This window comes from Dromiciops gliroides, chromosome 1 (assembly GCF_019393635.1).
Source record: "Dromiciops gliroides isolate mDroGli1 chromosome 1, mDroGli1.pri, whole genome shotgun sequence".
In the NCBI taxonomy this organism is placed as follows: domain Eukaryota; kingdom Metazoa; phylum Chordata; class Mammalia; order Microbiotheria; family Microbiotheriidae; genus Dromiciops; species Dromiciops gliroides.
The window spans coordinates 597,389,828-597,502,545 of record NC_057861.1 but is presented as its reverse complement, the minus strand read 5'-3'; the positions used below and the strand labels follow the sequence as shown (position 1 = coordinate 597,502,545).

Sequence of the window (112,718 nt, the reverse complement as noted above, 5' to 3'; positions counted from 1 at the left end):
GATGTGAACTCAGGTCCTCCTGAATCCAAGGCTGGTGCTTTATCTACTGCGTCACCTAGCTGCCCCATTGGAATTTCTCTAGCCAGGGGAGATATACTTGTGGAAAGATAACAAAATATATGAAAAATAGCTACATGATAATTTGGGGGTAAGATAATAGTCACTAGGGGATCCTAAAAGGCTATATTTAAAAAGTGTTTTATAGGTCAAATCTTGAAGGAAACCAAGAATTAAAACTGAAGGATTCTAAAGAGGCAGAGGTGAGGAAGGCATCTAGTCCAGGCTTGGGGGTCAGCCAGTGCAAAAGTCACAAAGGTAGGAGTTGGAAATCATAGTGCAAGTGAGGAAGAGCAATGTATCATAAGATGAGACTGTACCAGACATAATAAAAATGGTAATAATGGCAAATTTATAGTTTTTATATCTATCAAAGGGATACTTGAGGGGGTAGCTAGGTGGCGTAGTGGATAAAGCACTGGCCTTGGATTCAGAAGTACCCGAGTTCAAATCTGGCCTCAGACACTTGACACTTACTAGCTGTATGACCCTGGGCAAGTCACTTAACTCCCATTGCCCTACCAAAAAAAAAAAAAAGATACTTTACAGAAGTCAAATAGTAATTCATTTGCAGAAACAAAAGATTGTGAGATTTAAAATTGGATATTAGATCATAAATCTCCCCTCTTTAACCTTTCCCTTAATTTATCTCCCAGACTAGTAAATGGAAGAAGCTTCTGGTTTTCTAGTTAGAGCTTTATTGTGTGGTAGTTACCAGGTGATGTTGATTAGAGGGATAGGAAAGTAGAAATACAAAACAAATCGTCTTAAGTCTAAGCTTAGTCTATATTCCGTATAAAACACACCAAAAGCCCAAGGCCACCTTTGGGGAGAGAGAGACTGTGTCAAGCGCGTGCTGCTGCTGACCGCGTCTGTGCAGCGCAGTCAGGAGACCAGCAGAGCAGGAAAAAGATCCCACTTCCGTTCTCTCCTTGCCTTTTAAGCTCGCATCCCGCAAGTCAAGTGCTTAGCAGGCAGTCTGGCATGCGTAGCTCATGCCGTTGGTCTCCTCCCTGAAAGGGTGGTCCTTCAAAAACTGGAGTCTTTCAGTTATCCTAACGGACTGTTAAAAAAACTTTCATTTTTTTTTTTTTACCACAAGATCTAGGATACCAAAAGAAGTAATGAAAAAGGAAATAATAAAGAGGAAATAGCACACTTCTGGACCTCAGTATATTATAAAGCAGTAGTCATCAAAGCCACTTGGTATTATGTTTTTAGAAATTAATTGCTATTGCTATATACTCCAGTTCTGGATAAGCATATATTATTTATTAATATTGTACCAGTAGAGAATTGACCACATGTCTCCCTAACTCCTCATGGTATCTGGCTGGCCACCTGGTAAAGAAAGCTTCCAGAGAGCTTCAGCATGCCAGTTAGCACAAGCAGGAGAGAAGACCCAGAAGACCCTGGAAGACCTACCAGACCCTGCTGTCCTAAAAGCCTCCTATGGTGTCTTCCAAGGGTTTTTAATCCTCTTTTTGTAGAGGTCATTATGGGTTGATCCAAGCTAATTGGTTAGCATCATTCAAGTCTATTACTTGACAAGACTTGAAGGTGGTCTGCATTAAAATGAACTCTACTTGACATCAGGGAAAAGAATTCAAAAGACCTTCACTGAAGTTGCTCAAGGAAAAGTCTATTATTATCTAGGTGTGGTTTAATGTGTGGTTTTTTTTTGTCTAGATCAGTCCTTCACTGAACTAGACTAAAGAATCTGTGTCCATTTCTTTTGTTCCCTTGGGTTGGTCCCCACCCAGATTTGATGAAGTTTCTCAAGAACTGGCTTTCTGGAGTGGGGGTGGGGAGGAAGGGCTGAGAAAGTAATCTCTGGTTCCCCCCAAAAATACATTATTTATAAGATTTTGGTGTTTGTTTTTGCAAGGCAATGAGGGTTAAGTAACTTGCCCAGGGTCACACAGCAAGTGAGTGTCAAGTATCAGAGGTGGAATTTGAACTCAGGTCCTCCTGAATCCAGGGCCAGTGCTCTATCCATGGAGCCACCTAGCTGCGCCGAAACTGGTTAACTTTTTTTGTTTTTTCGGGGCAGTGAGGGTTAAGTGACTTGCCCAGGGTCACACAGCTAGTAAGTGTCAAGTGTCTGAGGCCGGATGTGGCGCACTGGATTAAGCACCAGCCCTGGATTCAGGAGGACCTGAGTTCAAATCCAGCCTCAGACACTTGACACTTACTAGCTGTGTGACCTTGGGCAAGTCACCCTAAATAAATAAATAAATAAATATTTTCTCACAGTATTGGTTAAGCAATGAAGAGATAGGTCAGTGGTGAATAGACTAGACAAGGAAGAATCCAAGTACTATGGAACTTAATAATAATTCAGTGTTCAATAAACCTTAATACAAGTTATTTAAGATAGAGCTCCCTATTTTATCAAACTGCTAAGAAAACTAATAAGTCTAGAAGAAATTAGGCTTAGATTAATACCTTGTGTTATCTTCCACAATAAATTCAAAATGGATAAATGACTTTACTATTAAAGATCATACCCCCTGGATTGGGGCAGCTAGGCGGCGCAGTGGATAGAGCACCGGCCCTGGAGTCAGGAGTACCTGAGTTCAAATCCGGCCTCAGACACTTAACACTAGCTGTGTGACCCTGGGCAAGTCACTTAACCCCCATTGCCCCGCAAAAAAAAAAAAAGTGAAAAAAAAAAAGATCATACCACTAAAAAATTAGAAGTGAAGCTTGATCTTATACTTTTGACATCTCTGGTTTTTCCCCCTTTTTGAATCAGGTTTATTTCAACCATAAAACTTTAAAATAGTCATATTAATATATAACAATGCATAAGTAATATTAATACACATCAATGTGTGTTAATACATTAATTCATAATAATATAAATGCATAATTAAGTAATATTAATATATGTTAATGCATAAATGATTCCACAGAAGGATAGAAAATATCTAATAAATGAATTATTTTAGGAAAACCTGCATTTGGCTTTGTAACTGAGAAACTTCATTGCAAAAAGTCTTATTGTTCCTTCTCTGTAGAATAAGCAACCCTGGGAGTCTAGGTATGACCCCAGTCCCTGTGACATCATTTTAAAAATTGGTATGAAAAAGAGCAGATTGTCTATCTACATAAATTGTATCCTTCTAAAGAACCCTAAGTTTAGAAATGAAGCTGATTTTAAGCTCATTAGGTGAATCCCTCCATGTCCCTGCAGGATAAGAAGCATCAAGGGAACAAAGGAAGACCTGAAGCAGGAGGTGGGGAAGGATTTAACACTATAGTCCTACAATCCCAAACACTTGGCAGAGGGGTTCTAGTCCCAGAATAGCTGAGGCTCAGCAGTGGCTGATCTAGATCCTAGAAGTTTAAGTTTCTTCAGATGGTACCAGGAAGGGGGCAGCTAGGTGGCGCAGTGGATAAAGCACCAGCCCTGGATTCAGCAAGACCTGAGCTCAAATCCGGTCTCAGACACTTGACACTAGCTGTGACCCTGGGCTAGTCACTTAACCCTCATTGCCCCTCAAAAAATAAAAAAATAGAAGCTACCAGGAGTTTAGTTGGTCAGTCTGTCGGTCACTCACTCCCTGCCCCCTTTTCTGTTTTTCTAAGCTCCCACTTGTCCTTAAATAAACAAGGGATGGGGGCAATTACAAAAGTTAAAAGAAATAACTGATTTCTTGAAACTGAAGAGCTTTTACACAAAATGAATCTATCACACACAAAAAGTCAATGGGGAAAAAAACTTTGTATCAAATTTATTAAGGGTTTGGTATCTAGCATTTATAAACAATTAAAACCAAAAGCCATTCCCCGATAGATAAGTAGTCAAAGTATATGAACAACGAATTCTCAAAAGAATTGTAAACTATTAGCAATCATATGAAAAAATGTTCCAAATCACTAACAATAAGATAAATGCACATCAAAACAACCCTTAGATTTCACCTCCTCCCCAGCAAATTTGCAAAGTTGACAAAAGATGGAAACATTCAATGCTGGAGGAATTGTGAGAAGACTGGCACACCAGTACATTGTTGGTAGAGCTATGAGTCAGTATAACCATTTTAGAAAGCAGTTTGGAATTATGCAAATAAGATGACTAAATTGTCCATAGCCCTTGACTCAGAGTTTCCATGACCATGCCTATCCCCTTAGGAGGCCATTGATAACTAGAAAGTCTCCATATATACCCAAATATTTATAGCAACTCTTTGTGGTAGCCAAGAATTTGAAACGAGTAAATTTCCATATTCTGAGGAACATCTAAATAAAAAGTGGCACATGAATATGATGGAATGTTACTGTGTTGTAAGAAATGATGAATATTATGAATACATAGAAGCATGGGAAATTTTACGTTATCTGATGCAGAGTGAAGTAAACAGAGCCAAGAAAATATATACAAGACTACAACAATATAAGTGGATGAGCAGCCACAAAACAATCAAATTGAATGTTGCAAAATTTCAAAGAACAAACATGGCTCCAAATAAGTGATAAGAGAAGATACTTTAACCCCACTCCTTTGCAGGGAGTTCCATTAGGAATTGTACATAGCATACATTTTCAGTCTTTTTGATATACTGGTTAGTTTTGCTGGTGGGGGAGGGGGTTCTCTTCCTCTTTTTTTTTCCTTTAAAAATTATTTTATGGGATGGCACTCAGGGAGTGGCAAGGATATTGGGAGAAATTATGATAAAAAGATCAATAAAAATGTTTTTTTGTTTCTGCGGGGCAGTGGGGGTTAAGTGACTTGCCCAGGGTCACACAGCTAGTAAGTGTCAAGTGTCTGAGGCCGCATTTGAACTCAGGTACTCCTGAATCCAGGGCTGGTGCTTTATAACTGTGCCACCTAGCTGCCCTAAAAATGTATTTTTATTTTATTTTTTTTAATTAATAAAGTATTTTATTTTTTCCCATTACATGTAAAGATAGTTCTCAACTTTTGTTTATGCAAACTTTCCAATTTCAGATTTTTCTCCCTCCCCTAGATAGCAGGTAGTCTGATATAGGTTTTATATATACATATACATATACATATATACATATATATACACATAATAACATTAAACATATTTCTGCATTAGTCATGTTATAAGAGAAATCAGAGCAATGACGAAAAACCTCAAAATAGAAAAACATCAGCACCAAAAACAAAAGAAAAAGTATGGTTCATTCAGCATCTATACTCCACAATTCTTTTTTTTTTTTTCCTGGATTTGGAGCTCCTCTTCTATCATGAGTTCCCTGGAACTCTTCTGTACCATTGCATTGGTGAGAAGAATATAATCCATCACAGTAGATCAACACTCAATGTTGATGATACTGTGTACAATGTTCTTCTGGTTCTGCTCATCTCACTCATCATCAGCTAAAAATGTATTTTTAAAAAGATTTAAAAGGTAAGTTGAGGCCATGTTGTTAAGGGTCTTAAATGCCAAGAAGAGGTTATAGTTGATAATAAAGGTAAAAGGAGTTTATTGAGTAGAGAAATGACAGGGTCAAACTTATCTAGAAAAATGACTTTGGCATTGGTGTGGAGGATGGATAGAAGAGGAGAGAGATTTAAATGCAATTAATTCATGCTGGCCTACAGAGTCAAATTTATTTTTTTTATTTTTTGTTTTTTGGTGGGGTTTTTTGGGGGGTTTTTTGGTGAGGCAATTGGGGTTAAGTGACTTGCCCAGGGTCACACAGCTAGTATGTGTTAAGTGTCTGAGGTCGAATTTGAACTCAGGTCCTCCTGACTCCAGGGCCAGTGCTCTATCCACTGTGCCACCTAGCTGCCCCAAGAGTCAAATTTATTAACAGCTAAGTGCTCTATTTTCTTTCTGGTCTTAGGTTTCAATTCCCCTTAACTGTGTTTGTCTTATCCTTCCTATTGTGAGGATCTTTCTTTTTGGTAGTTCTTTTATTCAGGAGTTGATAATCTTTTGGGACCTTTTAATATAAAATAAATAAACACACGTATATACAGACATACACACATATATGTGTGTATATGGTATATGTATGTATATATGTTTATATACCATCACTCTGCAGGAGACTGTGGAACTCATTAGTGATGCTATTTACTGGTAGCTTTTATAAATATTTCCTTAAGGTCTCTCATGTTGGAGAGGGTGATTTTCCATAACCATTTATAAAAGCTTTTAGAGTCACATCCCACTGAAATTTTAAAAAGTCTAGTCCTCTTGCCGAGTTTCTTCCTGAGGCACTGAGGTTATTTTGAAAGCCTCACTTTTCTCTGTCTATACTGAGACAGCTAGCTAGGTGGTTCAGCAGATAGTGTCAGGCCTGGAGTCAGCAAGACACATAGTTAACTGTATGACCCTGAGCAAATCACCTCGGCCTGTGTCTGCTTCCTCAACTGTAAAAAGCATTTGCCTCCCAGGGTTGTTTTGAGGTCAAATGAGTTAATATTTGTAGAGTGTCCTAGCACAGTGCCTGTCACAGAGCAGGCACTTATTAAATGCTTGTTTCCTTACTGAGGTTTTGGGTTTGAGTAAGCAACCTAGGAGTTACAATGAATGTCTGTATTCCCTCTGTTGTCTAATATTCTTCTATAAGTAACTGACCCTTTGCAGATGTCTATCCATGACATCCCCAGGAAATTTTTGGTGTACTGTGATATGGCTAATCCTTCTTGCTAAGGCCACAGAAATCTCAGTGTCTTAAAGGCTTATAAAGGCTGTATACATAATTTCCCCCCATAAAATGACCAGAATATAATCATTAACTGTTTGTTGTCCAGTGCAACAGGATTTTTCTCAACATCAATATCAGAGGCCTGAAACTGAGAGGAAAATTAAGTCTCAGCTTCAGAAAGTCATTGAGGGGGCAACTAGGTGGCGTAGTAGATAGAGCACCAGCCCTGGAGTCAGGAGGACCTGAGTTCAAATATGGCCTCAGACACAACACTTACTAGCTCTGTGACCCTAGGCAAGTCACTTAACCCCAATTGCCTCAAAAAAAAAAAAAAAGAAAGTCAGTGAGAAACTTGGGAGAGTGGCTTGAAGGTCAGAAAAGACAACAAAGATCAAAAGAGGGTTGTAAACATGGATTCTTACCCTATTCTAACACATTCTACCATTTAGTGCCGACAAAGGGGAAATATAGATGTTCGTAAACTCTTTGTACTTTACCAGAAGTTTCTGCCCCTAGAAACAAGAGAAGACAAATGGTTAGTGCAAATAGTACTTGGTCTGGAATTAGAAGGCCTGGGTTGTAATTCTGATTCTTCTCTTTATTATCTGTGTCCCTTGAGCAAGTCCTTTAGCCTCTTGGAGCCTCAGTTTCCTCATTTGTAAAGTGAGAAGATTTGACTCACTTTTGAAATATTTTCATCTTAGAGGATGGAGGTAGCTGTCCAATTATTAGAAGGATTATTGCTTAGAACAATCTTTGAATGAATAGAAAATAGTGATGCCCTCAATAGTAAATGACAACTGGGAAGAGGGGAGGATTTGGAAGGAAAGATAATGAGTTGTGTTTTGGACATATTTAATTTTAGATGCCTATGGACATCTAATTTCAGATACCCAAAAGGTAATTGGTGATGCAGGACTGGAACTCAGGAGATAGAATGTCTGTCTGTATCTATCTATCTATCATAATTGAATCTATGTGAGTTGATCAGATAACAAGTGAGAGAGAGTATAGACAGAAAAAAGTAGAGGGCCCAGGACAGGGCACTGGGAGAGAGTCATCCGTAGTGAGCATGATATGGGTAAAGAACCAGTTGTTGTTGTCTATTCTTCATTCTTGAAGAGGATCATGACATCAGGGTGATGTCATGACTTGCACTGAATTGGATTTAAGTGAGGGAGGGCTGTGCAGAGTCACCAGTGTCACTCTCTCCTCCACAGCCATCTGGGTCCAGTGGCAAGATATACATCAAGATGACTGGAGGTGGTTCCAGATGTTTTAAAATCAATTGGGGTTGTGACTTGCCCAGGGTCACACAGTGTTAAGGGCTAAAATTCTAGCTAAACTGTCTAAAATATCTAATGAGTGGTCGCCAATAAATTATAAGCTTTAGCAAGAGTTAGACTTTTAAGCATTTATTAAGGAGAATAAGAATTTTGGTAAAGAGAGAGAAAGGCCTAGATTCCTATCTATTAAAGGGAGAGCACATTTCTAGCTCCGCTCTCCACCAGAGTCCAAAGGAAAGAGCGTGAGACCGAGCGCCAGTCTCTTCCTTCCTCCTCCCACTAGCCCGCGTCACTTCCTGAAGCCCGGTCTTGCCCTCAAAGACCTTCGCTTCATGGGCAGAACTCTTCTACAGTAAGTCTCCAGCAGGTGGTGTCATTCCAATCATTACAACAGGTAGTGTCTATGGGGAGATTTGAACTCAGGTCCTCCCAACTTCAGGGCCAGTGTTCTATCCACTGATCCACCTAGCTGCCCCTTAAGGAGCCAGTGTAGTAGAATGAAGAGTGGTCCAACATGTACAAAAAGAAGCAGGAGAGACCAGTGTCATGAAAACTCAGAGAGCAAAGATTTTCCAGGGGAATTGATCAACAGTATCAAATGTTGCAGTGAGGTCAAGGAAGATGAAGACTGAGAAAAAGTCATATCTGGCATTTGAGGTAATCAGTTTGGCAACTGATAATTTTGGAGAGATCAGTTTCAGCTGAATGTTGAAGTCAGAAACCAGATTGCAGAGGGTTTAGAAGACTAAGAGAGAAGAGGAAGTGGAAGCAAGTAGTACAGATCAAAGCTTGTTAGACTGTGGGGTTGTGTAACTGAATGTGGGAGTCAAGAACAATTTGGCAACAGTAAAAGGTTATATATGCCTATCTTATATACCTATATACTCAGGGTCACATAAAAATTTCTCGAGCGGAAAGGGGTCACGAGTGGAAAAAGTTTAAGAAGCCCTGGTGTAGGTGGCTTTCTCAAATTTTACCATGAGGGAAGGAGAGATAGAAGTCAAGAGCTTCCTAAATAGTATGATCAAGTGAGAGTTTTTAAGGGTACGGGAGACATGAGCATGTCTATAGGCAGCATCAGGGAAAGAACCAATAGACGGGAAGAAATTAGAAAGAAAAGGGTAATGATAGAAGGGTCGATCTGCTGGAGAAGATGTGAGGGGATTAAATCAAGGGTGCATGTAGAGAAGTTGGACTTAGTAAGGAAAAAGTGCTGCCTCTTCATCAATCAGTCAGTCAGTCAACATTTCTTAAGCATTTACTATGTGCTGACACTGTGCTAAAGCACTGGGGATATAAAAAGAGTCAAAAGAAAGTTTCAGGGCAGCTAGGTGTCGCAGTGGATAGAGCACTGGCCCTGGAGTCAGGAGGACCTGAGTTCAAATCCGGCCTCAGACACAACACTTACTAGCTGTGTGACTCTGGGCAAGTCACTTAACCCTAATTGCTTCACCAAAAAAAAAAAGAAAGAAAGAAAGTTTCTGCCCTCAAGGAGCTTAGGACCTAATAGGGGAGGCAACATGAAAATAAATATATAAAAAGCAAGCTATATACAGGATAAATAGGAAATAATTAACAGGGAAAACATTAGAATTAAGAGGGTTTGGGAAGGTTTCCAGTAAAACAAAGGAGTCAAGTCAGCAAGTATCTATTAAGCTATGTGCTGGGTGGCTAGGCCCAAAAAACCACACCCAACCAACCCAGAAAAACAATCCCTGCCCTCAGTGAGCTCACAGTCTAATTGAGGAGGGAGGACAAGGGAACAACATACATGGAAATTTGTAAAACAACATATTTGTTTTATGAACAAAACAGATTCAGGATAACTTGGAGGTAATCTCAGAGGGAAGGCACTAAAAATAAGGACTGGAAAAAGATTCTTGAAGAATATGTCCACATATGAGAAAGAAAGCCAACAAATAGAGATGAGGAGGGAGCACATTTCAGGCATGGGTGGAGGAGACTGCCAGTGAAATTGCATGGAATAGGGAGATGGAATGTTGTATTAAAGGAACAGCAAGGAAACCAGTGTCACTGGACTGTTGATTCTTTTGGAAGATGATGTGGTGAAGAAGACTGGGAAGGTTGTAAGAGTCCAGTTTATAAAGGGCTTTGAAAACCAAACAGGAGGTTTTATATTTGATCTTGGAAGTAAGAAGGAACCATTGGAATTTATTGAATGCAGGGGTTGGTGATATGGTCAGACTTGCACTTTAGGAAGATCATTTTGATAACTGAGTGGAGGGTAGACTAGAGTTAGAGCTTGGGAGTTGGAGTTGGAAGAGACTTGAGGCAGAGACCAACCAAGGGGCAGTGGTCCAGGAGTGAGATAATCAGGACTACTCTGAGGTGGTGGCTGTGTCAAAGGAAAGAAGGGACAAATTTAAGACTTGTTGCAAATGTGGAAACAATAGCGAAGTGGGGATGGATTTAATTGATTAAACTGTGAGTAGTCCCAATGAATTACAAGACTCACTGACTCAGTTTCCAAGTTTTATTAAAAGACTGTGATGACCACAGGGAGAGCACCCAAAGGAGAAAGAAAAGTAAGGTGTCTCGAACAGGGACAGGGAAAATGGTTATATTTATATTGAGAAAAGTAGGTCATCTCCTCATTATCTTAATCTCCTCTTTATGGGAGGTTCATATCTTAATTTGGAATTCTTGGGGTCCTAAGACATCCCCTGAGACGGGTACCTTTTTCCCTAGGGGTGTGCTTTTGGGGTTTGAACATCATAAGGTGAACCTAAGAACACATTTGGTCCTTCTGTGCATGTTCCTAAAGACATGTTTAAACTTGTCAGGGCCAGAAGGTCTCTCTGTTTATGATATCTCTTTACTTTAAGATCTGATTTTGGGGGCAACTAGGTGGCACAGTGGATAAAGCACCTGCCCTGGATTCAGGAGTACCTGAGTTAAAATCTGGCTTGAGACACTTGACATTTACTAGCTGTATGACCCTGGGCAAGTCACTTAACCCCCATTGCCCTGCTGCCCCCTCCCCCCCAAAACTGGAGCAAAATAAAATATCTTTACGTTTAAAAAAAAAGATCTGATTTCTAGGTACAGTTTCTGTTTCCTTTTATCCAGGATTATTAATGGCTATTAATGGTTAATGGTCCCTAGTTACTGTCTCCTTAGGCTTCAGTTGATAGTGTTGGTTGATAGAGACTGGAACTCTCTGGTTACTGTACTGTTAAGATCTCAAACCTTAGTTTCTCTGTTAACCCTTTTAGCCTCCTCCATCAATAGGATTTGGCAACAGATTCAATATGGGGAGGGAGGGTGAGAAAGAGTGAAGAGTTGAAGGAGACACTTATGTTCTGAGCCTCCATGACTGGAAAGATGGTGATATCCTCAAGGGTAATATGGAAATTGGAAAGGGGAAAGTTGGGGAAAGAAATAAGTTCAGTTTTGGACATGTTAAGTTTATAAGGTCTACCAGACATTCAGTTTGAGATGTCCAATAGTAAGATTCCAGACTAGAAGTCAGTCAGAAGACAGGTTAGGGCTGTATGAATAGATCTGAGAATTATTTTCATAGAGATGATCATTGAATCCATGGGAACTGATGAGATAAGCAATCAAAATAGTACAAAAAGAGAAGAGGAGGAGGGCTCAGGACAGAACCTTGGGGGTAACCCACCATTATTGGATGGGACCTGGGTGGATGTGATAGGGGAGATATTAGAGGAAGATGTGAGTAATATGAAATGAAGAGGTATGAAGCAGAACTCACTTCAGTTTTTTTGCGGTGAAGTATGAGTTAAAATCTAAAGCTGAGAAAGTGTGGAGAGGTGTTATAGGAGGTTTGAAGAAAGAGCAAAGAAAATTTGCAACAACTGTGGCCAGTGATATTGAATGATTTAGAGAGGAGTGCAATGATTACCTTTATGTAGTAAGGGCCCAGTTGAGATTAGATAACAAATTTATAATGTACCCAGTCAACAGGGCTTCATGATTTTCTTCAGCTCTATTCAGTACCATAAGGATAGAAATGAAGTGGATGGTGGGAGCAACTTGAAAAGCTTAGAGTTACTTGGGGTCATAGGCATCAAAGCTAGAAGAGATCTTGTAGTTAACCTGGTCTGACTCTCTTGTTTTTTTAGATGAGGAAATGTAGATGAGGTGAAATAAATTGCTCCAAATTACACAGTTTTTAGGATGAAATGGCCCAAGGTGATTTTACTAGGAAGTGGCAGAGCCAGTATTTGAATAAAGGTCTTCTGAGTCCAAATTGTGTGTTCTTTTTATCTGGCTATTCAGACGAGGCTAAATTAATTAAATATAACCACATCCTCTTGGTACCTCAGTACTTTCATCTCCTCCCTCTCTTCAGTCCCTAGTTCTGCTGGTTCTTTTCAGGCTTTGGGCAATAACTAATAGCTAGATAATAATAACTGTTTAAAATAAAAGGTGGTGGTGGGGAGAGGAAAGAATTTGCAAGACTGAAAAGTCTTAGATCTAAAACAATGACTCTAATAGTGAAATTTCTGTTTGGAAGTAGGTTGATGGAAATCAGGTTTTAGAGTCATCATTTATCTCCTTGTGAAGCTTCTACTTTTTAATTTGTAGGGGGGAGTTGTGGGGCAAGAATGTAACTCTGGGAACACTGTCCCCACATTTTCTCAGAAGTTCAGGCTCAAAGTATAATACTAAAAGTGGCACTTGTTGAAGGCTATGATGGTTTTTGGTGCAGTGCACATTAATTAGGCTGAATTTTGTTGACTGACTGGAAGTTTCCTTACTTTTATTTAGATTGAGAGGTTCTAGGAGTGAGAGGTGGGTTTTTTTTTGTTTTGTTTTAAGTTGGGCACAGAGTGATTAAATAGCCATGGGCCCACAAAACCAGTTAGGACTTGAACAACCAGGTCTTCCTGACTGCAAGGTCATGTATCTATCCGGTTTTGTTTTTTGTTTGTCTGTTTTAGTGAGGCAATTGGGGTTAAGTGACTTGCCCAGGGTCACACAGCTAGTAAGTGTTAAGTGTCTGAGGCCGGACTTGAACTCAGGTACTTCTGACTCCAGGGCCGGTGCTCTATCCACTGTGCCACCTAGCTGCCCCTATATATCCGTTTTACCACATAGCCTCTCCATCTGTTTTGGTTTTTTGGTGAGGCAATTGGAGTTAAGTGACTTGCCCACGGTCACACAGCTAGTAAGTGTTAAGTGTCTGAGGTCAGATTTGAACTCAGGTCCTCCTGAATCCAGGGCCGGTGCTCTATCCACTGCTCCATCTAGCTGCCCCACCACATACCCTCTCAAGGGAGATAAGGAGTCAAAATGGTTAATTCAGGAAACTGGCATAGGACCGAGAAGACAAGATTCTTATGTCAGACCACTGTGAAGAAATCGTTCAAAAATATTTAAGCACCTACTATGTGGAAGTTAGGGGAAATGCAAAGAGGTAGCAATCATTTCAAAAGGCATCTATTATGTGTATTTTGGAGAGACAAGATACACAAAAGTCACTACAAGTTCGTATATGAAATGCAAAAAGAATGATGCAGACACTATTTGCTAAAAGATTTCAGGATAGGGAGAAATTTCTAGGTCTCCTAAAGGCAGCATTAGGGCTGCAAGTAGGCAAAGGCAGGGCCTTTTGGAGCAGGAGCCCCAGGAGGAACAAATCCTGTGGGAAATCTGGTTGGATCTAAACAATTCTTAATTGCCTTATGTTGCTTTAGGTGTGTCTGTTTCGTCAAACTAGGTTACCTGCCCTGCCCTCGTCCTGGGATTGTGGTGTGGATAGTGTGTAAGGAATTTCTTAAGGGGTCAGATACTAAAACAACAGAAAGGTTAAGTACTGCCTCTCTTAGCCCGGGCCTTGACCCGCCTTGCCCTCCAGCCACCGTCCGTATTTTAAAGGAGCGGCGCGGAAGGAACAGGCGGCTCACTCCGCTGCGCGAAGGAGAAGACATCGCTAGCACCTCCCCCTACATGAATAATTAAGCAGGGGGCCCGGGAGCTCCGCCCCCATCTGTGTTGCGTGGCCACTTCCGGCAGCTAGTCTGAGCTGGTCGAGGCAGCGACGCCGGCGGACGGACTAGAACGGTGAGCAACTCGCTCCGGCGCCACCTCCTTTGGGAGCTGGGCTCGGGTCGTCGTCTTTCCACCCGGCTCCCTTGCGGGAGTCGCGACCCCGTCCTTGTCAGTGGCTCGAACCCCTCGCCATGTGTCCCCGGGGGACTCCCCGGGGCCCCGGAGCGAGTGGGGTGGGGGGGTGGGGGGTGAAAGGGGACAGAAAAGGGAGGGAAGGAGGAGGGAGCCGGGTCACGTCCCGTCCCGGCCGTTCGACTGCGGGGCCTGGTGACGGGGCAGGACTTTGTTGGGTGGGGGGAATCACCCTTTCGGGGAGCGGGCCCGCGTGGGGGAGGGGGCAGCCGCAGAGTCGCGGGGGCGGGATGCGGCGGGGACCAGGCCGCCCCGGGGAGGGAGGAAACGCCGTCCAGAAGGTGCCCGATTCGGAGCCGGGCTGGTTGTGGGGGGGCGGGGCGGGGTAGGTGCGGAAATCAGCTCCCCCAGGACGTGGGGCTCTATCTGGGCCGGGCTGGGCCAGCGAGGGCCTCGGCAGGGGGAGCTCTGAGCCTCCGGGGGTGCAGCTTTGCCCTCAACCGCAGGGAATGGGGGGTCTCGGCCGAGGAAGAAACAAAAGGACATTTCGTGGAAGGAATGTGCCACAGGAGGCGAGGGTAACCTCAGTTTAAGGGGAAAGTGCAGGTTAGATTTTTGTTGCTGTTTTTGAAAGGCTCTCTTGGATTGACGCCATGAGTTGGACTGCGATGAAGCCCATGCAGGGGGTTTGGGATTTCCTGCATAATCGGGATTAAATGCAGTGTTGGAACTAAGCATTTCTGGGACCAGACTAGAAACATTGGGACTGGGAGAATCTGGCACTTCGTGCCAAATCTAGAACAGGAAGGAGGTCTCTGAGGTCATCTGTACTACCTCCATTTAGAGATGAGGAAACTGAGGCAGAGGGAGGTGAAGTGATGTTCAGAGTCACTTAAGCAGGATTTGAACCTAGTTCCTCCGACTTCTGAGGCTTTTTTTCCCCTTTTATCATCAAATATTTGCCTCCCTGGCCAAAAATCGTGACCAATTTGATCTATAAGAGGCCTGTTTTAGCAAAGTCAGGCTCATTACAGGGTTAGGTACAAAGTGACAGAATTTTAGCTAGAACTCTCAACAGACCATTTTGCTGAGTTATGTAGGGATGATTATTTGCATTGGTGGACAAAAAGCACATCCTTGAAATAAGAAGTGTGGTTATGTCATTATGCCGGGTATTTATATAGTAAATTATGTGGACCTAGTCACTACCTCCCTAAGGGTTTTAATGAACTTCCTTTACTTTTTCATGTTCAGTAAGACTTGCACTTTTAGTTATTTGAATTGTTTCCCCACACCTTCCTAGGGGTGTTAGATTATAAATATAAATCACAATCTTTAGTATGAGGCATATGGGAGATAACTGGTCTGTTCAAGGAATACACCAGTGAGCTTGACCTCATTAGCACAAAGCTTTAAGTAATTGCCCAATAAAGGCTGTTTAAGAACAGTGTGCCCTTTCTTCACACATTGCCAATTTCTACAGTGCCATTTAAATTGTTTCTAATGAATAGTAAGTTTGTTTAACAACATAGATGCTTAACTGTACTATATTAGTGTGGTGGTTATACAAGATTTGTTGAGGATAGATTAGAGGAATTGTTAAATTGATGATGTCACTTTAACCTTTCCTCCCTTTTAATCTTTGTGGAAGGAGAATGGCATTTCCATGTAGATTGTAACATGAATCGAAACATGTGTTCTGGTATATTTTAATGGAATCAAAAGTGTCTTTTTAGACTCTTGGGATTTAATTTAAAAGGGAAGGAGAAATATAGTAAGTTATTAAGTGTATGATACAGAACTTTCTTGGGAAATAGATCTTGTTTTGATCTCTCCATAGTAGTACTTTACATATTTTAGTGGTTATTCCTTGCCTTAGATTTTCCACTGTGGAATTCTGATACATACTCCACACAGTTCCCAAAATGGTAATTCTAAAGCTCAGGCCACTTTTCTTGCTCATAATATCCTAATGGTACCTACAATTGCCTTTAGGATAAAATACAAACTTATCTGATCGAAGCCCTTCACAGACTGACTCCCATTCTACCTTTTCCAGGCTTATTACGCATGTATTACTCTTCTTTGAGAACCATACTGGTTTACTTGCTATTCTTTGTATGTCACATATCTCTGTGTCTTTCCACCAGCTAACTCCCTCACTCCCACCTCCCAGTGTCTGTAATGTACCTACTCTTTTTTCACATCTACCTATTACATCTCTAACTTCAATGCTTAGTTCAGGTGCTACCTCCTACTTGAAAGTCTTTATATGGATACCCTCCCCTGGAAGGAGGACTCTTATCAGTCTTATTTTGGCTGTTCATATCTTTGCACATATTTTGTTTTGACATATATATATATGTCAATGTATGTATGATTTCCTCCATAAAATGTATACTTCTCGAAAGGTAAGAATTATAAGAACTATTTGGTTTTTTGTCCACTGAATCCAGCACAGTGCTTACTAGCACAAAGTTGTTTGTCCTTTGTTTTTGTTTTTGCTTTTGGTGAGGCAGTTGGGGTTAAGTGACTTGCCCAGGGTCACACAGCTAGTGTTAAGTGTCTGAGGTCGGATTTGAACTCAGATCCTCCTGACTCCTGGGCCGGTGCTCTATCCACTGTGCCACCTAGCTGCCCCTGTTCTTTGTTTTTAAAGAGGACCAGCAACTTCACTGGTGATTGTCTTGACTCTTGCATGAAATTAGATTTAAGTGAGGCACTTGTACTAAGTCATCAGCCTCACTCTCTTCCTGAGTCATCCAAAACCAATAGCAAGTCACAGTGAGTGTCGATGTCACAGGGTTGTGGTGGATTACTTTGGGGTCTTCTGTCTGACCAACAGTCTAAGGACTTCACAGTGCCTGCTTCACCCTCCTTCATGGGTGATGGGACAAATTGTTCTCATCTGTCCATTCTACTGGGAAAGTCTTCACATGTTGAGGGGCAGGGGTGGGGGGCTGTAGACAGGCTTCAAACCTATCAGTGAGTTGTGGCCTATTGGTTACCTAGTTTAAGCCTGTCTGCTGAGATGGTCTACCAGAGTATGGCTACTGTATATGCTACAAATTCTTAGAGAAGCAGGTCAGAGTTGGGTGAATTAGTGGACACCAAAGGTAGACCACCACCTCTGAAAAGGGCTTGGCAAGCCCTCACACCAGAGGTGCTAGTCTCTTAGCACAAAATAGGCACTTAATAAATGCTAGTTGATTGATTATAATCTTTTTATTCTTTAGATCCAATTGAGGGGCAGCTAGGTAGTACAGTGAAAAGAGCACTGGCCCTGGAATCAGGAGGACCTGAGTTCAAGTCCGGCCTTAGACACCTGACACTTACTAGCTGGGTGACCCTAGGCAAGTCACTTGACCCCAATTGCCTCACCAAAATAAACGAACAAATAGATCCAATTCAGCTCACTTGACAGGTCAAGGTGCTGGTTATATATCAGTCTAAAACCAAGAAATTCCCTCCCAAGTACTTAAGAGTTTAAGAATGAGGTTGGGAGTAAGTTTCCAAGTTCTTGGGCTAAAAACTACCCAGTGAATTTGGAAGTGGGGCTTTTCCTTAGTTTGGACGAAGATTTCCACCAAGGTTAACTTGCTTTTCTATTTCAAATTTTTATTTATTTTTAAAAAATTTTTTGCAGGGCAATGAGGGTTAAGTGCCCAAGGTCATACAGCTAGTGTCAAGTGTCTGAGGTCACATTTGAACTCAGGTCCTCCTGAATGCAGGGCTGGTGCTTTATCCACTGCAACACCTAGCTGCCCCCTCTATTTCAATTTTTTTTTTTTTAGTGAGGCAATTGGGATTAAGTGACTTGCCCAGGGTCACACAGCTAGTAAGTGTTAAGTGTCTGAGGCCAGATTTGAACTCGGGTACTCCTGACTCCAGGGATGGTGCTCTATCCACTTCGTCACCTAGCTGCCCTGATTAGTTCACTTTTACTCAAAACTTTTAAAAAATTTGAAATAAGGGGTGGCTAGGTGGCACAATGGATAGAGCACCGGCCCTGGAGTCAGGAGTACCCGAGTTCAAATCTGGCCTCAGACACTTAACACTTGCTAGCTGTGTGACCCTGGGCAAGTCACTTAACCCCAATTGCCTCACTAAAAAAAAAAAAGTGAACTAATCATTTTAAACTGCTGTTTGATGACTCTGAAAATCTTGGCTTTTCATATATTCAGAATAAAGATCAGATTTCTTTTCTGTCCCTCTGGGAATGAGTTTGGACTCTCTGCTAAAGACCGTGATTGTGAACTGATGTAGGAATACCTGCAGATAGGAAACTGAATTTTAAAGGAAGGCTTTACCTATATAGCAACCACAACAACAATGGTAAAATGACATTTATATACCCCTTTAAGGTTGACCAAGCTCTTTACTTTCGTTATCTCATTTGATAAGCTTTGTTAATTAGGAGCTCCAGGATTTGTGTTTGTGAGATTTAATTATAATAGTATTTTATTTTGATCTAAAGTGCCCTCCTCAGTTTACCTTAAAGTGGAGCTAGTAATACTTTATCACACCTACTGTCCTGGGACTTAAATCTTAAGGTCCCACTGGTTAAGTAGTCTGCAGAGCTAGGATTCCAGTCCAAATCCATAGCTAGTATTCTTTCTCTGTGCTGTCTCTCTCTGAATCTGTACTGTCAAATGAAAGAACTTCTATGTTGGGGAAGAGAAAGAAGAGGGGTGAAAACAGTAGAATTGGCAAAAAGGACTTTAGGTCATACACCTTATTTGATCTGGTTAAATTTTAACTGCCCCCCTTTTTCAACAGGAAACCAAGAGAAGAATCTTCCTGAGAAGGAACCACCTAACAACTTTAGGTACTCAATTAAATTTTATTTTATCTTTTTTTTTAGGTACTCAATGTAAACAAGTTGTTATCTTTCTACTACTCATTTGTTTTTCACCTCTAAAATTTTTAAGCAGTTGGTGAGCAATAATTTACATGAATTGCTATTAAGAACACGTAGAATACGAAAGCTATAGATTATACTTCTTAGATTTTTGAAGAACTGAACAAGAGATATGAGGAATTAATGAAATGAGCAGTGGTGAGGATTAATTAGATATGATTAACGACTCCTTTATTGTGTTATTCCTCTTGTCCTTTGCTTCATCACAAAAATGAAAGTGCTAAAAAGGACCTTTTATAGATTAAAATACTGGGGCCCAGTGAAGGAAAGTAACTTGCCCGTGGCCACACAAGTAGTTAGAGGTGAAAACTGGGACTCGAATTTAGGGCTTCCTAAAATTACTTCTGTCCATGATTCCTCATTGCCTCTCAAGAAAAGATGTGTATTTATTGAGCTTTATGAGGTGTGTGACAGTAGGTTTGCTTACCAAGGAGATGTAAAAGAAATGAAAGACAAGGGCCTGACCTACAAGGGATTTATACTTTTCCTGGAGAGTCACGATGTGTACACATTAAACAAATAACTATGTAAGGTAATAAGTGCCAATCTAAATGATTTAGACCAGTTTCCCAAACTAATTTGGCCCTGGAAGTTTTGTGGTTTGAACCCGTAAAATTCTGAAAAATTTTGAAGATATAGAATACCCTTGGATTAAAAGGGAATGGCGTTGGAAAATTTTGCATCAAATTACAAGTCAACAAGGATTTATTAAGTGGTTTTGTGATAGGCATTGTCCTAAGCACTAGGGATATAAGGAAAGGCAACAATTAGTAATGCATATATATATGTATATACACATACACTAATTTGGTTCAGAGATACTTTCATATATAATATTTTAGAAGAGAGACATTACTGGCATTGACATTTTCTGGCAACCTTGTTCATGTTTTGTGGAACATTGCTTCTGTGGAACATAGTTTGGAAAATACTGCTATAAATAGTCAAGTGTTATTGGAGTTCACAGATGGGAAAGAGAACTGTGATCTAGAGCAGTCGAAGGACTGATAAAGTAGAACTTGAGCTGGACCATGTAACATAGGCTAGACTTTATTTATTTATTTTTTTACATATAAGGTATTTTATTTTTTCCGTTACATGTAAAGATAGTTCTCAACTTTTGTTTATACAAGCTTTACAATTTCAGATTTTTCTCCCTCCCTTAGACAGCAGGTAATCTGATATAGGTTATATCTATAGGCTAGACTTTAAAGCTAGAGAGGAGAGGGAAGAAAGAAAGAAGCAAGAGCAAACAGAGGAGGAATATGAAATTGGAGGAGCAGAGGAAGTCTTTGAAATCCCTTGCATGGTACCTGCCTTTCACAGGATCACAGAGTTAGAGCTGGTCTAGTTAAAACTCATTTTACAAATGAGGAAACTGACATAGTGAATTATTGCTCAGAGTTAACATAGGTGATAAGGAACAGAGGTAGGATTTGAACCCAAGTTCTTTTATTGCAAACTCAGCATTTTATCCTCTGATATTCTGTTCCTCTAAGATCATATATGTAGACAGACCCATTTCTTTTTCAGGTGAATTGAGGCCTTGCTTCTAACCTCATTATTCACCTGAATTGTAGATGGCCTTCTCAACAAGTTTAGCCCCAAAAGGGAGATAGGAGACAATAGCTAGCAGGTATCAAGATAGGAGGGACCAAGCAAGAATTTTTTGAGAATAGAAGTGTTTGTAGGCTGAAGGAAAGAAACCAATTGAAGATTAATGAGAATAGGGATGATATGATATATATGATATGAAGGGGGCAATCTGCCAGAGAAGATGCAACAGAATGGGATCACTTAACAGTTTTCCCAGCAGTTTTTATCAAATACGGAGTTTTTTCCTACATAATTTGTATTTTTCTCTTTTTCAAACACTGGGCCATTGAGTTCTTTTTTTTTTTTTTTTTTTAGTGAGGCAATTGGGGTTAAGTGACTTGCCCAGGGTCACACAGCTATTAAGTGTCTGAGGCCGGATTTGAACTCAGGTACTCCTGACTCCAGGGCTGGTGCTGTATCCACGGCCATTGAGTTCTAATGTTAATGATTCTCTTTGTCTAGTCTGTTCTATTCTGATCTATATCTGTATTTTTTAACCAATACCAGATTTTAAAAAAACCTTGTTTTATAATTTAGTTTGAGGTCTGAAAGTACTATTCCCTATTCCCTTAATTCTTTTTTTTTAATCAGTTCTCCCCTATCCATTTTAATTCCTACATTTGGCAGCAAAGCTCTCTTCACGTGAGTTATTACAGTAAATATCCACATTAGGAAAGAAAAACCATTGCAAAGACTTATGTGTCCAAGTGGGATTTTTAAAAGGATATTGTGTAACCTATATCAGATTGCTTTCTGTCTTGGGGGAGAGAAGAGAAGGAGGGAAAGAAGAGAAGGAGGGAGGGAGAAAAATTTGCAATGTAAAATCTTATACAAACAAATGTTGAAAACTTTTTATATGTAACTGGAAAAAAATATATTATTAAGATTGGGGGGTGGAGGATATTGTGTGTACCTGACTGGGGTCTGAGGAAGGGTCATGAATAGTCAGGATATGACTAATAAAAAGAGATAGGATGGTCCTCCGTATCCTCAAGGCTCTGTCAGAGGTGGTACATGTGACAGTGCTTCCAAAGATAGTTTCTCTGGATTCCCCTTTTATATAGGAAAAGTCCCATCTCTCTTGTATATTTGGGATGCTTCTCACTTTGGGTGGACTGAAGGAAGGTCAGGTAATTGATTGGTAGATAAACAGAGTGTTATATTTGTTACTTATGCTTCCAGATCTATACTTTGGGATTTTTTTTTTTTTAGCATTGCAGTTGATTGAGGGGACAAACAGAAAAAGGAAAATGGAGAGAAACTGACTTTGGGGACTGTTTTCATGGAGATAGGAACTGGCACTTGAGATTACTGGGCTTTGGCTCGACTCCTGAGAAACTGTCCATTGCACAGATGGTCATGAGCTCATACAAAGAACAAAAGTGCATTCATGGCCTGAATTTTTGATTTAACTCTCATGTGCCAGTCTCTAGCTTCTGAAGTATTTTATAGACAACAGCAACCAGATTAACATTCTCAGGGTCTTTTGTTCAGTACTTCATACATTGGGGTATCCCATCAGTGAGATGGATCAGCAGTCAGATTAAACCCTAACACATCTAAGCAAAAATGGGAGACTATGGATGTGGAATACAGTACATACTGTCAAATACAGTTGATTTGTTGGGCTTACTGAACTGCCTTTTTTCCTCTTTATTTATTATAAGGAAAGGTGCACTCAGGGGGGGGAACAAGGAGAGAAATGAATGTGATCCAAAAACCAAACTGTATCAGCAAAAAAAGCCCACTTCCTAACTCTGGGACGTCTACTTTTTAACAAATCACATCTCCCCTTTACTGTCAATTTGACCATTGTTCATTCCCTTTTGTCTGTCTTTTAGTCTTCCACTGGTTTGGTTTTTTTAAAAGAGTTATGGCTAAGAAAGTGCTCATTAAATTAGGTCCGAATTGGTCAATATTCAATATTTTATTTTGAATTTTTAAATAGTTGTTTAATATTTGTTTAGTAGTTAGAACATAGATTGTGTTTCATTAGCACAGCATAATGCCTTAGAAACTTAGTAAGTATTTAACCATATTCTGTACTCTTGGAAAGAGAACACTTTTCCTAAAGTTACTGATTAAAGTTGCCTACTGGTCAAAAAATATTAGCCCTTCTGAACTGTGAAATAAATACAAATTATGGTGATGGAATCAGTGACTTCACCTTCTTTTCTGAATTCCTAAGGTTCTTTTTGTATATACTTATCTTAACTGGTTTGTGGTTTTTGTTATAGTTGGTTTTTTTAAATTGGGGTGGGGCAGGGCAATGAGGGTTAAGTGACTTGCTCAGGGTCACACGGCTAGTAAGTAAGTGTCAAATGTCTGAGGTCTGATTTGAACTCAGGTCCTCCTGAATCCAGGACTGGTGCTTTATGCACTGCCCACCTAGCTGCCCTCCTATATAGTTTGTCTTCTCTATTAGAATATAAGTTCAAGGAACAAGACCTAGTTTGCTCAATATAGGATTTATTATGTGAATGGTGGTTTGGAGGAAAGAACAGGAGGCTGGGAGCTAAGAAATCCATGTTCTAAAAAGACCATTTATGTGAAACTTTTAACATCTGTCATGTACTTTCCTCACGATCCTGAGAGTTTTTGGTCTTGGCTTCACCACTAATAAGGTGTTTAACTTTGATCAAGTTTCTAAAATAAAAAAAAATCTCTGGGCCTCAGTTTACTCATTTGTAATCTGAAGTTGGTTGAATTAAGTGATCTGAGTTCTTTTCCTTTTTTCCCCCATCTTAATAGCATTTTTCCAGTTACATGTAAAGATTTCAACATTTGTTTTTATAAGATATTGAGTTCTAAATTTTCTTCCCTCCATCTCTTCCTTCCCCTCTCCCCAATACAGAAAGCAATCTGATATAGGTTATATAGGTACAGTCACATTAAACATTTCCACATCAGTTGTGTTGTGAAAGAAGAATAAGAACAAGAGGGAAAAAACCTCAAAAAAGAAAACAGAAAACAACAAAAAAAGTAGAAATAGCATAGTTCAATCTGAATTCATATTCCATGGTTCTTTTTTCTGGATGTGGAGAGCATTTTCCATCATGAGTCCTTTGGAATTGTCTTGGATCATTGTATTGCTGAGAAGAACTAAGTCTATCACAGGGGATAATCACACAATGTTGCTGTTACTTTGTACAGTGTTCTGCTGGTTCTGCTCACTTCACTCAGCATCAGTTCATGTAAGTCTTTTCAGGTTTTCCTGAAATCTGTTTGCTCATCATTTCTTATAACACAATACATCCATATGCCACAACTTCTTCAGCCATTCCCCAGTTGATGGGCATCCACTCGATTTCCAATCCTTTGACACCATAAAGAGAGCTGCTAGAAATATTTTTGTACATGGGGTTCCTTTTCCCTTTTTTATGATCTCTTTGAGATATAGACCTAGTAAAGATATTACTGGGTGAAAGGGTATGCACAGCCCCATATCCCTTTGGGCATAGTTCCATATTGATCTCCAGAACGGCTGGATCAGTTCACAACTTCATCAAGCATGCATTAGTGTTCCATTTTTTTCACAGCATCTCCAACATATATCATTTTCCTTTTTTCTCATAGTTATTACCCAATCTGATAGGTGTGAGGTAGTACCTCAGAGTTGTTTTAATTTGCATTTCTCTAATCAAAAGTGATTTAGAACATTTTTTCATATGGCAATAGATAGCTTTGATTTCTTCATCTGAAAACTGCCTATTCATAGTCTGACCATTTTTCAATTGGGGAATGACTTCTATTCTTATAAATTTGATCCGAGTTCTTTTCTAACCCCTCACTTTTCATACTCAGTAGGATGAGTATAGAAAATGCAGTTTTAGAAGTTAGCTATCAGTTTTCTTTCAAGAACTAGAACTGGGGGCAGATAGGTGGTGCAGCCCTGGATTCATGAGGATCTGAGTTCAAATCCAGCCTCAGACACTTGACACTTACTAGCTATGTGACCCTGGGCAAGTCACTTAACCCTCATTGCCCCACCCTCTCCCTAAAAGAACTAGAACAGTACATCCTATTTACCTATGAATTAACTTTTTAAAAAAAAAATCTGGATACAGTAGAGAAGGAAGAAGAATAAATAGATGTGTAGTTTTATGTCTCTGCTCTGCTTTTTATGTTCCTCTTGTACTCCTTGTAATACTAACATCTTCAATGCATCGATATTTCCTTTCTAAAAATTAATAATGTGTATGAAATGTAGGTTTGTTTTACTAAGTTGTGTTGCTATAAGCTTGTTACAGTTGACTCCTGTCTAAAGTAGTCAACTGAAAGGGAACTATGTTTTTGAGAAATTCTTATTTTGAGGGGGGAAAAAATCACTTTTTTAAGGCTGTAGATGCTATTTTTGATTCCAGTGATCTTATGCAACAGGCGGGTGATGGATGCCATTTACTTGGCTATAAAAAAGCTTCCTATTGTATTCTCTAGAATACTACAGAATAATAATATGGCAGTGTTTTGCTACTGAATTGTCTTTTCCAAGGCTTTTTTTTAATCCTGAGAATATTTTCCCTGTTTCATGCAAGCTTATCAATTCTATGTAATAAAGGATTTTCCTCTAGGATTATATGCAACAAATTCAATTATTTAGGCACCATTTTATGTTGCAGTGATAGTTTTGAATCTGAGATGCATCCCGGATGACCTTGGAATCAGAAAGATTTAGGTTCAGATTCTGACTGTGCTTACTATGTAACCATGGGAAGGTCATTTAAACTCTCAGAATCTTGGACTCTGGTAACAGAAAGGCAAAAATCACAACAGCCAACCAATCAACATTTATTAAACACTTAACTATGTGCACGGATGTGGTGCTAAGTGCTAGAGATACCAAAACAGTCCCTTTTCTCAGAGAGATCGTGATGTAATGGGGGACATAACATGCAAACAACTATGTTTAAACAGGATACAGTGGAGGTAATTTCAGTTAAGGAGAACTTGGAAAGGCTTCTTGCAGTAGTTAGGACTTCATCTGAGACATGAAGGAAGCCAGGAGGTAGAGAGAGATGCGGGATTATTCCAGGTATAAGGGACAACCAGTGAAAAGTCATTTGGAATCTAGAGATATGGAGTGTCTTGTTCAAGGAACAGCCTGGAGGTCAGTGTCACTGGATTGCAGAGTATATGGAGGCAAGTAAAGGTGTAAGAAGACTGGAAAGGTAGGAGGCAGCCAGGTTGTAGAGGGCTTTAAAGACCAAACAGGATATTATATTTGATATGGAGGTGATAGGGAGCAGTTGAAATGGATTGAATAGGGAGAGTGATAGGGTAAGATCTGTGTTTTAGGAAGCTCAATTTGAAACCGAGTAGACATTGAAGTGGAGCAGGGAGAGACTTGAGGCTGCCTTGAAGGAGCTTACATTCTATTGGGGAAAGCAACCTGTATAGAAATAAGTAGATACAAAGTAATTTTTTTGGAGGGGTTGAGGAATTTTAGGATTGGTCTCATATAGGAGGTTGCACTTGAGCTGATCCTTGCAAGAAAACTAGGAATTCCAAAACTGTAAATTTACAGTTTCTGATCTTCATAAGGAGAGGGAGTTTCCATGAGTGCCCTGTCATTGAAATCACTAGTCCAGATTAAAATAAGTCTCCAGTGTTCAGCATATAAATGCTTATTGAATTGATGAAGTGTCTGTTATATAAGGGATGCAAATTTGAAAACAAAGTTCTTTTCTTCAAGGATTTTATTCTATAGGAGATAGCATACAGCATTGCACACAGGTTAAATTCAGAGTAATGCAAAGTAATTTTAAGAGGTAGCAAGATGTGCAGTGGATAGAATTCTGTACCTGGAGTCAAGAAGACCAGAATTTAAATTCAGCTTCAGATATGTAGTAGATGGGCCATGCTGGGTCAGTCAGGGGATACAATCCCCTGCCTGCCTTGGTTTTCTTATCCCAGAGTTGTGAGGTTAAATGAGATAATATTATAGATTGCAAACCTTGAAGTGCTATAGAAATACAAGCTGTTAATTTCTCGAAGGGGGGGGGGGCAATGAGAGTTAAGTGACTTGCCCAGGGTCACACAGCTAGTTGTGTCAAGTGTCTGAGGTCAGATTTGAATTCAGGTCCTCCTGAATCCAGGGCTAGTGTTTTATTCACTGTGCCATCTAGCTGCCCCTACAAGCTTCTAATTTCAAGAGAAAATGAGTGCTGGTAACGGGGTGGGAAGGAAGGGAGGGATCAGGAAAGGCCTCCCGTAGGAGATGGCACCTGAGCAGTGCTTTCAAGGGAGTTAGGCATCTGCTCGGCCTAGATGAGAGAGTGCATTCCAGACAGAGACTAGGACCAGAGAGGGAATGCTGTGTTTGCAGAGCAGCTAGCAGGCCAGTTTTACAGGAACAGAAAGCTTTGTGAAGGGGAATAATATAAAACAACACACTGGAAAGGTAGGAGCCAGATAATGGAAAGCTAGAAATCTAGAAGGGCAACTTGTCCAAGTAAGAAGTGATAAGTATAGACTCTTGAGTGCAGAGAAGGTAATAAATGAAAGAATATTTTTTTAAAGGGGTACTGTTTTCTGTTGGCATTTTAAAAGGTAGGAATTTCCCTATAACTATGCCTGTTAACCAAATTTCAGTTAGATTAATTAACCAGATTGCATGTTTTCAAGTAGTTACTATGGTGATTGATGCTATGTACAGAGTGCTATTGTGACATAAACTAACTCATGCAGGAGATGCCCTAGAATTTCCCTTTTACATTGCCCACCAAGACCTATTGAGTCTGGCAGCTTTGCCCTTCCCGGTCATGAGTAGTGGTGTCCGATTCCTCCTTTTTCAGACTAGTGCTAATCTCTAGCCCTTCAATACCATTTTAGCCAATAAAGTCAGGATTTACAGAAGAACAGATCTTGTCTTTGTTTCTGAATAACTTGGAAGTGAAGAAAGGTGAGTGCAAATGTGGCGTAGCAGAAGTTTCCTAATCTAATAAGAGCACCGGCCATTCATTTCTGGGAGTCGTACAGTGATGAAGCTTATCATTTTCTTGCAGAGACGCTCTTATTCAAAAACCCTGAAAATCCTTCAACTGCATGCTTATTTATCTTGTGTTATCTATGTCTGTGTTAAAATCTCACATATCCTAAATCTCAGTGGTGCAAGCAGGTTAAAAAAAAATCAACCCATTTATTCCACCACCTAGAACTTCTTACACTCTGATTGGAAAATGAGGTGAGAGCTTTGCAGTCTTTATACTACTTCCCCATGGGTAGGATTAGCTTCTGCAGTTTCAGGCATTACTTACATAGCAGGAAAAGCACATATTACTTATTAAACATTTATTAGCACCTGCTGCATTCCTCAACAGCAATTTTTCTAATCCCTTTTAACCAAAACCACATAACATTATTTCTCAAAGAGGGCTTTTGGGGGCAGCTCGGTGGAGCAGTGGATAGAGCACTGGTCCTGGATTCAGGAGGACCTGAGTTCAAATCTGGCCCTCAGACATTTGACACTTACTAGCTGTGTGACCTTGGGCAAGTCACTTAACCCTCATTGCCCCTGCCAAAAAAAAAGAAAAAAAGAAAAAAGAATGCTCAGATTAGACACAGCTCTCTCACACTTGACAGATCTCACTTGTACTCACTCACTGCCTTTGCCCTCTATGCCACAAAGTTTCTTCATTAATTGCTTCTGTGCTGTTGCTCCTGGGGTGCTACCTTCACTCTTCACCATGCTTAGCACTGCTTTTTAGATTTGATCAAAAAGTCACTGCAGCAGGAAGTGGTTTTCCTCTATCAGAAACGCCATTACTCTTCTTCTTTGGTTCCAAATCCCACAGCCTTGAAAACCCAGCTCAAAGCTTTCATTCAGCAAAGCCTTTCCTCACCATCCAATCTGAAAGTTATCTGGCCTGTCTATAGCTCTTATTTGACATCATGTACTGTTTTTAAAAATGGCTTAAAAGCTTATCGTTGAGCATCCACACCCAACTCAGCTTTTAAAAAACTTCATTATTGGGGGCAGCTGGGTGGCGCAGTGGATGGAGCACCGGCCCTGGATTCAGAAGGACCTGAGTTCAAATCCGGCCTCAGACACTTGACATTTACTAGCTGTGTGACCCTGGGCAAGTCACTTAACCCTCATTACCCCGCCCCCAAAAAACCAAAACATAAAAACTTCATTATTGCACTAGTTGCAACATAAAAAGTATCATGATTTTTCAGTTCCCATGAGGATTGTTTTCCATTCAAATTCCCTTTATCTCCTGTCAGTGTGTACTCTTATCTTTCTTGCTTCTTTCCTCTTGGTCTGTTAGTTAATTTTGTATTACTTAAACTTTTTTCATACTGTTTTATGTCTTCAACTAGATTAGAAACTTATTGAAAGTACATATTGTGTTTCATTAGCCCAGCAAAAGCCTTAGAAACTTAGTAAATATTTCTTGATTTGAACCCTTTTCTGAGTTTTCTCATCCTGTTATTGTGCTCTGTCTCTTTAGCGCTTATATTTATCTGGAATGTAGTATGTCACTTTCCATCTGTTTGGTAGACTGCTCTGAAAATTTCTTATGTAATTTTTCTTGTATTTTGTCTTTTGAGTAAGAGATGTATAGTTTTTTTTTTTATTCTCTATATTCCTCCCTCTGGCAGCTAATAGTCATTGCTGCATACTGGCTTGGTAAATGCACAGCTGCAGTATGTTTTTTGAGTCTGGGTTTCACTGCAGCTGGAAAGTGTTTGGTTTTGCTCCCCTTGCATACTGATGCTACATTTCAGTTCCACAATACAGAAGTTTTGGAGTATACTATTATTGCCTTGCCCACCCCAGATTGCATTGTGACCCCACACTATCCCTTCTCTGCTTGTCATCTCATCTATTTCTTTGGTTATCACTTTGTTTCCAGCCTTCATTTTTTCTTACCAAATAGCTGATTTCTGGAAAAAGCAAAACAGAAGAAATACCCGTGTGATGTTTTATCAGACTTCATTTTGTGGCAGCAGATTTTGGCATGTGGATTGTGTGGGTTGATAGAATCACTTGCCTTTTAAAAATATATTTTGTCTCTTACTGTATAAATGTCTATGAAGACAAGGATTATTTCGTGTCTTACATATCTTCAGTGCAGTATTGACATTTAATAAATGTTGAGCAACAAGCAGTAATGGTAAAAGGAACAGAATGTACCTTGCACATAACTTCTTACTGGGAGACTGACACCTGTTCATAAGAAGTAGCTTTACATACCTTATTAAATAGAATGCAATAGTTGGCCTCTGAGGTTCTTTGCAATACTTAGGTTTTGGTTTTAAAAAAATACATTATGCCAGTTTGTTTCTTAATGTTTTAAAATAGTCTCTTGAATACATTTTTGATATATTTTGGGTCTTTGAAAGGTAATGTAAAGAACCACTTTTCAGTGGAGTTGTAATTTCTTTGACACGGGTGTTTTCTCCCATGAGTGCAGATTACAGCCTATGTTCTTTCATCCTGTGCTACTTTTCTCCATGTCCTCCTGTGAATCCTTACAAGGGATGTTGATGGCCTGCCTTCTAGATCCCCTGAAATTGCATGATCAATTGTAGTTCAAGGGTTGTCTCTCAGTATGAGATTGGACCACCTCTTTTTGTGTCATACGGCACCCTTGTGTCATATGAGCTATTTAAATGACCATTGTTGTAGATAGTCCAGTGTATCTGCCACCATTGACTGGAAGTCATTTTGGCATCATGGTTCCTAGCCCATAGGCCAGTTATTACAAAGGGTCTTTGAATCTATACACAACATTTCTTCTGTAGTCTGCATAAATTTTATAGTAAATGAGCATTTTCAAATGTACTTTGATGCCATTGTGATTAATAAAACAAATTTATTTTAAAATTACTGAATTCATAATATCTTTTTGTCTTTTCTAGTAAACTATTATGTTGGAAAGACTCTAGGGATTTTTTCATAGCCTTAAGGGGTCTTATTCAAATGGGAACCATGAAATTAAACAATTTTTGGTTTCTGTAAAGCAGAAACTCATATATTTGAGATAATCACTGTAACAGTCGTTTCTCAGAATTGATCCTCATGACGTTTATCCAGATGAATTAATACCCAAGAATCATCCTGCATTTTTTCTTCCTTCTTAAGAACCCATTGGCATGAAAAATGGGTACTTTATTGGTATACACACTATAGTTTGGCTTGGGAAAGAAGGAAATAAATGAAAGTCTGTGTTCCCTCATCCTACTCAACCTTTGTTGCCACATCATAAGAGAAATGTATGACACAAAAATAGGTGGTCCAGACCCATACTGAGAGGCAACCCTTAGACTACAATTAGTCATGAGATATTAGGGGATCCAGAGGAAGATCACCAGCATCCCTTGTGAGAATTCATGGGAGGACATGAACAAAAGTTGCATTGGATGAGGGAACACAGGAACATAAGATTCCTAGGTTTGCCTCAGTTGGGTCCTGCTGCTTGGTGCTCTAGTTGTTTAGTTAATCTTGCAGTACCCCTTGATTCCTTTCCTTGAAAATTATTTTCTCTCATCTCAATAACAAAAATCAAAAGCAGAGTTCATGAAATTAAATTGAGAATGAAAAATCTTCTGAATGAGATTGCTTTCTGTCCCGGTTACAGAGAAGTAAAGATGCTTGTGCTTAGTGAGCTAACACAGTAGAATGAGGACTCTCTTAGAAGGTGGATGGCCCAGATTCTAGTAGTCCAGGTCCTCTATGGGACCTTAGGGCAGTGGTGGTGCCTTCAGCTCACTAACTTAGACCTTACAAGGATTTCAAACCCTACACTCGAGGAAAATGAGACTCAAAAAGAGCTTAAGTGAATTGCTTCTGGTCACCCAGGCCTGGACCCAGGTGTTCTGACTCCCGAATCCACACTTGCCTCAGTGAGCAAGGGCATTTATATCACTTCAATCACAGATCTTTGGGAGAATTAATCCAAATGAAAGCTATGTTTTTCCTTCCAAATAGGACTTAAATAAAACCTACAGTTGTTGGTGTTGCTTTTCAGAGCATACATATACTTTCCCCCTTCCAAAAAAAGTTATTTTAAAGACCACTATAGGTACTATTTAAAATGAGTCACAGAATACAAAGATCCTGTTGTTGGGATTATTGAAATGTTTTGGAACAGTAGTTTAAAGGTCTCAAGGTAAACCAAGATAAAAATCTGCTCCCATGCTGGAGCTGTTGTAAATGAATGGGGGGAGGTGTTAAGTTTTTGTTTTTGTCAAGCACTTGTTTTGTCTTTCGTTCTCAAAGTGGACTGTGACATTGGGGTGATGTCATATGACTTGAACTGAATTGGATTTAAGTGAGGAAGGGCTGTGCAAGGTCACCAACCTAACTCTCTCCAGAGCCATCTGGAGATACACATTAGGACTACCGGAGATGGCCCCGGATGTTTTAGGCAATCTGGGTTAAATAACTTGCCCAGGGGCACACAGCTAGTAAGTGTCTGAGATGACCCTCAATTCCAGGGCCAGCGCCACCTCATTGCCCCTGTGCCAAGCACTATAAAGCTTGAGAAACCCTATCTCGTTCATTGCTGATAAGCCTGTGAGGGAGACTAGTATTCTCTGTACCTCAATTTCCTTATCATAAAATGGTGGTGGAGGGAGGGAGGGTATGATCTCTTCCAGCTCTAAAGTTCTGTTGTGATTCCCTGTTAGAGGTGTCCACTATCAGGTCTGCTTCAGCTCTGTGAAGGACAAGACTTGGTCTTAGGCCTTGTTCAGTTATATTCTGTGGCTCTGTACTGTAGTTGAGAAGGGCCTACCTGGCAAGAGCGTCTTAGGTATCATCTACAAAAGAATACTGAGTCAAGTAGAAGGCTTATTAATACACTTGGAGAATGAGATAATTTTCTGCTGAGTTTTGCAAATTGTCCTCTGAAGTTGGTATTCTTAACCCTTAAGTGACTGACATTTCCTAGACACTTTACAGCATAGTGACTGCACCTGTAGTTTCATTGCGGAAAGGGAACTCCCAGGTGAGGAAACTACTACTACTACAAATGAAGGTCACCACTTTGCAATTTTGAGCCTTAGATTTCCCAGAACAGTAAAGTAGGTTAACAAGTGACTTGTTCAAGGTCACAGCCATTATGTGTCAGGTATAGAATTTAAACCCAAGCCAAAGTTCAGAACTTCAAGGCCTGTTCTCAATCAACTATATGCTATATGCCAGACACTATGCTAAGTGTTGGGAAAACAAAAAGAGGCAAATGAAAGTCCCTGCCCTTGAGGAACTTGTAATCAAATGGAAGAGACAACATCTAAATAAATAAAAAGCAAGTTATATGCAGGATAAATAGGAAATAAAGGAGAGGAAAGCACAGAGAGGACCTCTGATATTTCCCAGGCACTTAACATTTAGGAAGAGAGTCATGTGGGATGTGTTGTGAGAAAGCAAGCAAGAGGTGAATAAGAGTGGTGAAAAAGACCATCATAGGTACCTGTTTTATCCTGTGTGAACTAACACTTATGTCCTATGTTCCTTTATTAAATAGCATATACTTCTTGGTAATTTGGAAACAGAGGAATCAGCATTTGAACAAGGCAACAAAATATCTCTGCTCGGATCATTCCCAAATCTATATTTCCATCCTGAATTTCTCAGCACTTCGATCAACACACACACACACACACACACACACACACACACACACACACACACACACACACACACACAGAGATATTTTTCCTTCATTTTCTTTTTTTTTTTTTCCCAGCTGTCTCCTGGCACATCAAATTCAGTGTTGCAAAACTCAATTTATAAGCATACTTCCACAAATCTATTCTTTCTTTCATATTCCTGTCACCATACCATCCTTCACTTGGGCTGTTCAGGAATAGTCTGTTTTGCTCCCAATAGTCAGTTGCCAAATCCTGATTTGGCAATACCTCTTAAACCTTTTCACTCCTGTTGCCACCATCCAAAACCAGACCCCTCATCACCTCCTACTGTACTAGTTCAGGCCATATCATCTTGTCTCTAGTCTTTCCCTGCTCCAAGTAGTTTTCCTTACCCAAGCAATCTTATGGGTCTATTGTTCCAACCTTGCCACTTCCCTGTCTTCCAAATGTAAACTTCTTAGCCTAGTATCCAAGGCCCTCTGCAGCTTTTCTCCATGGTAACTTTCCAGGTGTATTTCACCTTACTCTTTATTCCACACATTAGACTTACTTCCTCTTTATATATTTATACACTTCTATTCTCAGTCATTGCTCATGTCCGTTCCCTATGTCTGGAATGGAATCTTCTCCCTCATGTTCTATGTTGAAAATCTTGCAAGGCCCATGAAGCTTTACCCTGATCATAAGATAGTAAGATCGAAGTCTAGAGTTGGAAGGAACCTCAGAGGCCTTCACTTTATGGATGATGAGAAAATTAAAGCCCTAATCAAGTTTAAGAGACTGAGACTTTCTGTATATCCTCCTGTTGCATATTTATCAGTTTTAATATTCAGTTGTGTTACTATACCATGATTTTATTCAGCCAGTGGACATGTAGGCTATTTCCAGTCTCTTTCTTTCTTTCTTTCTTTCTTTCTTTCTTTCTTTCTTTCTTTCTTTCTTTCTTTCTTTCTTTCTTTCTTTCTTTCTTTCTTTCTTTCTTTCTTTCTTTCTTTCTTTCTTTCTTTCTTTTCTTTCTTTCTTGGCAATTGGGGTTAAGTGACTTGCCCAGGGTCACACAGCTAGTAAGTGTTAAGTGTCTGAGGCCGGATTTGAACTCAGGTCCTCCTGACTCCAGGGCCGGTGCTTTATCCACTGTGCCACCTAGCTGCCCCTCCAGTCTTTTTCCAATAAAAATAATGCCATGAATATTTTTATACCTGTATCCTTTTTTCCTTTTTATGATAGCTTTATGATAAAGTCTGAGCAGTGGAATCTTTAGTTGAAAGGATATAATTTTGTGGACCTGTTGCTTTCCAAAATATTTTTACCAGGCTACTCATTTCTCTGAAACCCTACCAACATTGAAATTGGTCCTCCTTTTTTTGTTTTTTTTCCTATTTTTGCAGATATATAAAGGTGTTTTTTTTTGTTTTTTGTTTTTTTTTTTGTGGGGCAATGGGGGCCAAGTGACTTGCCCAGGGTCACACAGCTAGCAAGTGTCAAGTGTCTGAGGCTGGATTTGAACCCAGGTACTCCTGAATCCAGGGCCGGTGCTTTATCCACTGCGCCACCTAGCCGCTCTGTTAAGTTGTTTCTTAATATTGTTTAGATTTTAATTTCTCTGATTAGGGAATTGGAGCATCTTTTCATATTGCTATTGATATTTCCTGCAAAGATTTGTCCCTTCATGCCTTTTGATTATTGTTGCACTGGAGACATACGTCTTTTGTCCTTTAATATTATTACACATATATATAGTTTCTTTTCTTTTTATTTTTTCTTCAGTGCAACAAACATTTATTTTATTTTTTCCAGTTACATGTAAGGGTAGTTTTCGACATTCATTTTCATAAGATTTAGAGTTCCAAATTTTTCTTCCTCCCTTCCTTTCCTCCCCCCTCCACAAGACATCAGCCAATCTGATATAGGTTATATATGTACAGTTCACAAGTGCTCTTTTTTCCACTTCTTTCTATGGGGGTGGGTAGTATGCTTCATCATTAGTCCCTTGGGATTCTCTTGGATCATAGTATTGCTGAGAGTAGTTAAGTCATTCACAATTGCTCATTGATCAGTACTGCTGTCACTATGCACAGTGTCCTCCCAGTTCTGCTCACTTCACTATACGTCAGTTCATATGAGTCTTTCCAGGTTTTTCTGGTATCATCCTGTTTGTCATTTCCTGTAGCACAAGTATAGTTTCTTAAGAATTCTGAATCTGGCAAAGAATTGGAAATTGAGGGGATGCCCATCAATTGGGAAATGACTAAACAAGTTGTGGTATATGAATATAATGGAATACTATTGTGCTGTAAGAAATGATGAGCAGGCAGACTTGAGAAAAACCTGGAAGGACTTACATGAATTGGTGCTGAGTGAAATAAGAAGAACCAAGAGAACATCGTACACACAACATTGTGTGATGATTAACTGTGATAGGCTCAGCTCTTTGAAGCAATACAGTGATCCAAGACAATGCCAAATGACTCATGATGGAAAATGCTCTCCACATCCAGGAAAAGAACTATGGAGTCTTAATGCAGATTGAGGCATACTATTTTCACTTATTTTGTTGTTGTTTCTTTCTTGTGCTTTTTTCCTTTTGTTCTGATTCTTCTCTCACAACATGACTAATGTGGAAATATGTTTAACATGAATGTAATGTATAACCTATATCAGATTGCTTGCTGGCTTTGGGGAGAAGGGGGTATGGGAGAAAAATTTGGATTTCAGTCTTAAAAAAACGAATGTTGGGGCAGCTAGGTGGCGCAGTGGATAGAGCACCGGCCCTAGAGTCAGGAGTACCTGAGTTCAAATCCGGCCTCAGAAACTTCACACTTACTAGCTGTGTGACCCTGGGCAAGTCACTTAACCCCAATTGCCTCACTTAAAAAAAAAATGAATGTTGAAAACTATCTTCATATAGAATTGGAAAAAAAATAAACTTAATAAAAGAATAAAGAAAATTCTAGATCAATCATCAGGCATTTATTGAGTCCTTACTAGGTGCCAGACACTGTGCTAATACTTGGGAAATAAATGCAAAAGTGAGATGGTCAGGGCAGCTAGGTGGCGCAGTGGATAGAGCACCGGCCCTGGATTCAGGAAGACCTGAGTTCAAATCCGGCCTCAGACACTTAACAATTACTAGCTGTGTGACCCTAGGCAAGTCACTTAATCCCAATTGCCTCACCAAAAAAAAAAAACCAAAGGTGAGATGGTCCCTGCCATAAAAGAGTTTATATTCCACTGGGGAGATATTCACAGATAAGAAAATATAGGACATATCCAATATATCCAAAATAACTACAAAGTGATTTCTGCAGCAGTGGCTTAACAACTAGGGAAAAGAGCAAAGGCCTATTTAAGAAGGCACCACTTAATACTGTAGTCTTAAAGGGAGCAAGAAGTTGGAAGAGGCAGAGTCAAAGAGGGAAAACATTAGAGGAATGCAAAACAGACTGTGTGGAAGGGACAGAGTTGGGAGACATAGAACCTTTGTTGTATTACTGGTGTTTGGGACTAGACTAGTCATTTCACTAATCTAGGGACCTCTCTGAATGGTACCTGTTTTGCAGGTGAGAGTATGTGTTGCCTTTCTATCTACCACATGCTCCATGTTACCACTTCTTATGTTCTATTGTACTTAGTGCAAATAATTCCCCCTAATCTACTACATTAGACACAGTGGATCTCATGCATAATTATCTTCCTCTGATCAGAAACATTGATTTTGTTGCCAATAATTTCATTTACATTTAGCAGTTACAATGTAATTTGTACTGTGGTAGGTCCTAAAGATACAGTATGATCAACCATCCTTGAGAAGCTTATAATTTAATAGTATTGGGATAGGACATTCACAAATAACTACAATATGGGAGAGGTCACTCATAACTTGATGAGAGAACATGGAGGAGGTAATAACTATGCTAGGTCATAAAGCATTTTACTAGGTGAAAATGTATGGGAGGAGACATTTTAAGGAGATAAGTCAAGATTTTTATTAAATGCCTACTATGGACCCCGTACTATACAAAGAAAAGACCCAAAAAACAGCCTTTGCTCTTAAGGAGCTCAACCGGTCTATTCTAAAGGAACTCAGCAGTCTAATGGGCAAATAGTATGCAAACAACTATATACAAACCATATATCCAGGTGAAATTGAGTAATCTCAGAGGAGAGGCTGGGATAGACTTCTTTTTTTTTTTTCCCCAGGCAGGGCAATGAGGGTTAAGTGACTTACCCAAGGTCACACAGCTAGAAAGTCTCAAGTGTCAGAGGCTGGATTTGACCTTGGGTCCTCCTGAATCCAGGCCAGTGCTTTATCCACTGCTCCACTTAACTGCCCCTGGGGTAGACTTACAGAAGGTAGGACTTTAGATGAAATTTGAAGGAAGCCAGGGACTCTGGGAAGTGGAGATGAATGGGCACAAAGTAAAGGAAATCAGAGAAGGCAAGATGAAATGAAGGAATTTAAGGTGATCCAATGTGTCTGGAAGTGTAGAGTGCATAAAAGAAGTAACATATATTTAAGGTAGAGCTTTGAATTTCAAACAGGAATGTGCATTTTGTTTCCTAAACAAATAGGTTGGTTTTTATATGTGTGTCAATTATAAGAGATTGCTTGAAAGACAGGAGAGCAAATAACACTTTAATAATTAATATCAAACTCCAGTAGCCTTTGATTCTAATTCAAGCTGCTCTGTATAGGTTTATTTAGGAAGCCAGTATATCAGATTCTGCCTACTTAGAATTTTGTTATGTTTTAGGAGGAGGATGAAATTGCAAACTGCTGAAACCCAGACTTTTATAAGTGCAGGGAAAAAAGGAAGGAAAATGAGGAAGTTTTGTTAGGGCAGTGCCACAAGCTTTGTATCTAAGGAGGTGGGTGGATAGAGCTGAACTGATGATCAAAACAGGGCTGCTGGGCCTACAACCTTAAGTTTCAGGGAGGTAAGGATCATTTCCTTTGGTATCTATGTATCCCTCAGGAGTTGACACAGAATCTCTATATTCCTTGCCCTGCACTCCAGGGGGCTTGTGATCTAATGGGCAGAATGAGATAATACATAATTAAATGCTGAATAGAGTAGGGAGGTAGACATCTTTGGGGTCTGTAGCAGTAAAGGAAGACTTCATGTGGGCTTTGAAGGATGGGTAAATCTGAGTGGGTAGAATGAATAGGAGAGATATCACAGTTTTGTGAAGTGATGAGGAAGAGCAAAGACATCAAGGTAGGAATGAACAGATTAATAAATAAGAGTTATTAATAGTGCAGAGGTGGAGCCAAGATGACAGAGTAGCAGAAAGTAGTGCAGCCAAGTTCTTGTCCACAAAACTCCAAATAGAACTAGAAAATGCACTAGATCAAATCCTGAAGGAGAACCCCCCTCAAAAGTCGAGTGACTCCTTTGTCCAGCTCAGAATGGTATAAGGGGAGAGGTCTGTAAACACTGGGGAAGGATCAGGCCAGGATTGTGCTGTGCACCTAGCACTTGTGTCCAGGAAAGGGCTAGTATGCACCAGGATAAGAGGAGGTCCCAGACCCATATCAGCATTGCAACAGGGACAGAGACTAACTGGCAGCTTTGTTACCCACTACCCAGTTCCAGGTCATAGATCCAGGGCTAACTGGAAGAGGTCCTGTGCTGGGGGGCAGTATTCCAGGTAGGGGGGCCATGAATGGTGTACTGAAAAAGAAGTTCAGGAGCAAGGAGCAGTTTTGTGGCTCAGACGCCAGGAGCACATTGCAGTCTCAGTTCGAGCATCTAGCCCAGCCTTCAGAGAAGTCACAAGGGTAAGAATCCCAGACCAAAGGGGAGCCTGAAGTTCTGTCACTGAACCACCAGAACTTCCTGGCTGGTTGAGAGGGTCTAAGTTCAGCAAAATTCTGCTGTTGCTCGGATTGAAACCCAGGTCAGGAATTTGCAGAAGTCAGACCTGGGGGAGAACAATCAGAATTCATCCTGGATTAAAGTACTTTGGCTGCAGTGAAAACTTACAGGCGTCCAGCCTATCCTGAGACCCAAGGAATAACAATACTCAGTATTCTAAGAAAGCAACAGGACCAGCCAAGACCTCTTCTCACCTTTCCTTCAGAAGTGTGGCAGGGCCTAGACATCAAGTCCAAAGTCAGGAAGTAGACTGGAAGAATGAGCAAACAACAACAAAAAGAATCCCACCATAAAGAGGTATTACAGTGGCAAAGATGTTCAAGATAAACAAAAGAAAAAAGTTATTCTAAAAGATCTTAAAGCAAGGTCTCAGAGGAAGTCACAGATTGGGCACAAGCTCAACTAGAATTCTTAGAAGAGATGAAGCAAGCGTTACAAGATTTTTTTTTTTTTAGTGAGGCAATTGGGGTTAAGTGACTTGCCCAGGGTCACACAGCTAGTAGGTGTTAAGTGTCTGAGGCCGGATTTGAACTCAGGTACTCCTGACTCCAGGGCCGGTGCTCTATCCACTACACCACCTAGCTGCCCCCTGTATTTTCTTTTGTATCACGGCTAATATGGAAATATGTTTTGCATGAATTCATTTGTGTAATCTATATCAAATTGCTTTCCTTACCAAGGAGGGGAAAGGGAAGAAGGGACAAAGAATTTGGAACTTAGAAAAAAATGTTTTAAAATATTTTAAATGTAATTGAGGAAAAAATAGATTAAAAACAAAAAAATTTTTTTAAAGTGAGGCAGTTGGGGCTAAGTGACTTGCCCAGGGTCACACAGCTAGTAAGTGTTAAGTGTCTGAGGCCGGATTAGAACTCAGGTACTCCTGACTCCAGGGCTGGTGCTCTATCCACTGTGCCACCTAACTGCCCCAAAAAACCAAAATTTAAAAAATTTAATTATCAAATGAAAAACACTGACCAAGTCCAGTATAACTCTTATATTGCAATTCTTATCTTATAGAAATTAGTATCAGTCTTATAAAATTAGGAGTCAAAAGACCATTCTAATACAAGCTAGTCAACAGAAACTGTCAGGCAACTGGGATTCTTTTGTACCTTAATGAAAATATACTTCATATGATATTACAAATTTCTGAAAAGTCAGACTAACCTTTTTTCTCATTCCCCAACAGTACTTCCCAAATACTACTTACTTCCCAGTTTACTTTCTGATAAAGAAACTCCAGCACAGGGATATAGTTTATAAGTCCAACTTTCTACTACCTATTGTGAGTCACCAATTTCCCAGCAAACAGAACCTAGCTGAAGCCAAAAAGGCAAATTAACAGTTTCTATCAGATTCCTTCCAAGCAAATTAGATTTATTTTTATAGGTTATATATGTACAGTCCCATTAAGCATTTCTGCATTAGTCATGCTGTGAAAGAAGAATCAGAACAAAAGGGGAAAACTTCATAAAAGGAAAACAAAAAAGTAGAAACAGTATGGTTCAATCTGCATCTAGATTCCACATTTCTTTTTTTTCTGGATTTGGAGAGCATTTTCCATCATGAGCCCTTTTGGAACTATTTTGTACCATTGTGTTGCTGAGAAGAGTCAAGTCTATCACAGTTGATCAACACACAGTGTTGTTGATACTGTGTACAATGTTCTCCTCGTTCTGCTCATCTCAGCAAAAATTAGATTTATTTTAAAACTACTTGTTGGGACTAGTAAAGTCATTTCTATCTCCTAGAATCTCTGTCCAAACTCAAAGTAGGAGTTTTGCAGTAATTTGGACACACTCCTGTTTCCCAGGGAAGGCATGAATCCAACTGAGTTTAAAAGGATGCACATCTGGGGGGCAGGTAGGTGGCGCAGTAGACAGAGCACCGGCCCTGGAGTCAGGAAGACCTGAGTTCAAATGCAGCCTCAAGACACTTGACACTTACTAGCTGTGTGAACCTGGGCAAGTTACTTAACCCTCATTGCCCCACACCAAAAAAAAAAAAAAAAAGATGATGGAGGAAATCGTGCTTTCAGTAGACAAGGGAACACATCACTCGTGATGACCATGATATAGGCAGATTGCGCTAATGTTGGCATTCCTAAATAAAACTTTTCAAAGTAGCTTGACATAGAATCAAAGGTTATTGGAATTAGATGCTGTCTTTGCTTTTTTGGTTTTGTTTTTACAAATATCCAGGTCACCTCTGCTGGGGATTGAATTGTCTTAAAAGTGAAATTAGGATGTTAGCTTGCCAGAGTCAGAATTACATCTCTCAGAAAATTGATTCTTAGCTCTTTGGTCTATTTCTTCCCCTTAGAGCCATGGGTAATCCAGAAAAGTGTGATACTGTGTGGACATTAAGGAAAATTTCAGTAACTTTCCCTGAATGTGTTTCCCTGCAGGACCAGAGGGGTGAAAGAAATCTCTAATAGCTGCACTAACCCAAAATGCCATCTGAATTGGAGACACCATCAGATGGAGTGGATGAATCTGAAAAAAACAACTATGGAGATCGCGAATGGGAAAACCACACAAAGTGAGTGATCTAAACACACCAGGATAACATCCTACTTTCCCTTGCCAGAATCAGGTTTTTTCCTTTATTTTTGATACGGACAAACCTCAGGTTCCACTGTTACTTCCCTTTCCAGTAAGAATAAAAAGAATTGCAATACAATCAAAACTGATGTTTTCGTACTGCTTATTTGAGTCTCCCCTTAGGACAGTGAGAAGTAGGTAATAACAGTAGTTGAGACTTTTCATAACTTTTTTTTTCATTTTTAATCTAGTGATTTTATATAAGAGAGTAATAGGAGAAAATGCATTTAACTTTGTCCCCTTCTTGATGCTTCTGTCCCACTTGATATCTATAGGCAACGCAGGTCCTCTTGCCCTCTTCCAACAATGATGTAGATTTTGTCCAATGTGAAGTGCTTTGTCTAAAGGACTTTAAATTTGAAGAAGGTGTTGAGTCCCTGGGAGGGTTAGAAACCAAGGCAGTGCCCTGGCCTCTCTGCAGACTTGTCATTTTATGGCTCCATGTGATTCCTGGTAAAAACTTAACACTCCCCATTTGGGGTGGTGAACAGCTATTCCTGTGCACTAGCTAGGGGACAAGTAGAAGAGGTAGACAAGGGTGACTCCTGGAATTACTTGGGCTCCATTTGTCTCCTTGTTAGTAGGGGCATACCTATTTGTTCTTCCTCTTTAGCTTTTGTGTACTGACTGGGACTGGATTGTCAGCTGATTACCTAACCTCCTTCCACAGAGACCTAATCCCAGAGACACTGTCACAACCACCTCCTTTACGAGTATCTTTCCTGAGGCTCGAGCTGGAGACTTGTGTTTAGTCTATTTGCATAAAAGGCAAGAAGTGCTGGTGTTTTCACCATGAGGCCTACATCACAGGATTCAGGGGGGACTTACTATCTTGGAGCTTTGTTCCCTGGAGGACATAGTGACTGTGAGACAGATTCATGCCAGACAATACATTTCTTCTGGTGCTTGGGTAAACGTAGCAGCAGAATTAACCTGTGTGGTTTATATACCCAGAAGGGGAATGGCTGGCATGAGTGGGAAGGAGCACTTGTCATCACCTCTGTACCACCGTGGCCAGATCTTTGTCTCTTCTGTTCTGTAGTATAGCCTGAAAGTCCCCCTGTCTCACGATAGGTTCTCTAAGGAACTAGGTGTCAGAAAGCTGTTTGTGTAGTCTAGGGATTTGCTGAGAATTCTCGTTTTCACTGAGCTGTCCTTGGTTTTTCACCAGACCTAGAAGGGCAGGGTTTTCATCCAAAAACATAAGCTTGGGCTTTGAAATGTGTAAGTCTAATTTGGAGTCTCTTCATCTTGCCCTTTACTCAAGCTACTAATTCTCTGCCTGCTTAACCTTACTAGGCAGCTGCTCTATGGTGAGAACTAGCTTTTTGTGCCCAGCCAGATGCTCACCCTAGGTCTGGTGACCTAGTCCCAACTTTTCGTCTCTATCTCTGTCTCTCTGTGTTTCTTTGTCTCTCTCTCTCTGTCTTTCTCTGTGAACTAACTTGCTGGAAATTGGACTTTGTTACATGTATTAGGGTTAGGGCATGTCAGTCTGACCAGCATGCAGGCAGTGCAGAGTCTTTACTGAATGGCTGAGTTTGGTAATAAGTCCCCTTAAAGCACCTTGCAAAAGCTCTGAGCAGAAGACCTTGAGCTAAGATAAGGATTGCTTCCCATTAGGCTCAACATATCCTCCTCCTGGCTCTCTCCACAGACAAACAGACCTTTCTGAGCTTCTGAAGGAAGGGACTAAAGAGTCTCATGACCGTGCTGAGAATACCCAGTTTGTTAAAGATTTCTTGAAAGGTCATATCAAGAAGGATCTCTTCAAGGTTTGTACCCTCCATGAAACTATGGTGGTGCCTAACGCTCTGAGCACTTGAAGAATGTTAGAGGATGGGTCTGGCTAGGTCGTGTGGGAAAGCTTTACACCTGCCCACTTCTGTGTTTCATACCCACGTATGATGATTTCATTTGCAAAAATTTGATTTGCACAGTATGGTGGTCCAGGAACACTTACATAAAGTGATCTAACATATGCTTGCTTTCCCCTTCTTTTTTCTGATTTTAAAGCACAGTGTCTCATTGGAGACCTGGTCACCAGAGGATCTGAGAAAAGCATAAGGGGACAGGGTCAATTTTAGGGTCCTCCAGACTAGGCCTTAACTCTTGACTTCCTCAGAGGTTGGCTTTGCCCCAGCAGGCAGGTCCTTTTAAAGACCAAGGAGCCTACAGAGGTTCTGTAGAAACAGCAAGAATTTTTGTCAGTTCCCCTGGACAGGGGGTCTGTCATCTAACAGAGACATGGAAATGCGGGTGGCCCAGATCTGACAGCTTGTTTCATGTAGGAAGACCACTTCAGGGGCTGTGTTTCTAAAGTTTTCCATTTGGTATTAAATAGCTGGACTGCCCTGGGTATAAGTTGCTGATGAGCTAATGATAGTCTGGAGCTCCTGACTCTGCAGTGCCCACATTCATACCTCTCTTTGACTCCTCTCTTACCTTGTCCACAACAGCTAGCTACCACTGCACTTTATTTCACATACTCAGCCCTGGAAGAGGAGATGGACCGCAACAAGGACCACGTAGCCTTTGCTCCCTTGTATTTCCCCATGGAGCTACACCGCAAGGAGGCGCTGACCAAGGATATGGAGTATTTCTTTGGTGAGGACTGGAGGGAGAAAGTGAAGTGCACTGAAGCCACCCAGCGTTATGTAGACCGGATCCATTATGTGGGGCAGCATGAGCCGCAGCTCCTTGTGGCCCATGCCTATACACGGTACATGGGGGACCTCTCTGGGGGCCAGGTACTGAAGAAGGTGGCCCAGCGGGTCCTGAAGCTGCCCAGCACTGGAGAAGGGACCCAGTTCTACGTGTTTGAGAATGTAGACAATGCCCAGCAGTTCAAGCAGTTTTATCGGGCCAGGATGAATGCCCTGGACCTGGATCTGAAGACCAAGGAGAAAATTGTCGAGGAGGCTAACAGGGCCTTCGAGTACAATATGCAGGTATCAGTGGAGGGTAATGGGTATAGGTGGGATTGGCTAGATTTCCAAGTAGGAAAGGGAACTGTTTGGCCAGTGAGGGGTTGAACCTTTACTTTCTTTAGGACAAATGTGTGAGTGTGGGTGGAGGAGGGGGATAGAGGAGGTATGTTAGAATAGGATGAACATGTGGATAGAGCACTGGCCCTGGATTCAGGAGTACCTGAGTTCAAATCTGGCCTCAGACACTTAACACTTACTAGCTGTGTGCCTTGGGCAAGTCACTTAACCCCAATTGCCTCACTAAAAAAAAAAAAGAAAAAAAGAATAGGGTGAACATGGTATCATTGGTCTGACCACAGGAAATAAGTGGAGTTGGCCACCAAAGACTTTGCTGGTCATAGCCTTTTGTTTCCAATTTAATAGTATTTTAGAATAATGCTAGGGTTTTCACTATCTGGGTATATGTTACTTTGTAGGCTTCAGATGTGAGATAGGCTAATTTCAAGCAATCTGTGTCTTGTTGCTATCTTTACCTTTCAAAGAGGGATATTATAAACATTTAAGATTTAGGGAGAGAATGAGTTAGGAGAATAATGTTGCCCCTTAAAGCAGCCTCAAAAGTATCACAGGACCAGTGGTATTCAACTCTGGAATTATATGCTTCAAATGGAAATATTCCAGTAAAGGCCATTGAGGGGTGGTTTGGGAAGGTCCATTTTATAGAGAAACTAGGTTTCTTTGTCCTGGGAGCTTTGTATTCATTCTTGGATGGGCCTGAGAAAATCAATTCCATCTAGGCACGGTGTCTTAGACATAGTAGGTAACAAATCTTTGGGCCTATCACAGGGGACCCTCAGATCTTCAGCCTGGTCTCTATATAGACTGCAGCTCACCTAGTACAGGCCTGTGGACAAGATTCACCTCCCCATAACAAGACACCTGGAAAAAGCAGTGCGAAGGTGCTCAGGAAATGTCCAGTGTTTATCTAAATGGGTTTTTTTTTTCTAGGCTAACTTTTCAAACTTTTTTTTTTGGTTTGGTCCTAAGCTGTGATTTAATTGATATAGGGAATTCTCCTGGTGAGAAAACTATCAATGCATATCTACAGCTGTTCTGCAAGTTATAGTCCGAGCAAAGTGCCTGGGGGACTGAGTTGTCCAGGGTCACACAGCCAGTATGTGTCAGAGGTGGGATTTGAATCCAGGTCTCCTTGATTCCAAAGCTGGCTCTCTAAACCTTATGCCATGCTTTTAAACTACTAAGTTCTCAATCTGTCCTTAAGAATATTGGAACTAGACTTCCCTGGATTGGGTTATGGAAGGGAATCAACCAGGCTATGTATGGTAGAACTCCCCCTGGGGTATATCTATCAAAGAATCAAAGGACTATGAGGAACCAAGAAAAGCTGCCACAGCAGATCTGAGGTCAGTCTTCACCCCACAGGGAGGGCATTAAAGACTATAAACTGATTCAGCTAGTAAGTAGCAGCAGGTCAGAGGAAGTTATCTTGAAACATTCAACAGGAAGTTGCTTTTTTAATGGGTTCCTCAGAGTAGGGGCTTCTCATTTTGGTTCTACTTGTGACACCTATCACCCCAGTCCCTCAGTATAGACTGAAGGAAATCTCTCAGGTGAAGGCTCAGTTGGTACTCTGCTCCTCCAGATTTTCAATGAACTGGACAAGGTTGGCTCTTTGATGGCCAAAGAATCCCAGGATGGAGAGCTCCTAGTACATGACCGGAGAGGAGATGTGCGCAAGTGCCCCTACTATGCTGCTCAAGAAGGTAAAGGTGGGTCTTAACTTCTCTGACACCTCCAAATAGAGTTGGTCGTCTTGGCTCTCTAACCCCAGGGTGTCTCCTATTGGCAGGTGCCCATGAGGGTAGTGCTTGTCCCTTCAAAAGTGTCACAGGCATATTGAGGCAGCCCAATCTTCAAGTCATCCTCGCTGCTGTTGTGGCCCTGGCTTCTGGACTGATGGCCTGGTACTTCATGTGAAGGAGACGCCTGTAACCCTGGTACCCTCCAGGAATGATCCCAGTCAACCCCCCTATCCCTACCCTAACCCCACTGACTAAACCACCTCCTCAGGTGACTTTTTTTTTTTAAAGCTAGGTTTGAGAAAACAAGCAACCAATAAAATCAGACGCTAAAGTCAATGTCCAACAGACTGCTCTCTGCAGTATGATTTTGTAATCCAGAGACTAAGGGGAGGGGCATGGATCTCCCCAGCAATAGAAGCCTAGAGGAGGGCTCAAGCCCAGAATTTGGTGATACAGGAAGCACAGCTTAGATCCAAAAACCTCTATGCAGTGGAGCAATTCACCTCAGCCTTGTGGAGTCAGCCCGCCCCAAGGGCTCCACCATGTACTTAGGGCTCTCTTCCTCCTTCCTTGTCTCTCATCACTCAGGTTTGTGTTGATCACTCAGTCGATGAGATGCTTCACTCAGAACAATGGTAACTTGTTGGGGTGGAAGGAGGAGAGAGAGAAAAAGAATAAAGCTGCTTCACTCTTTCCACCACACACACCAAAGGCAGGGGGGCAGATAGCCCTGGGAGGAAAGTAGCCTGTGTTTCTGGGCCTGGGAACCCGGCTTCTACCATATACTGAGGAAGAGTTTTATTTGGTTACTTCCTTCAGCAGACCAACCCTTGCTGTCCTTCCTGGATAGAGCAACAGAAGCAGACTTTGTCTTCTCATGTAACCAATGTAAAAGCTAAAGCATCCAATAAAGTTTATACTTCAAGTTTTCTGCCTCTTCTTTCACAATGCACAAAACCACTTTTAAGTATTGAGGCCTCGAAGGCCACTTGGGCAGGAGAATTTGGGGGTGGTGAGGAGGTATCTAGCACCACTCCTAGGTAGGGATATTGGACAAATGGGGTTCTTAACCTGAGCCTTGAAGTTAAGTAGTGGCCCCCTCTTCTGTTTTAGATTTCATGTTTCTACAGCAGTCTGCCTCACAGAGTATTTGAACTAAAAGATATTTTGAGATTATCTCATCCAGCTTCCTAATTATGTATCTCGGGGCAGCTAGGTGGTACAGTGGATAGAGCACCGGCCCTGGAGTCAGGAGGACCTGAGTTCAAATCCGGCCTCAGACACTTAACACTTACTAGCTGTGTGACCCTGGGCAAGTCACTTAACCCCAATTGCCTCGCCAAAAAAAAAAAAAAACCAACAAAAAACCTAATTATGTATCTCAGAGTTGAGGTGTAGCTAGAGTGACAAGATCTAAACTCAGGTGGTCTATTTCAGGTCTAGATCTTTCTCCTGTATCAGGTGTCACACACCCACACACCCACACACCCCACAGGCCACACGCCTGAGTATGGCTGAACCAGATTAAAATGTAATTGAAAAATATTTACAATAAAATATAGAATTAATCTTGTGGTCTTCTAAGTAAATATGTGGCCTGCAGGAATCCTTACTGGTTTATGCTAACTCAGGTTTACCCAAAAGGTACTGATTAGCACAGGACAAGGAGAAAAAAAGAATACAACAGTGTAGTTGCCTTTCTGTTAGCACCTCCCTTACTCAGTTTCTTTATCCCCTGAGAAGAGGATTATAGTTGTAATTTAATTCCATTCATTACCTATTCCTTTAACTAGAATAGGCATATGAAATTGGAATACCAGCCAGAATGACACTACTTACCACTTGGGGACAGGCTCGACCTGTGATTTCATCAGGAATATCTCGTGCAGAACTTCCTCTACCAACCCAAACAGACACCTTTTTAGAGCTTCCTCTGAGAGCTAAGGATAGGTTATGACTCTGCTAGTTTGCCAGCTTTGGTGTTGTTACCATCAGAACTTCTAAATGCTCTATCAACACAAAGGTCTCACCCAAATTCCTTCCTTTTCTAATATTGCCACCATTTTCTGAAGTTACTCATTATTAGAGGAGAAAAAAAGCCCATTAAAAAAGGGTTTTGGGGGAAGCTAGGTGGCGCAGTGGATAGAGCACTGGCCTTGGAGTCAGGAGGACCTGAGTTCAAATCCAACCTCAGACACTTAACACTTACTAGCTGTGTGACCCTGAGCAAGTCACTTAACCCCTATTGCCCTGCAAAAACAAACAAACAAAAACCCATACACAAGGCAAAGGAAGCCCAGAGGACAGGGAAAGGTGGGCAGATAGGCCAATTTAATGTAAGTGATAAACTAAGACTTGAGAACAAACAGGTTCACATTAAATAGGATGACATGCATTTAAACTGCAGAAACCAGGTAAGGGGTACAGTAGCAGCAGTGATGCTTATGACACAGGTCCCAAGTCTTACATTCAGTAATGGGGCTTAATTGGATGTCAGATCTGCCTCACCCATTATCACCTCTTCATTCTCTACCGAAACCAAATTAAATAGCATGATTTTTTCAACTGAAGCTCCAAACACAATGGACATTAAAAGGTTTAGTGCAAAAATAGTGTTTCCCCGACATGGTTTAAAGGAAGTAAAATCTCTGCAAATAAGAATTCACACAAAGTGTTGTGCATTGCCATCTAGTGGCCAGTCAGTAAACTTCCATGTCTGGGAAGTGAGGGTGGTGTAGGGTTTAGAATAATAGTCTTTCTGGCCTCTTCCCAGTCCCCCTTCCACCACAGGTGCGCAAACAAGACTCAGAAAAAGGTCAAAATGCCAAATTTCAGGTACAAAAGGAACAAGCTGAGTCCTCCATTACCACTCCACCCTCATCTTCCCAGAGGTGGGACTTAGCAGGGCTCCAAAGGTAGTGTTAGACTTCTGGAAAGGGAGGTGATGACCCAGTGACCTCTGTCAAAAGTTACAGATACAATCAATGTTGCTTGTTGCCTTTTCTAAACTGGCACCCAGTCTTGTTCCAAAACGGTGTTGTACTTGAGCAGGGCTCTCTGTCTGATACTCATTGCTCACCAACTCTTTCTTCATCAGCACTTAATTATACAGAGCTTCTACGTGTCATAAGTTTTGATACCTGAGAGTTTCTAGTGCCAGTGGTTTTCCTATTACATAGAAGTCCTGTCCTTCATGATGCATCTAGTTCCTACTGGAATTTGCATGATCCCAGCTGCTTTAGTCTATCTTTTAGGAACTTAGAGCCCTCTGGTATAATTAGAAATACAGGATGGCCTTTTGAACCTACTCTTTTCCCCTGTTGTGTGTTTTTAGTGGTTACTAATGACCACTTTGCCCCCTGGTTTCTCTACTCCTTAAGCAAGGGCTCCCACCCTTCAATACCACCTGGGTCAACATCCCACATCTGGCTAGTTGCAGTCATGAACCCCACCTTGGGCTATTCTGTAATATGGAAAGTATCAGAACAGACATGCAATAGCATCAGGGCAAACTGGTAATAGAAGGTAATTGTCACTGTAGAAGGCATATGGATTAGGGTAGTAGGAAGAGGAACTTCTATCCCAGAGGCCCCAGTAAACAAACTATTGTTACAGGATGCAGGTTTTCAATGATTCTCAAGGAAGCAAACATGAAAGAACTAATACTTAACACAACAGTGGTATCTGGAAACTTTCAATGGGAAGAGTACCTCTGCTAGTGGACAGTTAGTTTACTCTGGAAATCCTGATTAAATATACTAAGCAAAATATCAATATCCAAAATAACATGCTTGTCACTTCCCCCCACCCTATTGACACTAAATTTCCAATCTGCCAAACCCTAAACCAGAAGAGATACAAATATCCCTGGGCTGGACAGACCAGAGAGGACAGGAGTTCCCTGCTTCCAACCTAAGGAGGAAAAAGGGAGAAGCTACCGCCGAGCAGGAAAACAAAGCACAGGGTATAGGATTGACAAGCAAAAAGGAGAGATGGTAATCCCGGGTCCCAGCTCCCGGGTGGTCTCCGTTAGCACAGGCGCTTGTACGTGTAGATGTAGGCTTTGCAGTTGGGACAGCTGTGTGTCACATCTTTGAAGTCATCAATCAGGCAGGGGATCAGACAACAGCCCAGGTCACATCTGAAGCAGAAAGAAAGGAAAAGTTAATCATGAGAACAAAGAAGCTGTGACCAGGGACAGATGTTGAGGATGGAGATGAGCAGCAGCCTAAAGCCCTCTACAGTTGGTCTTCAGTACCAACAGGGTCAGAAGAGGTTGTGGATAATCTGAAAGGTAGATGGTGAAGCAGTTATGCAGCACATCAACCGGTAGGAAAGCTAGGAGAAGCTACAAGTAAGCAGAAATCTTGCCTTACCCAAGCCAGGCTTTTCCACATACCCCATGAAACAGCAGAAGAAGCCAAGTACAAAGTTCATCAGGCCAATCTCATAGGAGATCTTGGTGGTGATAGACTGCTGGCAGTGAGGACACACGGTCTGCACAGGTGCACCCTCAAAGATTTCTCCCTGCAGCACAGTCACTGTGGTAGCAGCCCCCGATGGGACAAGAACAGTGGCTGTGTGACCCCCAGGGCCTGGATAAGGCCCTGTGGGGTAGTAGCCCATGGGAGGATGAGGGCCAGGAGGTGGGTAGAAGCCTAGGGAAAAGAAAAAACTTAATTCAGACGCTGCTAACTTTCCCGAAACATTAGGGAATTTTGTCCCCTCCTCTCTGCCAAATGCAAATCATAAGTCTGTACTGTGCCCTAAATGTCTGAGCAGGTAAACCCTGTAATGAAGTAGTTGGAAGGTCCAATTCCCTGACCCAAGCTGACCATTTGCATCCTTGAAAACCCTTCACAAAATGGGATAAAAGCTCATTCCAGAGAACTCTAGCTCCTCCTCCTGAGGGAGGTAGGACAATGAAGAAGGCCAAGTAGCTCAGCTGAAGTTGGCAAATCTGAGAACAGAGCCCAGGTGTCTTGACTTCTAGTCCCAGTCAGTGCATTCAGTCTCATCATTCTTTTTGACCAGTACCCTGCAGTGGTCCAGGGCTTAATGTGCATGGTCTGGGTAAAACAGCCTAGCTCAGCTCCAAGGCCTTTCATGCTTGGAGAAACTGAATAGGTCTTTTTTTTTTCTTTCCTAAATAGGTCTTTAATTTCAACCTGAATCAGATACACCTACAGGAAGACAAGAGGAAGGAGTTGTTGAGCAAGAATTGAAGCTGTTTGTTTTGGGAATTGAAATAGTTAAAAAAAAACTAAAACACCTGAAACAAATGCACAGCAGAGGGTCTTCAGAATAACTGTCTATACAATCCATACATGTTTCAACCAGAAACACCCATCTAATTTTGATGGTGTATCTTTTGTCAGGGGACTGTCAGGTGGAATTTTTTTGGGGGGAGGGGGGTGAGGCAATTGGGGTTAAGTGACTTGCCCAGGGTCACACAGCTAGTAAGTGTGAAGTGTCTGAGGCTACATTTGACCTCAGGTCCTCCTGACTCCAGGGCCAGTGCTCTATCCACTGTGCCACCTAGCTGCCCCATCAAGTGGAATTCTTAAGGCTGCAGGATGATGTGAGGGCTCTCCCACAGCTGCCAGAGAGCATGTCTGACCCACTTGGCTTCAGAGGGAAAGTATGCTTCTTGCACAGTTTTTGGTGCTATAAACTCAGGTAGAAACACCCAGTGGAAGGTTGGCTTCTTCTGGACCATTCTTCTCTGGGTCCTAGGCATTAGTTTTAAGTAAGAAACCTTTTGAAATCATTAAGAGGTTTTCAGAGGAAAATTGCCCATCAGACTTTTTATTTAGGTTCAAGCAATCTAACCATTTAAACTGAGGCAGTCAGGCACACTAAAGGAGAGTAAGATCAGTGGTGAACCTAGGTTTTATAGATTAAAAAACTACTTAGTATGACATGGATGATAAATCAGCAAAGGTTACTGAATTGGGGTTAGACAAGTAGAATTGTGAGAATATGTCACAAAACCCACAAGAGTACTGGTAGCCCCCACTTTCTCACCCCTCTGCAATATGATTTCCAACCACAGCACTAAAACTGCTCTTTTCAGTCTAATTGTCAAATTTGATGGTACTTTGCCAGTTGTCATCCTACATGTAGCATTTGAGTTAACCACCCCCTCTCCTCCTTAATGCTTTCTTCATGACACTGCTTGTTTTGGGTTGTCTTGTTTGATTGATCCTCAGTTTTCTTTACCTATGCATTACTCATAAGAAAGTTCCTAAATGTCACTTTTCTCTACACTCCTTTGATGGCCTCATCATCTTACACACATTTATCATCTCTGTGCAGAGTTTTCTAGACTTTTTGTGAAAAGCTTTAAATGCCAAAGTTTTTGTTTGGTCTTAGAGAGCACAAGGAACCACAGGACTTTGAACAGAGGAGGAACATATTCAAACTGGATGCCCTTCAGGTAGCTCAAACTCAACGTGTCAGAAAGCAGAATTCATTTTCCTCCAGCCCTGCCAGACTCATCCTCTTCCAAAAGGGACCATATTTCTATCCAGGGCACCACCATCCTTCAAGTCTTTACCTCCAGATTCACACACATTGATATCAGCTCTGATCTCACTCAACTTACATATCTAGTCATTTGCCAAATCTTTTAAAATTTATAATTCCAAAATCTTGCATCCATGCCTTTCTCTACTTACATGCCTACCACCTTAGTTCAAGCTTTCATTACTTTTTGCCTGAATTTATTATATCGAATTAACTTCCTAGTTGGTCTTACTTTCTTCTCTCCAATCCACCTTCCAGTCAGTTACCAAAATGATTCTCCTAAAATGCAGCAGTCTGAAAATGCCATTCCCCTACTCAAACTCCCATGACTTCCTATTGTCTCTGGGATTAAGTATAAACAACTCTGGCATTTAAAATCCTTCACAACTTGGACACAACCTATCTTTTCAGCTTTATTATACATTTCTTCCCCAGTATGCTCTATGGTCCAGCCAAACTGGTTAAACAGAAGTGCCTTCTTGCTGTTCCTCCTACACTACTCTCCATTTCCTATTTGGCACCTTTGACTTTGCTATTTACCTCAGGTCTGGAATGTACTTCCACCTCTCCTCCACTGCAGAGAATCCCTCTCTAAGATAAAACTAAAGCACTACTTTATGTGCTTTTCCTATGATACCCCATCCCAAAAAGCTTAGCATAGGGTTTGGCACATAGGCATTTAACATATTGTGTTGTCTGTTTTGAATTCTATGAGTGAATCCCAGTAAATTGTTCATTTTCCATCAATTTATTTTTCTTTTTACCTAAAAACAAACCTTGTTCAGCAAGGAGGGGAAAATAGCCCTAGTAAAATTGGAGTCAGTTTAAAGGAAATGCAAGTTTTTTTCGTAAAGAAACTTCCCCTGAAACTATCTGATTGGAATCGGAGCCCAATTTTGGCAAGTTTTTTTCCTCCCATCTTGATCTGGTCTAACCAGGAAGGGAAAAAAAGAAACCAAAAAGAGACAGAAAAATACAAAGAGAGACTGTCTTTAAGCTTCTGAAATTTACTGCATTGACAAAAGACTAATTGACAACTCCATAAAAATATCAAGCATCCCTCTTTGACTATAAATTTTCAAATTACATGGCCAATTAAATTAAACTTTGCCATCAATGTCATATATACTAAATCAGTGCCATTTTTCTGGATGCACTTCAGAAATTGTTAAAATGGGGAATTAGTGAACTTAAAACATTATACAGAGAAACTAAACATATTTGCTTCCCTCTCCACAAGATGGGACAATTCCATAGCAATTTATTAAGAGCTGGATTTGGTCCTAAATTTATACCACTCTTCTTTTCCTTTGCAGTAAAAAATAGGTAATGCCATACCATTATGAACCGCTTAACAAGACCTTGAAAACAGTTCCATTTACAAGAACTGGAAATATTGTAATGTAATAAAAATGTGAAATAGGTTATTTATGTAATACTTAAATGATTAATTTGGTGATGTTAACCTAGAAATCTGAATCCTGCCACCATCCCCTATTAAAATGACTCCCAATACTCATTACTTTTCTTTGCAAAATCTCACAAGTTTTATCATTATAATGGTTTTACCAGTGATTTAGCTTGGGATAGGTTATGAAAGGGATATATGAGTGAGAGAGAAGAGCTGGGAGCTTTTAGATAGACTTCACATGAGTTTACTCAGTATAAAAGATGGATGCTTTTCAAAGATTTCCATACTGGTAGCTATAAGCCAATCCTAATACCTGATAGTACTGATAACTTTAATACAACTGTTGTTTGTTTTAATTTTATGTACTGAAACTCAGGTGTGTAAATCTGGATTATTTATTGCCTAGAAGCTTACTATGATCCTAGTAAAAATTATGCTGATGAATCATGAAACCTGGATACTCTCTCCTCAAGATGTTTTCAGGACATTTGTTTTCTCTGGGTATTCCTACCTGAGTACTCCTCAGCCTCCTTTATCAGAAATTTTTTGGGGGGTGGGGCAATGAGGGTTAAGTGACTTGCCCAGGGTCACACAGCTAGTGTCAAGTGTCTGAGGCCAGATTTGAACTCAGGTCCTCCTGAATCCAGGGTTGGTGCTTTATCCACTGCATCACCTAGCTCCCCCTCCTTTATTAGATCTTAAACTGAGTCACTGGCTTTGAGTATATTCCTCAAGGCTCTGTCCTGGGCCCTTTCTCTTCTCCCTCTATACTATGTCACGTGATGAGTTTGTTAGCTCTCATGTATTCTCATTTCCATACAGATGATTCCCAGATCTAAATACCCAGCCCTAGTCTCTCTCCTGAGTTTGAGTCCCATATCACTAACTGCCTTTTAGACATCTAGAACTGAATGTCTTGTAGGCATCTCAAAATTCAACATGTCCAAAACAGAACTCATTATCTTTCTCCCTGAACTGACACCTTCTTCCAGACTTTCCTATTACTGTCAAGAGTACCACCACCTCCTAGTCATCTAGGCTCACAACCTGGGCTTTATCCTTATCCCTCATATTCAGCTCACCAACAGATCCAATTTGTTGTCCAATTTAATTGTTTCAACCTTCACAACATGTCTTGTAAAGGTCCTTTCTATCCACTCACACAGCCACTTCTCTAGTATAGTGCTTATATGTAGCAGGCACTGTGCTAACTGCTTTGTAAATATTAACCACAATTTCTGATCCCCTACCCTGCTGTTAGTCTTAACAAGTGCTTATTGATTAAGAATCAAAAATATAGAGCTGCAAGAGACCTTGACAATCACCTCATTTCACAGATGAGAAAACTGAGGCCCAGAGGAAGTGAAATGACTTGCCCAAATGTTTCACAGGTAGAGCCAAAAACAGAATTTGGAGTCAAATCCTTTGACTCCAAAGCCACTGCTCTTTCTACTGTTTCCACGATGGCTTTTTGTCAACCTAGTCATCCCTCCCCAACTACAAGTACAAAGAGATCTGATTATCTACATACATACATACATATACATACACATACACACATATGTATATATGTATATATATATGCACACACACATACATAAGTATGTACATGTACATGTGTGTTGAGGTGGGGTAGTGCAAAAAAGGCAGGGCCAGGGGATGAGGGAGAATATCTGGAACAGGCATCAACTTCAAGTTGTTGAGCAAGAACTAAAGCTGTTTGTTCTGGGAGTTGAAATAGTTAAAATTGTACATGAGAGGGTCTTTGAAATTACATGCTATATTATTTAACAGTCTGGGAAATCAGGCAGTGTCCTTAGGACTATAGTATCACAATTCTGGTCTGAGCTCATTCCCTGAAGCTATTTAGAATAATGTTATACTTATAATACAGTATATGTTCAGTATAAGTGAAACTTAGACTGTAGCCAAAGCAGTAAAGAAAATTGGTTCTATAACACTTTCAGTCAAGGCAATGGTTAGGGGAGAGAGGCCTACTGAGGCCACAATTTAATGAATGACACCTATGCCTTTCTTCCAGGGCTTCCTCCTGCTCTAGGTTCTTCAGGGACTGGCTCTCAGCTGCCTGTAAGGTGATCTATGCCCCATTTGTACTAAATACTCCAACTCTGAGGTTTTCTCTACTCATTCATCTCCTGTCATGGACTTTGTGCTGTATCCTGGTTTCCCAAGGGATCCCAAAAGAAAGGAGGATCTGCAGGCATTTATTCACCAGTGGAAGCCTTAAGTAACCTTGCTCAGATGAATAATTAGCATCATGTGAAAGTTTGCTGTAGACAGCTGAAGAACACCTATGGATCTGTTTCCAAAGCTCTTGGGATCAGGGGTTAAACTTTTGTGTGTGTCATGGGACCCTCTTGTAGTCCGATAAAACCTATGGAGTCCTCAGAATAATATTTTTAAATGCTTATAGTACAAAGGATTATAAATGAAATTATATTGAAATACAGTTATCAAAATATTTTAAAAGCAAGTTTATTACACCTCAGATTAAGAATCCCTGTTCTAGAGACATGGAAAATGAATGCCTTTTGTTGGGACAACTAGAAAATAGTCTGATAGAAACCAGGTATAGATCATACCATGTATCAAGATAAGCTCAAAATGGGTACCTGATTTAGACATAAAGGGCCATGTTGCGAGCAAATTAGTGGAGCAAGGAATAAGTAACCTATGGATAAATGAAACTACTGTATTCAAACAAGAAGTATAAAAGTTCACAGGAGGTAAAAATGAATAATTTTAGTTATTAAAATTAAAAGGTTTTTTTGCATAAATAAAACCAGTGCAGCTAAAATTAGAAGAAAAGCAGGAAAGGGGGGGGGAGGGGGGGGAGGGATCTTTGCAGCAAATTTTTCTGATAAATATCTCATTTCAAAGATATTTTAGGTAACTAAGTCAAATTTACAAGATTAAAAGCTATTCCCAATAGGCAGTTTTCAGAGGAAGAAATCAAAGATATCAATAGCCATATGAAAAAATGCTCTACATCAGGGCCTCATAAACTTCTGCTACTCATGACCCCTTTTCACCCAGGAAATTTTTATGTGACCCCAGGTAAATGTGTATGTAAAATAGGCATACAAATCAAACATTTACTGACAATTTTTTCACAACCCTGGGAAAAGGCAAATTAAAACAACTCTTGAGATACCACTTAACACCCATTACATTAGCTAAGATGACAAAAATGGAAAATAATAAATACTGGAGAACATGTGAAAAAATAGGCACACTAATACACTTTTAGTGGAGCTATCAACTGGTCCAACCGTTCTGGAAAACAATTTAGAACTATGCCCCCAAAGCTATGAACTGTGAATATCCTTTGACCCAGTGATACTATGACCCAAAGAGACCAAACAAAGAGGAAAAGAACCCCTATGTAAAAAAATATTTATAGCAGTTCTTTTTGTGGTGGTAAAGAACTAGCTGTAACTAAGGGGATGCTCATCATTTGGGGAATGACTAAACAAGCATGGTATACAAACTTGATAGAATATTGTGCTGTAAGAATTTATGATGGGCAATTGGGGAATGGCTGAACAAGTTGTGGTATATGAATGTAATGGAATTCTATTGCGCTGTAAGAAACAATGAGCAGGAAGAGATCAGAGAAACCTGGAGGGTCTTGTGTGGGCTGATGATGAGTGAGATGAGCAGAACCAGAAGAACATTGTACACAGTATCATCAACATTATGTGTTGATCAGCTGTGATAGACTAGACTCTTCTCACCAATACAATGGTACAAGAAAGTTCCAAAGGACTCATGATGGAAAGGGCTCTCCAAATCCAGAAAAAAAAAAAGAACTGTGAAATATGGATGCTGATTGAACCATACTATTTCTTTTGTTTTTGGTGCTGTTGTTTTTCTTTTTTGAGGTTTTTCCTTTTTGCTCTGATTCGTCTCTTATAATATGACTAATGCAGAAATATGTTTAATGTTATTAATATATATATATATATATATATATATATATATATAAAAAATAAAAAACCTATATCAGATTACCTGCTGTCTTAGAGAGGTGGGGAGGGAGTAGAGGGAGGGAGAAAAATTTGAAATTGGAAATCTTATAAAAATAAATGTTGAAAACTATCTCTGCATGTAACTGGAAAATAATAAAATATTTTTATTAAAAAAAAAGAAAGAAAGAAAAGAAATTATGATGGGAATGGTTTCAGACAAACCTGAGAAGGCTTGTATAATTTGATGCAAAGTGAAGTGAACAGAACCAGAAGAATAATTTATACATTACACATATACTGTAAAGATAGTCAGCTTTGAAAGACTACCAACACAAAGACCATAATTCCAAAGGACTCATAATGAAACATGCTATCCAGCTTCAGATAGAGAACTAATTGACTACCCCATCCCTTCTTTTTGGATATGGCTAATGCATTAATTTGGTTGTGACTGCACATGTATAAACTATATCAAATTGTTTGCCATCTTAGTGAGGGAAGAGAGAATTTGGAACTCAAAATCTTTTTTAAAATGAATGTAAAAAGTTTAATGTATATTTTCTTAAAAAAGGAAATTTTGGGCAGCTAGGTGGCACAGTGGATAGAGCACTGGCCCTAGAGTCAGGAGTACCTGAGTTCAAATCTGGCCTCAGACACTTAACACTAGCTGTGTGACCCTGGGCAAGTCACTTAACCCCAATTGCCTGACTAAAAAAACCAAAAACCAAAAACAAACAAAAAAAATAAAAAAGGAAATTTTGTTTACATGACTACACATATTTGTAATGGGTTTTGTATTTCTTGTCTTCTCACTGGATAGGGGAGGGGGAAAGGAGAGAGAGAGAGAGAGAGAGAGAGAATTTGGAACTAAAAACAAAATTGAATTTAAAAAAATAAAATGAATGCATCTGTCTCCTAAGAGGACAGCATGCCTTTAGCACTTACCAACTAAATTTACCATTGACTTGCCACTTATCTTACGATACACTGTACTGTTATTTTCTCCTTCTATTCTCCCCTCAAAAAACACCCCACACAGGGACAGCTAGGTGGCACAGTGGATAGAGCACTGGCCCTGGAGTCAGGAGTACCTGAGTTCAAATCAGGCCTCAGACACTTAACACTTACTAGCTGTGTGACCCCAGGCAAGTCCCTCTACTCCCTCCCCACCTCTCCAAGACAGCAGGTAATCTGATATAGGTTTTTTATTTATATATATATAATAACATTAAACATATTTCTGCATTAGTCATATTATAAGAGATGAATCAGAGCAAAAAGGAAAAACCTCAAAAGTCACAAAAAAACCCCAAAACACCCCCCACACACATAAAAAAAAACCACGAACCCATACTATTCTTGTGGAAAACAAGTGTTGATTTTTTTGTCTCTCACAGTAGTTGAAGAGTAGGCACTCTCAAACACAGAATGAGTGTAGAACGAATCAAAGCTAGAACAGCCCTATTACTGACAATTAGGCAGGATGCTATACTGAGGATGTTAGGGAGAAAATGAATTAAGCCAATAAGGGCTTCAGGAGATGCTTTCCAAAAACTAGTCTTTCAGTATGGGTCCTCTCCACTTACCTGGGGGCACATAAGTACCATCTGCATTCAGATGGGGAGGGATGAAGCCAGGCTGAGGGATCGGGTGAAGTGGTGGCTCATAAGGAGGAGGTCCAATGTCTGATGGGGGTAGGGGTATGCCAGGGGGTTGTACCATAGCTGGTGAGGCTCTGCCTGGAGAAAGAGAGAAAAGGAGGTCCTGTTAGCTTCTGTCTTAGGTATGCATTCACTCAGAATTAAAACTTCCCTCTGAGGAAAAGGGAAAGCTGACAATTCCCTAGATGAGGGGATTTCTGGGATTTTAGTCTTAGATTAGTAATTGGGCAGGTTCATGCTACTGGGCATATTTCTTCAGGCTCTTTACTTCAATGCCTCAGAAAGAGGCTTTCTCAAAGATCTGGACTTTGAACCCCAAGGAGCCCTCTTGTAAGCCACTGGCTTTTCCATCATGAAAAGACCTACCTGCACCAGGTGGGCCTCCAGTTTTCTCTTCCAAGAGTGGAGCTGAGGGGTCCCCAGGATAGGGAGGGGGAGGGTCATTGGACATTTTTGCTGACCTGTGGAGAAAACACAGAGCTCAACCAAATGACTATGTAGAAGTTTTCAGGATGGTCAAAAGTTCAATAGGCCAAGGCCTTGGGGTTTTCAGGGCAATTAAATGTTTTCCTAATAAGGCAGTAGGACACAAACTTGAGCATTCTTCAAACCTAATCCACACCTTGCTAAGCTACCTTTCACTAACTGGCCCAAGCGGCATTTTTACTTTGAACAAAATTGACAGATCCAAGCTGGTCCAGTCAGTGCACTGGAAAACAAAATCCTTCATGAAACTGGAATCTTAAGTGTTGTCAGAAGTCTGTCCCTTAAGAAGTTGCCTATGTTCCATGCCTTTTAATAGAAAAAAGGGATGTGCTTACAGATACTTCACCCACATCTCCATCAATTTATTTAGAGCTGGTCTCATTGTAAACCTGAACCCCCAAACAATCTAGAACTTCTACTCAATACCCACACAGAAAATCAAGGGATATGGAACCTCAGAGATCATCCAGCTGTTAAGGGCTAAAATTCTAGCTAGTCTGTCTAAAATATCTAATGAGTGGTCACCAATAAATTATAAGCTTTAGCAAGAGTTAGACTTTTAAGCATTTATTAAGGAGAATAAGAATTTGGTAAAGAGAGAGAAAGGCCTAGATTCCTATCTATTAAAGGGAGAGCACATTTCTAGCTCCCTTCTCCACCAGAGTCCAGAGGAAAGAGCCCGAGACCACGCACCAGTCTCTTCCTTCCTCCTCCCACTAGCCTGCGTCACTTCCTTTTCCAAAGAAAAGACTCCTGGTCTTGCCCTCAAAGACCTTCACTTCATGGGCGGAACTCTTCTACAGTAAGTCTCTAGCAGGTGGCATCATTCCAATCGTTACACAGCCAAACTTCCATATTTCACAAGTGAGGAAGACATACTATTTGAAGATGGATTTTGCTTTGGCTATGGATTTCTGAGACTGAAAGGGCAGTGTTTGGATTAATATTTAAGGAGGAAAAGAAGTAAAATTAGTAAGGGACAAGATAGTCCCAAGTTCAGTAAACTTTGCAAAGAGTTCATAGAAAAGAGGTGGAACATAGGTGAGGAGACTGAGGAAGACCAGCCAGATAGGTTAAGAGAGTCAGGAGAAAGCAATATCATGAAAATCTAGGATGTGTGTCTAGGAGGTAGTCAGCCGTGTCAAATTCTGCCCAGATGTCAAGAAGGATCAAGACTTAGAAAAGGTTATTGTATCTGGCAATTAAGAGATCACTGATAAGCTGTTTCAGGTGAGAATTGAGTTTGGGAGTGAGACTGCAAAGTGATGAGGTCAGTGGGAAGTAAGGAAGTGGAGACAAACAAGCACGGACAGCTTTTTCTAGGAGTTTGGCTATGAAAAGGAGCTATGATAGAGAATGTTGCCTTTAGGCAGGGCCAAACAAAGGTTAAGGTTAACAGAGATCCACTATACCCCAAGAAAGAGGAATAATATTTTCTATTTGAAATCATCAAGCAGCTTTTTTAGCTTATGTCTTTTTCTGGTACAGTGGAAAAAGCTCTTATTTTGGAGTCACAAGACCTGGATTCAGATCTCTTTTTTGATGTTTACTATTTGTGAGAACTTGGGGTGGGGGGAGGAATATCATTAACTTGTCTCCTTGGGTCTCAGTTTCCTTTTATTTATAAAATAAGGAGATTGAACTCAATGATCTCTGAGGTCCCTTCCAGTTCTACATCATAGGTCTAGATCATCTTTCCTTTTCAGAAAGAGAGCGCTATGGGAGCACATGAATTAGGAGATATAATTACAGATAACAGAGCAAGACGGGGAACTGATAAACCTGGATCCTGTTGCTGCTCAATACTGCTGGCTCCTTTTACTGTGTTATTCATTCATTAGTTTGTAAAATGGAAACAAAAAACTTTAGCAATTGAGAGTCTGCCATATGTTAGGATCTGTGAAAAATACCTGTATACAGAACATTTTATATTTGACTGAAGACATTCTAAGGGGAGCTACATTTTCTATCAATAGAATACAATAAAGGTTTGTACAATGGAAGGAGTGCTGCATTTGAAACTTGGGTTCAAATCCTGCCTCTACCGTACTTACTACCTGCATGACCATGAGCAAGTCATTTAACCTTTGAGCCTTGGGTTGTCATCTGTAAAATGAGATCGTTGGACTTTTCTGGGTCCTTTCTAGATAATTTCTGGAGCTCTAAATATATGCTCCTATGGAAAAACCTACTTTTAATAGTAGTAGTTTGGCAAAACCAATGCAACCAAGATTATAAGAAAAGCAGAAAACTGGAAAAGAATTTGAAACAAATATCTCTGTAAAGGCTTCATTTCTCAAATATATAGAGAAGTGAGTCAAATTTATAAAAATACAAGTCATTCCCCAACTGATAAATGGTCAAAGGATATGAACAGGCAGTTTTCAGACAAAGAAATCAAAGTTATCTATAGTCATATGAAAAGATGTTCTAAACCACTATTTTTTTTGGGGGGGGGGCGGGCAATGGGGGTTAAGTGACTTGCCCAGGGTCACACAGCTAGTAAGTGTCAAGTGTCTGAAAAGATCCAACCATTCTGGAGAGCAATTTGGAACTATGCCCAAAGGGCTATAGAACTGTTCACACCCTTTGATCCAGCAATACCACTGCTAGGTTTATATCCCAAAGACATCCCAAAAAAGAGAAAAAGACCTATTTACACAAAAATATGTAGAGCAGCACTTTTTGTGGTGGCTAAGAACTGGAAATCAAAGGAAGGCCATCAACTGGGGAAGGGCTAAACAATCTGTGGTATATGATCGTGATGGAATTATTATTGAGCTTTAAGAAATGACAAGCAGGACGACTGCAGAAAGGCCTGGAAAAACTTATATGAATTGATATATAGTGAAGTGAGCAGAACTAGAACACTGTACACAGTGACAGCAGTATTGTTTGATGAAGAACTGTGAATTATTTAACTATCCTCAGCAATACAATGATCCAAGACAATCCCAAAGGACTAATGAACGAAGCATACTATCCACCTCGAAAGGAAGAACTGATATTGATTGAACACAGACTGAAGCAGGCTATTTTTCATTCTTTCATTTTTTTCTTTTACTCATTTTCATACACAAAATGACTAATATGGTGATGTTTTATATAATTGCACATGTATAACCTATATCTGATTGCTTATCACCTCAGGGAGGGGTAGGGGAGGGAAAGAGGGATAGAATTTGGAATTCAAAATTTTAAATAAAAATGTTTATTATCCAAAAAAGTGAACAAAAGTAAAAGATTTTTTTTTAAAAAAGGGTAGTAGCTTGGGATAGAGTTGTCCCTTTCTCCTTTGTGAATTTCTTAAAAGAGATTTTACTGGGGGAAGCTAGGTGGTACAGTGGTTAAAGCACTGACCCTGATTTCAGGAGGACCTGAGTTCAAATCCAGCCTCAGACACTGGACACTAGCTGTGTGACCCTGGGCAAGTCACTTAACCCTTATTGCCCTGCAAAAAAATATACTAAAAATTTTTTTAAATTAAAAAGAATTTTTTTTAAAAAGAGAGATTTTTACCTTATTCAAAGGAAGATAATCCCTTTTGTTTCTGGGGAAACCTCAGAACCAAAGGTTTTTGGAGCTGTGGAAGAGAAAGGAAGAACAAAACTGTTAGTACAGGGGTAAAATTCATCCACCCCCAAATACTGGTGTTCCTGGAGGAGCCAAACTCCCCGTTTAGAGACACATTTCTTTACTTTGTCTTCATTCAAGTCCTACCTTTAACACATAATAGCTGTGAGAACATGGACAAATCACTTAAATCACTTAGCACCTCTCAGCCTCAATTTGCTCATCTGTAAAATGGGGATAATGCCTATGGTACATCAGAGTTGTGAACCTCAAACAAGAATGTATATAAAGCACATTGCAAACGAAACATAATCCCACTCCCTGAACTGACATGTTATTCAGGAATATCTAAGTAGCATAGCCCTCTGTAGTTACCCCCTACCTAAGTACACTTACCCCCAATACATACACTCAGATGCCTCGTGCTCCTCCCTCTAGCAGAAACTTCTAAAGCTCCTGCCTCCCCCACCCTTCAGGCTTTTGGGTCAGGAGAGCAATGGAACACCCAGGAAGGAGAAGCTGACAGCAACAGTAAGTAGGTGGATCAGAGAAATAACTAGAACTTTTTGTAATACTGACAATGTATATCTGAACCAGAACTAGCACACAATTCCCTTGATTCCAAATGCTCTTACTACCAAAATATACCTTTCCTTCATCTAAAAGAATGGATATAATGCTACCTATCTCAAATGACTGTGCTGTGGAAACTGCTCTGCTAACCTTAAAGAACACTGCTTCTCAACCTTTTGGCTAAGATCAGTCCTATATAAATGTCAGTTATAACTATTGTTTAAAAAGGAACTAGATAAGAAATGAAAAAAGAAAAACAAGAATCAGGAACTACCTATATGTTTTTACTTCCTTTGACCCTTTTCCCTCCAATCTCCTCTTCACTTTGATTTCCACTCTTTTATATCACTGGCTACTCATTCTACTTTCCTCACATTGCCACCTTCTCAGAAGAGTAGCAGATGTGATCAGACCTGTGCTTTAGGAATATCACTTTAGTAGCTCCAATGAGAATTGGCTAAAGAGATGAGGCAGGGATACTGATTATGAAACTACTGCAATGGCTTAGGCAAGAGCAGATGAGGGCCAGGACTAGAGGGGTGGACAAAGCAGAGAGAAGGAGACAGTTTTGAAAAATGTTAGGTGATAGAATTAACCAGACTTGGAAACTGATTAGAATGTGATGTGACCCAGAAGGAAGGGTTAAAGGATGACACCACAGTTGCAAACTGGGATGATTGGAAGCCCAGATAAGAGCCAGTAAAATGTAGATGTATACTGACTGAGAAATAGACACACATAAGTTGGGAGGAAAGGTATTTTAGAGGGCGATCAAGAAGGTTAAATTGGAGGAAGGACAAAAAACTCAGCCAGATGCCAAATTAAGAGTGGTAAGTATGACACAGGAAGACTAGTATTAGTAGAAAGTAGTAATTCATGGGAGGTAGAATCCAATAAAAGGTACTTTAATACTTTGATACTTCAATAACTTTATGTTATTTCGTTACTCCACCAAAATTGCAGAGCTGAGAGATCACCTAGTCCAGACTGTAACTGACAGAGAATCTAATCTACAATAAATTCAATAGGTGGTAACCTATTTCCCTTAAAAACATGCTACCTCTGGAGGCAGTCCATTTCACTTTGGGGCAGCATTAACTGTTAAGAATGTTTTTTCTTATAATAAGCTAAAATCTACCTTTCTGAAATAATCATCCACATCTTGTAGTTTTGCCTTCTGAATGATGCTAAACTCTCTTTCGTATTACAACCCTTCAAATATTTCTCCAAGCTAAACACATCACTAGCTCCTTCAAATGATCCTTTAGCAGTATAATCTTCAGGCCCTTAGCCATCCTCCTGGTCATCTTCATCTGGAAGCTATCCTACTCAATATCCTTCCCAAAATGTGGTTCTCAGACACAGTGCTACATATGTGGCCTGAAGAGGGCTGGGGACGGTGAGGCTATGACCTCATTTGTTCTGGGTACTACTATTATCTTAGTGTCTAACATCAGATTACCTTTTTTGGTTGCTACAATACACTACTGACTCATACTGATCTTGCAATTTGCTATAAAAAAAACACACCACACAACTAAAAAAAAAAACACCACCCAGATCTTTTTTCAAATGAATTGCTTATCTAGCTGTATCTCCTCTCCTATTTTTTTAAAATTTATTTTAGACTTAAATATAAAATGAGGAAAGAAAAAAAAAGGCCATGTACACAGCAGAACACAAGAGAGGATTCAATATAAAACAATAAAATTTCCATTTCAAGAAAACCTATGGGGAGCTAGGTGGCGTAGTGAATAAGGCACCAGCCTTGAATTCAGAAGGACCGGAGTTCAAACCCAGCCTCAGACACTTACTAGCTGTGTGACCCTCGGCAAGTCACTTAACCCCCACTGCCCTGCAAAAAAAAGAAAAAAGAAAGAAAACCTATATACTAAATACACATTATTTTCAAATATGCACCGGCCCTGGAGTCAGGAGTACCTGAGTTCAAATCCGGCCTCAGACACTTAACACTTACTAGCTGTGTGACCCTGGGCAAGTCACTTAACCCCAATTGCCTCACTACTAAAAAAAATTAAAAATTAAAAACAGTGTGGAGATATATATATATACATACAGACATATACATTCATATATATACACACACACACACACACACATACATATACATTCATATATATACACACACACATATATATGTAAGATTGTACATGTTTCCCTGAAGGTGGATAGCTAGCACTTTCCTCCACAAGTCTTTCCATGTTTTTCCAAGTCAACCAGTTCATCATTTCCTACACCACAGCAATATTTTAACCCAGTCACTTCCTATCTGAGAGACTGTCTATGAAAGTTCCCCCCAATTTTCTGCATTTCTTTTATTCTTGGCTACATAGGTTTTGTTCATGAGAAAATTTTAATTTAAAATAATTAAAATGATCTATTTTACACTTTAATAATGCTCTCACTTTCATAGTTTAAGTTTTGATACTGCTGAATCTACTTCCTTTACATTTTTTCCTGGTTTAAGTTCCTGACCTTTTGTTCTTCCAAATAAATTTGTTATTATATTTTCTAACTCAAGAAAATATTTTTTAGTAATTTAATAGGATGACATTGAATCAGTAGATTAGTTTGGTAAAATTGTCATTTAAAAATTATATTAACTTTACCTACCCATGAACAATAAATATTACTTCAATTATTTGGGCTTTTTTTGTATAAAAAGTGTTTTATGTTTACATTCAAATAGTTCCCATGTCTGTTTTGGCAGGTATACGCTCAAGTATTTTATACTGATTAGTTATTTTAAATGGTCTAAAACAATATTGAATACTATTATCGCTAACACATAATGTAGTTTCTCTATTTTTCTTTTAAGTAAATCTCTTTTAAAACTAACTTTATCTGATATCATGATTACTATCCTTGCTTTTTTCCCTATATAATAATTTCTACTCCTGCCCTTTATTTTTGTGTGTATCTCTCATTTTTATAATGTTTCCTGAAAGCAACATATTGTTCAATTCAGATTTTTACTCTGCTCTCCATGTCCATTTTATGGGTAAATTCATCACATTCACATTCTATGCTACAATTACTTGTATATTTTCCCTCCTTCCTATTTTTCTTCACTGTCCTCACTCTATTTGCCCTATCCCTTCTTACTCCTCTGCTTTACTTTTACTTGGTATCTTGGCATCCTATTCCTTTATTCTACCCACCCCTCTAAGAGTCCCTCCCTTATCCTCTCCCCGCCTCGCTATCCCCTTTTAACCCATCCCAGATGACAATAAGTTTCCATCATTACCTGCTCTCCCCCTACTAGTTTCTTCTGTATCAATTTTTCCTTTTATGCCTCATTTGTATGATGAAATTGCTACTTTTCATCTCTTCCCATAGAGTTTTATTTTTTTGGAGTCACCCCATCATACTCAGCTCAGCCCAAGCCTTTCTTTCAACATATAATAATATATTGAATAAATATAATACTGGCAGTCATAAGAATACTTAAGCTAACATTTTCACATACAAGAAATAAACTCTGTCCTTATTGTATCCCTTATGATTGGTCTTTAATGTTACCTTATATTTCTTCTGGATGTTATATGTTGAATTTTCCTTTAAGTTCTGAGTTTTGTGTCACAAAAACCTGAGAGTCTTTTAATTTGTTAAATGTCCATTTTTTTCCAATCAGGATTATACTTAACTTTGCTACATAAGTTACCCTTGGTTGTAACCCCAGCTCTTTTGCTCTACAGGTCTTGTGTAATCTTTATTGTAGCTCCATGGTATTTAAATTGTCTTTTTCTTGTTGCTTCCAATATTTTCTCCTTTACCTGAGAGCTTTGAAAGTTGGCTAAGATACTCCTGTAGGTTTTTCTCCTGAGATCTTTCAGGTGGTGATAGGTGGATTTTTTCTATTTCTGCTTTGCCTTCCTGTTCTAAAATTTCAGGGCAACCTTCCTTGATAATTTCTTGTAATAATGTAGCAAGATTCTTTATTTTAATCATAATTTTTAGGTAGCCTGATTATTCTTATTTAGAATTTTATTTTCCAAAATATATATAAAAACAAATTTTGACATCAATTTTTTAAAACTTTGTTCCAAACTTCTCTTCCTCCCTCCCTCCCCACCCACCCCGAGAACTCAAGCAATTCAATTTAAGTTATACATGAATAGTCATAGAAAACATCCCCACAATAGCTAGGTTGTGAGAGAAAATGGTTAAAAAACAAAACTTCAGATTAAGGAATTGTCAAAGAAAAAAATTTTTTAAAGAAAAAAATTTTTTTAAATGTGTTTCAGTCTGTTTTCCGATACCATCAGTCGATTATTCTTAAATTATTTCTGCTAAATCTATTCTCCAGATAAGTTGTTTTTCTGAAGGGGCAGCTAGGTGGGACAGTAGATAAAGCACGGGCCCTGAAATCAGGAGGATCTGAGTTCAAATCTCACTCGAGACACTTACTAGCTATGTGACCCATGGCAAGTCACTTAATTCCAATTGCCTAAAACATCTGGGGCCATCTCCGGTTGTCCTGATGTATATCTTGCCACTGAATCCAGATGGCTCTAAAGAGAGTGAGGCTGTTAGACTTTCATAGCCCTTCCTTCACTTAAATCCCATTCAGTGCAATTCATGACATTTCCCCGATGTCATGGTCCTCTTTGAGAATGAAGGACAAAAGAATTGCACAGAGAAAACACTTTTTAAAAAGAGGGGACAGCTAGCGTCATAATCTTAAAAGTTTCAACAGGCTAGAATAATGGGCCAAAAAAAAAAAAAAAAAGAAGAATGGGCCAAAACTAATAAGATGAGACTTAACAGAAACCAAGTGCATACACAGAAAAAACAACAGCACAAATGTAAGATAGGAGATGGCCTACCTAGCCAGCAGTTCACATGGAGGAAAAAAAAAAGATCTAGGAGTTTAACAAGTTTTCTTATACAAAATGACTAATACGGTAATGCTTTACATAATTGTACATGTATAAGCTATATCTTGATTGCTTTCTGCCTCTGGGAGGGGAGAGGGAAAGGAGGGAAAGAGGGATAGAATCTGGAACTCAAAAATTCAAATAAAAATGCTTGTTTAGGAGAGAAAAAAACAACAACCAAGGAGATAGGACTGAAAACCCTAATTTTGCTCTATCAGAGGGCTGAGCTGTTTGGACTGTATATGGAATATACAAGTGGATGATGTTGAGAAAATAAACACCTACCAAATATCTGCTTCTTTGTCCTTCCTGGTCTTCCTCTTTGGAGAAAAAAAGTTTATTACATTAAGTGGTCAATTTAAATGTAATAAAGACAGGTACTTATCACTGCTCCTCGACACTTCATTTCCTCTAAAGTCATTCCAGGATATAAGTATTGCTGTTGATACTAGATGCTGAAAGTATTTGCTCCAAATTTCTCAGGGAATGAGCTCGACTCCCAGGCTTTCTTAGTTGGTGTTTACACTGGTAGAGAGAGCTCCCTTTCTACTTAGTAGCTATGGCATCACAATCCCATTTGTCGGCCTCAGGGTTCATTTATTCCCCAGGAAGCAGGTTCTCAGGCATTTGCCAGGGAATAGCTCTCTTTCTTTTTTGTTGAGTGAACTGAAATGAGGCTTTCTTCCTTTCCCATCACTTACCGCTTTCTAAACAAAAAGCCTCCGTAGACCCACTACACCAAAAGGCCTTCTGCCAGACTCAGCTCCCTGGTTCATGTTTCTGAAGGGTGGGAACCCAGCATCAAAGAAAAAACTGCTGGAGCACCCTGGAGCCTAACTGTGCAAAGACATAAAGGGGCAAAACAAAAGCTGACAAGGCAAGTAGATCCTTAAAGGGACCCAAAAATTCGAAGTTGGAGATGCGTGATAACCCAAGAAATCTATCAAAGAAGGACAGGGTACAAAAGCCTAATGTAGAAACAGCACTGAAGAACAATGAATGAGGGGAGCAGGCTGGCTTTTTAGGGGACAGAACTGATATAAGGAAGAGCACGTGCATATAAAGACTGTCACACCATCCAACTGTCCTGCTACTCAAAATGTCCAATTTGTGAATCCAAAAATACGAACAATTTTTGGTTGTTTTACATTATTCATGGATGCAGGGGAGGCAGCATGGAGAGCTAGTTTCAAAGTCAACAGACTGGATTTAGATTCTGTCTCTGACATATGCTGGCTGCTTTAACACTGGCCAAGTTGCCCTTTCAGTTCCCCAAGACTACAAATGTTGAGGAAGGTTCAGACTTACATTGGTAGAGGAAGTTTACTCACCTGGGAGTTCCTTATGCCAAGAGTATTACAGGTCCAGTCCCTATCCCCTCATTCACACTGGGCATTCCCAACACCAATGAAATGAAAGGTCTGGAACCTCTCTTCCACCCCTACTCCGCACAAACAAATGACCTGGAAAAGAAAAAATGTCACCCAAACTTTTAAGTCCCAAACTGCAGTCTATATCTTTCACTCATTCTGATAGGTCCTCTTTATTCTAACAAACATGCTATTAAAATGGTATATTTTGGGGCGGCTAGGTGGCGCAGTGGATAAAGCACCGGCCCTGGATTCAGGAGTACCTGAGTTCAAATCCGGCCTCAGACACTTGACACTTACTAGCTGTGTGACCCTGGGCAAGTCACTTAACCCCCATTGCCCTGGAAAAAAAAAAGGTATATTTTATTTAATTAGGTGGCTTGGATCACACTTATCCTCTCTCTCATTAGTAAAATGAAAGGCTCTGACTAAATGATTTCAAAGGTGCCTTTCAGTTCTAACATTATATGAGTCTTTGATTCTACCTTAACATAATAGCATTATACAACCAGCCAAAGATCATTTATTTATCAAACTATCTGATGGATCTGGAACATAACTAAGGGAAGGGAGAAAAGGGAATGAGTATTTTATTAAGCACCCACTGCAGGCCAGGCACTGCTATTTGCTTTATAATTATTATCTCATTTGATCCTCACAAAAACCCTGGAAGATAGGTGTTTTTGCTATCCCCATTTTCTCTTGATGAAACTGAGGCAAACAGAGGTTAAGTGACTTGCCCAGGGTCATACAGTATCTGAGGACACATTTGAACTTTCCTTCCTTCCTTATTAGGCCCAGAGCTCTACCTACTGTGACACCAGACTGAGAACAAGGAATTAAGCAAAAAAAGGTCTCCAAACAAACAAAAAAGAGATAAAATAGGCTATGGATAGGGACCACATCTGTGATTTCACTGTTATAGGAACTCCTGGATCAGGAAACCTTATACCAATAAAAGTTGGCACCTTTTCTGAAACTTATATTCTTAAAAGTTGCCTAGAGGGGGCAGCTAGATGGCGCAGTGGTTAAAGCACCGGCCCTGGATTCAGGAGTACCTGAGTTCAAATCCAGCCTCAGACACTTGACACTTACTAGCTGTGTGACCATGGGCAAGTCACTTAACCCCCATTGCCTAAAAAAAAAAAAAAAAAAAAGTTGCCTAGAACCCTGAAGAGGTGAAGTGAGTTGTCCAGTCATGCAGTATGTGTCAACGAAAGAACTTGAACCCAGTTCTTCTTGGTTTCAAGGCCAGTTCTCAATCTAGTTTGCCATGCTTGCTGCCTCATGTCAAAAAACATCTATCTACTGTACTAGATTCACTTTTTTAGTTCATAGTCCGGAATCCCTTTGCTCTAGTATGTAAAATAAATCTAACACGCTTAGTTATCTGGTTTCAAAATCAATGAGCATTTATTGAGCACCTGTGCCAAGTACAGTTTTCAGTGCTGAGAATACAAAGGCAAAGAAACAATCCCTACTCTTAAAAAGTTCATGTTCTTATCAGTCCATATCTACTAGTAGCAACAAATTAGAAGGAACTACTACTACAGGCTGGGATAAAATCTTGAAATGTAGCAACTAACAGCAAAAGAAAGAGCAAAACATTTTTTAAAGTAAAAAAAAAAGCATACACCTGAGGTAATTTAACAAATGCTCTACTGTATAACTATAACCTACTATTATTAATATATACAACATTTATAACAAGAGCACTGAACCACCAAGAAAAGGTTAAATTAATCTTCAGTTGCTTCACTAAAATTCTTATCTGATGCTTCATTGTGTTTGGGAATTAACCCTTGAACTCTTGAAATAAGCTAACCTAGTGTGCTGCAAGTTCTGAAAGATTCTACCAAACTGGAGGGGTGGGGGTAGGGCGAGCAAAACTTTGGACATGAACTCAGTAAAAAACTGTTATTTGAGGACCACCAGCTTAGCTAAATTTGGAAATGCTCATCAACAGAAGAACAGCCATCAAGAATAGTTTTTTGGAGGGATTTCAATCTGTATTAAGTACCCAAGCTGATCAAATCGGATTTTGTTTTTAAAGTCTGTTCTTTGTATTCTATTTAAAAGTGATAGAAGTGTTCTTCACTATTATAAAAAGTGCTGCTACCAGAGAATATTATACACAGTAACAGCAATATTATATGATGATCAACTGTGAATGACTTAGCTATTTTTAGTAATACAATGAGCCCAAGACAATTCCAAAGGACTCATGATGAAAAAAAAATGTTCTACATCTCTAGAGAAAGAACTGATGAAATATGAATGCAGATTGAAGTATACTATTTTTCTTTTTGTGTGTGTTGTGGGTTTTTTGGGGTCTGTTTTCTTTTACAATATGACTAATAGACAAATATGTATTGCATGATTGCACACATCTAATCTATATTAAATTGCTTTCCATCTCAGGGAGGGGGAAGTGCAAGGAAGGAGGGAGAAAATTTAGAACTCAAAATTAAAAAAAAAAGAAGTTTAAAATTTACACATAATTTGGAAAAAATAATAAAATATCTTCCCAAAAAGTGCTGCCATAAATATTTTGGTATGTATACAATCTTTCTGTCTTTGACCAGGGTCACATAGCTAGTAAGTGTTAAGTGTCTGAGGCCGGATTTGAACTCAGGTACTCCTGAATCCAGGGCCGGTGCTCTATCCACTGCGTCATCTAGCTGCCCCTGTTTATACCCTTTGACCCAAAGATCTTTGACCTAGCAGTGTAAGGTGGTCAAAGACAGAAAGATTGTATACATACCAAAATATATGGTGACTCCCACCTATGAGCTGGATCACTTTGAACAAACCACTTCACTTGCCAGAGCTTCAGTTTCTTCATTTGTACAAGTAAAAGAAGAGAAAATCTGCAGGCCGGCTTTCAATACTAGCTAGTTGTGTGATCCTAGGAAAGTTACTCTAATCCCTGCTTGGCTCAATTTCCTCAACTGGGGGGAAATAATAGCACTTACTTTTCAGGCTTATTATGAGGACCAGATGAGATAATATTTGTAAAAAGTGCTTAGCATAGTCCTTGGCACATGGTAGGTGCTACATAAATGCTTGTTTCCTTTCCACAGCCTCCTTCAAGTTAGATTTGTTGTGGATGCTTGGCTGATCATTTGCGTTTATTAAAAGCACTATATAAATCATAAAGTACTAAATAAATGTAACCTACTATCATCACTTACATAATTATACCAGTTTGCATTATCCTTGAAATAAACTCCATCACTATTATCTATGTTCTATGGAAATTTTCTTGAGCTGGGAAAAAAGTCACCCCCAGTCCTGTCCCAGAAGATTTAGAACTAGCCACAAGCCTTAGAGTGAACAAGGGTAACACCAACAACTTGGGAGCCAACTTTCCTTCCAGCAGTTTACCCTGACAAATGAGGGCAGAGCCTATTCAAAATTCCAAATAGCATATTTCAAACTGAAGAGGAAATACATTTCAAAATCTCAGCAACCCCTTGTCATATAAATCCATCAATAGTGGTACCCTGTACATATATATTTAGTGCTAAAAATAAACTGTTAAACAAATTATTCCGTTTGAGGGATTACCTTGAAAATATACTTTGGAAATCATTCTCCTAGAGATTCTGTCTAAAACACTTCTCATTGTGTAGAACACAGAGGGGACAGTGAAAGAAAGAGCACTGGCTCTTTTTAGAGTCAGAAGGCCTGTTCGGATCCCTGCTCTGCCATTTACTACTCTATGACCTTGAGTAAATTGCTTAATCTCTCCGGGACTCAGTTCCTCCTTGGACTCAATTTCTAAAATTTCTTTCAGCTCTAAATCTATACTTCTAAATCATATTCCTAATGGGTCTAAAGCCACACGAGACATTACCACTTGTGTACATCAAGTAACTTAATATGGTCAATATTAAATTCAGTAGCTTTTCAACAACTGCGTATAATTAATAGATACCCCATATTTAAGACTCAAAGAGAGTTTTCTTTTTCATCACTAGGGACAGCAATTTTTAGTACAAACTATGTGGCTACCCGGAGCAGCCAAAATCAAATCCACAAACAGTTACCAGGACAAACCTACAAATGTGTCTTTGTATTGCAGTACAAGAAAATATTCTTCTGGAGCAGAAGTTCTTAATCTTTTTTTTTTGTATCATGGACCCCCTTTGGCAGTCTCACAAAACTTACGAATTTCTCAGAATGTTTTCAAATGCATAAAATAAACTACATAGGATTACAACAGAAACCAAATATACTGAAATGCAGTTATCAAAACATTAAGGGGGGAAAAATTCAACAAGTTCATGGATGTCAAGTTAAAACCCCTTGCCTAGACTGTAAGAATTTATCTAGTCTATCAAGTCCCAGATTTGAGAGCTAGAGGGCCTTAGAAATCAATTAAATCAACACACAACAAATTTAGGTTCATAGATTATCTGACTTGCCCAATATTACACAACTAGCTATAATAGAAATGGAACTAAAATTTACGTCTCTAGACAAGTCCAGTGTTCCTTCTACTATATCAAAGGCCTCTGATGAAATCCAAGTTTTAAGAAAGTCCTGTAAATGGTTCTATGCCCTAACCTGTTTTGTGAAGAATATGCAACAAAGAGTTTTGTGAATGCTAAACCACCATATGACCAGAACCAGTATCTAAATAATTATCCACATTGATGTGAGTGGGAAGTGAAGGTGAGAAATTAATGATGCAGGTAACCTAAAAGCATATCCAAAAATAATGTATAGTTGGCTTTAGAACTTATTTTTGTACTTATATGTGAATAGAAAAAGTTATGGATAATGTCTTGGGAATTCTTAACAAGATGAGTCAGCTGCAAGCTCAATATGAGTCAGCAGTGTGATGTGGCAGCCAAAACTTAATGAGGCCTTAGGCTACATTAATAGAAATATAGTGTCTAGAGCAAAGGAGTAATAGTATTCTGTACTCTGCCCTGTTAGATCACATCTGTATCATATGTCCAATTCTGGGCACCACATTTTAGAAGGGACACTGACAAGGAATCCATCCAGAAGAGGACAATTAATATAATCAGGGGATTCAAAATCAAGCCATGTGAGATCAACTGAAAGAAATGGGGATATTTAGGATAGAGAAAAGAAAATTCATGGATAATATTGTAACTGTTGTCAAAATAAACCTGTCATACATAAGATGACTTGTTCAGCTTGACTGCAGAGGACAGAACTATGATTTACGGATGGAAGTTACAGGATAGATTTTAACTTAATATAAAGAAAAAATGAGGCAGCATGACAGTGGATATACTGGACCTCAGATTCAGAAAAACTTTAGCTCAGGTCCCACCTGTGAACACATACTGGTTCTATGACAGAGCAAATAATTTAATTTCTCAATGTCAGAGGTGGCTCTCCAAGATTACAATAGTACAAAAAAGATGCTCGACTGCACTGGTAAAGAATGTTTCCCATAAGAAAACCATGGGTACAGAACATAGAGAAAAATTTCCTAACAACTGTTAGGAACTGTTGTTGTTCAGTCATATCCTACTCTTTGTGACCCCATTTGGGGTTTTCTTGTCAAAGATACTGGAGTGGTTTGCCATTTCCTTCTCTAGCTCATTTTACAGATGAGGAAACTGAGGCAAAATTGTGACTTGCCCAGGGTCACATAGCTAGTGTCTGAGGCCTAATTTGAACTCAGGTCTACCTAGATGCTCCTAACAATTAGAGAGCTGTCCAAAAATTGAATGCAACATCTCAGAAGGTAGATGATTCCCCATTCCTGGAGGTCTTCAAGTTGACTAGATGACCACTTTTCATTGATGTAGGTATAGGATTCATGCTTTGGGTATGGGCTGAACTAGAGAAGCTCTGAAGGTCATTTCAAAAAAAAAAAAAAAACTTCTTGGGCAGAGGTGCAGTGGATAGAGCACTGGCCCTGGATTCAGGAGGACCTGAGTTCAAATCCATCCTCAGACACTTGACGCTTACTAGCTGTGTGACCCTGGGCAAGTCACTTAACCCACATTGCCCAGCAAAAACCAAAAAAATAAACCCACCCCCTTTTTTTTTGCTGTCTTTTGTTTTTATATCACTTAGATTTCCCCTGTACATCCTTCTCTCCCAGTGAGCTATCCCTTTTATAACAATTCTTTTAAAATCCAAAAAGAAGATAAAAAAATTTCAGCAAAACCATCAATACATTGAAAACCAATGGTATATGCTGTGTACACCCTCCACCCCAACCCCAGCTCTACAAAGGAGCAAGGTGAAGTGGCTTTTCATCTCTTCTTTGACTACAAATATGTTCTAAGTCTGTGGTATTAAATTTTACTGTTCTGTGGTAGTTGTTCTATTTACATTATTAAATTCATTGTATATATTGTTTTCCTAGCTCTGCTTACTTCATTTTGTATCAGATCATGACAGTCTTCTCTGTCTATTCATCATGTCCACTGTTTCCTGCAGCACAGTAATATTTTATTATATTTATGAACAATTTGTTTAGTCATTCCTAGGTCAGTTCTAAGTTTATGAATCTATGAGTGTATAATACTCATGGAAATCTGGCTTTCGCTAGAAGACACTGTCACTGGATGATTCTTCATATCATCCGAACACACTGAGCCAGGAGGACTTAGTATGCCAATTGCTTTCTGTTGCAACTTGCCGATTTTTCCCTCTGCCACCATTACTCAATTGTTCCACTTTTGAGGGTCCCTCAAAACCATTCTTCTCTATCACCTAGTCCAGAACATTGCTGCTATTACTCACCTTTCCTCCTTTCTCAAGCACTTCAGTACATAGCTCCCAAGTCTTCATCTTTACCAACTACCAACCAACTTGAGGACTTCAATATACAAACTTCAAATACTCTGGTTTCTAAGTTTATCATTCTCAAGTCCTATGACTGACTTTTTTTTAAAGGAAACTGATCGTGGTGAGGGCACAATGTGGAAACAGACCACATATTTGGAAAACTGTATAACTTTTATTTATTTTTTTTTGTTATTTTGATCTTGGCAACATAAGCATAAGCATTTCCACAGACAGAAGAGTACATAAAATTGAACTTCTCTAATATACAACTTGCATTTCAAAAAATCAACACAGTTTCAAAGCTGCCCTACTTGTCTGTCTCCTAACATCCTTCTGTTCTGTACTTTTAAAAAAAAGTTATCATTATTGTCTTTTCTTCTTTTTCTTGGGGGGGGAAGCATCATTATTTCTAATTCCCCTCTACCTCCCAAGTCCCCTCCTCCAATGAAAAAAGACAATCTTTTAACAAATAATAATAGTCAAGTGAAATAAATCAACACATTTGCCATGTGAAAAAAAATATGTATTTTAATTTGTACCATAAGTCCCATTGTCAGGTGGTAAGTAGCTTCCTTCACCTTCAGTCTTCTAGTATCCTAAGTGGTTGTTCCTTTGATAAGCTCTTATGCCTACTGGCTATTTTTTTTGGGGGGGGAGGGCAGGGCAATGAGGGTTAAGTGACTTGCCCAGGATCACACAGCTAGTAAGTGTCAAGTGTCTGAGGCCAAATTTGAACTCAGGTCCTCCTGAGTCCAGGGCTGGTGCTTTATCCACTGCGCCACCTAGCTGCCCCCTGATAAGCTCTTAAATCAGGACTAACATCTTCACTATCAGGCACCCATAAAAGATGGCCATATATTGGATATTATCATAACACATTACTACCTTTATGATATTGAGCTCTGAAATTTCTTAGCAATTCAAAAGAGTATAATTTCTGGTTTAAATTCATGTTACTTTCATGTAACCTTTCAACAACATGCAGCAGTACCCACAAGAACAAGTGTAATCCCCTTTCCGAAAGGCATTTTAGAAGACTACTAGGGGCAGCTAGGTGGTGCAGTGGATAGAGCACCAGCCCTGGAGTCAGGAGGACCTGAGTTCAAATGCAGCCTCAGACACTTAACACTTACTAGCTGTGTGACCCTGGGCAAGTCACTTAACCCCAATTGCCTCACTAAAAAACAAAAAAAGAAGACTACTATAAGGTTAACCTCTAAATTTTCTCTTTTCCAAGCTAATCTCTAGTCCCTCCATAAGGCATAGTTCTAGATCCTCCCTTCCCAGTTTATCAATGTTCCCTCTGAATATGTGGTACTCAGTCCAAGCACAACATTCTAGATTTGGTCTAGCCAACAGTACATCAATACCACCATCTTCCTTGTCCTGGACACTAGACTTCTATGACGGTAGCCTTAGATTGCATTAGTTTTTGAAGTAGCCATGCCATAGTGATCTGGAAATCAACCAAAACCCCTAAATATTTTTACATGAACTGCTGCCAGGCTAGGTCTCTCCCATCAGATACTTGCACTATCATGGTATTGTTTTTTAATAGATGTTTTTGTTTTTACATTACATTCACTTTTTTCTTTTTTAAAGGCCAGCACAATTTTTCAGCACAATGTAAGTAGTAGTCATTTTTGCCAGTGTGGATGAGTTCCTGGGCCTGAGCTCTACAAGGGGCCCTTTCTGGAAGTCCTAGAGACAACGTTAAGAGTTCACTGTTTGGGAGTATGACCAAAGCTCTTTTTCTACTTTTTAAACTGATGCATCATTCTCAGTCCTTAGCAAATCCACTGGGGTGCCACTGGCACGTTTATACATATCTTGAATTCTAAGAATGTCTCTGGGTTCCTGGGGACAATCAAGCAGTTTCCTTTCAAGTGCATCTCAAAGTCTATGTGGGCCTGCACTCAATGGACTCTCAAACATCACTCAAGTCCTAAGCATTTTTTTGGACAGATTTTTCAGACAATACCAAAATTAGAGGATGGGGGACGAGAACAAATTCTTGCATAGACTGTCAGCCATAGTTGGTTTTGCCTGTTTTTCCCCCTTTGCTATAAGGGACATATACACACACACACATATATTATGTGTATATGTTTATGTATATGTATATATATATATACAAACATATACATACACATACATACATATATAAACATTAAATTTGTTTTGCTTATCCAAGATGTTTTTAGACCCTGAATCTTTCATCCAGTGTCAGCTATCCTTTCCAGCTTTGTGTTATATCAGGTTTGTTAGGTATGCTTTGTATGTTTTAATCCAAGTCACTGATTATAAAAAAAAACAACACCTGAATATGATAGAACTGAAGGCAGAGCCATGTAATGTGCCATTAGGCATCAGGCTAGCAAAGATTCATTTATTTTTTGATTCAGTCGACAACCCAACTATATAAGTGAACCATGTTCCACTTGCCATTTCTCCACTTTGTCCACAAGAATACCGTTAACAAACTTGTCAAATGTTGCGATGCACTCAAGATAGTCTGTCTATAGCATTTCTCTAAAAGTTTAGCACCCGGGGCAGCCAGGTGGCGCAGTGAATAAAGCACCATCCCTGGATTCAGGAGGACCTGAGTTCAAAACTGGCCTCAGACACTTGACACTTACTAGCTGTGTGACCCTGGGCAAGTCACTTAACCCTCATTGCCCTTCCCCCCAAAAAAAAGTCTTCTAAAAGCTTACCATCTCTCCTTTCTTATTCCCTTTATGATTAGTAAAATGTTTTCATGAATTACTATTCCCCCCCTCCCCAATTCTTCACTTGGTGGCTAACTTTTTGGTGATAAACTTCTACAACTTTAATTAGGATAGGTTCCTAACAGTCCACACAGTCCATTATTAGGATTGTACCAGTCTAGTATCCCTATCATTAATTTCCCTCTTGAATTCCTTTAGGTTTTGTTGTCAATAACACTTATTTGGCACTTAATCATATGCTTCCTAGTATTTTCTTTTTAAACTATTACACGTATGTGCTATCTTCTAAGCTACAGAGTAAGGCTTTGCCACTAACCAGCTATGACTTCAAGCAAATTATTCTCATTTCCTTGGATCTCAGTTTCTTATTGATAAAATAAAGGGGTTAGATTAGATTATCTCTAATGTCCCTATACTAGCTCTATGTCTATATTTTAAGTTCCTTAAGAGTAAGATCTAGCTAAGTCTTAAACTTCTTTAGTATTTCCCATGATGCTATAAACCTACTTTGTTCTCAAATATTTACTGAATGAATATAGGTGTTTTAAATCTACAAGAAGTAAAGTCAGAATGTGAAAAAGATGGACTAGAAGAATGAGGATGGGTTAACTTCACCAAGTAGATCTAGTTTTAATTTTTAGTTTTTTAGGAGGCCACAATATCCAACCTACACAAAAGCTGCTCTTTCAAAGAGAAAATGCCCTTATCCTTCTATTTCTCCCACCTTCTCACTCATATTAGATCTATTCTTTGCAAATTAGAAACAAATATGCTAATTAATTGACTGGGTAACAGCTAAACAAATTATGATACATGAATATAATGGAATATTACTGTGCTGTAAGAAATGACAATATGAAAAATACAAAGAAATACATGGAAAGACAATAGCTAATAAACGGTGAAATAAGCAGAACAGGAAAACAGTACACACAATGACAACAACATAAATGTAAACAATAATCACCAAACAACTGAAAGTGAATGTCATAAAATTTACAAAGAATAAGTGTGGTCTCAAAGAAGGGATATGAGAAGATATCTCTCTCTATTCTTTTGTGGAAGCAGGACTCCCTACACAGGGGTGGAACACTGCATATACGTTCAGCTTTTTTTTCAATGTACAGTTTTTCTGATTTTTTTTTACTCTTCTTCCTCTTTCTTTTGAGAAATATTCATTGTCTCTGGAAAAGGAGAGGGGGACAGATACAGGGGGAAATATAGGCAATGTAAAAAATAAAAGATGACAATAAAAATTTATTTTTTTAAGTCCACAATAAAAACACACAGATTTTAAAATCTACTCTTTGCCTTTCTTATGATCTCTGATCCCTTGGTGCATCCTTATTCTCCGAGGTCATCTACCTCATTTTGTCTTTACTTGTCTCCAAACTCAGCCCTGATCTTATGGGATTGTCTCAGCATGAGTTTGTCGTGCCAGACATATTGTCCCTTTGCCCCTTTTTGTATCCCCAGCACTTAGCACAGTACCTGGCACATAGTAAGTGCTTAATAAATGTTTTTTATTTATATGTGGTGTAAGCAAGAGTGCGGAACTGAGGATCAGCATCAAGATGATATACATGAATGATGTACCTTCAACAGAAATAGGAAACTTTGGAATAGAGGTGGTTTTAGGGAAAAGGACACTAAGTCTGCTCTGCTTTTGAAATTTCTGAGGGTTATACAGTTTTAAATGTTCAACAGGTAGACAGATGGTGATGCAGGACAGGAGCTCAGCAGAGGGACTAGGGCTGGATATATTGATTTCAGAATCATCTGCAGAGAGATAATAATTGAACCCAAGGGAACTGATGAGATCACTGAGAGAGAAGAGAGCCCAGTACAGAGCCTCGGGGAACACCCTAGGTAGTGGCCATGATAAAAATGATGACCTAGCAAAGGACAATGAGAAGGAGCAATCAGACAGAGGGAGAACCAGGAGAAAGTAGGTCACAAAAACCTAGAGAGGAAAGAATATCCAGGAGGAGTGAGTGGTGAACAGCATCGAATGCAGCAAAGTCAAGGATGAGGACTAAGAAGAGACTAGCAGATTGTACAACTGAGGGATTACTCTTAATTTTGAGAGACTTCAGTTTAATGATTAGAGTGAAAGAGTGTGAAGGTTTAAGGAGTGAGAAGAAATCTAGGCAGCAAATGAAAATATTTTTTTCTGTTTACAGCCTGAAAAAAGGTACGGTCTAGTTAAAGTTTTTTAAGGATATGGAAAGCTTGAGCATGTTTAAAGGTGGCTGGGAAGGAAAAATTAGATAGAAAGAAGTTGAAGATTCAGAGGTGGAGGATGATCTTGGCTGTGATCTGTTAGAGTGTATGATGATGGGATGGGATTATGTGCACACATAGAAGGGTTGACAAAAAGGGTTACTTCATTATCAGAAAGAGCCAAAGATGATGTCAAGAGGTTCTGAGATGATGAGAATTAGAAAAGAATGGCAGGGAAGTTAGGTGGCGCAGTGGATAGAGCACCGACCCTGAAGTCAGGAGTACCTGAGTTCAAAGCCGACCTCAGACACTTAACACTTACTAGCTGTGTGACCCTGGGCAAAGTCACTTAACCCCAATTGCCTCACTTAAAAAAAAAAAAGAATGGCAAATGCCCTCAACTTTCCTTTTTTTTCCTCCCTTTTGTGGGGCAATGAAAGTTAAGTGACTTGCCCAGGGTCACACAGTTAGCAAGTGTCAAGTGTCTTAGGCTGGATTTGACTTTAGGCACTCCAGAATCCAGGGCCTGTACTTTAACCACTTCACCACCTAGCTGCCCACTCAATTTTCTCAATAAAATGAAAAGACAAGGTCCTCAGCTAAGAAAAGGGTGAGGGGGGCGCAGTGCATAGAGCACCAGCCCTGGAGTCAGGAGTACCTGAGTTCAAAGCTGACCTCAGACACTTAACACTTACCAGATGTGTGACCCTAGGCAAGTCACTTAACCCCAATTGCCTCCATAAATAAATAAATAAACAAATAAATAAAAAAGAAAGAAAGAAAAGGAAAAAAAAGAAAAGGGTGAGGGCACCTATCAGATTGGCTAATATGACAAAAAAGTAAAATAATAAATGTTGGAGAAGCTGTGGAAAAATTGGAACTCTAATGCATTGTTGGTGGAGTTGTGAACTGATCCAACCATTCTGGAGAGCAATTTGGAACTATGCCCAAAGGGCTATGGCACTGTTCATACCCTTTGACCCAGTAATACCACTATTAGGTCTGTATCCCAAAGAGATCATAGAGGAGGGAAAAGGACCCACATGTACAAAAATATTTATAGCAGCTCTCTTTGTGGAGGCAAAGAATTGGAAATTGAGGGAATGCCCATCAATTGGGGAATGGTGAACAAGTTGTGGTATGTGAATATCATGGAACACTATTGTGCTGTAAGAAATAATGAGCAGGCAGATTTCAGAAAAACCTGGAAAGATTTAAGTGGACTGATGCTGAGTGAAGTGAGCAGAAGTAAGAAGGAGAACATTATACACAGTAACAGCAACATTGTGTGATATCAACTGATAGACTTGGCTCTTCTCAGCAGTGCAATGACCTAAAACAATTCCAAAGAACTCATGATGGAAAATGTTCTCCACATCCAGAAAAAAGAATTGTGAATTCTGAATGCAGATTGAACCATACTGTTTCTACTTTTTTGAGGTTTTCCCCTTTTGTTCTGATTCTTCTTTCACAACATGACTAATGCAGAAATGTGTTTAATGTGATTGTACATATATAGCCTATATCAGATTGCTTTATGTCTTGGGGAGGGGGGAGAGAAGGGAGGGTTGGAGAAAAATTTGGAACTAAAAATCTTATGAAAACAAATGTTGAAAACTATCTTTACATGTAACTGGAAAATAATAAAATGCTTTTATGATTAAATTTTTAAAAGGTAAGGGGAAGGGGCAGCTAGGTGGCATGGTGGATAGAGCACCAGCTCTGGAGTCAGGAGACCTGAGTTCAAATCCGGCCTCAGACACTTAACACTTACTAGCTGTGTGACCCTGGGCAAGTCACTTAACCCCAATTGCCTCACTTATTTAAAAAAAAAAAAGGTAAGGGGAAAGTATAGGATACTAGGTTACAGAAGAGAAAATCTGGAATAGTTTCAATTAACAAGCATTTATGAAGTGTTTATTTTATGACATGAACTATGCTAAGCACTGTGAACACAAAGAAAGGCAAAGACACTAAACCTGCCATTAATGAACCCACATTCTTTTTTTTTTGGTGGGGCAATGAGGGTTAAGTGACTTGCCCAGGGTCATACAGTAAGTGTCAAGTGCCTAAGGCCGGATTTGAACTCAGGTCACTGTGACACCTAGCTGCCCCCTGAACCCACATTCTTTTTTTTTTTTTAGGGAGGCAATTGGGGTTAAGTGACTTGCCCAGGGTCACACAGCTAGTAAGTGTTAAGTGTCTGAGGCCGGATTTGAACTCAGGTACTCCTGACTCCAGGGCTGGTGCTCTATCCACTGCGCCACCTAGCTGCCCCTGAACCCACATTCTAATACATGGAATACATAACTATGTACACACAAGATACATTTAGAGTAGACAGAAGTTAATCTCTAAAGAAGGGCACTGGGGGTGGGGAGAAAATGAGATAAGGGAATCAATTAAGGAGAAATAAAAGAATTGCCTTAGTGTATTGAGGGCCCCACTGAAGTAGGACATCAATTTATAGTGTATCCTGACTACCTCTTCAATGTTTCACTAGTTATAGACCTAGAATCTCTTTTCTCCTTCCCCTTCTTCCTTCTCCTCCTCTTCCTCAAAGCCCACCACCATCACCATATTCAACCTAAGAATCCTCCTCCTTTGGTAATCCCTACCACCTGGGATGCTCTATTCCTGTACCAGGACTCCTAAGCATCACTGAGGGGAAAAAAATTAAAAGCTCACCAAATTTATACAGTTTTACCCATTCAAAATTTCTCACATATAACTTTAGCTGGGCCCTGGATACTGTGTGACACTTAGAGAATCCAGAGTAGTAAGAAGCCTTAAGAGATCTAATTAAACATGGGCCAACAGATGTTTAGAGATCTAAAATCAGTCACACAGGTGTCAGGGCTCAGATTTTAACCCAATACCTTATTCCAAATCCTATACTGTTCATATTATTCCACACATCTCCTCTTTCTTCATTATCTCCTCTAGCCTTCTACTCTTTTGCAGACTCTCTATCTTATTCCCATTTGTGTCTCTACCAAATATTTTTTCCCTCTCCCTTTCCCACCTGTCATCCTATCCAACAAAAAGCAGATGACCTAAGACTGAAAACATCTGAAAAGGATTCCCTTGGCTTTCTTCAGTTTCTCAGGAGAACAACAAAAGTTTCTTAGCAGCATCACCTACTTTCTTTTCCCTCTAGTCACAGAAAAGGAATAGATGAACAGAATCTATTAGTGCTTACCATACGACAACCACCATGCTAAAGTACTGAGGATACAAATACATTCCCAAACCATATGGCTCTCCCTCTGGCCAACCTCCTCAAACTCCTTCCCATTAGAACCAAGCTCCTTAGAGATGCTCAATTTTAACAGATGTGTCTTCCTCTCATCTTGCCTGGAACCAAGCCCTCATGTAATCCCTTGCTGTTTCCAAATCATGCCTTCACAGGCATTCCCCACCCCCTTTATGCATGGTCATCTACCATTATTAGAGTGTAAGCACCTTGTGGTCAGAGACTGTCTTGATTGCTCATATTTGTATCCCCAGAACTTAGCACAGTATCTGGCAATAATGCTCATTCATGCATTCCTTCAAAACAAGATAGTTATTGCTTTCATGGAGCACATGTTCTGATGGAGGAAACAATACACATAGGCAAGTATTGACCAAGGAAGAGAGTTATAATCTAGATTACTACAATCACTCCTAAATTATACAACTAGATGTATTTTTTGTGGATTATTTAGTCTAATACCCTCATTTCAGTAAGAATGTTGAGACACAGAAAATAAAATGGCCTGTCCACAATGTAAGTTAGTGGTAGAGCAAGCACTTGAATCCAGTCGTCCAGACATTGAGAAACTACAATAATTTTGTAGTTTATACTGGAAAAGCACAGGAATATTTTAAGTAAAATTTTATTAGGTGAACAGATCTAGTAAATAGTCATTAACTACTCTGTCAAAAAGCAAGAGTTCTCTGGCATGAGGGCCATATTTTTAAGAAGTACCATCAAGAAACAGGAAAAGGGAATTGGGTACTCCACAGAAGGGAAAGGGGAAACAACCTCTTTTAGGCTGAAGTCAGAAGATGCTAAACCAATTTCTCTAGAGTTTAGAGGATTCTTCAATAATTGACCCATTTGAGGTCACAGCCCATCATCTAATGAGATAGTGTTATAAGTGGACTGACTCATAACATAAGATGTGTGGCTTCTAAAACCTATTTGTGACCAGAATTATTAAGTATGCAATAGTATTATGTCTTAAAAAAAGGTACACATATTAATTTTAAAATATTTTATTGCTAAAAAAAAATGCTAACCATCATCTAAGGCTTAAATGAGTAGTAATCTTTTTGCTGGTGGAGGGTCTTCCCTCAGTTGATGACTGCTGAAGGTTGAGGTAGTTGTGGCAATTTCTTAAAATATTACAACAATGAAGTTTGTCATATCAATTAATTCTTCCTTTCACTTGGAAACTTAGAGGGCATTTGTAGGGTTCTTTTCTTTTCTTTTCTTTCTTTTTTGGTGAGGCAATTGGGGTTAAGTGACTTGCCCAGGGTCACACAGCTAGTAAGTGTCAAGTGTCTGAGGCCGGATTTGAACTCAGGTACTCCTGAATCCAGGGCCAGGACTCTATCCACTGTGCCACTTAGCTGTCCCATGTAGGATTCTTAATTGGCTTAATTTCAATATTGTGGCATCTCACAAAATAGGGAAACCCAAAGAGAAGGAGAGAGACAGGGAACGGCTGGTGAGTAGAGCAAGTCAGAACAAACACAACATTTATTAATTAAGTTCACTATCTTCTATGGGTATGGTCCGTGGTGCCCCAAAACAATTACAATAACATCAAAGATCACCAGTCACTATAACAGATGTAATCATAATGAAAAAGTTCAAAATATTTCAAGAACTGCTGAAATGTTACAGAGACATGATATGAACACATGTGACACACTTGCTTGACATAGGGTTGTCACAAACCTTCAATTTGTAAAAAACACAACGTCTGCAAAGCACAAGAAATAGAGGTGTGCCTATAGTTTCAATTTATGAGATTTTACCTTTAAGGTTAATCAATCAAGTTTCCCTAGAACATTGCCCTTGCTATTGTCTGTCCATCAGGGAGGTGATGTCATAACTTGTAGTGAATTGGATTTAAGTGAGGCAGGGCCGTGCAAAGTCACCAGCCTCACTCTCTCCTCCAGAGCCATTAGGGTCCAGTGACAAGATATAGATCTGGATGACTGGAGATGGCCCTGATGCAACTTCAGTCTTTTTAAACTAAGGTCTTTTACAGGTCTCAGTTTGCCTGAGGCAACACCCATTTTCAGTGATTAAGGCTAAGTAAGAAATGAGGCAAAGAATGGCCTCTTTTACCTAGTCAAAAAGAAAAATCAGGGAGCAGCTAGGTGGTACAATGGATAGAGCACTGGCCCTGGATTCAGGAGGACCCAAATTCAAATCCACCCTCAGGCACTTGACACTAGCTGTGTGATCCTTGGCAAGTCACTTAACCTTCATTGCCCTGCCTCCCCCCCCCCCAAGAAAAATCAATCAATCAATTAATTAATTAATTAGTCCACCAGAATGTAGGTGGTAGGAGAAGTTATAATGGTAGAGGTAGTTACAAGACAAAAGCCTGACCATTAGGCAAGTTTCTCTGGAATGTGGGTGGTGGGTGAAGCTATATGGGTAAGGGGAATATTAAATCTAGTTTGATTAAGTCTTAGCAAAATAGAATTTAAAAAATCAGTTTTCAATTTCACATCCCATTGACTGCAGACTAATACTACCACTTGAGAACTGATCTCATCTCTCAATGGGGAGAAGCTGAGATGACACTTATCCCACCTCCTCATTGAAACATCTAACCAATAAGACACACCTATGTTGTTCCATAGTTTGCTATCACTATACAGGATCCTCAGTGTCTTTGATCATCAAGAGAAGCCACTAACCCCATTTACTGGCAACTGCTAGCCTTACTAATAAATGGATTGTGTTTGGAACTTTGTCTCTCAAAATTTCTTTCCTGCAACAAATCTTCAATCTTTCCCTATCTACTGGCTTCTTCCATACTGCCTACAAGCATGCCCATGAGATCTCCCCCATGCTAAAAAAAACAAAACAAAAAAACCAAAACCCAACAACTCTTTATTTGATCTTACTGTCCCTGCTAGCTATTACTTTATATATTTCCTCTCCATCTCTGCTAAACTCCTTAAAAAGGGTGTCTGTGGGGGGCAGCTAGGTGGTACAGTGGATAAAACACTGGCCCTGGATTCAGGAGGACCTGAGTTCAAATCCGGTCTCAGACACTTGACACTTACTAGCTATGTAACCCTGGGCAAGTCACTTAACTCTCATTGCCCCACAAACTCTCTTCTAAACCTCCTATAATCTAGCCTCCTACCTCATCATTCAATTGAAACTGCTCTTGCCAAAGTTACTAATAATCCTTTAGTTGCCTTTTCTCAATCTTAAACCCTTTTCATCTCTGCAACATCTCCTTTGGGATTTTTTTTTTCCCTCTTGGGATTTTTCTCTCTATTCTCTCAGTTTTTGAAACACTGATCTCTTGGTTTTCCCCCTACTTGTCTGGCCACTCCTCAAGCTTCTTTGCTGAATCATCATCCAGATCATGCCCACTAACTATGAGTATTCCCTAAATGCTCTGTCCTTGTCCCTCTTCTATCTCCTGGTGATCTCATCAGCCCTCGTGGTTGGTTCAATGATATCTACACAGATGATCTACAAATCTGTTTCTCTCTTCTGAGATACTTGCATTTCCAATTGCTCATTGGACATTTCTAACTGGATATCCTCATGATATCTTCAAAATTAACACGCCCCAAACAGAATTTATTATCTTTTCCCCAAAACTCTTCCTTCTTTCCAACTTTCCTATTACTGCCAATGGCAACGCCATCCTCCCCAACACGAGATTTACAAACTCAGTCATCCTAGACTCTTAGGTCTCATTCACTTCACATATCTAAACACTTGCCACATCCTTCTGTTTCTACTTCCACAACATCTCTCATATATGTATCTCCTTATCTTTAACTCATTGTCTATTTGCCAGTCGGCTGTCAAGATGATCTTTATTTGGCCCTTATTTGGCATTTAAGATTCTTCACAACATGGCTTCTTCCTACCTTTCTAGTCTTCTAACACTTTACTCCTCTTTCATGCATTCTATGATCCAACAATACACATCTACTTGCTGTTCTTCAAATATGACTCCCTCTCTTCCATCTCTGTGCCTTTTCTTTTCTTTTTTCAGGGCAATGACTTGCCCTGGTCCTTTATCCACTGCACCACCTAGCTGCCCTCTCTGTGCCTTTCCACTGCTGGATATTCCCCATGCTTGCAATGCTCTCCCCTCTCATCTCAGCCTCTTGGCATTCCTGGTTTCCTTCAAGACTTAGTTCAAATACTATTTTCTGCAAGAGGCCTTTCCTGGTCCTTTTGCCTTGCCCTCCCCCCCCCTTTCTGCTAATGCCCTTTCTCAGGGATTACCTTCCTTTTGCTCTGTATATATCTTGTCTATAAGTATTACTTTACAAGTTGTCTTCTCCATCCTAATGTGAGCTCTTTGAGAGCAGAGACTATGGGGTGGGTTGGGGGTTTTTGTTTGTTTCTGGTTGTTTTTTCTGGGGGGGGGGAGCTGAGGAGTTTCTCTGTATCTACAGTGCTCAAGCACAGTGCCAGACCCACAATTATCACAATAAATGCTTATGGATCAATTAAACTAATGGCTAAATAAATTCGGAGCTTAATTAAGACTTTTTAAGTCTTTTTAAAAAACTGCCTCTATTCCTAAAATTAGGAAGCAGTCAGAATTTATATGCATCTAAATTGAATAAAGTAACCATTGTATCAAACAAAATGTATCAACAGAAAAATAAAATTAAAAGGGATTATATAGGGGCAGCTAGGTGGTGCAGTGGATAAAGCACCAGCCCTGGATTCAGGAGGACCTGAGTTCAAAACCAGCCTCAGACACTTGACACTAGCTGTGTGACCCTGGGCAAGTCACTTAACCCTCATTGCCCTGGAAAACAAAACAAAACAAAACAAAACCAACAAAAAAAGGGGATTATATTTCTGTGCAAAAAAACTCAAAACCCATTTAATGAACAACTAATATATTCAAAGCACTTAATTTCCAGTGCTCATGTAGTACAGAGATAAGTTAAAACATAAGATGCAGATGCAGCTTACCATCCAATAGAAGAGAGAAGAGATATAGACAAATCGTTATGATAAGGCAGAATGAAATAAGTTCAAATGAGTAGTCTAAAACAAAATGCAATGATAAATTTGAGAAAAGAGAGAATACTTCAGGAGAAGGCTTCATGGAGTAAGTAGCATATGTACTGAGTTTTGAATGAAGTAAGAAGTTTCACATGGAGATGGAGGCAGGGAAGACAAGAGAAAACATCAAGACCTTCCTGGTATGGAGGGTAGCAAGATTAAAGAAAGAAGAAGGCAGGATGAGAACAGGGAATGAATGACCAAGACATAGAAAGGACAAGGGATTCAAGTATGGAAGAGAGCAAATTGCTTAAGTATGGAATTATTACAGATTCAGGGTTTTGGAAGAAAGAAAAAATGAAAAGAACAAGGGTGACAAATTAAGAATATAGAGGGTTGGGGCAGCTAGGTGGCGCAGTGGATAGAGCACTGGCCCTGGAGTCAGGAGTACCTGAGTTCAAATCTGACCTCAGACACTTAACACTTACTAGCTGTGTGACCCTGGGCAAGTCACTTAACCCCAATTGCCTCACTTAAAAAAAATGGATATCTAATTTAAAAAAAAAGAATACAGAGGGTTAAGGAATAAAAGTCAAATAAAAGAGAGAAAACAGGTACAGAAGGAATGCAAAAGCAATCAGAGAAGGAAATATGCAGGAAACCACTCAGAAAGGGAATCTCAGTGTTCACAAGTTTGAAAGTGTAACAGTTGTGAGTGATAGTGAAGTCTAAGATATGACTAAGACAGAACAGAGAGGAAGGTCATGGGAAGTGAGACCGAGGTAAGGAAGAAGCCAGTGTATGTATTGCATTATCAATATGAATACTAAAGTGGCCTAGGTTGATAGCAAGGGATAGGTAAGTAATGGAAGTGTGTAAAGCTAGATGGCAAAGTTACTGAAAAAAAAAAAGAGTACTTGAAAGTTGGATATGACTGACAAAAGAATCCAAAAAGTATAATCAACTGGCAAGAACTTGAAAGAAAAAAAGGTTTTTTGAGTATGTGAAAAAAATGCTGAAAACGATAATATACTACACAAAAACAAGTAATATTATCTGAACCAACGCTTTTTCTTTTTTCAACTTGTAACGATATTATTCTCAGACTTAATTAGAATTAAAGCACTTTCGTTTAACTTTCTTCTGATGATAACAGGGAAGTCCTCTGCAAACCTCTACTAAAATGATCCCTAATAAGCCCCCCTTCATACGGCTTTTCCCTCACTACCTCTGTCTGCCCTTGGAGGATTCAAATCGGACATCAAAAGTAAGTCTGAGGGGCAGCTAGGTGGCGCAGTGGAGTCAGGAAGACCCGAGTTCAAATTCGACCTCAGACACTTGACAACGTACTGGCTGTGTGACCCTGGGCTTGTCACTTAACCCCAATTGCCTCACCAAAAAAAAAAAAAAAGTAAGTCTGGATAAATCAGAATCATCACCAAAGAGCTGCATTATAGTACTTTAAGGAGGATTCATTCAGACATGAGTCTGTGATACTTTGTTATTTTTTGATATAATTATAAGGCCAGGTTCAAGTGCTATTTCAATATCCCATTCCTGCTTACTCTACTTCCTATCTCTCCCTCTCAAACTTTTCTAGAGCACTTTGTTTGGATTTCTCCTTTACTTCCATTATATTCTGACTCATATAAGACCGATTTATTAATTTCTGTCCGATCTCCTCCCTAGAGAATGGAAGCTTCTTGGAGGGGGCATTTTGTTATTTTTCATCTTTGCATTCCTAGCACCTGACAGAGCACCTTTCACTTAATAAACTTTTTTTTGTTGAATAGAATCATTGGATTTTGGAGCTAGAAGGTGCTCAGAAATCATCTAATTCAAAACTTTTATTAAAGATGCACATGCCCCAAGTCCCATTTGGAGAGAAGTGGGGGGCAAGCCAGTGATGTCACTCCAAGCAAGTGTGCCCAGAGAGGTGAAGCCACTTGCTCAAGGTCACACTGCTATGGAATGGCAGGCAGGACTAGAACCTGGGTCTCCTAACTCCCGGTTTGGTGAGGGGACTTCCACACCACCACGAAATCAATCTACACTCCTATCCCCTCCCCAGTTATATACACCACCCTGCCTCCGACAAACAGCGACACCCCTCCAGCCTCCTTCTCGTTAGCTGAAAAATGGGAATAGCAGCAGCCCCAGATGCTCGGGATAAAGCCTTAATATAAATACCGACGCGTCCTCGATCCCCAGAGTCACCCAGACGGCGGGACCAAGGGGGCAGAGCGAAGGGTCCACGGGCAAGGAGTGACGGATACACCGCTCTCCCCGGAGCCTCCCTGTTGTTGAAATTCCAGGACCCGCAGTCCTGCCCTGGACCGTACCGCGGGAGGAATGAAGCGACGCGAGCTTTAAAGCGCCACGAGAACGAGGCGCGTCCCCCTCCCCCACTACTTGTTACACCCCCAGACACGGGCAGCGCGACCCGGCCCGCCGCCCCGGGCCGGCTGGTGTCTCCCGGGGCGGGGGCGGGGGGAGGGAAGGGGAGACCCCCAAGTGCTCTCCGAAGGAACCTACCGCCGGCCGGGGCGCTACCTACCGGGGCTGGCCGAGTCCCTGCGACAACCCCCCCGCCCGAGAAAAGGGAAGTGGCGAGGAGGACAAGACCCAGCCGCAGTCTCAACGGTCAGCAGCGACTGTCACCTCCCTGGGTCAGTCGCTGTTCAGCTGGAGAAGAGAAGGAAAAGGGGCGAGGCTTTTACGTCACTGCGAGGGGCGGGGCCATGAGGTCAGCGCTCGAGCGCGAGGAAAGAGGGGGAGGGGGGAAGAGGAGGAGGCGTGCGCCGAGCTCACAGCACGTGATGTGCCTGGTGGCGCGGCCCGCCCTCCCCAGGAGGTCTTCTACCTGTGATTCTGGGGGCTGGGCTGGAAAAGGTGGGCTGGGTCTTTCGGCCTCCGCTGCGGCAAGGTATTTGCCAAGCCCTCCCCAAGTGCCCGGTAAGTTATGGCGCTGATTGCAGTCTAGTGTAGCCTAGAGAGCGATGCTCCAGCCAAGTCCAACCCGCAGCGGCGAGCAAGGGATAGTCCCGAGAGGACGAGGGCAAGCAGGGGCCACAACAACCCTAGCAACTGATCCCCGTAGGGCGGGGCGTGCCAGCGGGCGGGGCTTGTGGCCCCGCCCTGCTGGAACGTCCTAGGGAGCAGGCAACAACGTAGGCGGGCCCAGTGGGTACCACTTCAGCCCTGGGATAAGAATAGCACACTCTCCTCCCTGCCCCCAAATACCGGGAGGTTAGACAGGAGCCCGGGGTCCTTGTCCAAGCTGTTACCGTCTTGATTTTTCGAAATCGCTTCAGCTCTCTATACTCCAGTCACTTAATCTGCAAAATGGGAATGAGAGGGCCCTTCATATGGCCCAGCTGTTGTAAAAGTGAATTGACGGGGCAGCCAGGTGGCGCAGTGGATAGAGTACTGGTTCTGGAGCCAGGAGGACCTGAGTTCAAATTCAGTCTCAAACACTTGACACTTAATAGCTGTGTGACCCTGGGCAAATCACTTAATCCCAATCGCCTCACCCCCCCCCCAAAAGTGAATTGACATAATGGAATTATATTAGAATTAGTATATATTCCTAGTTCTTAAGACTGCTTGCCATATAGTTTGTGTTTAATAAATATTTGTGGATTAATTAGAAGTCTTTTCATTTTATGGAGTCAACAAATATGTATGCATGTATATGTATGCATATATAGCATGATTTTATATGTATACACATATATGTCTATATACACACTATATATTTCTACTTAGTGATTTTTGTATTTATTTAGAATTTTTATTTTCCCAAATTACATGTAAAACCAAATTTTGACATCAAATTTTTAAAAACTGGACTGTTTTTCCACATTTAGCACCGTACCTGGAAATCAGTAGGCTCTTGACAAACATTTGTTGACATGGCAACTATGTGCCAAGTATTAATGTCCCCTAAACCCTGGGGATAAAAAGAAAGGTCAAAACTGTCCTTGCCCCCCAAAGAACTTACATTCTAATAGGGGTGAGGATATGGTAATGCTTTGAGGGGAAAAAAATTAAAGGGATCTACAAAAATAAGGCATTATTCTTTCCTCTAATTTTCTACCTTATGCATAATTCTCAGAATAGGTGTATATATGAAGGTATTTCAGATCCTGAGCACAAGTGCTCAGGGAGTATACATAAAATATTTAATCTTTCAAGGTAACTGCTTGCCTCCATTGGTTGGAAGGATTTAGCTTTACTCTACCACCCTGTAGTCTATTAAAATACTACCTTCATAGGATCATAGTATCACACATTTAAGATCAGAAAGAACCTTAGGAGTCATTTAGTCCAGTCCTCTCATTTTACAGATGAGGAAACTGAAACCTAAAGCAGTTAAATATATACCTTCCACAGTATCAAAATGACTTACCCTAAGGCATTTCTTAGCCTTCTTCCAATATAGTTTCCTACCTTTGAAACTCTCAGGGGCAGCTAGGTGGTGCAGTGAATAGAGCACCAGCCCTGGAATTCAGGAATACCTAAGTTCAAATCCAGCCTCAGACACTTAACACTTACTAGCCATGTGACCCCGGGCAAGTCACTTAACCCCAATTGCCTCACTTCAAAAAAAAAAAAAAAAAAAAGAAACTCACAAAATTTACTAACCGTTGCTTACTTCTACATCTGATAGCCCTTTCTCTGTTCTCATCCTCCTTGACCTCTCTACTTGACACAGTTGACTCTGTGCTGTTTTGTTTTTTGTTTTTTCTGTGGGGACAATGGACTTTAAACTATTTACCACCTCCCTTTTTCCCTCCTTCCAATAAAGGAATCTGCAACCTGTTACTCCATCTCCTCCATAGGACTTCCACTTCCCTGCTTTCTACTCAGACTAAACTTTAAGAGTCACCTTGGACCTTAGACACAAAGCAACATTGGTGGAGAGACTTCAAGAGAGATGTACAGAGACCCCTAGATATATTGAGATTGTTTCTTCTGGGGATGCCACTACTGAAGGAGGAGTATTATGTACCCTGCCTGATAGGAGAGGTGCTCACATCGGGTGTTTCCCCTAGGGGGAGATAGGAGAAAATGAGCTGACTAGTTACTTTCCATTTTAATTATTCTTGCTAGTGATGCATTGATCTCAATTGTTTCTACAATTGTTACTAGTACAAGTGCTTTCAGTACCCTCTAAATTTCAGCACCTTAGGGAAAAACCCTGATCATTCTAACCTTGTTATAGTTCTGTCCCTGATTTCTCCTAGGTCCTCCACAATCTGACTCTAGCTTACCCTTCCGTCCTTATTTCACATACCCTCTCTTTCTCATACTTCACATTTTAGCCAAACTGACTTCCCTTTGTTTCCTATAATCAACATTGCATCCTCTCTCCCATGCATTTATACAAGCTGTCCCTGACAGATGGAATGCTCTTCCTACTCTGCCCTTCAAAATTCTGATTTTCATTCAAGGTTCAACCTAGATACCACCTTCTACTGATGCTCTCCCTGATACACCCTCTCCCCACCCATTCAAGTTATTAATGCTCTCCATTTGGAATTATGCCCAAAGGGCTATAAAACTGTGCATACCCTTTGATCCAGCAATATGACTGCTAGGTTTTACATCCCAAATACATCCCTAAAAAGAGAAAAAGACCTATTTGTACAAAAATATTTATAGCAGCTCTTTTTGTGGTGACTAAGGATTGGAACTCAAAGGAATGCCCATCAATTGGAGAATGGCTAAACAAGGTGTGGTATCCGATTGTGATGGAATATCATTGTGCTATAAGAAATGACAAGCAGGATGATTTCAGAAAAGCCTGGAAAGACTTATCTGAACTGATGTATTGTGAAGTGAGCACAACCAAGAGAACACATTAACGACAATATTGTTTGATGAAGAACTGTGAATGACAACTATTCTCAGCAATACAATGATCCAAGACAATCCCAAAGGACTAATGATGAAACATACTATCTACCTCCAAAGAAAGAACTGATATTGATGGAACAGACTGAAGCATGCTATTTTTCACTTTCTTTCATTTTTTCTTTTATTGGAGTTTTCTTATACAAAATTACTAATATGGTGATGTTTTACATAATTGCACATGCATCTGCTTACTGCCTCAGGGATGGGGGAGAAGAGGGAGGAAAGGAGGGGAAAAAACACTTTGCCTTTTTTTACTGATACCTTTCCTTGCTGAGTTTGTGAGGGCTTAATCCATTTTCACACAGAGAAGAGGGCATCGAACAAAGTCCAAGCTGGTAGGCTAATTTCCTTACCTCCTTCACAAGATGATAGATTTCGGGGCAGCTAGGTGGCACAGTGGATAAAGCACCAGCCCTGGATTCAGGAGGATCTGAGTTCAAATATGGCCTCAGACACTTGACACTGACTAGCTGTGTGACCCTGAGCTTAATCCTCATTGCCCCAGGAAAAAAATCATAGATTTCTACCTGGAAGAGGCCTTTGAGGTGATCTAGACCAGAGGTGTCAAATCCAAGGCCCAGCTGGCTGCCAGAACCAGATAAAATTGTAATTTGGAAATATTTAACAAAATAAATAAAAATACAATTCAGCATAAAAAAAGTTATTAATGTTTTCCCCTTCAAATTACCATGGATTTATGTGAGTGCAAGTTCTCTTTCCACAACCCCCCCCACCCCCACCCTGGCCCACCATATTAATTCCTTCAAGGAAGAATGGTTTCATTTTTGTCTTTGGACCTCTAACACCTAGCACAGTTCCTTGCAGAGAGGAGGCACTTAATAGATGGTCATTGAATTGCATGTGTGGTATGATTTTCCTTTCTTGTTAAATCTGAATTCTAACATCCTCTCTTCAGAGAGTCCCTAATATAGCATACAAAAAGAACACAAGTCCTTCTTGACTCCCTCACCAGTTGTATGCCTCTTAGGTCCTGTGATTTCCCCACTTCTAGCTAGGTTGTCAACCCAGGGGGCCCACCTGTTAGCTTTTAAAATATCAAGCCTGTAATTTTCTGAAAATGTGTTGATGTGTTAATTGAACAATCCCAATGTGTAAAAAGCAGCAGCTATTTCATGGGCTTTACTGCCAATGCCATCTGCTGGTAAAACTACAGTAAATAGAACTGATTAATTTCCTTGCTTTTATTTTTGAACTATTCAGCCTACTTGTACCTTATTCTCCTCCATGAATTCAGTGATCCAGGGAGACTGGCCCACTTGCAGTTCCTCGAATTCAATACTCTTATCTCCCATCTCTGTGTCTTTGGTCCTGAAATGTTCTCTCTCCTCACCTCAGCTTCTTCATGTCCTGGGCTTTCTTCAGAACTCAGCTCAGGGGTCAGCTAGGTGGTGCAGTGGATAAAGCACCGGCCCTGGATTCAGGAGGACCTGAGTTCAAATCCAGCCTCATGTTATGGGCCCAGAGTACCCCAGAAGTTCTCTGGGGCACATCAAAGAATCTTTTCCTTGAGAAACTAATCCAAAGGACAGACACACCTAAAAAGATAAGTGGAATAAGATCGGACGTAGCTAGCTTCAGGACCTCCATCCTTCATTCTAGTCTCCCTCAACCCAGGGGAGATAAATTTAGGTGTGGCTGCTTCCTTTTCATCCTGAGGCTTGAGAGATCTGCAGCCACTCCTCACCCAATTCCTCCAGCCACCACCAGTGGGGGATGGTCCTCCCTCACTAAAGGAACTTTCCACAGTCAGATGGTCATGCCCATCAGTCCTCTATAAAAATACCTGCCAGTCTCCTGCTCGAGGAGATTGGTATCTCAGAGCCATGCTCTGTGCCATGCTTTCTCCCCATGAGAAGTCCAAGGACTTCTTTCATCGTTTCCCTTCCCTTCCTTTCCCCTTCCTCTAAATAAACTACCATCTCATTCTAATTGTTTTTGTGTGCAAGAGGGTGTAATTCTTTAAAGAGGAATTCCTAAGGACCCCAAACCCCTATCCCCTTTCCAAACCCCCTACCACATTTTCCCCATGACACTCAGATACTTGACACTGTGGTAAAAAATATGAAAGGTTTTTAACAGTCCCTTTGTGGTCGCCATCTGTTCAGGGCTAAAATTCTAGCTAAACTGTCTAAAATATCTAATGAATGGTCGCCAATAAATTATAAGCTTTAGCAAGAGTTAGACTTTTAAGAATTTATTAAGGAGAATAAGAATTTGGTAAAGAGAGAGAGAAAGGCCTAGATTTCTATCTATTAAAGGGAGAGCACATTTCTAGCTCCACTCTCTACCAGAGTCCAAAGGATTCCACCTGCTGGAGACTTACTGTAGAAGAGTTCCGCCCATGAAGCGAAGGTCTTTGAGGGCAAGACCAGGAGTCTTTTCTTTGGCGTCAGGAAGTGACGCAGGCTAGTGGGAGGAGGAAGGAAGAGACTGGTGCTCGGTCTCACTCTCTTTCCTCTGGACTCTAGTGGAGAGCGGAGCTAGAAATGTGCTCTCTTTTGGAAAAAAAACTGATGCCAATTCTTCTGAATAAGAGCAGTGATAATTAGGTAACTATTGCCAAAGGCAGAAACTAAGCATAAACTAATGGAAGATAATCTGTCTTTCCTAAATCCTTTGCCTCCCTCACCAAGTACATGCTTTGCTAGAATAAGCACTATAACTCAGATAACATTGAAAATAAAAAGGACTTTAAACATAAGTATTTAGTTTTCCTGCCATCTAAAATGGGAGTTAACAAATAGAAGGAATACCAAGGAATTTTGTGTATCTGATGCTTTGATTGACAAAATTGCATAAATCTGAAAGGTTTTGTTAATGGTGGAAAATGGGGTACGGGTTTGGGTTAGGGGTTGGGGTTCTTAGGAAATCCTCTTTAAAGAATTACACCCTCTTGTACACAAAAGCAGTTAGAATAAGGTGGTAGTTTATTTAGGGGCAAGGGAAAGGAAGGGGGAAGGGAAGGGAAACCATGAAAGAAATCCTTGGACTTCTCATGGGGAGATAGGCACAAAGCACGTGGCTCAGAGGTACCCATCTCCTCGAGCAGGAGACTGGCAGATACTTTTATAGGGGGCTGATGGGGGTGGACCATCTGCCTGTGGAAAGTTCCTTTAGTGAGGGAGGACCATCCCCCACTGGTGGTGACTAGAGGAATTGGGTGAGGGATGGCTATGGATCTCTCTTCAGGACATAAAGGAAGCCAAGCCACACCCAAATTTATCTCCGCTGGGGTAAGGGAGATCAGAATGAAGGGTGGAGATTCCGAAGCTAGCGCTTTTCTCTCTAGGCTTATCTGTCCTCTGGTTTAGTTTCTCAAGGAGAAGATTCCTTGATGTGCCCCAGAGAACTTCTGGGGTGCTCTGCATCCCATGACAGTTTGTTGGGGATCTTCAACATGGAAGAGGGATCAGGAAGAAATAGAGCAGGAAAACCATATGGAGAAGTAGCTCTCTCCTCCTGACTCAATGTTCCTGTAGTGTTCACATTCACATTTCTAGAACATCAGACATAACAACATTCACATTTAAATTTTAAAATTTCCCAAACTGAAATAGAAATGATTTCACAGAATATGATATTGAAGGAAATTCAGAGAGCATCTAAACTAATCTATATTTACTAATCATCCCATCTATAATATTCCCACCAAGTGATTGTCCATATTTTGTTTTAACACTTTGAGTGTTGGGTTGGAGAATAGGGTGAGGGGAGTCATTATATCTCTTTTTCTCTTCTACTTGTTTTTTTTTTTATTTTAGTTTTAAATTTTATTTTTCAAGTAATTTTTTAAAAAATCTGTCCTACCACTATCTCCCTCCCTAAGTAAGAAAAAACAAAACCAAACCTCAATATGTATCCACATAGTCCAGCATAACAAATTCTCCCATTAGCCATATCCAAAAATGTGTGTCTCTTTCTATGTCATGTCTTTAGTGTCCTGGCTTTGTGGTTTGTCATTGCATTTATCAAAGTTATAAAGTCTTTCAAAGTTGTTTTTCTTTATATATGTTGTTAGCATTGTAAAAATACTTCTAATTCTGTTCACTTTACTCTGTATCAATTGAAACTGTCCATTTCTTATTTATTTTGGCCTAATTACATTCTTTTACCACAATTTAGCCATTCCCCAATAGGGGGATACTTCTCTTAGTTTCCAGTTTTTGGCCACCACGAAAAGAATTGCTTCAAATATATTTGTATACTTAGATTGTTTCCTCTTTCTTTGATTTCTTTGGGATACAGGCCTAGTAGTAGTATAGCTAGTTTAGAGAGTATGCACAAAATTTGGTTGCTTTCTGGATGTAGTTCCAAACTGGTTTCCAGAATGGCTGGACCAATTCACAGCTCCACAACAGTGTGTTAATATGCCCTTTTTAGTTTGTTTTGTTTTATAGGGCAATGAGGGTTAAGTGACTTACCCAAGGTCACACAGCTAGTAAGTGTCAAGTGTCTAAGGCTGGATTTGAACTCGGGTCCTCCTGAATCCAGGGCTGGTGCTTTATCCACAGCACCACCTAGCTGCCCCCAATATGCTTATTTTCATATAGTTCCTCCAATATTTATAATTTTCCTCATTTGTCATCTTTGCCAGTCTGATAGGTGAGGTAGAACCTCAGAGTTGTGTTCATTTGCATTTCTACATTTGTGACTTAGAGCATTTTTATATGATTTTTTTCATTTTTATATGATTGCTGATAGCTTAGATTTCTCTAAAAACTCTCTGTTAATATCCTTTGACCATTTATCTAAAGGGAATGGAAACCACTGATACATTAAGGCAGCCCATTCACTTTGAATAATCCTAATTGTTATGTGGGGCAGCTAGGTGATGCAGTAGAGTTCTGTGCTTAGAATTAGGAAGACCTGAGTTCAAATTGGACCCCAGACATTTACCAGCTGTGTGACCAAGGAAAAATCATTTAACTCTCTTTACCTTAGTTTCCTCATCTGTAAAATGAGCTGGAGAAGGAAATGGCAAACCACTCCAGTATCTCTTCCAAGAAAACACCAAAAGGGTCACAAAGAGTTGGACATAACTGAAATGACTTAACAACAACAAAATTGTTATATAGTGTTGATTTAGATAAATCTGACATCTACCTTCTCTAATTTCTAAACATTGCTTATGGTTCTTCTTTGTCCAAACAGAATGAGTATAAAGCCTGCACAAGATGGCACAGTCTGAGAACATAGGTTTTTTACTCTCAACTCTGCAATTTGCTGTTGCTTAACCTTGGACAAATCACTTGAATTCTTTGAGCCTCTAAAATAAGGGTAATTCCCTTTATTTTGAAAGCAAGGAAACTGATGATTGAACAAGGTAATTTCTTTCTTTTAAAAATATTTTATTTTTAAAATTATATGTAAAAACAATTTTTAACATTTGTTTTTCAAAATGTTGAATTCTAAATTCTATCCCTCTTTCCCTTCCCTCCTTGAGAAGGCAAGCAATTTGATAGAGCTTACACCTATGCAACATGCAAAACATATTTTCATATTAGTCATGTTGTGAAAGAAAACACAGACCCCAAAAAAAAGAAAGAAAAAGAAAGAAAGATAGGTAGATAGATAGATAGACAGAAAAAAGGAAGGAAAGAAAAGAAAGTAAAAAAGGTAGGCTTCAATCTGCATTCAGACTCCATCAGTTCTTTCTCTGAAGATGGATAGCATTTTTCATCATAAATTCTTCAAAGCGTCTTAGATTATTGTATTACTGAGAATATCTAAGTCATTCACAGTTGATCATCATACAATATTGTTGTTACTGTATACAATGTTCTGGTTCTGCCCACTTCATTTTGCATCAGTTCATGTAAGTCTTTCCAAGTTTTTCTGAAAGTATCCTGCTCATCATTTCTTATTGCACGGTGGTATTGTATCACAATTATATACCACGACTTGTTTAGCCATTCCCCAGTTGATGGGCATCCCCTGAATTTCTAAATCTTTGCCACCACAAAAGAGCTGCTATAAATATTTTTGTACATATAGATCCTCCTCTTTTTTGTTTTTTTTTGTGTGTATGTGTTATTTTCTTTTTTTTCTTTTATTAAATAATTTTTCTTTTTCTTGTGTGTGTGTGTGTGTGTGTGTGTGTGTGTGTGTGTTATTTTCAATCTCCTTGGGATACAAATCTAATAGTAGAATTGCTGGGTCAAAGAGTATGTAGTTTTATAGTGCATTGGGTAAAGCTCCAGATCATTTTCCAGAATGGGTGGATCAGTTCACAACTCCACCAACAGGGCATGTATCCCAATTTTTCCACATTTCCTCCAACATTTGTCATTTTCCTTTTCTGTTTTGTTAGCCAAGTGTGAAGTAGTACCTCAGAGTTGTTTTCATTTGAATTTCTCTAATCAATCGTGATGTAAGACATCTTTTCATATGACTATAGATAGCTTTGATTTTTTTTTAATCTGAAAACTCCCTGTTCATATCCTTTGACCATTTATCAATTGGGGAATGATGTGTATTCTTATAAATCTTACTCAGTGGAAGGCCAGAAGAGGCACCGCGCTGAGCATGCTCTTTCCTTTCTATCCAGGGCTCTGTCTAGAACAGAACCCGTTGCTGCCGCCGAGATGTTGATGCCCAAGAAGAACCGAACTGCTATCTACAAACTCCTTTTTAAGGAGAGAGTAATGGTAGCCAAGAAAGATGTCCACATGCCAAAGCATCCTGAGCTGGCAGACAAGAATGTGCCCAATCTCCATGTAATGAAGACTATGCAGTCTCAAAAGTCTCGTGGCTACGTTAAGGAGCAGTTTGCATGGAGGCATTTCTACTGGTATCTCACCAATGAGGGCATTCAGTATCTCCGGGATTACCTTCACCTGCCCCCTGAGATTGTTCCTGCCACACTCCGAAGAAGTTGTCCTGAGACGGGAAGGCCAAGGCCTAAAGGCCTGGAGAGTGAGTGACCTGCCCAGCTTACTGCTTACTTGTGGTGAAGCTGACAGAGACACAAACAGACGAAGTGCTGCTCCCCCTAGTGCTGACAAGAAGGCTGAGGCTGTTGCTGGGTCAGCAACAGAATTCTAGTTTAGAGGTGGATTTGGTTGTGGACGTGGTCAACTTCCTCAATAAAAAATGTAGAGATGTGTCATATTGAATAAAATTTGAGAAAAAAAAATAAATCTTACTCAGTTCTCTACACATTTGAGAAATGAGACCTTTATCAGAGAAATTTGCCATAAAAATACCCCCCACTTTCCTGCTTTCTTTCTAATTTCGGTTGCATTGTTTTTGTTTGTGTAAAACCTCTTAAATTTAATATAATTAAAATCATCCATTTTACATCTTGTAATGCCCCCTATCTCTTGTTTTGTCATAAATTATTCCCTTATCCAAAGATCTGACAGGTAAACTATTCAATGCTCCCCCTAATTTGCTTATGGTATCACCCTTTTTTTATAAATCATGTACCCATTTTAACCTTATCTTGGTATATGGTATGAATTGTTGATCTATTTCTAATGATTATTAATTGTATATTTCCTTTCATCCTATTTTTTTTTAGTGAGGCAATTGGGGTTAAGTGACTTGCCCAGGGTCACACATGTGTTAAGTTCTGAGACTGGATTTGAACTCAGGTACTCCTGACTCCAAGGCCAGTGCTCTATCCACTGCGCCATCTAGCTGCCCCTTTCATCCTATTTTTTACCCCTGTTTATCCTTCTCTCTCTCTCTCCCCTTTCACTTTATCCCTTCTTAAGTGTTTAGTTTCTTATGACTGCACCCAATCCACCCTCCCATTAACCTCCTACTCCTCTTATCCTCTTCCTCTCCTAATTCCCTGAAGGGTAAGATAGCTTTCTATATCCAACTGAATTATATACTCGGTTGTTATTCCTTCTTTGAACCAATTCCTATGAGAGTAAGGTTGAAGCATTACATGTCACCTCCACCTCCCATATTCCACTTTACTGTAAAAACTCTCTCACACCTCCTATATATGAAGTAATTTACCCCATTCTACTTCTCCCTTCTCCCAGTACATCCCTTTTTCTTTTCCCTTAATTTTTGTACCTCTTTTATCATTTGGTCAATTCTGCTTTTAAATGAGTTCTTCTCTACAGTGAATTTTTGTATATATTTTTTCCATTTAGCCAATTCTGCAAGGAGTTCTTTTCAGTGGATTTCTGTGCCTCTTTTATCATTTGTCCTATTCTGTTTAAGATATTATTTTCTTTAGTATTTTTGTGCCTCTTTTACCAAGTTGTTGACTCTTTTTTTCATGATTTTCTTGCATCACTGTCATTTCTTTTCTTAATTTTTCCTTTACCTCTTTTATTTGAGTTTGAAAATCCTTTTTGAGTTCTTCCAGGAATTCTTGTTGAGCCTGAGACCAATTCACATTTTTCCTTTGCAGCTTTGGATGTAGCTGTTTTGACATTGTTGTCTTCTTCTGGGTTTGTGTTTTGATGGTCTTCCCCGTCACTATAGTAACTTTCTATGGTCATATTATTTTTTTGTTGTTTGCTCATATTCCCTGCCTATTTCTTGACTTAAATTTTTTAAAAAATTATTTTAAACTTAAATACATAAGGACAAAAAAAGAGAACATTTCCATGTACACAGCACAGCCTAAAATGAGAATTCATTATAAAACCATGAATTTACATTTCACACTGTTTACTTTTAAAAAACCCAACTATATAAGTACTCCTTGTCATTTTCAAAGCTAGCTACTCAGCTTTCTGTTTTCTTCTACATTTTCTTTTACTCTCTGCTATGAACTTTTTATATTTTTTCCTCCCCCTCCACCTTATAGACAGCTACAATTAGAAACAAATATGTATATGTGTGTGTGTGTACATGTGTGCATGTGTGTGTGTGTGTATAAAATCATAATATACAGGGGGTAGCTAGGTGACTCAGTGGCTAAAGCACCAGCTCTGGATTCAGGAGGACCTGAGTTCAAATCCGGCCTCAGACATTTGATACTTACTAGATGTGTGACCCTGGACAAGTCACTGAACCCCCACTGCCCAGCAAAAAACAAACAAAAAACATTATAAAAAAATCACAATATACATACTTCTATTTATCAGTTCTTTCTATGGAGCAACTCAAAGATCCCTTAAGCTAACAGGGTAATCAGCTAGTTTCACGGACTCTAGGATGAGACCTCAGCGGTTGTAAATTACTAGAAGAAGCAGTGTTAGTATCTTGTTACGTTCTCAAAACAAACCAAAATTAGTTCATCATTAGTACTTTTTCTATCTTCTTCCAACATTTACAATGCAGCTAGGCAGCTAGGTGGTAGAGTGCTTGGCCTAGAGGCAGGAAGACCTGAGTTCAAATGTGGCCCTAGATACTTATTAGCTATGTAACCCTGGGCAAGTCAAACTTGTGTTTATTTCAGTTTCTTTATCTACAAAATGGGAATAATAATAATAGCATCTACTTCCCTACTTGTGAGAGCTAAATGAAATAACATATGTAGAGTGTTTTGCAAGCCTTAAAGCACTATATAAATGCCATATATTATTAATATAAATAAAAATAAATATATAGTGTGTGGCTTAGTTTCTCACCTGTGGTATTGCTATTTTGATTTCCTTTATTACTAAAGTTTGAAGATTTAATTTTATGCTTCTTCACAACCCATGAATCAAAGAAAAATTTAAAATTACTGTCATTCTTGTGTGCCCCCTTTTGTTTTCTGAATAATAGTGGTGGCATGGAAGATAAGGAGGGAGAGGATACTAAGAATTACACAATTTTTAGATCATATATAAACATCAGCATAACTGTGGGCAGTCAGAATGTGAAGTCTTTGTCCAGTGATCAACATGTTGATATGTTATGGGAAGAAAGGAACCTGATCGATATTTGTATTCTCAAGATAAAACAAGGAAAAAAAATTGCAATTTAATGGAAAGATGACATACAATTTCTTCTGAAGAGGCAAAGACATCCATTTATTTTATTGTGTAGATGTGCCTAACATCTAAACAAATAGCATTTCATAAGATACTTTATCATCGCACTCTGTGGTACTCATGAGCATGAGCAAGAAGACCACCAAGAAGATAACTGCTGGTTATGTACTAACATCTGTGGCAGAAGAAGAAGAGAAAATGTATGAAGAACTTGACAAGGTCAATATATACTTTGATAATCAATTACTTCAATGCAAAAATGATCATGGGTACAGATGGTAGAAAATATGGTCCAAAACATGGCTCAGGCTTTAGAACTAGAAGAGGCCAAAAACCTATAGACTACTCAAAATAATTACACTTCTATATCATCAGTAATTTCTCCCAAAAGAAAGTCAGAAAGTGCTGGAAATGGCAAGCACTAAACAACATCACAAAAAATGAAATTGATGTTAGCAAACATGAAATAGTGGCAAGTTGCACAGTATAGTGGAAAAAGCACTGGAGTCAAGAAAAGATGGGTTCAGATGCCACCCTTGATATGAACTACTTGTGTGACCTTTGGCAAGTTCTGTGACTCCATAGGACTCAGTTTCCTCATCTGTAAATTGAAGGGGATGGACTATATGGCTTCTCAGGTTCCTGCCAGCTCTAGAGTTATGATCCTAGGAATCATTATTTTAGAATATGACTGATTACTGGTGTAGGGATCACATCATAATCTTCCATCTGTGTGTAACGAGACTATCGACAAGTCACAGCAAAGGTCAAAATCACCATCAAATCATAAGAAAGAGGGGCAGCTAGGTGGCGCAGTGGATAGAGCGCCGGCCCTGGATTCAGGAGGACCTGAGTTCAAATCTGACCTCAGACACTTAACACTTACTAGCTGTGTGACCCTGGGCAAGTCACTTAACCCCAATTGCCTCACCCCCCAAAAAAAGATCATAAGAAAGTTTAAGAAAAAAAAGAAGAGAGAAGATACTACAAACAAGTTTACCTTGAACTATCCCAATGGTCCTTCCATTTTAATAAAAGGAAATAGAAATAGACAAAGATTGATCTTTATTATCACTATTTCCTGCAAAAGCTTAATTTAGAAACCAGGAACCACTTTAGTCAGCAAACACATAATCTCTTCGCCAAGGACAAAGGTGGTAGTGAAAGACAACAGTATTTTAGAATTAGAAACAAAGCACTATGGAGGTGGAAGGTGGAGGTTACAAAGAAAGTATCACTTTATAAAACAGCAAAAAGTAGTAAAAGTGAAAACAAGGGGGCAGCTAGGTGGCACAGTGGATAAAGCACCAGCTCTGGATTCAGGAGGACCTGAGTTCAAATCCAGCCTCAGACACTTGATACTTACTAGCTGTGTGACCCTGGGCAAGTCACTTAACCCCCATAGCCCTGCAAAAAAACCAAAAACAACAACAACAACAAAAAAGTGAAAACAAGTATAAAGGAAAAAAATCTCTAATAATAATATCTATCCAAAAGTGAAATGGGTTACCATGAGAGACTGTGGTTTTCTACTTGCTAGAATCTTTAAACAAAGACTAGATGGCTATTTGGGGGATTTTGTAGAGTTGATTATTTTCCAATTGTGGATTGGACCAGATGGCCTCTGAGGTCACTTCCAATTCTGAGATGCTGCGATTCTGTGTAAACTTGGCATGAGACTAAAATGAACTACATCATACCAAGAATATTCACAGATCCCAAATTCAACTTGAGCCCTCTTTTTCTGATCCCACTTACTACTAGTGTCTCTCCTGCCAAATATTCTGTATTTGTTTGAATGTATTTATATATGTATTGTTTACCTAGAGTGTAAACTTCTTGTTATCATTAATAATAATAATAGTAACTAAGGTTTGCCAAGCACTTTGCTATATTATCTCACTGAAGGAATGAACTGTTTTCATTCAAAAAGGCCACAATGCTACTGTGAAGTCAACCAGAAAGGGTGATTCTGAACATGTTCCATGGGATGGCTCTCATTACACTAATAAAAGTATTTTTCTTCAGGCATCATGAGTCTCAATGATTATAAGAGATACTACAGATTAGGTGCTGGGAAGCTTTAGAGAACTGAAAATCACATCCAGTTAGAGCTGATTAGATGTACAACTTTATACAGATTGAAATCTTCCCATGTCTTCTATCCCTTTAAAGTCTAGTTGATATCTTTCTATAAGGGGATCTATTCAATGAGCTGGAAGTCTTCTGATTCTTTCAAATATTTCATGTCTAACCTTAAAGAGCTGGATCCATAGGGGCTGAGGCATTGGATCCACTCCCTGCTCTGTACCTAAACATGTGGTTTAGACAGGTTTAATCCTATGGAGCCTCGCCTCTAATGGAATGGTAGCAAGCTCCCTGTTTTCACACTCCTTGGCTCATTAAACCCTTAGATTCAGGCTCACATCTCGGGTTTTCCCCCCAAAAAAAGAAGGGGATAAGAATATACTTAATGTATAATATGAATCAGATTTGGGACAGGTAATTTATCCCTACATACAAAAAGAATCCTAAATACAGGATATCCATAGGTACACATTTGATAAAAACAAATTTAAAACAAGACTCATTAACTTCACTTGTAACTACTATTACAACTATTGCATTCTTCTGGGAGGCTACTACTTAAACTCTGTTAGAACATAAAGCAATTTGCAGGACACTCAGTAAAACATTTTATGTTTTACCAGAGCTCTGTCCTATCCTGATACCTCCTAGTAAGTCTGCTAGGCTCAGCCTAGTCTTCCTTTTTTTTTAATTTTTAATTTATTTTTTATTTTTTGAAGGATAGTGAGGGTTAAGTGAGTTGCCCAAGGTCACACAGCTAGTAAGTGTCAAGTGTCTGAGGTTGTATTTGAACTCAGGTCCTCCTGAATCCAGGGCCAGTGCTTTATCCATTGCCACCTAGCTGCCCCTGGCTTAGTTTCCTTGTTGGTGGCTATCCTCTCCAAAAGTGCTAGAATAGTTGCCATGGAATTCCTTCCCTGTTGCCATTCGAATCTGACCCTATGGAAATTCTAAATCTCTTGAATTTACAAGAATTGTCTGTAAGGTTGGGCAGAGAATCACAGACTTTTAAGAATCACAGAATTTGAGAATTAGAAGGGAACTCAGCAGAAACCTAGTCCAACCCCACACAAGGTTGAATTGGTCTATATTCATCCCATGGAACATTCTCAGAGATGCCATTCTTGATTTCTGGCAACTTTGTCAAAGCTTTGGGACTGACTTAGGGCTAAGACAATTTGCACTTTGAAATAATGAAGAATCCTCTTATTAGCTATGGATGTGGCAGAGCTGATGACTTGGTAGAAATACAAAACTGATCAACCAAACCTTCAGTTTCTCTCTTCTATCCTGGCTAAAGACCACGTTATAGCCGTTTTGAGCTGTTTTATATACATACATACATACATATATATGTGTGTGTGTGTATATATATATATATATACGTATATATATATATATATAATATACTGGCAGGGCAATGAGGGTTAAGTGACTTGCCCAGGGTCACACAGCTAGTAAGTGTCAAGTGTCTGAGGCCGGATTTGAACTCAGGTTCTCCTGAATCCAGGGCCGGTGCTTTATCCACTGTGCCATTTAGCTGTGCCCTGAGCTGTTTTCTAAAAGTCAGTTGTGGGGAGAAGTGGCTTGCCCTAATTTCCCCAACCCAGTATTTTAGCAGTCATTCACATATGGCATCTAAACTACACATCCTGCCTAGGCAAGCCTGAACCTAGGTTCCTTCCCCACCCACTCCATCCCCCATTACCTTTTCTCCTTTTAGTTCTAACTGCAGTGGGATTTTTGTATTTGTGCAAAAACTTTTCAATTATATATAATCAAAATTATTTTCTGTCATCATTCTTCCTGATCCTTGTTTGCTCAAGAATTTTTCCCCTTTGCATAGCTTAAAAGGTGTTCCTTTAAATTATTTGATGCTCCTTTAAATTGACAGGTGCTTCTTTAAATTGTTGTGACCTTTTTATCTAGGTCATGTATCCATTTGGATCTTCTTATGGAGACATAGGTATAAACCTAATTCTACCAAACTGCTTTCCTGTTTTCCCAATAGTTTTTACCCAGTAGCAGTTTACCCAGTAGTTGGGTTTACTAATACAATAGTACTCTGCTCATTTACTTTTGGGTCTTATGAACATAATCTGTTCCACTGATTAACTTTGTTTGGTTTTGGCAGGGCAATAAGGTTTAAGTGACTTGCCCAGGGTTACACAGCTAGTAAGTGTCAAGTGTCTGAATCCAGATTTGAACTAAGGTCCTCACGAATCCAGAGCAGGTGTTTTATCCACTGTGCCACCTTGCTGCCCCCAACTTTTCTATTTTTTAACCAATACCAAATAGTCTTGATAACTACTAGTTTGTAGGATAATTTGAGATCTAGTATCCCTAGACTCTATTCCTTCCCACTTTTTTCACTATTTCCCTTGAGATTCTTGAACTTTACTATTTTGTCTAGTTCTATAAAGTAACATTTTGGTAATTTATTTTTATATCACTGAATAAATAAGTTAACTTAGGTGATATTGTCATTTTTATTATGTTGGCATATCTTGACCATAAGCAAATATCTCTCTAATGATTCAAGTCTGTATTTCTGTAAAGAGTGTTTCATAGTTATATACATATAATTCCTATTTGTGTCTTCAAGGTGGATTCCCAAATGCTTTCTACATTTTGTAGAAATGGAATTTTTATTTCCATATTTTCCTGATAGATTTTGTTGATAATATACAGAAAGGCTGATAATTTGTGTGGTTTCCTGTCACTTTGTTGAAGTTACTAATTTTCTAGGGTTTTCTAAATAAACCATCATATCATATTTAAAAAGCAATAAGTTTGTTTCATTTTGGTCTATGCCTATTCCCTCAGTTTCTTGTTTTTATTTTATTGCTCTGGCTAGCATTTCTAGAACTGAGTTGACTTTGTACAACTCTATCTGACTTAAATCCAATTCACTCAAAAGTCAAGACATCACCCTTGTGATGTCACTGGTCCTCTTCAAAAATGAAGGACGAGGGGGGCAGCTAGGGGGGCGCAGTGGATAGAGCACCAGCCCTGGGGTCAGGAGTACCTGAGTTCAAATCTGGCCTCAGACACTTAACACTTACTAGCTGTGTGATCCTGGGCAAGTCACTTAACCCCAATTGCCTCACTAAAAAAAAAAAAAAAAATGAAGGACGAGCAATAGCAACAACAACTATGTAAAATTACAGTGGTGATAATGGACATTGTTGCTCTATCCCTGATCTTATTCACATGGTTTCTAGTATTTCACTATTACAACCAATGCTGGCTCTTGGTTTTAGATGGATCTATTTACTAGTTAATGAAATAACCATTTATTCCTATTTTAAAAAATTAAACATAAATGGTGTTTTTGTTGTTGTTTTCAGGTATTCCATTGTGTCTGATTCTTGGACTGTAGCATGCCAGGCCCTTCTATCCTCCACTATCTCCTGAACTTTGTCTAAGATCATGTTCATTGTTTTCATGACTATCTCACCCACTGCCATTCCCTTGTCCTTTTGTCTTCAATCTTTCTCAACATCAGGGTCTTTTCCAATGAGCCCTGTCTTCTCATTATGTGGTCAAAGTATTTAAGCTTCTACTTAATATTTGACCTTCTGGTGAATTGTCTGAATTAATTTCTTTAAGTATTGGCTGATTTGACTTCCTTGGTGTCCAAGGGACTCTCAAAAGTCTTCTCTAGCATCAGTTTGAAATCATTGATTCTGCTGCTCTCGGCTTTTCTTATAGTTCAATTTTCATGGCCATACATTGCTACTGAAAACAACATAGCTTTGGCTGTACAAACCTTTATAGTTCATCAAAAACTTTTCCTGCATCTAATGATAAAATTATATAATGTTTATTGGTTTTATTTTTAATAAGATCTATTATAGTTGTAATTTTTATAATATTGACC

The 112,718-nt window shown here is 39.8% G+C and overlaps 2 protein-coding genes and 1 pseudogene across 12 annotated transcripts; 2 read left to right on the top strand and 1 right to left on the bottom strand.

The window, feature by feature from the left end:
- The first annotated feature begins 13,938 nt into the window (after window positions 1–13,938).
- On the top strand, window positions 13,939–47,373 carry HMOX2 (heme oxygenase 2). 5 transcript variants are annotated; one of them, XM_043975019.1, is made up of 8 exons: window positions 13,958–14,033; window positions 18,873–18,921; window positions 23,764–23,804; window positions 41,500–41,633; window positions 43,353–43,470; window positions 44,155–44,646; window positions 46,289–46,415; window positions 46,496–47,373. In XM_043975019.1, the coding sequence occupies exons 4-8, from the start codon at window positions 41,545–41,547 to the stop codon at window positions 46,621–46,623; spliced, it is 954 nt and encodes a 317-aa protein (XP_043830954.1). In that variant the 5' UTR covers window positions 13,958–14,033; window positions 18,873–18,921; window positions 23,764–23,804; window positions 41,500–41,544; the 3' UTR covers window positions 46,624–47,373. The 5 variants fall into 5 exon arrangements, with proteins under 5 accessions (XP_043830957.1, XP_043830952.1, XP_043830954.1 ...); XM_043975022.1 differs by lacking the exon at window positions 23,764–23,804 and having other exon boundaries at window positions 13,939–14,033; window positions 46,289–46,409; XM_043975017.1 differs by lacking the exon at window positions 23,764–23,804 and having other exon boundaries at window positions 13,939–14,033.
- A 1,377-nt stretch (window positions 47,374–48,750) lies between these two features.
- Window positions 48,751–93,904, bottom strand: CDIP1 (cell death inducing p53 target 1). Of its 7 annotated transcripts, XM_043965739.1 has the most exons (8): window positions 93,472–93,613; window positions 70,905–71,036; window positions 69,859–69,893; window positions 64,046–64,109; window positions 60,407–60,501; window positions 59,966–60,118; window positions 50,848–51,106; window positions 48,751–50,589 (listed from the first exon to the last, which is right to left on the bottom strand). In XM_043965739.1, exons 5-8 carry the CDS (start codon window positions 60,489–60,491, stop codon window positions 50,478–50,480), a joined length of 609 nt encoding a protein of 202 aa, XP_043821674.1. In that variant the 5' UTR covers window positions 60,492–60,501; window positions 64,046–64,109; window positions 69,859–69,893; window positions 70,905–71,036; window positions 93,472–93,613; the 3' UTR covers window positions 48,751–50,477. The 7 variants fall into 7 exon arrangements, with proteins under 7 accessions (XP_043821674.1, XP_043821684.1, XP_043821668.1 ...); XM_043965749.1 differs by lacking the exons at window positions 69,859–69,893; window positions 93,472–93,613 and adding an exon at window positions 93,778–93,904; XM_043965733.1 differs by lacking the exon at window positions 69,859–69,893.
- LOC122727880 lies at window positions 93,740–103,946 on the top strand (annotated as a pseudogene).
- Window positions 103,947–112,718: the final 8,772 nt, after the last annotated feature.

Coding starts and splice junctions, on each gene's coding strand:
- HMOX2 (XM_043975017.1), top strand. CDS start 41,545: ATGCCATCTGAATTGGAGACACCATCAGATGGAGTGGATGAATCTGAA. Junction 41,634..43,352: donor GAATGGGAAAACCACACAAA/GTGAGTGATCTA, acceptor CTCTCTCCACAG/ACAAACAGACCTTTCTGAGC. Junction 46,416..46,495: donor TGCTGCTCAAGAAGGTAAAG/GTGGGTCTTAAC, acceptor TCCTATTGGCAG/GTGCCCATGAGGGTAGTGCT.
- CDIP1 (XM_043965749.1), bottom strand. CDS start 60,491: ATGTCCAATGACCCTCCCCCTCCCTATCCTGGGGACCCCTCAGCTCCA. Junction 60,119..60,406: donor TGGAGGCCCACCTGGTGCAG/GTAGGTCTTTTC, acceptor CTCTTTCTCCAG/GCAGAGCCTCACCAGCTATG. Junction 50,590..50,847: donor TTCTTCTGCTGTTTCATGGG/GTATGTGGAAAA, acceptor TTTCTGCTTCAG/ATGTGACCTGGGCTGTTGTC.